The sequence below is a fragment of the Strigops habroptila genome, chromosome 12 (assembly GCF_004027225.2).
Source record: "Strigops habroptila isolate Jane chromosome 12, bStrHab1.2.pri, whole genome shotgun sequence".
Taxonomy (NCBI): Eukaryota; Metazoa; Chordata; class Aves; order Psittaciformes; family Psittacidae; genus Strigops; species Strigops habroptila.
The window spans coordinates 17201902-17346080 of record NC_044288.2 but is presented as its reverse complement, the minus strand read 5'-3'; the positions used below and the strand labels follow the sequence as shown (position 1 = coordinate 17346080).

Here is a 144179-nt window from a genome sequence, read left to right as displayed (position 1 = left end):
GCCTGAGCTTATAAAACATTGTCTTGGAAGTGGAAAAATAAATTTAGTGGGAAACTACCTGCTAAATCAACCTTCATTCCTTCTTGTTGCTCTTCCCTGATCCAAATCTGCTTTCCAGATTTAGCCGCTAGGCAGAAGCTTCTCCTGAATAGCAGCAAATACATTTCAGCTTATGAATTGTTTGCAAATTGGGTGCTTTGATGATCTGTGGTGGGTGATGGGCTGACAGAATCTCAATGCTGCTCCCAGAAAAAGCATCTACAGGCTTTAAACTGGAGAATGCTATTGGACTGTAGCAGGTGGCTGGTGCAGAGGGTAAGTCTGTCTCAAACACATGAAGGGTATTGGCTTTTGATCGTTACCTGTGTTATATTTTGTGCTATACTAGGTCCCAACAAGCCCAGAGGCTGGAATTTGTGAGTATCAGAACTATATAAAGTACCTAAAGATATAATACCTGTGCTTCAGAAGGAACGTAGAGAGGAGGATATATATGTATGGTTAGAGTGAGGAGAGGTGCAGCCCAAGAACCAAGTGGTCTAGGTAGTACCTGAAGCTTCACCAATAAACTGGCAATTAAGTCTTAGACAATAAATGATAAAAGCTGGTGTTTCAGAGGGGCAAAAGCTCTGTGCTATTTGACCCAGCCCTGCAGAAGCTGGATAAGCCCCTGTGCAGCCAGCCAGCAGGTACTTGTCTGGCCAGTGCCTGTCACAGGGACCACCAGGAAGTAAAAAAGCTTCTCTTGGATCTTCTTTTTTCCTTCAACCTGTCATGCCTCATTCTCAAAACATCTCATTACATGGATCCTCCAGTTTGGGCTGCTCTGAGCTGCATTAGCAGCCCCGAAAGGGCCATGGCCAGCACCCCTGAGATGAGCTATAGCGTCAGGAATTAGGAAAGACCTATGCCCTGTGGTCATGCCTTAGTGGTGCAGAGCAAAATCTGGTGACTTGCCACATGAAAAAAAACCCACAGCATTTCTTTGTCTGTTAAATAATATATATTAATTAAGAAGCTTTTGGTAATGAAATCACCATCCCCATCTTCTTCCCATAAAACAGTTCTCTGTGCCTTGCCCCCCACCAGGCAGAGCTCCCCAACTTGGAGCGCGCTTAATTTCCCAGGGAACCTTTTGTACACATCCTAATCACAAGCGTTAGTGAAAGAATGAAAACTGCTGTTAGCCTGTTTCAGGGGCTTTTGGCATCCAGAGCAAACTCCCCAGCATGCTGCAGAATAAACAACAGGGCCCTCAGCAACACTGATGTGATTCTCCGTCTGTTCAGTGGGATTTCACCTCAACAGAACCATTCACATGCTATCTCCTGGCCCTGTTTACATTAAGTGACTGTCCCTCCAGCCCCCTTGTCTCTCCTCAGAGAATCTTATTCACTCCTTAGGCTTTTCACTTGGAACCATTCAACCTTGCGCTTTGATTTTGTAACAGGACAAACTCCAAGTCCTAGCAGGATAAACAAGATTGCATGGCTAATGATTTGTGAGCTTAGCCTGAATGCAATTTACTGCAAAAATTCCAGCCTATGAGACTTTGTGACCTGCTAATAAAGCACTTTTGGCAGAGGCTGTACAAATACAAAGGATTTCATAGCCTTTGATTCTGGGTTCATATCACTCTCCCAACTTGCAGAAATGCTAGTTTAATGTACAGCTTAAAAATCTAGTGACACTGTTGGAATGAGGCAGGGTTTCACCTCAGTTTGATTTCACTTCTGAGGAGTAAGGGATGCTTATTTCTTTAGTTTACAAATTGTTTGCTTGCAGCCAGAGTCCAAAGATGCCTCACAAGTGAAATGGGATCCTGTCCTTATCAAGCATTAAGTAATAATAAGCATCATTACATAGTAATGCTGGACTAATCAATGTTAGGAACTGTGACTCAGCTTCATCTCAGTTTGGTTCCCTGGGCAGGGAACACGGGACACCGGTGCAGTGTGTCACATGCAGGTAATCTGCTGGGGCAACCCATTGGATTAGGCATTTCCTTGAGTTTGGATTTGTAACTGTGGCTCTGTCTCTTCGGATTTGACCTTGGGCATGTCAGTATGCATGGAAAGAGGAGACAATCATTCTTCTTTGTGAAGAGAAGAGCCTTGAGAGTCTCATAATCATTATTTTAAGTGGTGGTCCCTCTCCTGACCTCCTCGTCTGGTGAAGTTCCCACAGGCGCCAGGGGAAAAAAGCGGACCTACAGCCAAACACTGAAAATCATCAGCCTGTCTTTTCTGCTGCTTTATACTGCTGAAAATCTGAGGGCTGACCTGGGATCACGGCTTTGTTTATTTGCTGAGATTCAGAGGCCAGCTTCATTTTATTGATTGCAGCGTCTCTCCTCTCATTCATGGATGCCGTCCACTCCCAGATTTTTAGATGGGATGATGAGGAAATGCCTGGTTATCCATTTCTTTGTCAGAGTCAGAAACCTCTTCCAAACACAGCATTAGCTGACACAGGCAGACTGCTAGCTAGACAAACACTGGTCTGTGTGTCGCGTTCGAGTAAATACCTGCATTTGATTCCAAAGGGCTCCATTGATTAAAACTGGCTCCCCGCGCAGACCCAGGGAACAATCATTACAATAGGACACTGAGCCATTAAACATTACTACACAAAAATGCTGCTGGATCCTTTCATGTTTGTTGCTGTTCTTATTATTGTTGAGATCTGGAAAATTACCCATCAATCACTCCTTAAGCTGCTCATGGAAGTTTTGCTGAACGCAGGGTCTGAGTTTGCTGCTGAATATGTTAATACTTGCTCCTGAAAAAGAAATAAAGCCATGGGAAGCCTATTAGGTTGTCTCAATAGCTGTTATTTCCAGCCTGTTTCAGATGCACTGATACTGGCATATAAGGCACATGATTTTGGATTCTTTATTATAACATTTCCTACAATGCAGTTTTTTTAGCATGTTGGGTAGATTTGCACGATGTCAGTATTGATTAACTTTTCAGTCTTCTATTGCTAGGTCATATAACAAATACCTTTATAAAACCCTGAGAATAGAGTGCAGTTTGGATCAGACCAGGTGTTTATCTAGGCTAGTATTTTTTCAGCCGTGGTTCAGAATGGATGTAATGTACAAAGAAAAGTATATGAACAAGCCAAAGAGCCAGCGATACCTCCTTGGTATATTCTTTTAGCCTCAAGCAATTTGTGGGCTAAGCATAAATCCACTGCAGTTGAGATGGTTTTGGTCTATAAAATTGAAAACCAGAATAAAGTGCAAAGACATCTATCCTTGAAGTAATAGGTTTATTAAAGCTTTTATTTAGCCTGTAGCATGCATAGCGTATAAGACCTGTGGAACTCAGCAGAAAAGTAGTCAGGGACTCTATCTGGCAAACAAAATGACTTTGTTTTGGACAAGGCAGTTAACTTCGGAGTCAGATCTAAGTCACTGGAGTGCTGATCTTTTAGGACTTAATCTTGTGGTGGGTGTTAGGTAAGATAATTATTGGTAATAATGGTTAATACTAGAGGAGACTCCATCTGCTAATTGCAGAATGATAAACTGGGACTGCAGTCCCTGCTGGAGTACAAAACCCAGGGAGGCTATCTTGGAGAGCCAGGGAAAGGAGGGCTTGGCCACACAAGGACAGCAGTCATGCTCAAGAGAGGATGTATGAAACTGGCTTGAAGAAACTAAAAAAGATTGAAGGGAATAGGGAGACAGTGGCAGGAAAGTTGGCATTCATTTTCCTAGGTGGTTTTATGCACATGGCTCTTCCACCTCCAGCATTCATGATGACCTGAATAGTGCTGGAGCGGCTGAACAGTTAAATCCGGAGATGGAAAAAGCCCCGCAGTTGTTGGAGTTTGGATCAAAGGGAGACATTTGCTTTAGAGTCTTGAGATTTGATTTTCTCAGTTCCGAGTTAAATCCCAAAGCAGAAGCTGCTTATTTCCTTGTTTAGTGTGGCCAAAAACTTGTAATAACAGCCACTCCTGCAAGAGTTTGACGTACAATATTGTGGGACTTAGGAGAGCAGTTACTCTTGTGACATTTCCGTCATTCTTTGGAAGGATCTCTTAGATCAACTTTTATGATAATAACAGCATTGAATCTGAACCTGAATTTTAGGCTAGATTCGGTTCCAGATCTTTCAGTCATTCTAAAATTAACTTCCTTTTTCAGCTCACATGAACGTGCAGGGAGGAAAGCAGAGGAATACAACCCCATCACAAAATGTTTGCTAATGAAGGGAATGAAGCACCTGTGATCTCACACGTATTATTTCTATTTTCAAAGATGAATGCAAAGTCCATTGGGTGGAATTTAAACCGCTGTCGCTGAGCTAACTGTAGGAACATGGTGTTACTATGGAAAATTCCTGATTAAAGTCTGCAAAGAATTTCCTATGCAGAGGCTGTTTATTAATAGGTGTCTCAGCCTCCCATCTGACATTGACAATTCTGCCCTTTAAACGCATCATTTTGCAAGCAGCCTCATAAAATGCTGCACTACTATTTTTTTTTGGATGAAGAGAGAGCCTGTCCCAGCCCTCCCTCTCAGGCCTCTGCCAGCTGTAAGCGCTACAGTTTGCTTTGCTAAGCACAGGAACAAAAACTGCAACCATGAAATTATTTTAACAAGACCATAAAAAAAAAGGAAAAAAAAAAAAAAAGAAAAAAGACAGCAACAACAACAATTTGCCCAAGTGATGCTTGGAAAAAAAATAAACTCCTCTCTCTAACTAATTAAACTGTACTATGTGTCCTTGTGCAGTTCCTGGCGTTTTTCTGGTTCACTCAGTTTCAATAGATGCACAAGGACCGGAGCCAGAGCTCCTGAGTGACTAGCTCAGAACAAAAGCAGGTCTCCTGAGTATTCTTGAGCAGCCAGCAAATTGAGGGAAAGTTATTTTGGGTTAATCAATGTACTTCAGTTGCAATCACATTTAGCTTCTAACAGAGGAGCCTGCAAACAAGGAATTACTGTTCTGAGCTCAGCTATGGATGGGACTGGAAAGTGTTACTGGCTAGACTGTGCTCTTCTCAATGCCTTCTTTTTTTTTTCCCTCCCCTCCTTTTTTTCTTTTGCATCCTGAATTTGGTTTGGCAGTTTTACATGTCCTCTCCATTTGCATTTCCCCCCCTGTTTATTTATTTATTTATTATTGGCACCAGGAGCATGGGAAATCATTGGCAGCTGCTTAAAAGTCCCCACAGGGAAGAATTCTTACCATGTTCTAGCCAGGCCTACCTTATGGAGCTAGAGCAATTGTGATCAGTGCTCAGCTTCCCAGCAGCAAATCCCTGATTTATGCAGGTTTATGAGCATTGGCAATTGAAATCACTGAGATGTGGCGAGCAGGGGGATGGGAACCTCCAGCATCCTGGAGGACAGGTAGGGTGCAGTAGAAGTGCTTTTGATCAGGCTCCCAGGTGAGTTTAACAGCCTATATTTAGGTGTGTAAATATAAAATGATTTGACAATCATTTCTCCTCTGGAGGATCTCTAATGTTGGAAAATGTGACTCCCTTCCCCTACATACTTTTGCAAATCTGAATACTGGTTATGAGGTGTGAAGTGCCCACATAGAGCACCTGGGTGAGGGTCCCAGTGCAAGGGGTGCCGCAGGGCACTGCAGCCTCGCCTGTCCTCCACACCAGTTTTGGGGCATCAGTGCTGCCGCTGTGCCTGGAGCAGCCCTACTGAGACTTTCTGGCCCTGTGACCAGAAGCTTTCATAGGTATTTACAGCCCTGAAAGCCATCGTCTTGTTAAATGGACTCCTAAATTACTGCTCCTGCTGCAGTGTTTTATACATTCAGCCACTCCTCACTATTCATGTATGTGCTATTACGCTACAAAAATGCCAAGAGTCCAGGCACTCAGGCTGTGCTGGAAGAACCAGTTCAATAGATCCGTATCTATCAGTTCAAGCAGAGCCATTGCTCTCAGTGCAATCCCTAAATCCAACTCTTGCGTCCTTTCAGACTGCAGACTTTATACACCCAGTGAAGATCCTGCCTGTTCACATGCCAGTGAGCCCCCAATATTGATGTTTCATTCACCTTTTCAGAACTTGGTTGGTAAAAAGGTTGAGAAGCCCAGACCCATTGAATTCATGCAGGGATTTGCGGTTTCTGAAGCAGAGGCAAAAGGTCTGCATGTTACCTCGTCTCTTGCAATTAAAGGTTTACCTGGACAGACAAAAATCCGGGCAGCTTCCCAGACAAGTCTGAAGGTTTCACAGCCCATCTGTCCTCCTGGTAAGACACACAGCAGTATGTATCGCCTTAAAGTATTCACTTCACAAGGCTGCTCTTCAGGTCAACAGAATGCTGTTACTGGGGAGCCTTCTTGAACTAAAACATGTTTTCTTTCTGTTTTGCACAAGCCTGAGCTCTAGTACAGCATTATTGTGCAACACAGTGTTCAGACACCTGGCTGTATCTCCTTCCTAACCTATGCCTCCCCAAACAGTTCAGCGGGCTGTGTAGCAATGGTCTGGCTCTCTCTGAATGGAAGAGGTGATTTCATCTCCAAACACCAATGAACTCTGGACCTAAATCCCGGTTTTGCAGCTTTATGTACCAGGGTGACAGAGATGCAGTGTGCACGGTCCCACTGACCACCGGCATAATCAGGCCAGGACCCCCTATTATAGGCACGTGGTTCTGCAGAAGACCTTTCATCTGACTGCAGTCAGGTTTACATGATGTGCTGTATCACAACCACAGATCTGTGAGCCTGGTAGCGGTCAGCCTAAGGAGACTTAAGCCTCCTAATTTGTGCAATGAAGCTTACAGTCTCATTGAGGTAAGCAAGCACAAGCACATCCAGATCTATAAACGCTGCTTTTGTTGTTGCTCGTCCTCTTAAGGATGGGTAGGAACTTCTGTGGGTGAGACCTTCTGTTTCAGAGACTTACAGTCCATCTGCTCTGGAATTACATGTGAACATTTTCTAGTTCAGCTCCTTCTGTTAATTTTTGTTTTGAGGGGCTGTTTAAAAATGTCTTTATCTGGGTTTGCTTGTGCCATGCTTACAAGATTCTTGGGTGGAATCCATGTCTTGGAATCCCATAACTTTCTCAGGCATGTTTTTCATGGTGCTTACCATGCTCTGTAAGGGTTGTCTCTGCTGCTGTGAAATTTTTGGCTTTGAAATAAGTATTTTTGTCTTTTTTTCCATCCTTTTCCTTTAGCATCTTTCCTTAGAGCAGTTTTTTTCTAGCGTCCTCAATTAAATACATACTCAGATGTCCAGCTTTCTGGAGTTGCATCTGAACCAAGATTGTAGACCTGAGTGCTAAGCGTCAGGCTGACACAAAACACTGCTTTGTCTTTGGCATTCACGTTTTCTGAGACTGTTTTGTTGAGACCACATCAAAATGCGAAACAGAGATCTGGACCTGTAAGTGTGAAAACTTGCTTACTTAATTGCAGGTGGTTTTGAAGGGCTGTTTATAAACACTTGAAAATTGAGTGTTTCAAAAGTTGCTCTGATTTGTTGTGCCAAGTAACAGTTAAACTTTGAAAAGTCTCAGTGATTGAGAGAAACTAAGGGGTTTGGCATGGAGATCAAGCTTTAGTACCTCTAGGCAATTGTATAAGACCAAATCTGTCTGGCCTCAAGTTCACCCCCTTAGTTTGGGGGTTTTACACTACTCACACTGAAATACTTGGTCTGCCAAAGCAGTATCAAGCCTTAAACATTCAAGGCATTTTACGGGGTGTTAACCACACCAGCCCATATCTTTAACACAGCAGGAAATTCATACAACCAACCCCAAATACTGTACGCACAGATCTGAAAGCAGGAAGACTTGAAAGTCTAATTTGATCTGTGAGATGAGAGGAATTGACTGCAGAGGGGAATTGCATGTACCCAAATGCTACCTTCTAAACCAGCGCATGTTGTGCTGGCTGGAGCAATGTGCCAGTGTCAGGTGGGACTCTGCTCCCAGCTCTGCCAGTGACTCACTGGGTGACCGTGGGACAGGTCACTTCACCTCTTTGAGCTACAGCTTTTCTATCCGTAATGTGCTAGTGTGAACCTTAAATAATCAATGCCAACAAAGCTCTCCTACAGCCTCAATGAAAAATGCTTCCTGAATGTGAGCTGTTATTACTGCTGTGTGGAGTGGTTTTGTGCGCAGTCCAGGAGGCAGGAATAGTGAGCAGAGGTGTCTGTCCTGCCTGTGACCTTGCAGTTTCTCACTTTTGGCAGTTTAAGTCAGGTCCCTCTTTTTCTCCTCTCTACATTATCTTCACACAGTTGTCTGTGAGTCTTGCTACAATGGGCATTTATTTTATTCCAATAAGTAGCTCTAATTAAATTAAGCTGCTTCTATGACCAACAGGTCAAATTTCTCAACTAAAATTGACATTTACATTCTTACTGTGTTTTCCTTATTGGATTAAGTGTTGATCAAGGCAAGTCATGTATTGGGGCAGCATCCACTGAGGGGCAAATCAGCATTCTGCAGCCTGTTCACTGCTTGTTTGGTTTGAGAGGCACCACAAACTGTAGGGTGATACAGGGCTGTTTTCTGCAGCCGTTTGTCAACCTGCTGGCCACTGGTCAACAAAAATTTTCTTGTCTGAAAGCTGTTAGCATTCAGGTATATTTATTTATAGGCTTGTATGTTTATGATTTTAGCTCCTCTGTTCTCTCCCAGAATGTCCTGTTTCGTTGGCAGTTTTCACAGAGGCCAAGGGGAGAGCGTGCCTTGAAGATAAATTCTCTTCACAAACTAGAAGGGGCTTGCAAGATCAGAGCTTAAATATATATTATGTTACATCATATTATGTTTATTTTTAGGTGTAATACCTATATATATTCTGAGTGTTGAAAAATCAAGACTTGGTTCTGCAGCCCCCAGCTTCTCCCTGCAAAAGAGTTCTGGTTAAAAAATGCCATGAGCTCCTGCTTCTCTTTCTTTTTTTCTCTAATAGGGATGTTTGGGCTGAGTTTAAAAAAGAAATTATTTAACTTTTGATTTATGAGGCTTAAGGGTCATGTTTTTAAGCTTTTCTTTGCAGTCATGAGACCTAGGAAAAAATGAAAACTAAGACTTTCAGTTAACGAGAAGAGTCCAGGAGTTTGGACTTCATGAAAAATACCAAATTCCACAAGGCTTGCAGGAAAATTGCTGGTGTTGTCAACCCCAGCCATCCCCCGGGGAGGGTTGTTAGGAAACACTGCCTGGGCTTCTTCTCCTAATAAGTGAGGATCTTTTAGGGGAACAAAGTGAGCTGGCTTCATAACTCCCAGAGCAGCAGTACACCCCAAAGCTTTCTGTCTCTGTAAATGAGGCTGTATTACTCACTGCAGCGTCATTATCCCATCTGAGGGAGAACGCAGGTTCTCAATGAGGTTATAGGCTGGCTCCAGTCCAGAAGCAAATCTTTCTTATACCAAGGGAGGAATTTAAAGCTCTCGGCACCACTATGCACATCCACTGCCTGACAAGGTGTTTATCTGTCAGTCTCCCACAACTCTTCTCCATCCTCTGGTGTTGTGGCAGGAAGCAGGACTGGTGCCCCAGCAGCAACTCTGAAGCCTGCTTCCTGGATGGCACCTGAGAGATCACTTTTGCTCCTTCACCCAAACTTTTCTGACCGTTATCAAAGTTCAGTATCAGTTCTCCCAAATAGCACCAGGAAGTAACTCTGAGCAGATGAACACCTGCACACCCAAAGGCACCACCACCCTCATCACAGCTCGAGGGCTGAAGCAGCACCCGTGGCAGGGATGCTGATGTGACAAATGATGTCTGCGCAGGCAGCTCTTCATTTCTATGGTAACGCTGTTCCTCCTCCTGCTTATGTTCATCCGCTTGTGCACACACAAGTCTGGGTTGTTTATCCCCATCCACAGCAACAATTATACCATTCTCAGCCCTTCACCAGTTAGTCCAAGGAATTAAGTGTGTGCCTCTCTTGCCATGCTTTAGAGTCCTGTAACAAAGGGGAAACATGAACACTTGGGACATGGGCTTTCTTTGAATTATGAATCGTGGGAACAAAGGAGCAGGAGGTTTCCTTGCCAGGAGTAGGGCAAGCGGAGCATGGCTTCTCCTTGGGACTATGCAGGAGGAAAAGGTGATGGCTCTGCTACTAATGGACTGGTTTAGCCAGCTTTTGATTGTTTTGGATACACTCAGGGATGCTGCAATGACTCAGACAAAATTGCTGCTTTGTCTGAGAGACACGTTTACTTCTCAGGGTAATGAGTTGATCTCCGCTCTGATTAGATTTCACTGCAGTACTTGTTACCAGTGGGTGTTGGCAGGCATGGGAGTGGTGGAAGGTTTAACTCAAAGGAGAGAACAGAGAGGAACCTGCTCTGCAAAGGGATATTGAAAAAAATAGAAGGGAAAAAAAAGCATTAATTGCAGCATAAGCTAATCATACACAATAGCAACTGCTTCCCACCGTCGCTCGGTTTCTTCAGCTTGCAGCAGACTGATCTCTGGCAGCTCTGGAGATCATCAGGAAGCAAAGGTGATTTACAACCGTACCAACACCTCCTTCCGCCCTTCCACTCCAGCTGCACCGGGAAGACACATGGGTCCTACTGGGTGGTGAAATTCCCAGCACAGAGGGTGCAGAGAGGCTCTCCCCTCTGTGAAGGCGGTGCGTGGGGTGCCTGCCTGCCTCTGAGCATGCAAAGACCTCGGGAAGCTTGGGGCAGGGTCAAGTTGAAGCACATCCAGCTGCAGCTGATAGAGGAGCCCGGTGGAGCTCACCCTGAGCTCCAGCCACTGCAAGCCTGGGTGAATGTCACTGCTGCTCTGTATGCATCTTAAATATTATGATTCATTACAGTACATGGGAGAACTTTGTCTCAGGCAAACATGACATAAGAGTACGGCTGGGTGAATAATACCAGTGACATTTTCTACAGCAATTAATTAAAACTGAAATCCCAGTTTGCTCCGGTCCTCTTCAAAGACCTTCTCCAGGCATTCCCACACAGCTAAGCAGTCCTCGCACCGGTACGGGTGGAAATACTGAGCTCATGTACGCAAGTGCTTGTGGAGAAGCAAACTTTATATGGGCTTGCCATGAGTTTTCATGGTGGGAAAACTCTCCAGCAGTTTTATTTCTCATATTACAGAGCAGGAATGAATTCCAGCCAGATACATGAATATCAAATAATGATTAGAGGGTAAAAAACAAATAGCTTGTCAAATGATCTTGAATAGCAGGCAAAAACGCTGCCTACTCAAGGGCTGTTTCAAACAGAGGGAGAAAAGAGCTTTGTTTGACCAGGTCTCTTGCAGCCCATGTGCAACAGGCCAGCACTTCTTCGTGTGCTCATAGATGGGTTTGCTGGCTCAGGGAGAAATCACCATGGCCCGATCAGACCCTAGCATCAGGGCCCAAATTGTTGGTCAGTGCCAGCTCTCATGTGACACTCAAATTGCCTCCCCCTTGGCCTACATATATTTCCTTTCCTCTCCCCTGAACCCTTCACACCATAGCTGGGTTGTTCATCCTTTCCTGCCCATGTGCTGTGCTGTGCTGCTATTCCCTGCTGTGTGCAGAAGGGCAGAAGATAGGAATGGAGCCAGAGGGTGCTGAGCTCCGTTCCCTGCTGTGGTGGTGCCCATCTCTATGAAGAAGCCCCTGTGGTCCTGCCTCAGGGCTCCGGTTTGGAGCCGTGGTCTGTTCTAGCAGCAGCATAACCACACAGGCATACAATGTTCCTGCCATCTGTCCCAAACCTCCCTGATGAATAATTGATCGCAAATGCTTTGCAAAGCAGTCTTGTGCCTCTGGTAGCTCCTCACCCCGCCACAGATCCCTAAAAAGGGTCTGCTTCCCATCTCTTCCAGAAAACATCTGGTGGCAGCACTCAGTCTTTTCTAGGCCCTAAAGAAACTTTTGGTCAAAGTGGTTGGTGTCTCCTTCTTTGCTCACCAACAGTGGTCAGGTCAGCTCTTTGTTCTGTGCTGCTATAACACTTTCCATGCCAACCTCCGCAGCCTCTGAGAGGTCAGGTCTGAGCACTAGTCACACTGCTGGCCGGTGCCATCATTTCACGTTGGAAATGATTTTTAGTCTCTTGAGCTTTCTAAGGTGCATGTATTTTAGTGGCAAACCCTGCAAGATATGGGAGGCTGTTTCCTGGCGCATCACCTGGGCTGGAGCATCTCTCACCCTGAGTTCCCCCTTCTCCAGGGTATCCTAGAGAAATGACTGCCTTCGTACAGTATCCCAGTCCTACCTGTCATGTCTGCTAGGCTGTAGAGTGCTTAGATCCCTTCTGTGTTTTGCCTTCCCCTTCCATTTTTAAATCATTTCTACCTACACCCTCACTTTCTTTGCCTAGAGCCTCTCTTGTGCTGGTGGGTACCTTCAAGGCTGCCCTCTCCCCTTCCACATTCTTCCTCAAAATCTCCCTCAGCCCAGGAGTGCACTAAAAACCTCAGCAGTGGTTTGGCAGCTGACATACTATCCAAATAACTCTGCTTGTTTCCATGTGGTCTTTGCAGGGAGCAGGGTGAGATGGTTTGCCTCCAGCTCTGCTGTTCCTTCTGGCAAGAACAGAAAATTTGGCAAAAAAAAAATTCTAAAAATCCGCTTTGGTTTCATGTTGGAAAAGGCACAGCAATGTCCAAACCATTTCACTTGACGTTTCAAACAAGGCATTATTTTATTTTTAATCCTTGTTCTGATTCAGGCTGACTCTTCATTTAAAAATGTTCTGGAGTTTGGTTATTACAAAGTCCAGCGGGAAGCGTTTCTGTCCAGTGCCAAGCTGCCTCTTTTTAACTTCTAAAATCTTGCACAAACAAAATTACTCATTTATGTTTACCGAATTGTCAGCAAACTGAAAACTCATTTGCCCTCATGCTCCCTTGCCTGGTGGGTCTGTATCCACTTGTTCCTCTCATTCGTACCAGCCACATTTTTGTTGGGAAGTGGTGATAAACAGCTTAGTGCAACAGAGCCTCTTTCATTGCTAAGGCGTGTTGGGCACTGCTATACTGCAATAATAATATTAAATAGTTCAATCCACTTCCCTCTGAAGTCAGTGCATGTCCAGTGTAGTGTTTCTTTCAAGTCACCCAATAAAAGACATCAGAAATCTACTCTTTATTGTGGCTTTTCTGCACCTGTGCTGCCCAGTGCTTCAGCACAGATCTCGTTAGCTGCTACCAGTGAGAGAACACTGACCAGGGAAAGGGCTGAGTGCCAACCTGTCAGATGGAAATAGTTTCCAATAATTCTCCAGAGGGTATTTTCTGGGAGCATGTGGTTGTTTGCACGGTGGTACACTCATTTCAGCCTGTATCTGGAATAGTACATTACCATACCAAACCTTGCTACTGGCTCCTCTGTGCCAATGGGAATTTCTGCTTTAGCGTTTATTTGAGAGTGCATCCAGTAAGCTCTAGCCTTGAAGCCCAATGAGAAAGAAAACAAGAAGTTCTACTAGGGTGAGGGCAGCAGAGATGATCCCTTTCCATCACAAAACACACCTAAGTTAGGGTGTTCCCCCAAGCTCAGTATTGCTGTGCCTGGGTAAGTTGTATGAGCTTAAGATGAGAGAACTGCTGAGGGCATGTTTCTCATGGTAGGGAAAGCGTTTTCTCCCTCTCTCTGCATGTTCTCCCTCAGCAGTGACAAACCCAACCACCAACCCTTCCCAAGCGAGTTTTGTGTGCGAGTACAGGGGATGTGTTTATTTGCCTGCGGAGTAACAAATCTGTGACTTAATCAGGCTTCTATTTCTTTCATTGCCTGAGGAAAACTGCAAACTTTAAATAGCTTTTCTGGTCTTGTTCTTTACATTCTAGAAGGGATTTTTACAAATCACTGAGCATTTTGCTTTGGTGGGCAGGTTAGTTCATGTAGCAGTATTACTGGCTATTGCTGTTATGGCAAAGGATCAATAGCATTTTCCACTGCGAACGTGTCTCCCCTCTTTCTTCCTCAGCCTTTTTGACTTTGTGGACTTTGGCTGCAAGGCAAGCGCTTCCCTTCACATTAGGAAGCAGCATCTTCTCCCACATAGAAAATTAACTTAGCTTGGGATTTTCAGTGTAGCCTAAGATATGTAGGTGTGCAAACCCCAAAATTAGATTAATCTAAACTCCAAAGCAGCTTTGAAAAATCTCTGTCAAGGTCCCTTTTATCACTAAGGGACTTAAAAGCAAATTAAATTGGTGATGACTTCAGATGCCTGATTTAATGTCTAGAATATTTTAGTTGCTTAGTTTTTAATGTATTTTGGTGGAGTGGACGGATGATGCCTCAGTAACAACTGGGTTAACCACTCAGTCTGCCAAGACAGCTGACAGCAGCATTCAGACCTAGGCGAATGTTTGGACAACAGTGTGAGAATTTGGTGGCACTGGTGTTTGGTGGAGTTGGCACTGAGGCCTGGATCTGAAAAAAAGACAAGCTGGGGTAGAAAAGGCAAAGAGTATCACCTGGTTCTTTTTTGCATTACCATGTCCACAGATGGATGGGAGACGTGTCAGATGCTGCCACTGCCCCTCTTCTGCTGGACACAGACCTGAGCGGGTCAGACGTCTGCCAGACTGGGGCAGAGCAGTGATCTTGTGGGCATCCAAGTCAGATGCAGAAGCGCAAAGCAGCAGGAGATGTTCTATGGAAGGGCTAAGACATAAAAGCGTATTATGTGGGTATGGCCAGAGCCAGGTGAGGGACAGCATTACTCTCCCTGGCAGAAGTGTTTTGGCTCTGTGAGAGCTGGGAACTGGAAGAGCAGGTAGAGCTGTGTAGGAGCTCAGGGCTGCAGCGGTGGTACCTCAGAAGGGCTGAGCCAGCCCCTGCTGCCAGCAGTTCTGGGTTTCACTGCCCAAAACGTCCTACCCAACCCCCTGTTCCTCACCCTGCATCTTCCACCTTCTTTTCCATAAGCGCTGCATGCAAAGGGCAGGGATGTGAGGGCGTAATCACTGGGAGGCTGTGGAGCAACAGGAGGAACAGTCTGAGTGGCTTTGAACTGGTAATACCGGCAGCGTTGTAGCAGAAAGGAGAAGTTTGCTACAGGCAAGTCACAAGGCGATTTGTGTTTGGATTAGTTTATTCAGTGTGGGAATAGAAGAAAGGCTAAAACTGAACATAGAGCAGAAGAAATGACAATCCCTTGACATAATTGTGAGTCAAAGACTGAGTCAAGGAAGAAGCCGAGGCTCGGACTGGTAGAGAAGGGACATTAGTACTTTCTGCAAAAGAAAATGTGAGAATACGAGGTTTGGGGGAAAAGACCAAGCACATATTTGGTTGCACAACATGTAAGGACGGTCGTCCTGTGCTACAACTGTGTGTTACCCAGTGAGGTGAGCCCTGGTCTGTCTCAGCGTAAGAGGTACATGTTGTTGAGATGAGTAAAAACCATTACTGTCCTAACGTGGAGCGCAGGGCTCAGAATTGAGAGAGTCAAAACCAGAATCTCACCACTGAGCATCTCCAAACAGAGTCACCCACAAAGAGCTTTCCAAGAAGCTCAGAAAGTGATTCCCAAAGGCAATATTCCTCAGGGGACTGTCACAACACACACTCACTCACCGAATTCACTTGCACATAGTAGCAGGTAAGGAATGCATAGAGTAATGTTGTTTTCTGAAGATAATTGAGAAAAGGTGAGTTGTTTCAGGGGGGATCCACGTTTTTTCAGCCAAATCAACAAAACCAACAACAGGACCTGAATCAGGACCATCCTGTTTTGAAAGAGGGGCCCTGGGAACAGAAACAGGTACATAACCAAACTGGAAATCATTACAGTACAGGCTTGCATGCGTATAGCTTAAAGAAGGCATTCAGGTCAGTATCCACCCAGGAGGGATCCAAGCACACTCTGTACTGGGAAGGGAAAAGTCTGAGCCAAGTATGTAATCATTCTCCACCTTATCATTGCCCCAACATGACTAATGAGCTAGGGACAGTCTGAGGGAATGAGGAACATGGAAGCAGCAGCAAAAACAAAGTAGGTGTTTGCAACACCTCGTGTTCTGAACAAGTGAACTGAAATTATGCAGCAATCCTTCCTGCAAAGCAGAGAAAATGGGTCTAGATTAAATGTTTTGTTTTTTAGTTTTTGTTTGGGTTTTTTTTTTTTTTACAATGGTGGTTGTGACAGTGGAGAGTTTTTATTTGATATTTCTGCTTTGATCTGATCTTCTTGCCTCAAGGCTTTGTTTCAAATTCTCGTAGCAGACCCTAGAAGTCAAAATGAGATTAGTTTTACAACCAGAGTTGTTGGTTATGTACATCATGTGCTTACTGCATAACACATGGCCCCACTGCTTATTGCTTTGAAGACCAGGTCTGAACTAGGTAGATTTGTGTGAGCAATCTGCAGGGCAGGGACATGCTATGACCGCCAGGCATCAGTGCTCATCATCTTTCTTTTCAAGTGGTAGATTCCACAGGTCAGGGGTGAAGATCCTCCTATCCAGTTATTTATAAAGTGTCTTTTGACAGAGCTGTGAGGGAGAACTTGGCTGTATCGTCAGTGACCAGAGCAAAAAAGCACTTGCTTTCAGGAACACTAAATCAACTGCAAAATAAATAAATAAAATGAAGAGGTTTTTCTCGTTATTGTGCAGCAGGCATCATTTATTGGATGCTGCTGTACTGTGGAGTCCTTATCTTTCCCTCCAGATAGTGTAAATCAGAACAACTGTTGCTGACACCCTAAGAGTGTTCTCATCTGTCAGAGATTTAGCTGCCCTTTTCTTGTATGTTTTCCTAGAGAGTGATTTTTTATTTTTACTTTAACCCTCAGCATACTCATCATTCATGGCTTACACACTCAGGAAATAAAGGGCTAAGGAGGGATGCTCCAAGGTCTTTTGTTGCTGTTGATGAACGTTTCTTTCTGTCCTTAGTGAGAGGATCTCTGTCAAAGGCAGATGCTTTAGCCATGCTAAATACGTGGTGCTTTGTGCAGTGTAAGAGTCAGGGCTCACAGACTGGTTTCTCCCTCTCTTCCCCATCCAGCTGCAGCGACCAGGCTTCACCACCACCATCCCCCTCCCCCCGCACTGTGGCTTTTAGTATCATTTCTTTAACGGGCTTAATGATTTTTCCGCTTCTGAAACATGAATCAAATATACAAATTACTCTTGAAGGCACTCGGAAAAAGCTGTGATTTTATTTAACTCCAGTGACTTCTCTCAGTGGTACCTCAGCCTCTCAGTGGTACCTCTCAGAGGCTGGAGAAGCAGATCCCATGTGGGGGGGTGATCTCTCTCAGCAGGCAGGAGATTTGGTGATTCATCACTGGTTTACCTCGTTTAAATACACTTTCAATTCGTCCTGATGACTTACTGTGGAGATGGGGCCAAAAAATCTACGTTGAATTAGTTAGTGGCTCTCAGACTACAGTAGGACTCTAGGAAATATACTATCTTCTCTGCCCAGTGGATCCCTCCCCAACAGTAAGGGACTTTGTGCAAAGAAGTCCCTTACTTAATAGGGCATGGACTTTATGTGGTAACTCTGCTTTTTTGGTAATATTATTAAATACTTGTGTGGATATATACTTTTATGACCATTCTCACCCTTCTTCCCTTTTGTCTCTCTAGTTAGCGGGTCTCTTGTGCTTATTAAACTTTATGTCTTTCTCTAAAGTCACTCCAGCACTCTTCCCTCCCTTAACCATCATGCTTGTATCATTCGTAACTTATCTGTGAAAACTGTCAACAAGGAAACGGTTGAGTTCTGAGGAAAAAAAATATAGTGCCTTGTCTCCAGTAAGACAATATGTTAACTATTTGGGTAAAACTCCCCAGATTTTTGCAGCAAACACATGGTTTTAGTTTTATTCTTATTTTCAGCAAAGGTCCCAAGTAAACCAAACTGCCGTATCTATTTTTACCCATTTTCAATCTGTCAGTGAAACAGAGATGTCCTCAGGTTCTACTGTCCAGTCAGATGAATAGAAAGAAGCTTTCTGAACGGCTCAAACAAATTAAAATAAATCTAACATGTTGACAAGCAATCTCATTTGTGGTATAGATATTTAAAAGCGTAAACTGGTTGTATGGTTTTGGGTTGGCGATAAAGGACTATGAAAACTTAAATGATACCTAGCTCTATTACAAGTGTTACAATAGCTAAATGTGTTATACACATTCTGGACTGAGATATTCTGCTCCAATCTTAGCGGAAATGAACAGTATCAAAAACCCCAGGTTTTCATTCTTGAATCTTTCAGAGACAGATTCAAACAGCTGTTTTGCACCCAGAAAATATTAGTCTCAGGAAACGGAGGGTCATCAAATCCAATTCCCTTTTATGGTGATTTTGATTCAGCTGTACTTAGCTTTCAAAGTTTCTTACAAATCCAAACAAAGCACTTGTCATTTTAGGAGAACTTCAGAAAGCAGCTCTGAAGCTTCCTAGCAACAACTGCTTAATTATCTCTGCAGGTTGGTGTTCCTGTTTTACGCATAGGTAAAGCAATCTGTCACCAGCCTGAACACTCAGTGCAGTAATTCCTGTGCAGTTTCTGGTGCTCAGCAGGAGTTGACTATTGTAACACATTTTGCACAGAGAGCAGAGTTTGGCTTGAAGATCTACAGAACCTTGGATGAATTTCAGTCTGCAGCCTACAGTAGTAGCTGATTCTGGGACAAGTCACATACACCTCAGGAAAGCTGCCAGAATTAAGTCAAGGCTGCACAAGAGGAAATAAGCTGGTGGGTTTTTACTGGCTTGATAGTTCAAATGTACCACTTTTACTATCCTGAAGAACCATTTATTATGATGCCCAAACCATTACAGCAGAAAGATAGCTTATTATTTCGGGTGCTAGCAGATGACCTGGGGACACCTGAATTGCTTTGCTGCAGATTTATTGCATGAACTGTGTCCCAGTCAGTTGGGTCAAGGTACTAAAAGATGTTTAGATGCTTGAAAACCGTTGATACCAAGACAAATTAGATTCCCAGCTCTTGTTTAGGTGCCCACCTAGTCTGCCTCCACTCCTACTTGTCAAATGTGTCCTACTCCATTTCCCTGCTCATTTTTCAAACGGTGCCAGGGATAAAAGACTGCAAGGCACCTGCTTCAGTGATAAACAGCCATTTAGAAGATGTATGTACTTTCCCTCATAGGTCTAAATTGATATAGCAGGAGATCACAAAACCACAGGTTAAATTGTGCTGTCTTATAGTAGATTGCTATGCAGCTACTTTTCCTTACTAATTTTGTCTTGTACTGTAGAATCTGTTTTCCCTTCTTTTTTAATCTTTCTTCCTTTCTTCTTCCCTTCCCCCCCCCCTTTTTTTTTTTCTTTTTAAATTATGCCTTTAATGCTATGACTAAAAGATTATTTTCAGAATGCAGATTAGTTACATGCGGTAGAGTTGGCCTGGGTATGGTGAGAACTTGAAAAACATCTGAGAGGCATGCTTTTGGAATAGAGAGTATACATACAGAAAGTATCAGGACACCAACCCCGAGGATGGTGCAAATACACTGCAAGAGAAAACCTGCCTCCGCTATATAAAATTGTGTTGACACTGAAGCTTAGCAAAGGTATCTGTAAACCTGTCAGCATGGTCTGGCTCATATGATTAAATACTAGTCAGTGTGTCCTGCTGTCACCTCATTAAACTTCAGTATCCACTGATAATTGTTGATTTCCAGATGTTGTTGCATTAGCTATGTTCTGGAGTTAAAAACATGGATAAAAGTGGAGGAATGATTCAGATGCAAGAAGTCAGCAGAGTCAGCTGTCTGTAACATAACCTGGAAACACAATACAGCTTTAGAAATGGGCTTGTGTAGCCTGAAGGATATAGATAGACTCTTTTATCTCCGTCAGATATAGGCCAGAGCAGCAAAGTTCAGATCTAGTTTTGGATCACTGAACTAGTTCAATAATATCCAGCAGGAACCCGACCCCACCACCACCACCCCGTCTGTTTTAGGGGTTTTGGAGATCTGCTTCTCTTGCTCCCATTAGACCAAGTTACACCCATGTAAAGTGCAGAACTGGGGTTAGATCTACCATCCACAGAACTGGGGGACGCTGGAAAATCACAGAGAACATCATATGCCTTTTTAGTAGGTGGAGTTCAGACTGCAGCAATGGAAGACTCAGTTCTGTTATTGAAAGATTTAATTACTGTATTTATTGTTATTACTAATGGCTTTTAGGGCACCAATATGCTGTGGGGTACTGAACAAACACGGGAAGAAATGGTTTGAAGAAACCAGAGGGGAGAGAAGGGTTAGAATGAGCTGAGAGATCCTCAGAGGTAGAGAGGATACGGAGGTATGCAGGATTGATTAGCTGAAGGGAGCAATGCGTGAGACTGTGGTGGAGGACACTTGAAATTCCAAACTCTAGGACTGCAGATACTGGACATTTCATATTGCTGATGGGGTTTCTTTGCTCTCCTCCTTTTACATGGCATACCTTCCACTTGTTTTTCAGCATTTCAATTGTAAACTTCAAATTCTCCTCCTCATCCTGCCTTTATCTTTTTTACATCCAGGAGATTCTGTGCTTCTCTTAAACTGGAGCTGCCCTGAGGATGATTTTATATTTAGTAGCTCCTTATGAGCTGCTCTAATTTGAAGCAGCCCAGACTGCCCGATACAGTATTTACTGCAGAAGTCTTTCTTGCCTCTGCTGATCACAGTGTAATGATAAGGCTTGAAGGGGCCAGGGCCTTACCCACAGTGTGCTGGGGTAGCAGAGCCTTGCGGGGCACAGTTTGTAGCCCCTTTATGACATCAGAGTAACCCACAGGGTCTGTGGAAAGGGATGAAATTTTGTCCCACAAAATCTGTTGCCAGGAGAGCACAGCTATCAGCTTGTATTATTCAGAACACACCTCCATAAAAGGCCTAACCTTTGACTTTCTCCCCTCATACATTGGGGGTTTTTTTTTCTGCATTTATTAAAAGTTTGCCCCTTCCTAGAGGGGTGTATTTTTTTGGAGGGCTTACAAGAAAGAGGTCTTCTGCAGGAGTGATACAAATGCAAAATCACCTGGCTTCTCCCATCCTTCGGCTGCCAGTTTTTTAACAGGGAGCTGTCAGGAATCCACTTCTCAGTTTTTATACAAAGCTCCCGGCTTTGGTATCCAGGTGCTCTGATGTGACCACTGTTCGCTATGCCAAGTCCTTGTGATAGCTGTGGGGTGAAGCTCTGACCTGCAGCTTTCCTCTTTCCAAAGGGAAAGCCAGAAGTGAAGGTTCACAGGACTGTGAAAGACCCACAGCTCTCCCTCCAAACACCCCAGTGGGCTTCAGCCTGCAGCAGACAGGCTGGTCCCATTTAAAATGGTCCCTCTTTCAAGCCTGTGATGCTTTTAAGTGTGACAGCATGTGGGTGGGAAGCGGTGTATCAGATGGAGCACTGTCTCAGCTCTCAGCATCGTGAGCCTGCGGAATAAAGAAACGGCACAATATTGCCTCTGTGGAGAGCAGCCTTTCCTGGAACAGTTGACTGAAGTGGCAACGTGGTAACACAGACTCTGGTCTCTCTAGATTGTGTTCCTGGAAAAGCCATTCAATTATTGATAAGGGTCACACTGACATCACCAGAAGACAACGAGGCTCTTGCTTGCTTTTAATAATTTCTTACTCAGCAGATCTTTCACTTACAGCTCAGCAGAATCAGCACTGCAGGCTGAAATACAGTGTATGTGCTGGAAAGACAGACAGGCGACTGCCCAGCTTTTTTATTTGCAACCTAGAGAGGAATATAGAGCTGGCACCCCGGGTCGATTCTGCTCTGCAAAATGCTAACTGCCATTATGGAGTTGGCACTAGCAGGATTTCTTTCCTGCTGATAACATTTGGTCCTTGTTCACTGTTCAGAGCTGCTCTTGAGTTCCTCCTCCCCCACTTATCACATATGCTGGAAAGGAGGATTTCCCAATAAAGGTAAAGAGAAGGGATTGATACTAATGCTCTAGATCTAATTCAATTTAACAAGCACTACTCTAGCTAGTAAAGCTGCTGCTGTTTTGTTCAAAGTATAGTGCTGACAGCTTATGCAGGGAGGAGCATTAACCCTATCTGTTCCTGTTTGAGGTTTAGTATTCCAAGACAAGTTTTTTAATTAGAGAGAAAGCTTTAAGCCTAAATGTCCCTTTGAGGCCTGGGACTGTCTTGGGTTTTTCTGTGAACATGCCCTACAGAATCCAGTGGGAAGCAGGGTGAAGTTCTGGAGGACTCTCATGAGATTCTGCCACTCTTACACCCGAACCCATAGCCAGTTTGGCCCAGAAGTTGAACTGTCACCTAAAATAAATGCATGTGAAGAGTCCCTTTTTTAACCTGTTCTACTGTTCATTGACATTACTGAGTCTCCTGGTAGTGGCTGCCATTCACCTAATGGGATCACTAGCTGCTAATGATTGAGACTCATTAGAAAATGGAAGAGAGAGACTCTCATATCAGCAGATCTGAATGTCAGGCAGGGCTTCCCATCAATTTGAAAATGAGAGACCTGTAACTTCCCAGAAATTCCAGTGGTGCTGCAAAATCACACCCATGCACCAGTATCACCCGTAGGGGAGGGTCAGCCTGGCCATGGAGTTTCACTTCAGCACTTCCATTTTGTCTGAGGTCTCTGCAGCAGCCTCAGCAGCTGTCAAACCAACTGCTTTTCCGCTTCCATGCAGTTTTAACAGCAAGAGCTACGTGTGTGCTTAAGGAACCTGTTTACTGCGCAAAGGTGAACAGCCAGGTTCCATTCTCACAATTACTCCTGTGTTAGAGGTAGATGCAAACATTGGGTTGCCAGCACTACTGCGTCACAGATGCAAACAATTTTCATCAGGGTGAAAGCCCGGATGATACCACCATGGCAACCAATTTTAAATAGAAACAATAGGCCAGCTCCTTTGCTGAAATAAAGGCACAGGACCCGAGGATCTGGCTCCATATTCCTACAACAGATAATATGATTTTTGAGCATTCATATTTCCTGTGTTTTTATTGCTTCTTTCCTAAGAGCATCTCAACATGCTGTTTGCAATTTATGGGCAGTAAATACTAATGGAATGAAGCAATCTCTGGGGGGCTAGCAGCAGTCAGAAAACAGCACGGTGGATAGTTCTTGCCAACTTCTTTATCTTTCCAGTTACAGAATCCTTAAGTCCCATGCAGAGAAGTCAGTCCGATTTTTCCCTTGAAAATCTCTAAAAAATAAAACAACAAATCATTAACATCAAAAAGATGAAGTGCTGAATCATGCCTCCCACGCTTTAGAACTTGTGTTCCACTAAGTCTAATTATTTCACACTTGCTACATAAATTCTTGATCAGTCTCTTCCAAGAATATTCACAGTGAGGGTTGAAAAAGAGGAAGTTCTGATGAACAGTCTAACATGGGGACAACAGTTCTGGTCAAGCTCACTGCAACCTGATATTGACGTATCCCATAGGAATGGGATTTTCTTTGGCCCCAAACAACCTCAAGCAAACTTGGAATTGCCATGAGAACAGCACAATCAATGAGCAGCTGACTGAGCATATAGAAACCACAAGAAAATGTTGAATATTTTTAAGCAGTTTAACCAGTATCTTTTGTGTATCTGAAATGAGGTGAAAACATGTTAAATCCTACCAGATCTCTCCCTTCCTTGTTGCAGCCAGCATGCCCTTAACAGAGATACCGGGTGTAGAAATAGGAAACTATTTTTTGCTTTTGCTTGGGTATTGGGGATGGGGAATTACTATTAAAAAAAAAATTAAATTACTAACCTACAGCAAGTTCAGGGAAGGAATGTATCAAGTTCTCCACAGCTCTTAATTCTGAGAAGGAACTTCAATGCTCTGTGATTGTTTTCCCCTGTGCCATTCTTATCTGACAGGTAGTATCAGTTGCCAGAAATGATGTGGGTTTATTCTGTACTTTGTATTCTAATTTAAATGGAGCTGAGTACTTGTCATAGTCCTTTGGGCAGGGCTCCTTACTGCTGCAGAGTTTAATATTGAGATTGGCAACACTAGGTTAGCTGATGTAATCTGTTCCATTAAAGATATTTACGGCATGCCACATTACAATACAAAGACAGAGGTTTAGACACTAGAAAGATGTGACAAGCCAAAAAAGCCAACCCATTCAAAACTGAGGCTGACGCTGCAGGGGTTTATTCCCCTCACTGTACATTCACAAAAATGCCTTTTAATGCCATTAGGAGCCTATGTGATGCAAAATTCAGATCAGGCTTAAAAGCAAACGGCAACTCCACTGATGGCAAACAATGTCACTGTTGCACACACCACATCTGACTGTAGATCTGACTCTTAACATTAGCTGGTGACTCATGATCACCAGCATGTATTGTCCAAAATCACTCCTAGGTTTCTCCATTCTTTGGCCAAACATCACAAGCCTTGGCTTATTGTAACGCAGGGGGAGGGAGCAGCATAGAGGAGTGTTTGTTCCTCTTTCTAGCAGCCTCTTTATACTCATACTGCAGTAGCCCAGGAGCTGATACAGTGATCTGTGAGTTATTACAGGTCAGAAACTATGTGCAGCTTATTTATGCTTTCATAGTCCTGGATACTTCCTTCTTGAATTTCTTGCTTACCTCTAAGTCTCATCAAGCCTCATCAAGCAGCTCTTTCAGATTCGAGGGTAGAAGCTGAGTGACTCCCTACCTGTTTAAGAGTCCATTTCTTTCCTACAGCTCTCCTGGAGGATCTGTGGCGTCTGTTGTGCAGAATCAGCATTTTCATTAGTCTTAATGGAGCCTCTTCTTGTGGAAGACACTAGAGAGGCTTTGCATGTAACTGAGACATTTCTATTATAGAGATATACACACCACACTGCCTGGTGCTTCTGATTTGAAGTGAAAAAAATACTGATAACGTGGTATGAATGCAGTGCTGTGTTTCCGATACAGATGGGCCCAACCCAAGCTCTTGTTTCCCTGAATTTCTTCAGGGAAAGTTCAAGGGAGGTTGGAGCTAAAGTGCTTAGCTGAGGAGTCTAATTTTGTGTTTAGTTTTATTTGTCATGGAAGTGGCAAAATTGGCTCTATGGAACAAATGTTGTTTGCCATACCATTAAATCACTTTCTTGCCTTTTGCAATGGCTTCTCGGTGCTGTTGGTAAAAATAATGTTGCTTTTCCAGTATATCATGTAAAGTGATTTCAGCTGCGTTTTTTTCCATTCCTGACCTCTGCAATGCTTGCATTTTAGACAATTTTATACACTTATTGATTACCTGATGTACTGTTCTAATTTCTAGGAAGTAAGAACATATCCCTTAAATCATCCACTCTTTGAAATGTTTTAATTTCCTCAAGTAAATAGAGTGTATTTTGCCAGGAATCTTAAATGTACGATACATGGATCTGATTCCACTTTTACCCAGGTCTTGTATAACTCCTTTCCCTTCACTGAAATTACTCTTGATTAGCACTGAGAATCAGGTCCAGAATCTGGAGAGGAGAGTGGGTTAATGCCATTTTTTCTGACACTGAGTGCTTTAAAAGCACTCTGAGACTGTAAACCATTACCATTTCTCAGTAAGTGCCCTCAGAGAGGATTGGGAAGGATTGAAGAGTTTTTAACTAGTAAGTCACTTCAGGTCTTCCACACAACAGTAGAGATTGAGCCATTTCTAGCTACTGGCTATTTGGTGATTATGTATTGTCGGTAAACTGGTGGTCTCAGCCACCGCTGGACAAGTGCCCATACCACAACCGCTGCTATTGAATTTACTCCCTTGCTGGAAATCTGGAAAGTGGGCAAATGGAGCATGGGTCTGGTTCTCTTTCCAGGCTTTGCAAGTTTTCCTGTCAACCAGGAAAGAAAGTGTTTTATAGAAATGCTTTACAAAAGTGTATGATTTGCTTCATCTAGAATTGTCACGCTCCAGCGCCTAAATACGAAGGCTGATGTTCTCCAACAACCCCATCAGACTCCCACAACGTGAATGATTGCTACAAGTTATAAGCACTCCCAAAATAGGGCTGGATTTTCAGAGTGATAATTGAAAGCCATAACTTTCCACCAGGGAGGCTCTGTAGGTGGGAGCAACAGCAGAGACAGCAGCAACAACAGAGTTGAGGCTTTTTACCACGGTGTTATCTAATTTTATCATATACCATAATCCTACCAGTGTATAGCTTTTCTTTCATGGATGTCTCCTGTACACAGTCACAGACCCATCTTTTACCAGTGTGAGAAGAGCCCTAGGGGAGCTAAGAAAAAGACTTTGTCCTTATGACTGCCCTAAGCCCTGGTTCAGGAAAATGTTCATATTCAGGACTGTGCTTACGCTTTGTGGATGTTGTTGAATTGTGCTGACTTCAGTGAACTGAGGAGTAGGAAAAAAACGTTCATGCAGCTTTTTGTTTTCCTCCGAAAGAACTGAAAAGGTTACTTAGAGCTACCACTAATACAGAAAAACACTCATTAGCTCAGTTCTGATGTAAATATCAGAATATTTAAATACAAGTTAAATAAGGAGAAGCTAAACAGAACAATGTTCTCAGCCACTGTAAACAGCAATTGTTCTTTTGGAACTACATGACCAGAAAGACTGAATCAAAGAACACTATACTCTTATCTGGTACACCGTCACCTCAATCAAGTAATGTCAGAGTTGCACTGCAGCAATTGCTGTTGAGATCAGAATCTGCACATAGACATTCTGTCTCTCAAGTTCTAAAAGTACTCTTACATTTGAAGTCAAAGAGAAAAGAGAGAACAAATAACACAGTTTATTGCTGCAGATTATTTTTACGCCTGTGTGCTCCATTTAAGAGAATAATCTGTAAATGACTTATTATCAAAAGTTATTTGTTTGCACTAATCAAGCCTTAAACTTGGAGGCATAATATGAAACTAATTAGTTTTAACTAACTAATCAACATGTTTCATTCATAAGTTGGGATTTATCAATATAGCACATGAAAGGAGAGAACATATTATTATTTCAATTTAGATAATATGCAAAAAGCACTGTGTTTGTAATGACCTGCTTTCACTGAATATAATCAAGCTCCAAAGCTCTATTACAGGCTGGAAATAGCAGCAGCTTACTTTAATGAGATTTCTGGCTCTGGGCCCCAGCTGTTCTACGCAAGGCTCTCCCTTTGCTCTATGACCTACCAATATGTGCTGTCACCAGTAATGAGACAGGACCTATTTCCTAACATGGGGAAAAATTGGAAAGCATGAGTTCATTCTACTCTGTTGGTGGAAACACACCCTATTTCCCCTGCAAGGCAGAAGGAGGGGAACACTGAATGTGCAAGTCACCCCCCCAGCCCCTTGCCAGTGGAAATATGACATGAAACCCATAAGGTAGGGAACTCAAAGGTAAGACCAAAACTTCTTAACTTGTCCCCTTAGCACACAGAAAACCAATATTCATTAGGCATATGCAGAATAGGTCCCTCCCCTGTGAAGTATCCCAACAGAGGACTTTATCTGCAAGGCATGGGGAAGGGGGAACAGCAGCAGTCTTGGGCTCTGAATTTTATGGATTTTTTGGAATTATGTTCATCTCAGAGCCGTGTTGGGAATGTGCCAGGAGCCAAAGGGCTGCACTTAATTTGCCTAAAATGGAGCAGATTACCACTGCTGTCCTTGTTAATAATGGAGATGCAGCCTGGAGACTACAGATTCCAGCAAGCAACGCTCCAAAAGGAGCCAAGCAGCCCAGGCATTGTGCTGGAGGCTGAGCATTGCACACTGGTACCCAGCCCCACAGACCGGGACCTGAAATGCTGCAGTAAAGGGGGCTGTGACCCCCGGGTGGTAAAAACCCCAAAATCTCATTTTGGCCACTCTGAATTGGACTCTTAGTATTGTTCTCTTTGCTTTTTTATTATATCCCAACACTTTCCAGAAATTCTGTTCTGGAAAATGTTTGATTAGGTAACATTTAGGGGAGTTTATGCTATTTTTATCCTTAAGCTGTCACTTGGGTTCATTAATACTTTGCACGTGAATCTGTTTTATTTAGGACAAGACGACAGTGTTTTTTCCCCTGAATAGCATTGTTAAGTATTTCAGGAATCTAAAATCCACAAACTATTTCTGTGCCCTGAATACAAACCTCTTTGGAAAAAGCTGATGAACATTTTAGTCAGAAAATTGGAAGGTGTGTGCTTAATGCACTTTGAAATTAAATGATTTGGTGCTTTTCAATTTGTCTTTTTGCCCTTCCCAAATACCCAAAGGCACTAGCCCACTTTGTAAATGAATAGGCTATGAAATCTTACTTTGAGAAATGAAGGTGTCACCAAGTTGCAGGAAAAATTATACTCAGCACCAGTGCACTTTGTAAGCCTTGACTAACTGGCCCTTGCAACAGTCCTGATGCATTCCCCCTTTATGAATAGGAATTAAATAACCAGTTATTTTAACTTAGAAGTAGGAAAAAACCTCCCCAAACCCAAGAGATTGATAAGCTAAATCTCCATAGCATGAACAGACTGGATGACCAATGCCTTCCAGACGCCTCTTGGACAACTGGTGGGTGCCTGAGGACAGGCTGTCCCAGCACACCTAGCGCTGGCTCATCCACTGCAGTCAGGCTCAGCTTCCCAAATGCTTGGCAAAGGGCACCCTGGCTGTGCCCGAGGCCATGCTTGCAGCCTAACTGCCTTCATGGAAGACAAGTCTGTCTGGAAAGAGGTTTTGGACAGCCGTTACCGTACAGACCAGGAGCCACAGAGGTACCTCCTTTCTGCTTTCCCATGGATGCAATGCTGTGATGTAGTGGTGATTGCAATTTAGGAACCTTCTGCTTCAGAAATCCTATCTAAGCACAGAGATAGGCAAGGCTGTCTGTGAAAACCTGCAGTGGGCAAATACCTCTCGTGTGCTTTTTTCCTTCTACAACTTCCTTCTAAAATTATAAAGTTAGCTTTCAAATTTGCATTTTTAAGCTCCATACCTGTGTGGAATTTTTTTGTCCAGCTTGAGGAAGCAGTATCCTTAAATGAAAAAAGAGAAACACATTTCCAAAGGCAACATTGCCAGATTTTGAAGTACAGTGATAAGAATACCATCGCCTTTGCAACACTACCTATTTCCTCCTCTAAATTATTTATGTATTTATTGTATTTTACATGGGCCATGGAAGCTAGAGGCATTTTTGCAGTGTCAGGTCATTCTAAAGTACATTCCATACAAAGAATGGGCTGGAAAATACAGTTGTACATAATATTGTTCATTAATATTACATAATTACTGCACACAAAATAGTTCTCTGGGCAGTGATAAGGATTTTTTTCATAAAGACTGAAGACTCCAAGGCAATGTATTCCATTAAGGGGTTGCTTAACCTAAGAGGGTATATCAGTATATAGTGCCTTCATCCAGCTGCAGAAAAATGACGAAGCCAGCTTAGCCAAATGAAGCCATTAGCATGTATAATGTGTTTTACACAAGAGTTAAATGGTTTACCTGGTTTATAAAATCATACTTTGATATTGCAATGACCAAGATGAGATATGATCTAGCAAACAGCAGTTGCAGCTGCATCAGCACAAAAGTGAACTGTTGGGTTTTCTCTGCGGCCTAGAGAATATTTTCTGCAGACTTTGAAAATTGCTCTGAAATAAAAAAGAAAAAAAAGTAATTCTCTACCTGTAGGCTAATATTAGCTACTGACAGCTTGCCTCCAGTTTTAGCTCAGCCTTCCTGGAGCAATTGTTTAGGATAAAATGTTGATGCAGCTTTTCGAGTCTGGTAGTTGCCTTTATTACCATTGAACATGAGCAAGTCGTGCATCTGATGTGATACATTAGACCTAAAGTAATGTGGAGGAACACCTGAGTGACTAATAATCACATCAATGATCCCTTTGAATTTTAGTATAACCCACTGCACCATTCCTAAAGTCCTTGTGCTGTCAGTATAGTGTTAATTTTGACTTTTAATTTGATTTACCAAATTGTGTTAATATGCTGTCGACTGTTGCATGCACAAGATACAACAATTATCAGTGTAAAACTGGAGATCTGGACATCTTGATAGGGCTTTTGACATTCAAGAAAACATCAGGCCTTGTTACAGTTTTTGATACATAAGATGCAGTTGATAATTCAGTTCCTAGAAAAGAGATTTTCTTTCTGCTCCTTGTTGTTTTTAAGGCAGGTGACTTTGAATGTACGACAGTGAGACTTGAATTCTTATTTTCCCCACCAACAGTGTTAAATAGGTGCCTCAGCCTGATGTTTCTGTAGTTGGCAATGTGTGCAGTGCTAACGTTTGAAGTTTGTGTGTTGAGTCACTGAGGGTTCACCTTTCTTTCCAGATGACACTCTGACAGCTGCAATCAGCAGATGCATGAGAGCTGACAGTCCTTTGATTAAAAAAAAAAAAAAAGAGGGTTGCTGGCAAGGCATTTTCCATAAGGAGTTCCTTCTGAGCTCTGTAAGTCATTTCACTTCTTAGCTCAATAGGACCTTGATTTGATAACACTCAGGGCATATCACAAACCACACATCTGCTCTCCCAGGATGAGGGGTGTGACTGAGCTGGAGAGGCTTCTTGGGATTCTGTTTCCTTCAGGTTTAGCTTAGCTGTGAGCTAACTCTATATTGTTAACAATTCCACATCTTATGTGTCATATGACCTTACCAAGGCTTTTTGGCACCAGACAAAATTGCTTCATTTTGCCCTGAAGATTTTCTTCTTTGCTGTGTTTCATTAGGTGTGTAACACTGAAGGGGTGAATGGGCTCTACACTAGACCCAAGCAAACCACAGATTTCAAGGTTGTTTCTGAGTAAAAGTGAGTGAACAGATTTTTCTACACCAGTTCAGCCATCCTCAGTTTTCCCTGTGACCTGAGTCACAGACAAGCACTTACTGGGTGACATGTTACCGTGAGTCTGTGAGAATAAAAGCAGGCTAAGAAATCTAATCCTCAGAGGAGAGCAATATGTTCCCACTTGTGATTCAGTCTCACAGTGAAGAGGTTGTCAAGGGGTTTGCGATCCTGGAGAATGATTCTGGGGGGAGCCTGCTTAGTGCACAGTGCCATTGGCAGTCATCAGTTAAACCTGCCTAATGATCTCAGATGAAGTGGCCAGGGGAATCCTCTCCTGTAAGGTAACCAGAAGAGTTAAAGTGCTTCCAGAAATTAATCCATTAGATGCTGACAGTGATTAGTGGAAGGCACCATGATGACTAAAAGTACTTCAAGTGTAATTCAGTCTGAAATCCCTTTCAGGTGAAAGGTGTTTGATACATCACAACTGAGCTGCAGGTACCTGTTTGGTGGATGTGGCAGCAAATCTGGGCACTGAATCTCACCACTGTGAGCAAATGCTATTAAGAAAACCTTCCCATTGAAAATATTCTTGGATAGTTATTTTGGGGTAAAGGGAAATTTAGAATGTAATTTCTAAATTAGTTAGATTCACATTACTTTGATGCTCAAGGGTTTGGGTTGAGGGTTTGCTTTTTCCCAATTATTTGGATCTCATGTTTCAAATTTTATCCAAAAGTTGGGTCATGGCATAAGCTACAGCAAAATCAGTGTATCACTCCCTACGTGATAAAGGGTTAATTTGACTGTATAAGGATTTGAGCTTGTGGCTTGAGTGATTTAAAAGATCTTCCTTGTACTGATAACTATCTGTTGAATTAGAGCAGTAAGAAAGGTTTTAGGAATGCTTGTCCTGATTTTAGTGTCTCTGTAATGAAAAGCAACAACAATATCTTCATTGCTCCATGGAAACCAGCTTGGTTTTGCAGTGTTAGACAGCTGGGAAAGGAAGATTCTCTCCTGTAAAAGAAGGTTGTAAACAAAATTCTACAGCTATTAAAAGTAATTAATTTTAAAATGTTGGACAGTTTTTTAAACTAATCATGTAGTTGACTTGATGATTAGTTTCTGCAAAACTTATGTGGCAAATAAAAGAAATTCTGTTGGATTTCCAAATAGAGCTCAAATACATTACAGAATCACAGACTGGTTTGGGTTGGAAGGGACCTTAAAGCTCATCCAGTTCCAACCCCCACCACGGGCAGGGACACCTTCCACTAGAGCAGGTTGCTCCAAGCCCCTGTGTCCAACCTGGCCTTGAACACTGCCAGGGATGGGGCAGCCACAGCTTCTCTGGGCACCCTGTGCCAGCGCCTCAGCACCCTCACAGGGAAGAACTTCTGCCTTAGATCTCATCTCAATCTCCCCTCTGGCAGGTTAAAGCCATTTCCCCTTGTCCTGTCCCTAGAGGCCCTTGCCAAAAGTCCCTCTCAGATTTCTTGTAGGCCCCCCTTAGGCACTGGAAGCTTCTCCAAGGTCTCCCTGGAGCCTCCTCTTCTCCAGGCTGAACAAGTCCACCTCTCTCTCTCCTGTCTTCATAGGAGAGGTGCTCCAGCCCTCTGAGCATCTTTGTGGCCTCCTCTGGACTCACTCCAACAGCTCCATGTCCTTTTAATGTTGGGGACCCCAGAGCTGAACGTAGTACTCCAGGTGGGGTGGCAGGAGAGTGGAGTAGAGGGGGAGAATCTCCTCCCTCAACCTGCTGGCCACCCTCCTAATGCAGACCACCGTATGGTTGGCTTTCTGGGCTGCAAGCTGAGGGTGCACTCAACTCTATGGTCCATGTTGCTGTCAAAGATGTTGAACACTCAGAGTCCCAATACCAACCCCAAGGAACTCCACTCATCACTGGTCTCCACTGACATCAAACTCGTTGATGTCCAACAAACATTAAGCTATTGACTGCAACTCTTTGAAAGCGACCATCCAGCCAATTCCTTATCCACTGAGTGGACCATCTGTCAAATCCAAATCCTCCAGTTTAGAGGCAAGGATGTCATGTGGGACAGTGCCAAATGCTTTTCATTATTTGAGACCCTCTTCACCTCATTCAGCTATCCAAGTGGCAACTTCCTCACAGGTTGCTAAATATGGACTATACTCACTTTCTTCAGAGATTTATTCTCCTTTTGTAACTAATGTAGTGACTGCAATCCCTGCATATTGTTCAGGCATTTTTCCTCAATGAAGTGGAATAAAATGACACAAATCCTGCTGAGCAGCTGATACCATCAAAATGCCAGGTTAAGAAACCTCCATGGTTTCAGCAAACCATGTTTGTCAAGCAAAGTGATTAAAGTCAGATTTTGGAAGTTCTGCTCATATCACTTTAGGTGATCTGCATCTATCCTAATGCACTGCAAGGGTGTGCCTGAAATTAAATTCAGGCCATCTACTCAGTCTTTCCCAAACTATTCATGTAATAGCAATCTACTGCTGGAACCAGGTTCATAGCTTCTTGACAGAAGTGCTTGTTAACCCTGGATCTGATGATGATGATGATAATAACAGTATGACTAGAAAAATACAGAGGAAAATAATACTTAGTATCAGATGGGCTCACACAGGTTGGACAGTAAACAAAGGGAGAAATTATAACCCAGTAATTACATGTTCACAAAGATGTTTTCTCCATATGTAAACAAGTCCATTTTCACACATGGAAACAAGGTATACACGATTGCAGAGAAAACTTATTTAATAAAATCGCTGAGAAATAGTGGGTTTGCTAAAAGTATCTGTATCATCCAAACTTACAATTAGGTGACTGAGTAGTCTTGGAGGAAGTAGAAGTGGACACCCCAGTGAAAATTATTCAGGAAATGTTTCTGCGTATTTCCTTTTCCACTTGATTTTTCTACTGGTGTATCTACACACAGCTATTTCACTGGGTTTTGTTATTTACTTTTGAACTATAATTTTATTTGCAGATTTTAATTTGTAGATGTGCAAAAGGGCACCCATCCCAGAAATGAACTGTTTTACAAAATGGAACTGTAGCAGACAAACATTTTGATGCTTGCCCTTGAACAAGCCACATTCCTGTGCGAGAATAAATTTTACAGTGCACATCAGTTTTGGACCCACAGTTGTGCCCATAGACCACATAACTGAATCTTCAAAAAGCAAATCAGATGTGCAATGTGTGGTGTTACCCATCTGGTAACCGCAGCTGAAGTAAAACTGGAATTCCACTTTGTATGCCTGGCAGCTGGGGACAACCGAGCCCATTGCTTTTATACAGATTTGCTATGTGTGATGAAGTAATAATCACTAAATGTTTAATAACAGCTATATAAAATACATGCCAAATGAATATTTTATGCTGTACAACTTGCTGTGATATGCATTCACTTTCAATCCAGAACTTCCTAAAGCATATTATAAGCCTTAATTTTTCGCTGGGGCAATCCCGTCCCAAGGTACCACACGCTCGAGACAGTTGCATGAACGCATCTCTGTAATCCCCCTCCCCATAAACACCTCTATTTATAGCGTTTAAAATGTTGTAATGGCCTCATCCATCATCCTGAAAGACGAGACTCGCTGGCTGTCACAGCTCAAACCTCCTGTCCCTTCGTTGACAAATACGGCTGAAAATCAGTAAAATGCCCCTTGAGCCCATGCGATAGGAACCAATTTCCCTTGTGCTGGATGGGGAGGACCTGGCCAGCACCCTATCAGCCCTGCAGCAGAAACCGGCCCTGAATAACCCCTATTTACTGTCCATTTATTTGCTTCTGTCTGTTCCTGTCTTTCACTAATTAATTGTTTCCCTTTTCAAAAAAACAAGTTATTTGGGAAAGCCTTTAAAATACCTCAGTGAGTTGGAGTTACAATAGACTTCCAGAATGACAACCTTGGAAAACTCCCAAAGTTATCCACTTATTTTTAATACAACAGTCACTGTTATCACAGTTCCATGTTTCAAGAGCTAAAACCCAAACAGAAGCCAGGTGCTGTGGTATTTTCTCCACAGAAGTTGCCTTCCGAACATTTTGTTACATTATTTTGCTGACTTCCCACTTCGTAAGGGAGACGGCTTCCAACACAGTGGCCCAGGGTAAGGTTCAATAGATGGGCCCCAGCCCTTATGTGCTGAAGAATGTTACAAGCCTATGGTGTTTTGGGTAGGATTTTATTTTGAGATATTAGCCATGATATTATAGCAGGGAATGCCTGCCAAGAGACACCGGCGTGGGGTGACCCCAACCTGCCCGGCCTGTCAGGGCCCGGCAGCGCCGCCAGCCCTGCGCCGAGGACGACGAGCTGCCCTCCACAAAGATGGCGGCCCGCGGAGCGAGGAGGGGGGGAACAGCGCACCTCAGACCAAGATGGCCGCCCCGCCGGTACTCGTCGGACCTGTTGCCCGTACTTATGATGGCTGCCAAGCTGCGGGCGACCTGCCAAACACAAAGGTGGCCGCCCCAGCCGGGGTGTTCCCTGCCCTTACCAAACATGGCGGCGCGCAGCGGCAGCCGGCAGGCGGGGCGGGGCGGGGCCCGGGGGCGGGGCGGGGGCGCGCTCGCCGCCGAACCGGAAGCGCCGCGCTGCCTCCTCCAGCTGGTTGTCATTTCGTGCGGCAGCTCGGTCCTGAGGAGACGGGGCTCGGCAGCGGCCGGGTGGGGAGGAGGAGAAGAAGGAGGAGGAGGGAGGCACCGGCTGCGGCACCGAGGCAGGAAGCGGCGGCCGCTGGGGGGGTGGGGGGAGGGGAAGGAGACAGGAAAAAAGGAGAAAAAAAAGAAAAAGAGGCAAAACAAGGCGGCGGCAGCAGCGGAGGCTCCGCGCGGAGGACCCGTCGCCGCCGGGCTCGCGGCTACCGGAGCGCCTCCCGACTCCCCCGGAGCCGGTGTCGCGGCAGCCGGCCTCTCCCCCTCTCCCCGTTCTCTCGTCGCTCTCGCCCGCGGAGCCTCCCTCCTGCTCCTTCCATCGCCGGCAGCAGCGTCCCCCGCGGCGACCCTCCCGGCGCCCGGCCGGTTTACATGAGGGGGAAGGAAGCCCGCCTGGAGCCGAGAAGACGCGCAGCAGGGGAAGGACTGCTCCGAGGAGCCGCCGCCGCCGGACTCCGCTCCCCGGTTAGTCCGCCGGGCCCCCCCTCTGCTGCGCCCAGCGGCCGAGACCCCGTCCCGTAATCTCCGGGAGATTTGGGAGAACCGGTTAAACACCTTCCATGGGGGAGAGAGGAGCCCGGCCCCCCGCCGCCAGCACCTTCCCCTCCCTGCCGGAGGCTGCTCCTCTCCTGAGGTAAAAAAACCCCCTCCTGCCTTCCCCGACACTAGGACTCTTGCGAGGGAGGGGGGACACTGCGGGGGCACCCCACAGAGAGCCGGGGCCTGGCGAGCCGAGCCCGCCCGCCCCTGCCCCGCTGGATGCCGAGTCCTTGAGGAGGAGGAGGAACAACACACACACACTCGCAAATCCACCGGCCTTTCAGCCCGGGGCTCGCTGTCTGCGGGGAACCCGCGTATCTCGGTGGAAAGAGGCGAGCCCCGCACCAGAACCCACCCTCCCAGCAGCAGTGAGAGCAAGAAAATCTCCTTCCCCTTCCTCCTGCACAACTCGCTGTCCCCTCCCTTCCCTTTCCCGAACTGTGAATGCTGATTTCTGAGATGAAAATCTTCCTCATCGGACAGCCAGGACTCGTATGAAGGACACGCAAATACTGGATCATAAATAAGAAGCGAGTCTGGCGAGCTCAGAAACCCAGCCCAAAAGGAGCAGCATCAAGAATCCACCCCTCTCCTGCACAACTGACTCCCCACCCAACACACATAGAATACTAATTTCCTGAGATAAGATCTTGCCCCTTTAAACAACCACACACACGCGCATACACACACAGTGTATATTATTGCTAAATATAATAGGTTAAACCCAACAGCACGGGGGGAAAAAGCCTCTATTGCAACTTGGTCCCCCTTTTCACCCTTCTGAATGCTGAGATCCTGAGGTAAATTTTTCCCTTACCCACAGCAAAGACTCTTTTTGAACAGGACACAAATATATATTAGATTATAGAGATGTATTAAATTATTCCAGATTTAAATCTATTTTTTGCTGCCAAGGGGTCAGGGGACCAGACGTCATTGTATTTTCTTTTTTTTTCCCTTCCCTCTTAACTCATTTATGGGCGAGTTGAGGCTGCTGAGAAGGAAGAAAACAGGATAGTTACAATCTCTTTATCCTTATTCCCCAGAAGCTTTCTCTCTCATTGCTGTGCATTTCCTTTAGGAAAAAAAGGAAACCTCTTATTTTGTGAACCAAAGATTTATTTTTCCCTTCCTCCTGGCCAAAGGAAGGAAACAGACAAAATTGACACATTTAAATAGTTGGAGAGATCTATCTTTTGCAAAAAAAAAAAAAAAAAAAAGCAAACATCTTTATCCAAATCTGAAATAGCGTGGAGGGAGAAACTGGAATATCTAGCTAAAAACAGGATACTAATCTCGCCTCTGAAGAGGACGAGGTAAACACTAAACATCAACTTGTTCTTACAGGGAGGATTCAAACCCTAAATATAATAAATGGGGGATTACGGGTTTGGAGTGTTAGTGCAAAACAACACTGGAAATAAGTCAGCTTTTCCAGTCAGATTTCATCCACATCTGCAGCCCCCACACCATCATCAAAATGCAACCCCCAGTCCTGCTGCTTTTATAAATAATAACACAGCTGCCAATGGCAGTAGTGCTGGGTCAGCTTGGCTCTTTCCTGCTCCAGCTGCCCATAACATTCAGGATGAGATTCTGGGGTCAGAAAAATCTAAAACTCAGCAACAGGAAAAGCAAGAGTCCCTAGAAAAACAGCAGCTTTCCCCTGGTCAAAGTCAGGAACCAGGCATGCTCTCTGAACCTGAGAAAGCTAAAACTGAAGAAAATCAGGGCGATAATTCTTCAGAGAACGGCAATGGAAAGGAGAAAATAAGAATAGAATCGCCGGTCTTAACAGGATTTGATTATCAAGAGGCTTCAGGGCTAGGTACTTCGACGCAGCCCTTGACATCCACTGCATCTTCTCTGACTGGTTTTAGTAACTGGTCTGCAGCTATAGCTCCTTCTTCTTCTACAATAATCAATGAAGATGCAAGTTTTTTTCACCAGGGAGGGGTCCCTACTGCCTCAGCTAATAATGGTGCTCTGCTGTTTCAGAATTTTCCACATCACGTCAGCCCTGGCTTTGGTGGTAGCTTTTCCCCCCAAATTGGACCCCTCTCTCAACACCACCCTCATCACCCCCATTTTCAGCATCATCACAATCAGCATCAGCAACAGAGGAGGTCTCCTGCAAGTCCGCATCCACCTCCATTCACACATAGAAATGCTGCTTTTAATCAGTTGCCTCATTTGGCTAATAATCTTAACAAGCCACCTTCTCCATGGAGCAGCTACCAAAGTCCATCGCCTACACCATCTTCATGGAGCCCTGGTGGAGGTGGATACGGTGGGTGGGGTGGGTCCCAAGGTCGAGACCATCGCAGGGGACTGAACGGAGGGATAACACCCTTGAACTCCATCTCGCCCTTAAAGAAGAATTTTGCAAGTAATCATATCCAGTTGCAGAAATACGCTCGACCCAGCTCAGCCTTTGCTCCAAAATCGTGGATGGAAGACAGTTTGAATAGAGCTGACAACATTTTTCCTTTTCAGGTGAGCACACTCTGTTATATCCATAAGGAAAATAACACGTAAGTGTATTAAAATGCCCTAGAAAGGGTCGGGGGTTTGAACAGCACTATCTGATTGTATGACTTCTGTGCTTGCAACTAAAAATAATATATGTTTAACTTGAAATGTCATCGTGTGAATTATGCTCTGAACTGTGAGTCATGTGGTTTGGCTTTTTGTTGGTTTTGTTTTGGGTTTTTTTAATAGGGGTGATCATATAAGTATCTTTTGCATACCAGACATCTGCATTAGCAAGTTTCCTTCAGCTTAATACTTACATTCAGAAATAGCTGATGAACAAATTCAGTTGCAAGTAGTGAGTCTGTTTACTGAAAGGAGAAAGGAATAAAGTGCTGCCTGACGAAGTATGAAGATATGAGGCCTTTTTAAGTATTCAAGAATGTACCACATCTGAGAAAAAGTATGAAGTGATTGTATTTTGGTTTACAGTGTCAGATGGACTTGTAGTGCAACATCATTTTCGTAGCATTTTTTGGAAACTCTGCTTGTTTTTACATGATGGTAATCAATGCAGTTTGCTTTCCTCAGTAATTGTAGCAAATTTTACTTATGGGCCATTAAATCATCACCAAAAATAGATCTGGACGACTGGTCTCCTGTATTTTAATGTGGCCTTATCCTGGCAGGAGCAGGTTGTCTAACAGTTCAGCCTTTCCTCCAAGCTGACTTTTTATGACTTTGAAAAGAACTATATAATGTTGAACCTAATTTGCAGTAAAAATTACACTAGACGTACTCTTCCCTTCATCTGACCCCTAGTTAAATCTAGCTTTTATGTTTGTCTTTGCCTTTTGTAAGCTCCTTTAGGGTGAACCAAAAAATCCAAGAGTTCTTTTACATTTAAAGGGTTGTTTTTCAGGATCTTCAAATGAGGGCAAAAGTAAAAATGTCAGAGTGAGTGCAGTATTTCTAGCCATGCTGTAAGAACCAGGGTGACCTACTTTAAAACAATTTGAAAGATCTGAAGATAAAAACCATGCAATATGTTTCATGTTGTAAACAACCCTAAAGAAACAGAAATCTATTTAATAATGACTTTGTGGATTCAGACCTAGGAACAGTTCAGTAGTTCTTCCTCTACTGTTCAGTTTCTGTTTGGTTTGCAGGATCTGCCTGTGCAGCCTTCTGACAACAGAGCAGCTGCTGGCAATAACTTTCCATTAGAGACCTTTATTCTACTGCAGAGCTACTAGCTGGTTCAGTGTCAGGTAGAGCCCCTGTAAATTCAGAATGCATAGTAATAATTGATTTTAATGTCAGGATTTGTAATTAATATCATGAACCTGTGTTCAGCATACCAAATTTATACACTGAAACCATTAGAAAAAGGGACACAGCTGGAGTCGGTCTTTTTTCAGCCTCACTGCAGCGAGACTTGGCTCACAGTTTAATTCATTCTCTACCCTGACACATAGCTGATGTTCAGAGTGACAGAATGAGATCAAGTGTGTCCTTGCTGCTGTGTATACAGCCCAAATATACACACAGCGATAGAAATGTGCTTGGTTTGACATCAAGGAAATTTCAGGAAATTGGCAAAGTCAACCCTGACTTCTGGGTTGTGTTCCAAACATAAAATAGCAGACCCATGTATTTGATCATGGTAAAGAAATAGTTTTTGTGTAGCATGTTGGTATCTATTTACATAAACACTAAGATGAAGCTGTACATGTCAAGACCAAGTCTGACACTCCTTCATGCCAAGAAAAGGAAAGTGTTGGAGCGAACTGCTTTTCCAGTCTGTTACTATCACTTCTGTGAAGGGCAGGGCAGCAAAACAGGACTTCAGCACTGCAGACCTACAAAGATGCTGATTGATTTTGAAGCCATCTTGGACAATTGCTTTTTATAACTTTCTTTTTGTATAAAATCTTTAGCTCCTTTGGTCCCTCAGTCATTTGTCTGTTGAAAGCATACTGAATTTTTGAATCGCTGGAAACAAATGATGTAAAATTGGACCTTTGATCTCTTTATTTTTTCTTGCTTATGCTGATTGTATGCCTGACTCCCAGCAGAAATAAGGACTTTTGCTTATTATATATTTGTGTTCATGCACACATATATATATATATATATATATAGGAAGTATCCTTGGTGATGCAATAATGTACTGGATAAGGCTATTTTGTTACTGGAATCTTCTTAGATTCCTGTTTAGGAAATAATTGAAAGCTGTCTTTGCTGCAGCAACATAATGGAGTAATTTGATACAACTATCCCTTTCATTTAATATTTATGTTTTGCTGCTTAAATCATTAACAAGTGTTGCTGCAATCTAGTGAAAATTAGTTTCTTTAGAAGGCAAGATGTAAACCAGCAATTGCAAATATTTGGGGATCACTTTTTTCTCAAAGGTTGCCTCTATTTCAGCAGTTGGTGAAACACAGAAGTCTATGTTTTGATGGAAATCTTAGGGTAACCAAGTGTAAGTGCTCGTTTCCTCTTTAGAGAGGACAACATTGCATAATGTCCTTATAAGCCACTAATGTGAACTGCTGCTCACTTCAAATATTTCTGCCCGTGGCCCTTAGATGCTTGCGATGAAGTGGGCATTCCAAATGGCACAGCTGAAAGGAAAATACTGCGGTGATCTCTTTGATAATCTTGCAATCTGATGATTGCTTGCTCGGTATTGAGAGCTGCATGCAAAACATTGTGCTTTTTGTTCTAAGTGTTTTTCCTTTGGAATGCTGTCTCCTAGCATTTCAGAAGTAGCATGTCTGTAGGAACCTCTTGTTGCAGAGATGGAACTGGAAGCAAGGTCAGAGAAGACTGTTACCAGATCTGCTAATGAAATTAAGTTTTGATATTGTGCTTTAGCCACTGGGCAGGCTTCCCCCTTCAGATCTTTTGAAAAGAGAAAAGCCATTGTTCTTTGTGCATTCATTTGAAAAGGAAATGGTCTCCAAAAGAAAAAATGGTTCCTGAATTAAAACAAAAAAAAGTGTCTTTTGGATATAGCAGCCTTCCCTGAGAATTAAGAAATGAAAATGCTTTGACTGTAACTATTGCATCTTAAAAAGTTACTGATTTTTAAAAAGAATTACTTCTCTCCCAGCAGCACTGACAAACTAAGTGCTCAGTAATTGCATTTTACTGCAGCATTGCCCTCAAGATTGTTTTGGCTTTCCTTTTGCTATGTACTTGCACTTCCTCATGAGAGTGGAACATCCTGCCTGTTATGCAATGCATAAATCTTGCTTTGATAGGCATTTCCAGGTTTCCAGATCTCATCTTCAAATGCATGATGATGTTTTTCAAGTTGGTCTTTGAAGGCACAGGCAAGTTAAGCAATAGCGTTCAGCTTTCTGTAAAAATGCTTAAAAAGAATTTGTGTTTCTTCCTGGAATCAGCCTTGAAAATAACTGCCCATTTCAAAGAATTCTGTCCATGAGAGCAGTTCATTATATCCACTTGTTCAAAATGTTTTTTCCTTTCTTCTGCAGTGGCTAGTTTCCAGGTATATCACCCCTTCAAATCCATTGAGAGGCTCTGCCAGGGAGACTTTCTCTTCCCTCAGGCAGATATGGAATGTTTGAGAAAACACATACGTGATTACAGAATGTGTTTGAATTCTGAGCCATACATCATGATTTGTTTGCCCATAGAAATGGGTTGATTTAATAAGTGTGTTAAACAAATTCACAGGGTACTGGAATTAAAATATAACCTCTTGAATGCATTTGCCAATCTTTGCTCTTGAAGGAATTTTGCAAATAAATTTCTTTACCGTGCCTCTTTATTTTACTATTTGTTCTTTGTTTCTGAGGAACCTTTTTGGGAATCGTGATGGCTGGTTGTATAAAACTGGGCTAATGGTTTTGCAGAATTTTATTCTAGCAACAGCAATTATTCCAATAAATTTCAAGCTATCATTTTAAAGGAGAATAAACCCTTGAAGCTGGATTTCTAAATGTCTGTTCACCCATTTTTCTGTAACTGCATCAGCTGTGTAGTAATTAGTGTTTTGTGTGCTGTTCCCCACAGCTACTGATCTATGGAATTAGAAGCAGCTAATGTGGTATGACATGCACGAGTTAAGTACTGTGGAAGTTAACACTGTTCTTGTTTTATAAACTTACTACTGACGTTAATACTTCGGCTTTGGCCCTCCTGTGTGTTTTTGACCTCAGGGTTTCTTTTTAAAGACAGCTTTTGTTAGAAGCTATTTGAATTATGTTTGTATTTTCCTAAGATTAAAAGGAGTACTCTTATTAAGCATTTTGCTTTGAAAATTGCATACTTAGCAGCCCAGTTAAAGATTGAGAACACAAGATATTGTGGAAAATAAAGATACATAAAAATAGCATCAGACATGTTACTGGAAATTTTTATAAAGGTCTGTAATTTCTAACACTTAAAAAAAAAAAAGGTTCAAGTTTGACTAAACCAGAAGTGCTCCCTCCCAAAAAAACTCCTATGCTATGCGTCATTTAACTTTTCCAGCTTTTTCTTATTGTTCCCTGGTGAAGCTATAAAAGATGATCAGGGCAGCATACAGCAACATCCTTTCAGGAAAAACCTGTTTATTCAAAGCCTTTAATTCACTGGATGCTGGACTGGAAGCTGGAATACAGCATTTGCAGGGTGTTGGGAAGGAGGAGAAGCTTACCCAGAAGCAGAATCAAGTCCAAATTTGATTCTTTCAATTAAAAGAAAAACGTGGAACTTGTATTTAGTACCTACAACACCACCTCTCCCTACACGCTTTGCTTTGCCTGAGACACAAGGCTTTTGAAATGTGGGAAACGTGCACAAGTTTTCGGAAAGTTTCAGGCTTCCCATGCTATAATGAGAGTAGCAAACATAGTTGTGAGTTTCCTAATTTTCCCAAGTAGTCTGGTTTGACAAGATTTAAATACGTAAAATAAGCCCCAGTTTTACGACTACACCTACTCCATAATAAATATTGCTTAATCACCTGCAATAAATTGCTTAACACGATGGCATGCTTTGAATGATTCCTGATGCCTCAGTCTCCAGAGAAATCAGATTTTATAAGATCAGGCATAGCCTTAGCTACCAGCCAGTGCTCATCCCTTGCCAGGCTTTACTTGTACGGTTTGGAGTTTTAGCACTGGGAGGCCTGTCCTGGGGAGCACTGAATAGAAACTCTCAGGTTCTGGAATCTTAATTATTCAGGTGATGATAATGCTGTGGGTGCAGATTAACTATAATGAATCTGCACTTTAATACTTCAATTAGATGTATATTTTTCTGATGTGCAATAGAATTTAGGTGTGGAATTTTTAAGTGCAACGTATGACTATCCTGTGCATGAAAAATTCATGCTTAATTTCTTTTGTAGATGAAGATGTCCCAGTATATATAGCGTATATGCTTAGTACCAAGTGGCTTGCTTTTTGGAATGAAATGTCTTTGGACTTTGAAAAATAAAATTGGAATAGGAATTAGAATTTAGTGATTTCCTATTACAAGTGGCTTCATTGTTTTACAAGACCTCTGATCTGTCTGGGTGCTAGTGGGGAAACCACTGCAGTCCCAGAGGTAAAGTGGTTTGCCCATGCTCTCCGGATCCAATGACAAAGTTGTGACGGAAGTCCTGAGTTCTTCTCTCCGTGCTTTAACAATGAGATTACATTATTGTGAGCACTGCACATACTTACACATGATTTCTAGGCAGTAGGAGAATCGGAATAATTTAATTTTCCTGTAGACAGGGGTGGCCAGTGTATAGTTCAAAACTGTTGTGCTTGCTGATGTAGAATATTTAGTCTTGACATCTCTCTCTTAACCAGATGTGCTGTCACTTCTTGTATATTATTGCCAAAACAATACTGCTTATTCAAAATTATGGTTGATGAATGTCTTTTGAAATGCTGGCTGACATTTTCAACATAGTCATGTATTAAGACTGCAGGTTGATTTCTTTCTTTTTGGTTTGTTTGTTTGGTTGTTTTTTGTGGCCTTGTGTTCAACCGGATGTCTTTCTACCTCAGTTCTGTTTCCTCAGGATAAATGTTTGTGCCCTTTGAGCCCTCTGATAAAGCAAACTTTGAGATGCCCTAAACAAACTTGTGTAAAGCCAAGTTCTTGTGATCAACTTGGGTAAATAATAGCAGGCTGTAGTTAACTGATTTTGTTCCTGAAGTGTACATACTCTGCTTTACTCCAGCCTGTCATTACCCCTGTATCTTTTCTTTATAAATAAATTAAAAAATTTACAGTAAGCAATCCAGCTCCATGCAAAGCACTGCAACTTTGTGAATTGATCCGTTAAAAACACCACCATAGTAAGTCTCTACGTGAAGTCTTTTGAAAAGAAAACATCACTTTTTTTCCCCAAGTACAGTGTGGTTTATGTGCTTTACAACTCAGAACTAACATCTATCTGAGAATAACTCACCTTTAGTTGCCAGTTAATGATCAGTATCTTGACCGTTACAGCTTTTCTGATTTTATGGAATTAAATGTATAGTTACAAGTTTCTTCAACAATATGGCCACTACCACTAACCTGTCATCAGTCTTTATTTTTATGTTGGTTATGTAATACATATATACATTTCAGATAAGCTGTGTTTCTGATAAAATGTGCAGGTCAATTTGGAAGTTAAGACAGGCACAATTTGTGCTACTGTTTTCAAAGCAGTCTCACTATCAAAGGCCGTTAAGTAATATAAAAACTTGGAAATTCAAACTACCGATGGTGACTTTCTCTAATAGTGTGAACCCTTTCAGCACTGGGGCAAGTAGTCAACTCCATTAATGGAGTTCTTTTAGAAGAAGCACTGGGCAAGCCTCTGAACCAGCTGAGGATGGCGTTTTGGCTGGTCTTTATTTAGGATATACATGACTGACATCTTTTCATAGGATAGATGTATTTTCTTTATTTATATACCAAGTTCTTGAATTATTCTGCATTTCCAGAGAGGTGGACTGCTGCATTGATTTCATATATTAATATACCCAAGTTCAATGTAACAGTAATAGTGGCTCTTAGTGTTGTGCTTAACATGATTTGCCAACTTCTGATTGATAAGCAGAGACATAGAGGAGCAAGCTGTTTCAAACAACCGAGGAAAGAGTGATCTTCCCAAGGGTGCTGAGGCTGGCGCAATTCAGCACCATGACGTGACAAAGATGATTAGATATGCTGTAAGCACAGAGACCTTTTGTTGGAAAGATAGGCAAGAAATGAACAGTAGCATACTGGTGTGTTGAGGATGCTCTAGCCTATGGCAGTCTTCTCCACTGCTATACAAGTTACTGGAACCACTGGAGGGCCTGAGTATGAATGTGGGCCACAGTTTAGCCAGTCCTCCTTTTTGTGTGATTGCTAATAGCTGCAGGTAGGAATATGACCAATTAAACTTTCGAATCAGTGTGCAGGGTTGTGTTTTAAAATGGTTTTAGTATGATTAGAATCTTAGGGACCTTATACTACAAAAACGACAACTAGCCGGCGCACTCAGAAGGGGAAAACCATAAAGTCCTCACTACAAAAATCTTCCATGGAGAATGTGGTGTTCCTATCAGCTAACCAGTCCAATTCAAATTTCTTTCTCAAATGTTTAAACTGTTCTCAAAATTAGAAACTTACTATTGTAGCAGACCTCTTTGTTCATTGCTATAGCTCATCCTATGTGAGCATTTTACAGACAAGAGACTACCTTTGGGCTCATCAGACTACAGCGTGTATACAGCACAATGAACTAGGAATGGCTTGGCCTGGGTTTCTTCCTTCACATCTCTTGCACAACTGAAATGCTAAGTGCCCCAAATTCAACAAAGACTTGGAACTACTGAGGTTCTGCACTTTGTGAAATAACAATTTTGTAGCTGTTCATGGCTTGAACTGGAGGTCAATTCCACACAGAAAAACACAATACACTGTGAAAGTCGAAATGGAAGGAGTAGCTACTGAGGGATGTCAGGTTTTCAGAAAATGCTCACACCTGTGTTTTAGGCTATTTTTGCCATGCTGTGAAGACTGCTGAAAATGTAGAGATTGTCTTTTAGTATCCATTCCCGAGTTACACAGCTGCTGGATTCTAATGGGTCTAGGATGCAGACCCAAGGATTTTTACTCAATCTTGCTAAGATATTTAAGTGTAAATAGAGTTTGAAATAGCTATAAACTAGTAATGTATAAACCAAAACAATAAACTAAATATTACTGGGAAAGGAAGAAACCAGTAGGAAATGTGTGAAAGTAAAGCACAGAATTTAAGTGCTTGTGATAAGTTTCTCTAAGGTGTCTCAATGACTTTGTAATATAAATGACCAAGGAGACAAATGCTGTGGAGAGACAGGGCAGCACTATGCTTTTTATAGCAAATTTGATATTGGGCTGGACTAATAAAGCAAATGGTTCCAAACTCTGGTCTTTCTAATGCTATTTGAAATGCAGCATATCCGGGTAGAAATACTTCACCTCTTCTGTATCAGTAATAAACTGTTCTGAAGAGAGGAAAAAATGTTAGAAAATTTAATTGAAGAATAGCATTTTTTAGAGGTCAGAATGTAACTTACGAACTTGGAAATGCACCAGGACTCAAGAGTTAGTGGGTTCCTGCCCTGAAAATTGCATTAGGGGTTTAAAGTCTGATGAGATGACTGATCATTGTCTGATATAAAGAATACCTCATGCAACACCGCGATCAATACTGCTTTAGCACATCACCACTGGAGGTAAAGGGCATTATAACTTGATACACAACAGTCTTTGTGCAATACAGTTTTTTACTTCACTACTGGTCTTAAAAGTGCTCAAAGCTGGGTGTGTGTGCTTTGGAGAAATTTCAGCTTCACAGCTAGAGTTAGGGACAAAAAACATATATTCACTGCTGTAATAACAATAGCTGTAGGGAAACAGTTTAGAGCAAATGTCTGTCTTGAATTGCTCACATTTTGCTTTCTTATTTGAACGGATACTTTCCATGCTTGACCATAGTTCAGAGGTAAATCTCTCAGAACAGGAATGAAGAAAAATCTTTACAACTATTGTTAGAGTTCTTCTTTCAAGGTTGATTAATATAATTGTATAAAATTCTATCCAAATGTTTCTACAAATGTCTACATGTATAAATATGCAGATAACATGGATAGGTGAATAATTTGGGGAATGATTTTTTTTCCTCTGTTAGTGACCTTTTATAATACTGTAAAGGTTTCAAAGTTTATATATGATTTCAGTTATTCTGAATTTGCTAATTAAAATAATGCAGTGCCAGGATATTTTACATTTACATTATTAAAATATCCAGTGCCAGGATATTTTACATTGTCTTACACTATGTAATGTCAGATTTATAGGACATGGAATTTATTGTTTTAATTGGAAAGGTCTGAACCATGCATGTGTTAAATGATGGCTTTGGTTATATGAAGGAGAAACATTTGGTAAGTATACGTCAAGTGGCTTGAGTGGCTTGAAACAATAAGGTACATGAGACATCTTTCCTCCCATTTTTTGAGTCCTCCTTCAATTCTCATAATGCTTGGAATACCAAACTTGTGAATTCAGGGAATTAAAAATCAGAGCAAAGTATTCACCTAGTAAACCGAGCTATTTGGAGCAGTACTGACTTATAACTATGCAGAATTTGAACTGGCTGTGCAGAATTCGATTATTTCAGTTGTTGAGGTAGTAGTTGAGGTGAAGGAAATTCTTTCTGGAATTTAGATTTTCTTCAATTTGGGCCGAAATACCTAATTTATGATTTCTCCTTGCAATTCTGGCTCCTAGGACATGATCTTTACTTCCTAAGTGTGAAATTATTTTTAACAAAGTTTAACTGTTGAGCACGGAATACAAACTGAATATTGAATTGGGGTTCTTGAATGACTGGTTATGATAGCTATAGATCAGATTCATATTTCAGAATATTCTAATTTTGTAATATTCCTATATCAGACTGACTTCAATGCTGTATGTGTTTTTACTTATGCTGTAGTAATGTAGAACAAACCTGAAGTTTTTGTGTTTCAGGTGGTCTTGTTTAACAACATGTGTTGCCTAAACTGGCTTTGTCTGTATTTGCTTGCAGGATCGCACAAGGACTTTTGACATGCATTCACTGGAGAACTCCCTAATTGACATAATGAGAGCTGAAAACGATTCACTGAAAGGTAAATTTAGAAAGAGACTATTTCCTGCAGTAAATAACTGGGAAGACGTGCTTACTTAGAGTAAGAAACCTCAGTTTGGGGTAGGAAAAGTAAAGTTACATTGTGCACCTAATGCATGTTGGTCAGCTTGGGGAGGCCTCCCTTTTTTTTCAGTTGTCTCTACATGAAGCTATTGCAACACACGAGGACTTGGGTGTGTTTTGTCTTTATACAAAACAATGTGAAACAAGCATAAGCTGATCTTTTGTGTTAGTTGCCAGTGTTGTTTGTAATAGATGCAATGTATGCAGCCTGCAAAAATGATCAACTTCAGGCATCTTGAGCAGCACAGTGAGATGTAACTTCTTGCCTACTTGCAGTGTTTTCCTGCTAAAGTCGTAGTTCTTTCTGCCTTGGGGAAGCGTGAGGTTTATCTATGTCATTTTGAGAAGAACACAGAGAATTTCATCACTTTTTTTTTTTGGTTCTTTACCTCTCTTTTTCTTGTGGCCTTGAATTGCAGAATTCTTTGTAGCATTGGGAAAGGGAGGTTGAACTGACCTGCAGTTAGGATTTATCCGTTTTTTTTTTTTTGGCAAAGGTAATCTTTCTCTGAACATACCTCAATTTACAAAGTATTCAAAGCATTGTCTACATATTTTATCTAAACCTGAATAGAAACTACTTACGTTATAAAATTGAGAAGTCTAGTTTTGTATAATGAGTAATCTATTTCAGTTCAGTGGTTACTTGTGTAAGTAAATACTTAAGCTCATTATCTCAGCATTCAGTTTTGTTACCAGTCATGAGACCACTAAAAAAACAAACCTGCATTTGTGGTTTCTGAAAGTAAATTTATTTTCAAGATATCAAGGCTTGTAGTGTTCATGTAATCTGACTTGTTTTAATAGTGACCAATCTTTGATAAACTGGCAATTGCAATACCCTGCACTTGTTGCATTCACCGTGGTCTGAAATGCAGCTTGCGTTTCACATCCCAAATACACCAAGAAATACACTTTTCCTATTGAAATGACAAGGAGAGCTTGATGTAGATAAAAGCAATGCCAAATGAAATAAGACCAAAAATACATTCCCCCCTTATGTACTGGGGACGAGGCTTTTATTAACAACAAGTAGTAATAGCTTTCTTTTGTTTTATATGCTGTCTGGCAACATCCTATGCCCCCACCATTATATACCAAACCAAGAATTGAGTGCCCTTCCTTGACTGCAGCATCTGGGATTTGCCCTGAGACCTTCTATTCAACGGTCAGGCAGGCCCAACCCAGCTTTTAGCTGATGAAATCTGGCAAGATAACAACCCAAGGTGACATGGCTGTAGAACAAATAAAATTTCCCTTTAAATATTAATTCAACAGAGTCAGGTTCATATGTATTTATACTCAGTAACTAAACAAGGGTAGTTCTGCACAGTAACAAGATTTTTAGTTTAAGTGCTTCGAAAGGATTCTTTGCAATTTAAATATTTAAGTGCTTTACCATGTTTAAAGAATGATGGAATATTCTTTGGAATGATGGGTATTGCTCTGGGAATTATTTCTTAAGTTCTTTATAAATTGTTCTGTTTATGGTTAATAGTTACAAAACTATAAAGAAAAAGCCTTGAAACTGAGATGAAAAATTTACATGATCCTATGTGAAATACTTTGTTGTGAAGTCTCATTTTTCAAGGATTTCCTCAGCAAAAACATTAAGTTTGCTTAAATGAAATGTGCAGTGCACTGAATTTGCTGCTTATCTGGCATAGCATACAGTAACTTAGTTGCTGCAGTATACTTAGGAATGGATCTTAACTCAAGCTAGCATCTGTTGTGTTGTGGTAACGCTGCAGTGATCATCCGTAAGTAGGGCGGGATTTGGAAGGAGAGGAAATAACTTTAGTTAAACCAACTGACAGCTGGAAAAAAACCGTAACTTGGTGGTAAAAAACATATTTCAAGTCAAGTCTGAAGAAAGGTCTGTGGTCACCAGCCTTTTGGTTTTTATTCATCTGTATCAGTTGGTGTATGATTATGTCTTAATGCAGATTCTCTCCTGTTTTCACTTTTCTTGCCTCATCTTTATTTAAACTGATTGAAAGGAATCTTTAAAAACCTTGGATCTAGAAATATGACAAATTACAGTTACCGTTTCAAATCTTGCATGCCATTTCAAACACCTGCAGTTAAATAAGCAGATCCATAAGATGGTTTTTGTTGTGCTTTTTAAATGGGTTAATCAGTGCATACAGTGCTTTTAAACTAAAGTTGGAAGCTCTCAGAAAGGAAAAGCTTCTGGGTTTGACTTTAAAAATAGCCTGGGCAAGACACTAATAAAACATACTGTAGAGAGCAATCTCAGAATGGCATGGAAATAATTTAGATGATCTAATAGGGCTCACTGCTATCTTGTGAGTCTTTGAGAGGCTTTAATACTGACTCAACATGAGTTTAGTATGTAACACTAACACCACCACCCCCTTTCATATTGTAATGGACTTCAAGAGAAAGAGGTGCAATGTTAAAATACACTTTCAAAACAAAAAAGTATGGACATGGTAATAGATACCAGTCACAGTCTGGAACATGCTGTCTCTTGGAAATAATTTGTGTCTTTAAAGGGTATGTTCAGAGCAGCAGGTTTTGGATCCTGTAATAAAATTTTAAGTAGGAAGTCTTCAAAATGTAACAAAATCCATTCACAGTGTATACTTCTTGACTGAGCTGATTAGGCTGGGCTAGCTTTGATTTGTTTAGGACAGTAATAATTATGTTCTTGGGTTGTCTTCCTATATGAAATAGTGTTTCCTGCTTGAGGTTCAAAGGTGATTCTTAAGTATCATCAATTCAGTACACTCAATTTTACCTTTTAATGCTTTTGGTAGGCCTTTTACCTCCTCCTCCCCCCCCTCTTTTTAAGGTATATTTTTATCCCTGCTCAAATCCTCCTCCTTTGCTGAGCAGCTGCCATTTCAATATGTTATTTTTATCCACACGAGTGAGTGTGCTGCACGCTGCACAGCCAATGACAGCCTACAGAAGCCTTTCCCTGGAGACTAATTGCATCTTCTTTACAATGTATTTGGCCTTCGTGAGCTGAGCCTGGGATCCAGAGACTGATTTCTGAATCTGGGTCTTCCAGATGGCAATTTGAGCATAACTGTAATAGTAGTAGATTGACTAAATATTTCCTTGTTAAGTGACACTGAACTGTCTTTAAATACTTTATAACCACAGACTCTTTTATTACTGAAATATCCTGTGGTTCAGTTCAGAATATAAGGTTATTGCCTGGAAATTATGCAAAGTGAAATGGATTAAAGGAGCAGGCCAGTACATCTGCTACTGGCACTGCAAAGCACTCCTGCAAAATTTGGGTGTGAGTAGCTCAGTATTTGCACGAATGCTGTGAGGTGAAATAGGCTCTAAAGAAATGTACTTGCACACAAAAAGGAAGGTTTTGGAAGTAGCATAAGGTCAGAGGATACATACAGACACTGGGAGAGAGAGTTGAAAAGCAGCTCTAAGTTTTATGGCTGGAAAGGTAGAATGATGAGAACTGGCACCATTTAGGATTTCTCTGAGCAAGTGGATATACTTAACTATTTTTAAAGCAGTCATCAGCTCCTTCATATTGATCTGCAAAACTATCTCAGCTGTGAAGAAAGTATGTAAACCTCATAAAGTGTTCTTTGATGAAAGGGACCAAAATAGTTTTGACAGCGTTTTCTGAATATCAGATAAGAAACTGAACAAGTTGTTTCTTTTCTAGCTGTATGGATTATGCAACGTGCTTGTATTAATTGAGTAGAATGGGCCATTCAGTTTCCTATATGAGCCAGAAAACTAATGAGAATCTGGTGAGAATCAGTCCCAATTTTGCCAAGGGCTAAACAGCAAAGGTTACGTTTCCTTTTAGGGAAGTGGTCCTTTTATATGAACATGAGCTATTTGAAAGTGTAAGCTAACAGCGTTTGAGGTTTTTCTTAGATTTTAAATCCATCTTTGTTTTCATAGCAATGAAGAATTGCCAGCAAAGATTGAGGTTGGTGGCTAAGTTCAACTTTTCTTCCCTACTGTTGGTCTGTGTGAAGTTACATGATGTAGTTACCGAGTTCTGTAAGTCAAAGGCCCTTGGCAAGCGTGTACACAGACCCGTACTGGCACTGCCCCATCTTCACGCCTCTGCTGCCTCGTGCATGTGAGTGAGCTTTCACAGGGGAACTGTGCTGATCCCACCTCAGACTCCTGAGAACAGCATCAGTGGTTGATCTCGCTTGGCTGCCTTTTCTCAGAACAAGCTCCCTGAAGGTTTACTCATTTGCAAGTTTTTAATGTATCCAGCTTAGGATAAAATGCTCAGAAACTCTCGCTTCTGCTGCTCCAGGCTGTAGACAATTTTTTGTAGACAATTAAGATTTGCCCCAATTGTCTTTGGAAGCTGTCATGAATTACTGTCTGGAAAGGTTCCTACTCAGGATCTTCTTGAATTTTACCTCCTATGCAGTAACCAGGAAAGGCTGATGGGATTTACAGACTTGAGTGCATATTAATTAAAAGGAAAACCAATTGTTCTACTGTCTCATAATATTGCTGAACTGGGTCTAATAGCAATAAACTACAACTCATGCTGGTGGAGCTGTGATGGGGGAAACGCAGTCTATGTGAGGTTTATTTGAAATCAGCAGCTCCCATTCCTGTTGCAATCCACTATTTCCAGTTGGGTTAGAGTACTATTAACAAGTGAGGGCATACTTTCTTTCTAAATGCAGCCAATATTCAACATTTTGAGGTAATATTCAGTATTTTTTAGTCTTTTGGTATGCTTTCCTCCCCAGTTCCTCTCTTGGCAGCTGAAGTGTTTGTTGATTTATCTCTGATGTTTGTGTTTGCCAGAGCCTTTGTTTGGAAACAGACAGCAACCCAGTAAGAAAATGGAATCGCCTGGGCAGCAGGAAGGAAGAGAAATCTCATATTAATACATACTGCAATCAGATCATTACTTAGAAGTAATCACAACCATACACAATGTACAGTTTTACATCCATTGGCTATGATCTGATAAACTCCCAGCTTTTTCTTTTAAATTGACATTTGTTTTCGTGGCTTGAACTAAGTGCTGCTTTAAGAGACGCCTAAAGCGATGGGGCTTAGAAAGGCAAAACTTGATTTGGAAGGAAAAAAACCCATACCACAAACTTGCAAACACTATGAGGAGAGTGAACACAGCGGATACACAGCGAGGAGCCAAACTAAACCCCAGCACACGGGCTCTGTCCTGCGGAACCCCATTCCGCTGCGGCCCGGGCGCCCTCAGCCGTCCCGCCCGGCGCTACCAAATGCTCCCCGCGGAGGTGAGCGCCTTGTGCATCGCGGGCAGGGATGAAGGGGAATGTTCCTAAGGTGGCAGCGCACTGACACATAGATCAAAGCAGTGCAGCTCAAAAGCCAGCCCCCTCTGCACTGCCGAGCTCTGGCTTAGCGGGGCCCTTGGAACAGAGAGGGAGTGGAATTCCCCCTGCAATTGTTGCCTGCGTGGACTATCCCGAATACTGTCTCTGTGCCCCTTCGGCTGAGCTGCCGCTCCTGCTCCTCTTCTTCGTGCTCCTCCTCCCTGGCGCGCCGGGCCCGGGGCGGTGTGCGCCGGCAGATGACGGTTCCGCACCGCGAGGTATCTTTGCTCTCTTAGCGCGGTTTTGCTGTGCTCGGCCATAGGCGTTGCTCCGCGATTGTAGCCGAACCTCTGCGGTGTTTTCAAGCTGGTGCCAGTTGACCAGAGTTGTGTTGGGGGTGGGGGGGGGGAAGAGGAAAGCACTGCAGAGCATGGCCTGCAACAGCAGGTTCCAATGACTGTTTGGAGCGGGCTCTTCCTTGAGCTCGGATTTAAAGGTCATCGTTTGTTTTGTGCTTCCTGGAGGCACTGCTGAAGTCTGCCTGCTCGTCTCCGTTTGTGTAGTACCGGCATTAAACAACAATAGGGGCTTTTAATATGGCTGTGATCTTAAAGTCACAGACAGGCCCTGTGTTCTTCCCCCCCCCAACCCCTCCATAATTCAGGCTTGTGGTTCCTCACCTACAGACCCCACCGGTCCGTTAGCAGTGGGAGTGCCTTGGGTCTGGGTTGTTTATGTAGCAAGAGAAAGAACACGGATGTATAACAGGATGTTTTTGACAGTTAAAGCCTTGAAACTAGACGGATTGCTAACTTATCAAATGCTTGCCTGGCTTTGTGGCACTGTATGCCATAAGAAAATAGGGTCCATTAAAAAAAGAAGGGTTTTTAATTTATAGCAGTTGGAATTGGCAGCGTTTTGGTGGGTGTAAATGAAATGAGGATTTGCCCGTTCTTTGGAAAAACGCGTGGACTGGAACACAGGTTGCCCTGAGGCACAAGCAACGTGTAATGTAGGTTAAGATTTTTACTTTGGCGCCTTCATTTTCTCTTATGAACTGGGAAAAGCCAAGACCCATTTATACGATCTCAGGAAACATTATGTATTATCTGATAGAGAATTTAAACTGTTTGGATCCATGTACATTGATGCAAATGATTTAAAGAATAAAGCAGGAGTTAAGTTACTGCTATGCATTTTATTATTGGCTGCTAAAGCTCTTATTACAATTGAAACTGCAGAAATCCCAGGACAGGGATGCAACATTAAAATTGAATAATAAACATTTTTACAGTTATCTGGAATAATTTGGGAAATCACAGCACAACTTATGTACCCAAATGTGGCAGTTTAATATTTGTTTTCAGTGATGGAAAACACCTCCTGGAAGAGGTGAATTACTGTTGACATTAAATTAATTCCCTTGGATTTATTGATATTCTTAATTTTAAGTGTGTGAGAAGTAGTTTGTAGGCCATGGTGCTTCTCAGAGTTTGGGGAATTTTTCAGGACGTTGACAGGTGCCTTTGGAACTGCATTCAGAAATTGAGTTTAACTTCTGTTAAATATACACATTATGTAGGAGTAGAAGAAACTAAGGTAAGGAAACGGGTGCTGTTGGCTACCTGTGCTGGTGGTACTTTGACACAAGAATTACTGATAAACTTTCTGATGATACCTGCATTTTTATAGAAATACAGGTCTTGGTAATGCAGATGTCAAACAACTGGATGCTTACACTTCACTGCTGCAGGATTTTGAGGTAGGGTATTAATTTAGCTGAGGAAGAGCAACACCGTGATTTATGTTATCTGTCTAAAACGGAGCCATTGAGCAATGAGCAAGAGCGTATTAATGTAACCACCCTTTGAGGCCAGGAAATTCCTTCCCTTGCCACCACAGAGCAGTACAAATATCCCAGGGTTTTCTGATCCTGGTCCAGCTTTGAAATCAGTGTTAGGATTCCTGTTCACTTCATTGGAGTATGAGACCTACATTTTTTTTGTTCAGTCTTAAAACATTTCTTGCAGGCCCCTTGCCATGTGTCCCATCTCCAGAGCCTGCATGGAAAATTAAATGCCTTTCATACTCCTTAGACAAGATATTTCCTAGGAATGTATGCTGCAGATTGTGTGGCAGAGATTTTTAGAACACAACAAAGCATTGAAATACTGCTAAAAGTTTTAATGTCTAAATCAGTGATTTGATCTTCGAAAGTATTACAGCCGACAGAACTGTGCTGAATTCCATGACGGCCGCCTTGCTGATCCGATTAAAACCTTTCTAAGTTTTCTTGCTTTCCTTTTTTTGTCTTTGTTAAAATAATTCCATCCCTTTTTGTAGAAGTGTGTTTAATCTTCTGCTTTGTTTAATATCTCTGTCCACCAAGTGGGTTTGGTTTTGTTGTTTTTTTTCCTTTTCTGAATTCTTGCTTTGATAATCTCTGGCCATTCTGGATCATGTTCAAAGCACTCTTTAATTTAGAGCTGTATTCCATGAGTAGTGTCTGTTCCTTATTTTAGAAGACAGGGAGCTCGCCAGCCTCCCCTCCCAGACTGCATAAACTACCTGTATTTGGTATTTTTGCTCACTTTGTCCACTTTTTTCCTTGCTGTTGAGTTGTTAACTCTTTAAGCCTTTGATTAGCCCCGGTTTGCATATTCCCATCGTCTTTATCAGGCTAGAGATGGCATGAAAGGAGCAGAAGGAAGAGGCTGAAGTGCTTTTCTTAAACTTGGAGATAAAGAAGAAATGGGAGAATGAGGATGAGTTTGGGGAAAAGATAAGGAGGTGACAGATGAGGTGTAAGCATAAAAGGGAACAAACTCCTAGGAAAGTCATACAGAAAGAGTTTTTAGTAGTGGGCAATCTTTGCATAAGTCCAAGAGTGACTGTGCAACAGCCTGAAATTTGCATCAATTGCTTAAGATATTTTGAGATCGAAATGTCATGGATGTAAGATTTGTGTAAGCAGAATCTACTCATTTTAATTCAGACTTAGGTAGAACGATGAGAACTACTGATGAGGTGAATCTGAAAATACACCTTGCAATAGATTTATCTATACTTGGCTTAATGTATTGTTTGTTGGGATGCAGATTGGTCAGCTGTGGTGATAGTTTTGTGTTTGTTTTTCTTCACCACTATAATGTTGATAGTTGGACTTCCAGGTGAGTGGAACGGCCACATACTGTCTCTAAATATGTAAAGGGTAAGTAAGTGTCTTTAGAGGTAGTGCTTTCAGCTTTAATTAGAAATCCTATTAACAGGAATCCCAGCTCAGCAGTCAGATTGGATAGGTATTAGAAAAAGATAAATTTTGTGGGTGGAATGTGGGGATAAATACATAAACCAATTTGTGATACATTAATAAATTCCCAGGAACTTATAGTAACGTTACATAAAAATCTTCATATTGTCGTTAGCGTGCACAAGTGCTGAGGATGGGGATAGCTTTCTGAAGGCATTCTAGAAAATGTCTTGGTTCTTCACGTGTCATTTGAAATAGTTAGAATAAACAGTGTTTGGTGTCTGGCCTCATATACCATTTTGAATCTAGGCAGAGGAAATGAAGTGCTGACTCTTTTAAAACACAATTTTCTGTTTCTCCCATTTGGATTGGGTGTGGGCAAGTGTATAGTACTGGGTTTTTTACATATATTACTGGGAAAATTAATGTCTTCTCTATGCTCTTTAAAAATGAAAAATTGGGAATTCTGCACTGCAGAGACTTGAGCTTGCTTGATGTTGACTTGCTTGTATTAATATTTCCTTATTGTTTGGGAGTGAAGTCAGAGGATGCTTAAAAAGGAACAAAGCCTTCATGTTGCATTCCAGGCTGTCTTGTGATCATTCCTTCCAGAGACAAAAATAAGTTGCTTTGAACCTATTATTGTACTTAAGGAACTCTGGCTTTAAGTCTTGCAGCATGGGAGTTTATGCCGGTGTAAATCCAGCTCTTCAAGTCACATGCAGGAACTGCATTTTGGGTTATTTCATTAATCATTTCATTATTCATTAAAGCATGGGCAGAATTCATGGTATAGGTATGGTAGTATAGGCAGATACCAGCATCTCCTGAGGTGAAATGCTATGTGTAAAGAGTTCAGGAACACAGTGCTTATGAACCATGACTAGGAATGGCAGGTTTGTGAAGTTCTTGGTCTTTTTTCAGATGTTTTCAGAAATTGTTCAGTAAATTCTATAATATGCTCAATAAATTGTTCTTGTCACTTAAAAATCCCATCTAGGAATTTTTAGCGTATGACATTCCATTCTTCCTGTCAGAAGGTCCATCATTAGTATGTATTTGGAATTTACTGAAGTTACCACATTCGAAGTAGTTTTGTGGCTGAGAACCTGATTTGCTCTTTGCTTGCAAAGCTGTGTAATGCTTTTTCTTCTCCCAGTTGCAAACTCTGCCTTTCATTTTCTATTTTTAAAATTAATATAGTGTAAGTGTTCAAAAGATAAATGCTGCCAATTATCCCATAGCATAAACTGGAAGATGTATTGATGGAAAAGATTGAATGTTTTTATAACTTCTGTCTGTTCTCCGCTAGTCATACATTAACATCAAATAAAGCTCTATGCCACCAACAGTAGGGTGCCTGCTTTTCCTAAATACATGTATAATTCCAGCTAACATCCAGTCTCCAGCAAAGGGTTGTGTTTCGTTATTTGCTCTTCTGCTTTTGGTTTCTTATCTCTGACCCTGTGGGGGTTCCTAGAGGAGGAAAAAGAGTTATATTCAAATACATGTGATATTGAAGGGTTCCACTTCAATGGATTTGCGGTAAGCCAGTGTAACATCATTGGAATTCTGGAAGAAGGATTGATACCTTGTAGATAAAGCTGTGGCTATGTTTAGGTTCTATAGCAGGTTTGTTTAGGAGATTTCTCTGTATTCTTCTGTTTGATAGCAAAGAAAACTTCAAAGTCAGCTTTGAAGCTTCTGTGTTTTTCAGAGGAGTGAGGCTGGGTTTGGTTTGTCACTTTTCACAGGTAGTTCACCTTAACGGCTAGTTAAGTGCCTGTTGAAATGTGTGAAAGAGCATCTCTCAAGGTTCAGTCTGCCTGGCAGTGTGTTAGCGTGGCAGACTACCTGAGAGCATCAGCAGGGAAGGAATAATAAGGGTGGTGTTTTTTAAAGCTCTCACACAAACTGAACTGCAGTCTTTTCATAGTTAGCCTTTTATTTATTTTTTTTTCCCCATTTCCCCTTCAGACTCAGGCTTAAAAAGCTCACTGGAAGCATGTCTGGAACTTTTTGTCTCAGTTGCCCAGTCTGGAAGGTTAAGCTTGAGCTTCTCACAAAGGTGGATTTGAACCGATGCTGGCCTGGGCTGGCTGAGCTGGAAGTACATTTGCCTTTCTGCCCTGGTTGTGCAGTGCTGCCACTACAGCTGGGTTTGTGCAGTGCATGGGAATGGGAGCCATTAGTGCATTTTCTGGGCATAACTGCATAATCTTTTCAGTGAGGCAGTTTTGCTTTGGGCATACTAAAGCCATAAGAACTTGAAGCTCATTGCACAAGCCTTGGAAACAGTAGCTTTCGCTATCACTGTTTCTCAGCTTCTCTTCCCCTTCGCCCTCCCTGGTTGTTTGATGTATAAAGTTGTCAACAATCAAACTATTAGAAGTTGTTATGCTGATAATCTGCTTTGTGCAATGTGTAGGTTCTACCTTTTTACCATGTGAACCCAATTAATTCAACATAATCACAGGTAAAACAGTGTTACCTTCAGAAGAGCCAGAGCTAAAAGGCTTTTATACATAGATTCTCCTCAGGGTTTTAGAAGAAAAGAAGCCAAAGAAACCTCATTGGTTTTTTTTGTATGTTGGCTGTAGTTTGTGACAGTGACCTGGAATTTAAAATGACAGATTCTAGTCAGACCTATACTCAAAGGCTACAGAATACCAGAAACTTCATTTTGTTAGTGTTCTTGACAGAAGGAATGGGTAAATACTTGTCTTCAGGCATCTGGTTTTACTTGAAATAAAGCATAATACTTGCATTTACAATAGTACTCTTGTTTTTCAGCATTTGTTTGGACATTTTGAACACAAACTAGAGCTATATTTCTCATAACATGCCTTTTTTTTTTAACATTATGCTGCTTTAAAAATAGGAGGAAAAAAATGCAGGTTTTGGCATCTCTGCGGCTTAATTTTGCAGAATCAGTACTTCCAAATGTGTTAATCCTTGATTTTACTGCGCAGCCAAATGTAGTCTGCTTTTCTGGTTTCATGCTGACTTTCACATTGCTGAAAGTGTGACAAATACACATTCTCCAGATGTATATATAGAGGTGTTTAATTTTTGTAAGATTATTTTAGATTAAGAAAACACTATTTGAATGTTCTAAATTTTGATCAGTTTATTCTACCTAGCAGAATTTATCCTGGATCAGGTATCACGTGTCTGCCACTCTGCCATGAAGCGACTCTTGTTCCCCTATCACGTGCTGGGGATAATTTGGCAGAAATGAGATTATGTTCTTGAACTGGGCAGAAGTTTTGCACACATGGATGTGTCTTATCTCAACAGTCATGGAACTGTAGCGTGATCCTTTTGTCTTCAATGTTTTAGAACTAAAATCAAGGAAGGCATAAAATATTACTTTTTTTGCCTGTCATGCAACATTTTATGATGCTCTATGCTTTCCTGTGGAAAATGTCATGTAAGACTTAAGCTTTAAGGCTCTATTAAATAGGAAGAAATACCTTTGTGTATAATACATATAGATATGATTTCTATGTTGTAATTTGAGAAAGTGTATATATACTTCTCTGAAAATACCTGCCTTGGTCTCTGAATTGCTCCTTCATGCACAGAGATAATTTAGCCAAAGGTAGGTTTAATTATAGATGTTCTTTATCATTTCCATTTTTCTGCTTTTGGTTTGGGTAAGGATACGATCAGATTCTTCACTAGTGATGACCTTACAGGACTTCTTGTGAAATGTACTGTTACCTGTGGCAGAAACACGTGGTCCGTGCATTCCGTTTGCAAGGCATTGTGAAACACGAAGTGATGATAAAATCTAGCTCTTGAGTTATAATCAACCCTACCTGCCCTCAGGGAATAGTAGGGGGAAAAAGGTAATATTTTAATGGCCTTGTGCACAGCATTGGCAATCTTGCTACAGTTACAAAATATGGTTTAGTGTAGAATAATTTAGAAATAAGGCTTTGCTCTTGGAATGGCAAAACCAGATTGTACTTCAATTATTTTTCTGTAATTTAAAAATAAAACTCATGAAAGCATACATGTTTTCTGTAATAGATTCAGGGATATTTAGCTCACATTTAGAAATAATCCTGTGAAACTTTGGTACTTCTCCTTCTCCAGAAGTGAAGTCCTAAGTGAAACAGAAGACAGACCAGCACCAAATTACCTCCTGTCTTGTGTTTATGAGAAGAAAATGACTAGCAGAGTAAACAGTTTCAGTTTCTATGTTTGTGTATTGATTATATTTGCTTTCCACCATAAGAAACTGGCTACTGTGGAACTCACTGATGAAGCTGGTTTGGTTTGGTCTTTGAGAGGAAATAAATGAGAGTATATCCATGTAAAAGATGGCAGTGTGTTACAGTATTTGCCTCTGTGCCAAGGTAAAGATCAAAATCCCTGTCTTGAGGAGCTCTTGGGAGTAGACATGAATTAGGTACAGAAGTGGACAGTATTACGTCAACCTAGGCTTCGTGTGCTGTAAACCAACCATAGTAAGGCAGTGAGAATGAAGGTACAACTGTAATTTAACTTTGAGCATTCAGTTGCTCTGTCCATTCCAGGGTTCGGTGATCTTTCTATTAATATTAACTACGTATGCTTGTATAATTCTCCTGGTTGTAATGTGGCCTTAGAAAGCTGGGATGACGTTCACAGGAGATAGAGATCTTCTTGCTTGCTGGTCCCTTCAGACAGGCTGCTCTTGAGCTGACCTTTTTATGTAAATCTTCCACAGTTAATGGCACAAAATACACCTGAAACTGCTGCCACCATCCTGCAGATTGGAAGGCAGCAAGAGCAATTAAAGAGCACTTCCAAGCTTGTTGTAAGTTTGGGGTTTCAGTGATTCAGGACTCCTGCATACATTTTTCCTGCTTCTCCAGCAGAATATCGTTGTCATTGGGAACTGTGCGCTTTATAGAATGGCACATGTGATTTACACAATGTGCTGACAGTCTTTTTGATGCTTCCTATAGAGAGAAGAAAGCTTGACACGTTTAATTGGGGGTATGTTAAAAACAAAAGATGTGATTTTTTAAACAGAGAGAGGGAGATGGCCATGAGCCCATTACGTGTCTCAAATGAAGAGAAGGCACAAGAATTTGAGTGCGTTGCTTATTCACCGAGTTCCTGAAAATGAAAGACAGCAAAAGCAGCAGATTTTTGCAGAAGATCATTGGCTTTCTGCATGGATTTATTTTTTACCATAGAAACGAGTGGTGCAGAGAGGGCTGAGGTGACAAAATAATTGAAGCAGCTGCTAATAGCATTTTAAATTTCAGACTGGTTTTATCGGAAAATATCTCTCCATAGGTTATTAATGAGCAATTGAACTGGCTGCATAAAGTCTTTGCGTTTTTTAGGTTTTGTAACATAACAGTTACCTGAAGGCTATATTTAGGTGCAGCTTATCTAGGGTGCTCCTCTAGCAAAGATGTCTCTTAATATGAAAGTATGAAAGCCAGAGACAGGATTGGTAAATCACAGTTAGCTCTCTTCGTGGCCTGCCAAAAGAACATTGTTTAGTTTCCATGTTGTGTATTACATTGTGTGAAATTAATGGTGTGTGATGAGCTCTGAATTCAATGAGCAGAGAAAGTTTGTATCTGTGCTGTACTGGGGTAGTTTATAAACTGTGGCTTCTGAGAAATGTTTGGAAATGTCAGATGTTGGTATTTTGTGGGTTAGATGAAGCAAATGCAGAAAAACAAGCAAATTAAGAAGGAAAAAAAGAAAATCTTAGTATTTAGTTCGCAAAACCTCTTCAGTAGTATTTGGCGCTGGAAATACCTCCTAGCTGGTGGCTGAGCTTTTTTTGTCATTTTCCGCACTGGTAAAGGAGAAAAATCCTATTGCCTTGAGTGACACAGGTGGCAAAGCAGCGAGGAGCCTGCTGACCTAAATTGTGGTCACAGATCCGCAGTGGGAACCGTATCTGTGCTGCATGCTTTGTTGCCAAGAATGGGTGTACCAAGTGAAGGCGTTTGTGTGGTTTTGTTAGTAATTTAGAAACCACAAGCAGGATTTTTATGGTTTTATAGGCAGAGCTGTTTTTGAAAGTGCTTAATGTTTTCTAAAACATGCCTGCAGAGGCTTCTGAGCTTTGTCAGAAATGCAGTCACATTTGCTGATTGCTTTCCGTGAGAAACAAGTTCCTTAAAACTTTTTGCTTTGAGGACTATATGTGCATCTTAAATTTCTAAATCAAAATTACCCTGGAAGAACTATTGTAAAGGCCTTTAGCCTTTAATATTCTTCCATAAAGCCAGTGCATGTGTGAACTCTCAAGAATATGCTCCAGTCTGAAGACTAGGGCGTTGTTATTTTGTATGCTTGGTGTTAATTGTGAGTATCTCTATCAGCAAAAGATCAGACAATAAAAGGGATGTACAGATGTTAAATAATCATTAAGCAAATTGGATTGATATCGTTTTTATTTCGAAAGAGGAAATTACTCCTTTTTTGTTGTGGTTTACTAATATTGAAATGCTTAAACCAGTTGTCAGTCTCAGTTTTGAATGAGGAAGCAAAATAGAATGCATGATGTGCTCAGAGTTTCTCATAGCACTTGCCAGGAGAACCCAAGTTTTGAAAACAGTTGGCCTGCTTTCAGACACAGATTTTAATGAGATTAAAAAAGAAAGAATGTGCAAGGTTGATTAGAAAGCTTGGACATATTCTGACAATGGGTTCTGGAAGCCAGCAAAGAAAAATGTGTTTTTCAGTGGTAGAACTGATTTGTTTTGGAAAATGAAAAGTCAGAAGCAGTGGGTAACTGTTGAATAGTTACAGCAAAGTGTACTTACTTAGTATGAGAGAATCTGTACTGTTGTACACAGACTGTGGGAGGGCTGAATGGCAATTTTGGTGGCCCAGACGTTTTCTCCTTGTCTTTTAAGTTTTTTGGCTAATTATTTGCCAGTAATAATTTAACCAGGGATTTTATGGGTTGTACAAAGCTTTTATAACAACCTAATTTCAAAGCAGAAATTAAGACATTAGTCCTTCACTTTCCTTGGGTTAGAGCTTTTCCTATGGTTCAGATGAAGATCAGTGTTAGAGTATGCTTGAACTTGGCAAGGTAGAGCTTGGTGCCTTGCAGAATGAGCCAGGAGACCTGGCGCATGAGAAAAGATCCATTTACTTATGATCATACACCCAGCAGAGGGTTAAGGAATAGATTGAAAAATAAATGTGCAAATTAAGAACTAAAATTGTTTTAAAAAAGTCTGAGTATACATCTATACTTTGTCATCCACGTGTTTTATCAGTAGCAGAGATGGTGCAAGGATGGCATGGTATTGTGGGTGGTGGGGAAGGTCAGCTTGTGAACACCATTTTAAATGACCTGAAGTATGAAAAGGCTTGAGAATAACTGAGTTAGTATAAAGGCAATAAAACAAGGTCTTTTGGTCCTTATAACAATGATTGAAAGGCTGTTTTCTTTCTCATTTAACATGCAGCAAGGACATATGGGAGAAGGCGAGGTAACAATATTCCTATTTAATTTTCTAATGTTGACAATGTCTCATGGGAGAAATAACATTAAGTTGTTACTAGAGGGCAAACTCTGAAATTTTAAGGTCATAAAGGATCAGTTTCACATTCATTGACATAGTTTGCATGCTATAAATAAACATTTGAACTGAATTAGGTGGTACTCCACAGTGGCACTATTGAGGCTGCAATGATCACAATCCTTAGTGGACATCATCTATATGATTTGTTACATTGGAGGGCTGCGTTGTGTTTGTGTGTATGTTATGAATGTCAATGCTGGAGTTTATTTTGGTTCTTTTGGATGCTGTTGGTTTTCTTGATGAAGCGTAGACTGTAGTGACTATATGTCCTGGCCTGCCAGGTTAAAGAACCAGATCCTGCAAGCATGCATGTTGAATCATCTAACAGCAGTGGTAATGCTGATGAACCTGAACAGGTTGTTCAGGTATGGAGAATTGCTCCCTTCCAACACCACCTGCAGGATTGGGGTCTTAAAGAGGTGAAACAAAAGACGTGCATCAGTTCAGTAGGGGAAAATGAAATGACATTTAAGTCTATATTACAATGTTTTTATCATGGTAGGAACCAGGTTTTTCTCGCTACAGAAATAGGTCTGATTATAGCTGATTTTTATTTGAACTAAAGTTATACAAAGATTGTTGACATTTCAAACCAAGTAAACTGACCAAGCCTTCCTTTTTTATTTGCATAAATTCTATGGACTATGGATTTTATTGGTTTGGGGTTTTTTTTATTTCAACTTGTTAGCTCTTTGATTTTGGGGTTTGGTTTTTGGTTTGGTTGGTTTGGATGGGTTTTTTTTTGCATGGAAAATGTCTGGATATTGGAACCGATCAAATTTTCTGTTTTCTAGATTTTATTTTATTTTTTAATCAATTTATTTCAAAGGAAGGAAGCAAGAGCAGGAGAAATTAACCTTACCAATACATTACTGTGGTAGGTTGTAATGAATGCTGAGAAAGCAAGCATAGTATGTCACATCATAGGCAAAAGGAAATGCATCCTAAAACTTGTAGCACACCTCACTTACTTGCTTACTTTCCCTATATATATTTATTGATTCCAAAAATGCTCCTTAAATGAGTAGAAGTCTATTCAGCTTGTTGTCTAGATACTGAATACTGTAACTAAAGGGTAAATTCATGGAAGAGATCAGCTTGTGTGCTCTGTTTATGATATTATTCAGTTGCATTTATAAATAAAAAAATCTTATTCAAAATATTAGTAAGGAAATGTATGGTGAAGGATTATCGTAGGAGACTATTGGGCTGTGAGGGGAAATACGCTTACAACGTTTTGGCTTAGAGTGAGTCTATTAACGAAACTCTTGTAACATCTAAGTAAACTTGCTTCTAGGAATGACACAGTATTGCCTAGTTTTCAGTCTTCATTTGCAGTAAATTGCAGTGGATCTTCCTGGTTTTACCAGGTTATTTTTGTTATTAACAAGTGGGTGGTTTATGATATGTTTTGATATCAGGTAATTTAAATGTGTGATACATTCGGCTGGTAGAATTCTTTTTTTCCCATCTGCACTGTGAAATTGTATCTACCCATTGTGAGAAGCTGTTCACTGGAAAATTACATACATGGCTTAAGTTTTAGTGATGTCTGCTGTTGGGAAAGTCCCAGGGAAAAAAATGGCTTATATTCTCTTCTGTTCTTACACCTTATTAAAAGAAATCTAATTGGAAACGTGAAATGTTACAGAAAATGGTCAACTTGAGCAACCATTAGAAATACTGTTTTGTTTCATATCTTCATTAGTTGTAGTGCAGTTATGAAGCAGGTAGCAACCTTTTCTCTGAAATAATGCATTTGAGTTACCGAGGGATACTGAAAACTAGAAGGGTCATATGAAATTGGGAACATAACTGCTTATTGAAAGGGAAGATTGCAAACAGTTCTACTGCTAATGCAGCAATTTTTAAATATTTAAACAGTGTGTGCTTTGTTCTGTTGGTATGCTTTTTTCCTTTGTTTTTTTTTTAACCCCCTCTTCAGGTCAGTCTTCACTGTTTCCAATGGAAGACGGGTTCTTGGATGATGGACGTGGGGATCAGACTCTTCACAGTGGTTTAGGATCACCTCACTGCTTCTCCCATCAGAATGGAGAAAGAGTGGAACGGTATTCCCGTAAAGTCTTTGTTGGGGGACTGCCACCAGATATTGATGAAGGTATGCCCAGAAAATCTTATCCAGAAAAGCTGCTTCTGGCCTCTTGACAAAACCATGGTGTGAAACCTTTTGTTTGTTAACTCCTGAATGATTGTTTTCCAAACTCTGCGGAAAGGTTTTGATACGTAAATGGGTCTTCTCATATTACCACCTTCAGTCCGTGGCAAGTGTGAGGTAATTCAAGCTAATTTAGGCTATTATTCTGCTGTTGAGGAACAAAATCATGTTACCACACATTTAACTGACGTCTACAGTATATGGTGCAAATATAAGCAATATCACCTGTTGAAACTTACAACTACACTGCAATCATTGTATAGGCACTTGAAGCCAGTAGTAGGAAAAGTATGGCTAGTTGTTCTGTAAAGTTTCTGTAGCATAGTAAATACAGTGGATTGTCAGTTGCTGTTTCATTAGCAATGTCATCAAAGAGTGTAAGCAAACCAAAAAAAGACATACTTAGCAACACCTTTTCAGATTTCTAACTGAATTTGACGATGGGGAAAGTCTTCTAAATCGTGTATTAGGAACTCCCAACAGCATCCTAGTATAGACAGCCCTGTAACACCATGAACAGAATACAGCTGAGCACTGTGCCAGTTTAGGTGCTGCTTCACAATGTGAAGTTTGTTCTTTTGTTTCAATTTTTTAATGAAAAATGCTTGCCCAGAGAACTTCAGTGATGGTTCAGGTGTGTTTGTGGAGAAGGAAAAGGGAATACTCACTCGATTTCAAGAACAGAATTGCAACTAGAAGACCTGAATGGGACTAGCATATGCAAATTTATACCAGTAGTTGAAGGTGTCAGGGGCAGAATTGAAATGGATGCAAGAATTGCTTCTTGATGCAGTTATATGTTCTTGCCATCTCTCCTACAAAATTACATAACTGTCCTGCAAGTTTACTCTATGTTAGTTTGAGGTCAAGGTCACATTGTGTTTGAACATGTGGTACTAGCATGTGATGTGAACAGGCATGGCTGGGTCTTGTGATAGTGCATTCTTTTTTTTTCCAGTGTTTCTGCAATTATAAGGCATATTGGCAAAGCTGATTGCTTACTAGCAAATCGGCAAATTGTCTCTAGATTTCTTGGGGGAGAATAGTTGAAGCTGGGTTTGGCATAGCTGTATAGATACGGTGACTCCATTTCTGTGAATTAGCGGGCTATGAGTTGTTATTTATAATTACTGGTAGAAAGAAAACCTTAATCTTTGACCTGTCATGTTTGCTAATTTGTATTCTGACTTGTCATAAAAATGCTCCATCAGGTAGTAAGCGTTGCTATGAGCGGCTGAACATCTGCTGGTCACAGAATGTTTGTTTATAGGATGAAGCTACCTGAAATCAGTGTTCTTCAAATGTCTTCCATACAATTTATTTTAATGCCAATTTGTGCCTTTTTCTTTCTCTCCTCACAGATGAGATCACTGCTAGTTTTCGTCGCTTTGGACCTTTGATTGTAGACTGGCCACACAAGGCAGAGAGCAAATCCTATTTTCCTCCTAAAGGTAAATATCTGGTAACCAGTAATCCACGAGCATTTTGGAATCGTTTTTCTTGGTAAGACTTCATTTTAGACAAGCTTTTTGTGACAATGACCCAATGTTTAGGAGAAAAAAAGTTGAATCCTTGGGATTGTTATGAACTGGTGGAATTCAGAATGGTGCTTTGCAGTTATTCAGCACCACAAGAATAATTCCTTAACTTATTCCTTATTCCTTATAAGGTTTATACCTTATTCTGTTGTCCTTTTTCTCCCTATATTGTTCTTCATTTTTGTAATAATAGTCAAGACTAGTCTTCTTTCAAGGGACTAAATGCCCTCCACACAAGTTGGGAAGAGTTTGTGCCTTATATTAGCAACCAGCCTGGCAGGTTTGTGTCTACAGCTGTGGCTTTTGCTCAGTCCATACTGCTGGCTTATCCTTTTCGAAGGAAATGGGGAGAGGGTGTGCTGATCAGCAAGCTTTTCTTCATGTCTCTGCAGAGGACTTGCAGGAGGCTGGGTTGGAAATGTGGGAGGGCACCTGAAAGTTTGTCCCTTACTGTATGGTAGCATGATGACATGGTGTCAAGCATAATTCTGGGTTAAATTATTATCCTGTAGGCAAATAGACAAAACAAGTTATGTGCTTGTTTTCTTTTTTGTAGGATATGCATTTTTGCTCTTCCAAGATGAAAGCTCTGTACAGGCACTGATTGATGCATGTATTGAAGAAGATGGAAAGCTCTATCTTTGTGTTTCCAGCCCCACTATCAAAGACAAACCGGTAGGTAGAATTGTCAGGGCCTGCACAATAATCAGAAATTGTTCTCTTCAAATGCCTTTTTTCCTTTTTTTCTGTCTTCAGAGTGCTAATGTTTGAATTCCTTTAAGGTGTCAAATTAAGTTCTCAAAGAGAAGACCAACTTATTTTTAAACTAGACATGATGAAATTTTTTAGTCTAATTACAGTTCATACTCTTGTTAGAAAAAGGGCTGCTAAATTTCAGCATTGCTGATGTAATAAATATATTTCCAGACAATTATTTTATGCTTATTATTGATTAAAATATAGAATTCATATTGCCTGAGTATTGTATGTAACATGTTTTGACAGAGACAAATCCATCACATGACACTGAACTGTAAATCATAAGTATGAATGGTTTTGAGGCTGATGCAAGTCTGTTAACAGTTGCAGAGACCTGCTCTATTCCTGTAGTTTAAATTTGGCCAGCTGTAGGCAAATATAAAGCAGCTAGTTTTGCTTAGGAAATAAACACACCACTTTGTGCGCTGGAGCCTGTTGCATTGAGATAACGCTAGTCTAGTGCTTACACTTGGCTAGAACAACGCGAGTAGCGTAGATACGAATGTACCAGTGTGGTTCATACAGCACAGTTCAGTCATGATTAAGAAAATGTGTAAGTAGAAGGCAAGTTGGTTTTTTTTTTCCCCGAAATTTGGGTAACAAGGAAGTGGTGAAATTCAGTACGATCAAGTGGTCTGTCTTACCAGAGCTTATTACCATTTCATTTTGAGAAATGATTGCTGAACAAGTACAAAACAAGTTTAGAAAGCACAGCCGTTTAAGAGGTTTTCTTCTTTGTAGGATACTGTTTGAATTTATATTACTGAGATACTTTGAATTGTGAATGGTTAAAAAAAAAAGGCTTTTTGTCCATAGGTTCAGATCCGGCCTTGGAACCTTAGTGATAGTGATTTTGTTATGGATGGTTCACAGCCTCTTGACCCACGAAAAACCATTTTTGTTGGTGGTGTTCCTCGGCCTTTACGAGCAGGTACACTGCGTGTTCCGCAGCACTGGGCATGTTGAATATGCAGTCTGATTTGGGGAGCAATGGGGGAAACAAGTTATTTCAGCAAGGGAAGTATTAAGTGTTTCTTGACACTTATAGCGGGGGACATGAATACAACTGGACTGTCATTTGATGCTTTTAGAAAAAATTACCAAGCCTACACCACTGTTTGATTTTCCTTTCTGGTTTAGTGGAACTTGCAATGATAATGGATCGGCTGTATGGAGGGGTGTGCTATGCTGGAATTGACACAGACCCTGAGCTGAAGTACCCAAAAGGAGCTGGGCGGGTTGCGTTTTCTAATCAACAGAGTTACATAGCTGCTATCAGTGCTCGCTTTGTTCAGCTGCAGCATGGAGAGATAGATAAACGGGTAAGGTCTTCAAGCATGTCCTATTTTTGTTCAGTGCTTTCTCTAGAAATGCTTTTCCATGTAAATGTGTGTCATTGTGAAGACTGTAAATGTTATACCAGATTAATTGCATATTTAGGGCTAGATTGTGCCACTTAGATACAACACAGAATAAAAATGAAGGAGTGGTGCTTCTGGAATGTGGGAGGCAACAGTGAAGCAGACTTGCTCAAATTGCTTTGCATAATGGGAAGCATGTCAGCTGCCTTGCCCTTTTATAAGAATATTGCGCTCGTCATATACTCCCACTGCAAGTATTTGCACTTGTAGTGTTTGTATAATGTGAGGAGGGAGCAAGGTATCTGCCAAGGCTGGAGCGGTTCTTACTCCTGTTCTGCATCTTTTGAGAGAGCGGGCAGAATCTGGCCCCAGTGTTACACATTGCGTGCTGGGTGTTCTTAAAGAGCATCATAGCAATGCACTGTAAACTCGTTAGTGCACATTACAGCCTCGCAGTCATCCTCTGTGGCTTACGTAAAGGCTGTGTCTGGTTATTTTATTCCTTTATTATCATAAATTAAAGGAATATGCCAAATGGATCTGCAGCTTGCTTGCCTCTGCACTCTTCATCTATATAAAATGTGACTTTGCCAATTACAGTGATCTTCAGGCCACAATTTGGAGAAACTCGGATCCTTAAATCTACCGTTCTAATTCATTCTTTGTCTCTGGATTTTTCTTCCATGACTGTCATTATTGATCTTAATTTTGTAATTACTACAGAGGAAAAAACCCAAACCTGGCTGCTGATCATTTCACTTCTGCTTTGGCTATAAAGCTTGGGTAGAAGAATTGTAACAACAATTTGACTGTGGGCCTGCGAATTGGAATGTCTTTGTTCTAATCTTGGCTCTGAAATAAGTTCTGTACGGCTTTGAACAAATTATTTGGGCCGCCCTTGTGCAACTTCTGCTTGCATAAGCAGACACTTGGGTGAATAGGTCCATTGAAGCTGGTGGGACTACAAATTTGAGTAAGTACTTGTGAACCCTAGCGAAGATTTTGCAATCTATTTCCCCTTCCTTCTCTCCCCCCAACTCATTTCCTCATTTTGTGTGAAGTTCAGAAGCAATGTGGGGAGGTAATTGCTTAGAAGATTCATGGGAGGAGGGGTTGGGCGCATGAGGGACATAAAAGTACAACAGTGGCAATACTACTTTTTACTAATAAGGTACTATTAATAATTTTTCTAATAAAGTTTTTCTGTAAAAATAAACCCAAAAGTAGTAACAAGAAGGGGTTTCCTGTACAATTAGGCAGGAGGGTGCTGCTGAAGGGTGTGCCCTGCAAAGAGATAATGCAAATGAAATGCTCAGCGCCCTGCAGCACCCACCACTGCAGAGCTGATGAGTGCTGCCACCCTAAGCGTGCCTGATGAAGTTGCTGTAATTTAAGCTTTTTCTCTGTAGCTGCAAATCTTGCTGTACCTAGCACAAGTAACAGTTGCAGGCCGTATTTGGCACGTGCACTTCAGCACACACTGAATAAATGCACTGAGGACTCTGACTAATATCTCGCACAAAACCCAGTGCTGCAGTAACAGGCTAAAGCAAGCAGAGGTATAATTACCTGTGCTGTAGTTCATCCTGTGAATGTGGCTGAGTAAACATAATAGAGCAGCAGAATTGCCACATTAAGGAGCCCTGAATAGCATCTTTATAGGTTCTCCTCTTAGCACTTTTAGAAGACAACACTTATCAATAAATACCCAGCCTTAAACTACATAGAAAACTAGGTGATGAAAGGAGAATGTGGTGTTAGGAATATATGTCTGCCTCTGCTCTTTCACAAATTCATTCCTCCTAGTTGGCATGGAGGAGGGTGTTTGAGAAACACAACTCTAGCAGTGGAAGAGGAGAAAAACTGATTTAAAAAAGGCTGCTGTACTGTCTCCAAGTAGTTTATATGTATTGTGAGTATAAATGACATCAAACTACTCCAGTGCTCTGGCTGAAGTGTGATAAAATTGGGTAAGTTTAAAATCACAGGAACCTGTGAGCGTCCTTAGTTGAATGAGGTAGCCTCATTCAACTCATGAGCTGGCATACCTCTGAGGCTATGAGATACAGAAAGGAGCATCCTGAAGCCAGATGCAGAGATAACAGGTTGAACAGTGGAGACACAACTTGCAGTCTGTGTATTTGGAAATGTTTGTGAAAACATCTAATTAAATGAGCTTCAGAGAAGGCTCATAAACATTTCTAGAAGAGGAACTCGTACCTATATTTTTTAGCATGAAGCTTTGTATTGCACTTCTGATATGTCACACAGACCTTTCGCAGTTCTGCTTTTCGCAGTGGAGCTGGGGAATGGAGGTGATGACTGGTTTTGAGGTGAATCTGAGCCTTTAGGGGGTAGCAGTGCTGCAGCTGTGATTTAAACACGTAGGCATGTCTAAACGAGCTGCGCTGTAGCCAGCTTGGATACTGCAAGCAGTAAGCTTTGCTTTAAAGCTGTCGCAGAGAAAGCACTCTAGAGTGCTGTGAGCAGGGGTTGTAGCCCACAGTGTAGCAGGCTTGGTTTTGGTATGCAAATGGCTAGATTAAAAGCTAGTATCCTGCAGATGTTGCAGTGTAGATGTATGGTTGGAGCACCAGCTGGTAAGTTCCTGTGAGTCATGATCAGTTAAGAGCTTGAAAAAATTTTTCTTCTCCTTTCTTCTCTGCTGTACTGAATTACTGCTCATCATCTGGCCATTAATGCCAGCAGCGTAGGTGGGCATCGATCCCATGTTCAGCTGCTCATTTGATCCCAACAAGATTGGGTGGGTTTCCTTTTGCTGAGAAGGCTAAGCCACATAAAAAGAAAGCATAAATGTGCTGTTTATTAAGATAATAAATGACATTTTTTTGTAAAGCTGGAAATTCAGAGATTGAAATTTGCAGACCACATGCATATTTAATCTCCAGTTGGTGTTGAGTAAACAGTTTACATTCCTACCTGAAAGGGCAGAAGCTTGGCTGTGCATCACCATACTTGCAAATAAATGCCCAGGGTTTTGATGTGACTCTGTTTATCAGTTCTGTAACAATAGGTTGATTGATCCTTTCTATATATCAGTGACAGCATGATGGTCAGCACTGGTTTCTGTTTTATTTTTTGTTTTAAGGATCAAGGAGGACAGTGGGAGCGGATTATTCTCAAGTGCCTGTAGTTCTGGTTGTTTAATGGTGATGATGGTGTTTAATGAGAGGGAAAATTCTCAAATGTGATGTGTCCTCCTACAGAACTGTGATCACAGTCCTGCTGGAACACAGACAGTAAATAGTGTGGAATTGTCATTATCTGCATTGTTATTAAGAATTGTAAACTTTCTTCTCATTTTCTGAATACAGGTGGAAGTTAAGCCATATGTCTTGGATGATCAGCTTTGTGATGAATGTCAGGGGGCCCGTTGCGGTGGAAAATTTGCTCCATTTTTCTGTGCTAATGTTACCTGTCTGCAGTATTACTGTGAATATTGCTGGGCTGCTATCCATTCACGCGCTGGCAGGGAATTCCACAAGCCCCTGGTAAAGGAGGGAGGAGATCGCCCAAGACATATTTCATTCCGCTGGAACTAAATGATCACTGCAGTGCTCATATGCAGGCCTCAAATTAAGTGCACTCTTCTGTTATCCTGATTGTCCCTACCCCTCCCTACCCTTTCTCTTATTCAAGATAGCATGCCCTTTTGTAGTAGTCTGTAATTTAACAATAGTATAATGAAAGAATGACCTATAATATGGGTATTTTGTAGAATCTTGTCATTGAAAACTGTATTGGGAACTCCTTTTCGTATCGATAACATGTTGCAAGTGAGTTGCATTCTCTTGTCTTTACTACCAAGAGAACACTTAATTTCATGCAACATTTTCTTAGAGGAGAGAAAAATATTAAGAAAAGAGAATTGAAACGATAGAGTATTTTGGTTTTTTAATTAAATTATTGTTAATAAAGAACATAAGAATACTTTTATTAAAATAACCGTGTAACAGTAACACTATCAGTCTGTTCTGACACTTTTCCCCCAAGGAAGCCTGTTTTTGCCTCTCTTTTTGTTTCGACTTCATATTTTTCCAGCAACAGATGAAGTTTGCATTTACCTACCAACAGAAAAGAGCATGTTTAAAGCAACACAAATGCATGAGCAAAGTTGAAGCAGCATTATAACAATGATTTTTTTTTTCTTTATTTAATCTGTTAAGGGTTTTGAGGCTAAAATTTTAGTTCAGTGTGTATCTGACTGTGCCTCTGACTACCACCCACATCCAAATTACTAATGAGATAGGCAGAGCTTACTATATTTTCATCGAAATGATTACATTTTAAGAATTCCTGAATGTAAAAGTCGAGTAAAGTTACTACTGAGGGGGGAGTGCACTTTTTTTTTCTTTAAGAGAACTCAATTGTCTGGTTACAGCCCTAGAAATCCTACCAAAGCTAGAGTAATGACAACTAGTTAACTGGCATTTCCTCTCCTGAAGGATAAATATATAGATTTTATTTTTGATGGCTATATATAACTCTATATCCTAATATACTAACATTCATCAGGGGCCAGCCTTTGCTCTCCATTTTGACGTGAAAAAGTAGAAAACCTAAAGATACCTCAAGGATATCGCTGATTTTTACTGAAGTTTTGATATTCCATTGTGTCACACAAATTAAAATTGGCTGCTTATTTGTTTCCCATCTTGGATGTAAAGTTAGCTTCAAATACCCTCTAGCTTAGTTGTAACAGAAGGCATGAACCTAAGTAGTTTCCAAGTCTTGTTTTGCACTATTTTCTGAATTTGTGCATGAAATGGTGCAAGCGTGCATATGCCTTTCTTACTCTTCCTGTAGAAAGAATCCTAACTGAGATTCCACCTCTTCAGAACTTAACATGGAGAAATAAAGAAACACAGGTATTTGAAGTGCCAACATTGCTAAGTTAATGCCTGCTTTATTATAAATAAGTTCTACCTTGAGAAGCATTAACACAGTACATGTTAATTGAATGGTCACGAGTGGGTGCAGGGGTTTAGTTTGAAATAGTTGAATGAAGGAGTAGTTCTGAAAATTTATTTTTTATTACTTTTGAACTAATGCCCTGGCCAACTTCTCAAATGATTATTTAGCAGTGTGCAAACAAACACATTCAGTGGCAATCTTCTGAAGTGCCCAAAGTGGCACGGTACCATCTTAGAATCTCTCAAACCAAAGACTTGCCTCAGCACTGCTCGGAAAACATCTGCTCAGTTAAAAGCCTTCGTCGGCCCCCCTCATCCCCTTCCCCCAGCCCAGATTATCTTTATGAGAAGCAGTTTTTATTTTCAATACAGGCTTTAATGAACTGTACCTTACCAAGTTCCAAAGGTCAAAATGGAGACATTTGCTGTCTACTAGTCAAGTATAGAAAGGGAGCTGCTTTTAATGAAATCCCTGAAAATATTGACAACAGTAATGCAAATGCAGAGTGCTCTTGTGTAGATTGTCAGGGACTTTTTTTTCTCTGAAGTACATAATTATAGTTGGAATGTTCCTTTAATTTTTTTAATGCTTGTAGGTGGCTTGGGGTGTGCTATTGTGCCGATCCTACCCAGTAAACAGGTGAGATGGGTTACCATTACAAGAAATAACACTGTTTGAGAACTAGCTTTGAATAATAATTTTCCCTTTGTACATGACCTGCTGAATTTCGGTACAGTGTTTTTGTAGCTAACTTATTTTGTCATGCACATAATGTATATTTGTTATGCACTACTTTTGTATATCTTGTTTTTCCAACAGTGAGCATTTTTAGGCACACTTTTCACTGACGGGATATCTCTTTATGCAATACCTCAATTTTTCATATTGCAAAGAGTAGCTTTTTGTACTTTTATTACTGAGAGATCTTCATATACTTCATTTTTTAATATAAATAATTTTAATAAATTTTATTTTCTTATATTCTGCTTTTTATACATTTCAGTGCTCTGCATACATTTTGAATTATGGATGTTGTGCACTGGCAATGCTATTTTAGAATCTGCAGAGAAAAGAAAGCATGTTGCTTAAACATCTTAGCCCAGCACCAGGTATTTGGTGTACATATAATTTAAGAAAAATAGTATATGTAAAGTTGAGAATTAAAGAAGAAAAAAGCATGAAAGTGACAAATGACACTGTCTTTAGACCCATGAAATTTAAATGCATAAATATAGTGTAGAAATTTAAAAGTAAAGAAACATCAGAATTGTCTACCGCTTCTTACTGAGTTTTTAAAAATTACACACAAATGCAGACGTTTTTGGTGAATGTTTAGCCATTTTTATTATTAATAACAAATTGATGTTAGGTGTTTGATGCAGAAATGTGTCTGCTCTTTTAAATTATATTTAAAGAAAAAAAAAGAGAGCCTGCTAGGTGGCAGGCATGTAATGTTAGTATGCATGACTAATGTAAGAAATTGTTATTCTACTAATATTCACTTGTGATTGTGTGACAAGCGTGTTTACAGATTATTTGGTTACACTTCGATTTACAGGGCATAAACAATTATATACATTACTCTGTACTTAACTAGTGATTACATGTCCTTCTGATTACATGGGATTTGTAGTTGGGGTTACCATGTAGCTCCAAACATAATTAACATGTAATTAGGTTACCAGTCTTACGGTATCACTTCAATTTGCAAAGGGGTTAATAACGCATGTAGTTTTATCACACTAGCATGGCACCGGCCATGTACTTACAATGTAGTTACAGAGTAATTACATGGTTATTTTTGCAATGTAAAATAAAGTGTTTCTGATTATTTTATATGTAAAGGAACCCCACTGCCCCGTGCTTTTTGGTATAGTATATACTTCTCCATACACAGACCTCTGCAGAATGCAAATTTAAAACTTGCAGTGAATGAATTTAGCGTTTTTCTAAGGATGCTGTTGGAAAGACTTGATAATTCACCCCTTGTGTTTTTGAAGAGTTAAAACCTTCTGTTAAAAGGTGATTTAAAACTTGAATGTGATGAATTGTGGCAAGTTAACTTCAAGTTATGTGCAATACCTATTTCAGACTTCTGGAAGATCTTTGCAGTGTAATTCTTTGTTTTTAATTGCAGACATTTAAAAATGTCATTTTCTACTGTTCTAGTAAATCCTCTTTCTTGCTGGTGTTTCTAAAGAAAAGAATCAGAAATCAATCTTTCTACTAATGTAAATTTGAGATTATTTTTAAAAAAAAATGGAATAAAAGGTTTTGGTCATTTGCTTTATTTTATTATCTTATTTTAAAGCTACTGTGATAGCATTGTAAGAATTGGGACAATATTGTATTCAACTGTTTTATTTTTTATATTTTTAAATTTTAAAGTATAATTAGTTTTTATAATTTTCATCAGATTTTTTTGTTATATTTTTTGGAAGTGAAACTTTTAGCAAGTGGGTGTCTAGTTTTTACTAATCCCTAATATGTTTTTCCCCCAATGTATTGCTCATATTATCAGAAGGAAAAGTTATTTAAGTATGTCAGTTAATTGTACTACTTGGCTGAATTTCCATATAGTTTTTACTGTGTATGGGGAGGTTGTAGTATTTATTATAGCATTTTAAATAAGGGTAATTCATTTTTTATTAAAGTCATTTTCACATTTAAGTTCATATTTTTGTATGTTCTACTCTAAGTTATATAACACAAGTTACTTTTTTTAAAGAGTTCATTTGTTGAAGTGCTAGTGAAAATTAATGTTATTAAATAGTTTGCAAATGACTATTTATACCAGTATGCATATAATTTTTAAATATTTGTAATGTGAGATGTTGAATGAATAAAACTTTTAACTCAATGTTTCTTCTTAACCTTTTTATTTTAAGCTTGTTGTAGAAACGTGTTCCTTTGTGGCTGAAGCTCATGGGGCTCGGGGAAGCGATTGTGATGAAGTGTACGGCACATGTCTGGCTGTATGATGTGTGAAGTGCTTTAGGCTAAGTTCTGCCGTCCTGCTCTGGTCCAGATGTGGAGCACGGTTTTGGAGGGATTGTGTGAGGAAGGGTATAAGCACTTCAGAGATGCTGAGTACCCTGAACTCTGCATCCAGTTGCCACAACATCAATGTGCAATGCTACAGAAATGGACAGGGCAATGTTTAGAGGGCTGTAGAACTGCTCTCTCTTCAGTCAGGCAGTAAGAACCACCTTTTTTACTGCTTGTGTCTAGGTGTTGTCCTTAGAGAATGTTGAATGCTACCTACTTAATTTTGTGAATTTGGTGCTTGTTAGAAATCCTGTGTAGCTTTGGAAAAGCCTTTCAGCAGTTTCAGCACTGCCGTTTCTATTTTTCGCACAGTCTTAAGCACATCGACCTAGCCAAAGAGTTGTAGTTGGATCACTTGTTCCTACTCAGTGCTCTCTGCAGCTGATTCACAGGGACAAAGATGAAAATGAATACAGAGCTGTGAAATCAAGTGAACCGGGCAGGTGACATGTTCAATGAGAAGAATACCACTGAGTACGCACATGTAAGTCATGCATCATCTAAGTCAGAAACCACTGTGCAGCTGGGACGAGAAGATAACTAGACTAGGGCCAGAGTAGAGCCAAGCAAGGCGTGGACAGACAAGGATTCTGTTTCGATTGTCTCATGGCTGTGATCTGATACTAACAGAAGGAAGAAGTCTGGCATTTTAAAGAGCTTGCTGGTGTCAGCCTTTAATTTAAAATATCTAAATTTAAAATGTCTAAAAAGTCATGTGAAGTGTTAGAACTTTACGTATCTGCCATTCAAGGACTATTCAACAGGACCCATGCATAAAGGATTCAAGAGTTTTGAATCCTCACTAGGTAGGAATTCCCTAAACTTTTCTTCATTTTCTTACCTTCATACAAACAGCTAAGCTTCAGTGAAGTATAATTTGGATTGGTTTGGAAGGTGGTTTGGAACTGTGAAATATGCACGTGTACCTAGTGAGAGAAAACTGCTGCCCAAAATACAGCATTGCTGTAGGAATCAGCCTGTGCTCACTGTGCTAACCAGCACTTTGCTGTTGGCATCCGAACGCTACCATCTTGTGCCATCATCTAAAGAATGTTGTTGAAAATGTTAAGTGGATGTAGAGTATCGTTCTTTTCTGTGGGTGCTTCAGGAAATGCAGATCGAACGGAATTGAGCTATAATGGGATAAGTTTGCATAATGCTAATCACTTCAATTGCCTTTGGCTTCAGATGATGCAAACTTAGAAGCTGGTGCAAACTTAGAAGCTAATGCCTTTAGAAACTAGTTTTTAACAAGAATGAAAAGTTTCACCGGTGACTCCATGCAGATAGTTCCAATCCCTTAAAACGGCCATTTAAAAATAAGCAGAAAATTCTGGTGCGCCTTGGATCAAAAATACAGAGGTGGGTTGTATGACCAGTGATTAATGAATTGCTCAGTGTTGGGTTTTGTGCCAGCCAAACAGCACCAGACTGTATTGACCAGTTTTAGCGTGTGACTTGGCTGGCAAGGGAAGCATTATCTCTCCGTCCTCTGCATTGGTATTGTTTGGAAACAGTCATAGTTCAGCCTCTCCCAATGTGCTAACAAGGTTTTGACGTTGTTTTCAAGTGCAAATGGTCTTTCAGAAAGCATGTGCTTATCACTTGTTTATCTGATAATGTTTTTTAACAAGTATGGTAGTCTTGAAATTTGGTCCTGGTATATGGAGGCTTTAAGTATTTTCATGCCATGGTGGTGGAATCAGTGATGTCCTTCACAAATAAGGCACTCCCTGACTGATTTCAATTCAAAATGCTACAAACTTGGAGGTGTTCATCAGGATACAGCATCTGATTTACAGCTGGGGATCTGGATATTCAGTCTCAAATTTTCCGAAGATTGCAGAATACTTTGTGAATGTTTAATAAGTGACATTTTCTTACATAGAGTCTAAAAAATTCAGCTCAATAAGATGAAATGCCAAAAGTCTGGACCGTCCAAAACTAAAAATGATCGCTCTTGGTAGTGATGGCCTTGGCTGCTTCTGAATTGCTGAGAAGTAACTTTCTAGGAAAGATGATATAACAAATCCCTTTTGGGTTTCAGTTTGTCCTGAAACTATAAATAAATGCTATAGGCAGACTCCAGAAGATGGAGGTATGCCTGCTGGGTGGAATTCTGGAATTTCCACACTGTGTGAATCTCAACTATTTTCTTTCAGCACAAACTGCTCGTCAAGCACAGTCAGCCACCAGCTTTCTTTTGGGTGCTACTTTCACTAAATGAACTGCTACATTCCATGTCAGTGAAGAAACTCACTTTGGGTGGAGATGGATATAACCCATCCAGTACAGATTTAAAGGGTAAGGTATAGTTGAAAGAGAGTCTCTTAGATGTCAAGTTTTTGTTGGACAGCTTCTACTGTCTGTCCTGATGCTCCAGCTGCTGTTTATTCAGTGCTCTGAAAGCCTGCTCAGCCACGGTCCAAAATGCACATTGCGTGCCTACAGGAAATCTAGGACAAATAATAGCCTCGGAAAGGATAGATGAGGAAAAAACACTGACATCTCTTCCTCTGTGTGAAATAAGCTGATTCAGTCTGTCAGTATGAAAAACAGCCTCTGGGATAAGAATATACTTGCAGCTGTCTTTGCAGTCATAGAAATTGAAGGGGGTTGAATCAGAGCTCTAAAGATATTACTGAGCTCCCCATTTAAGATGGGGAGAAAGTCTTTCTGAAGCTGGATGCTCTGATTAATGCTATCAGATATCACCTGTTTTCATTGCACAGGAACTGTAATTTGCTGACTTTCTGTAGGGCTTTTCAGAGAGACAGTTTGATACTAAATTTATTTGAATGTATCACTTAAGGGAAGCTCCCTCAGTCACCTTGTTTATGGAGCTTTGGAGACCATAATGCAGTGCTATACTGTTAAGGTTCCTTCACAAAATTTGCTAGTCAGAAGTTCTCACTCCTCCTGGTATATGTAAAATATGAAAATATATAAGGTCTCTGTTGGATTTTGTTTTTCTTGCTGAAATTTTAATTTTGGTGAGTCATGAAAGCTGAGATTAAACCCACAATGCAGGTAAAGTGTAACTGTGAGAAGACTTTTTTTGGTCTTGCATTAATCTTAATGTTTAAAATGGACTTGTTTTTGTCACTCTCAGCTATGTGGCACTTTTTCATTCCAAAACTGTATAGCAGCTTATGTTGCTTGGCTTTTCGTGTGAGTAAAGAACATTGCTTTTACTTAAATACTTAAACGGCAGACTGATGGTGTAGGTGCAGTTGACACATGCTGTGGTGCAACTCCTAACAGAGTTTTGTAATCTGTGGAGGGGCAGCAATTCACACATAGAGCAGTGCATTAAAATAAAGTCTCCTCCAACCTTCTCCAACCCAATGGCTGAGAAAATGTTTGCTCAATTTAAATCGCCATCTCACACTGCTGCTGACTCATGAACCAGGATCAGTTTGCTTAGTGATCATTTATGCCTTGCTATGCATGTGAAAGCATTAAGTTGTCAATTCAGCCAAGTGTCATTTTTCAAGACAGTGCTTGTCGCTTTAAGCACATGCCCAGCACTGGTTTGTGTATGGAGTACATTCATGCCAAGTGCTTCTGAATTTTCTTTCAGTGAGTAAAATGTGATTTCTTAGGGTTCTGAGGAACATTCTCATTGTAAGCAGCAGGCAGTAGCCCCCAGCTTTGCTCCAGCGGGCCAGCTGTTCACAGGCAGATGTTGCTCTGTACACACTGACGGAATCAGCTCTTCAGTCAGTGGCAAGAAAATTTGCTCAAGTGTTGCTTTTACAGGGGGATGTCTTTGGAGGAGTGTGATGGAAGAACAAAGCAGTGACTGCTTCCATTTTCCCTCCAGAGCTAGCAGTCCTTGGAGATAGTAACCCTGCTCTGTTTCTTTTCTGGCAGCATCCTCACATCTCTGGGGACAGGGAGGGGGTAAATGTTCAGTATCTGGAGCAGTTCTGCAAAGACCCTGGTACCAGTGGGCTTACTGCTGAGGAATGAGGATGTTCAGTGGTATTTATACTGCAGTGAAATGGACTGTCTCGTATATGCAGACAGAGGTATTGGTGACTATGTTAGCCTGCAGGCACACTTTGGCCTGAGGTTGTGTTAGATTTCAGAGGAAAGGCTAAGAAAATGCGAGCTTTCCGTGATGGGACAGATGGTCTTGGAAGACCTACATTACTGCTGATTCTGAGGGTGATTTGGTGATTTAGTGATTTTTGCTTTTTATGTTCTGTACTGAACCAGAATTCTTCCAGGATATGAGAGACAATATCTGGAGGTCTGTCGTAGGTAGGACTGAACTTCCTCATCTGTGAGGTCTAACTGCACATTCCCCAGAACAGCTTTATATTTAAGATCATAGGCTCTGCAACCTAAAATTTGGTAAAGTTTTACTATTTCTGATTTGGAAACAAAGGATGTCATTGCTAAATACCAGTAACTGCACATTTGTGTGAAAAAATGAAATCAGAGGAACTGAAGCCCTTGCCTGCCTTTTGCTATATCCACTCGACTACAAGTCTTTCCAGGAAGTAAGATTGTTTAATTCCCATGTTATCTTCAGTGCTTATTTTGCCTCTTTGAGTTCCCCCCATAGTTTTATTTGAGATTGTCAATCTCTATTTTAATACTGTAACGTGAAGTTCTTCTAAGACAAGGGTTTCACTCTCCTTGGTTTGGGTTTTGATTATGAAGTCTGTGGATCTTCTCAGTGATTTGAAAATCTCTCATGGGGAGGCTCAGGCTTTTATGTCACAAACTTAGTTTTTAGTCTGCTAAGTATTTTTATGCGCTGCATGGAGAAATGGGAAAATATGCCTCTCCTTACGACTGGTGTGGATAAAGCAATTCCCACATGTATGGTTTGCAAAGCAATCTGAGATATGCAGGTTCATTAATATGAAATGCAGGTGTGTTAAAATGGCAGCTGGCCATTCTATCTCTCTGCTGCACTGTGTTATTGCTTACATAATTAACTGTGAGAGCCATTGTAAATGATGAAATTTTACAAGTAAGCAAAAGCTGAAAGCACAATGCATTGCTTCCATTTACCAGAAGCGGTGAGTTTTGTTTTTTATAATGATTCCTAGTTACACTAATAAATGGTCCCCAGTGTCTTCTGTAAAGTAACCACATTCTAATAAAATACCTCACTCCAGCGACTCTTATGAAACATTTGGTGAAAACGAAGGAGATACAGTAATTGTTTGTGCTACTGCTGAGGGTCTAATTAACAAGGTTTGACTGTAGCTGTTGTCAGAATTAGCATACTTTCCACGTAAAAATCCCTGTTAACAGTGTTAAGATTCATATTTCAGATGTATTCACAATCTGCAGTTGATCAAGATAATGTAACACTTAATAAGCAATCTGCCTTGCCTGAATTATGTTGAACCATGCAAGTACTTTGTTTTTAACTCCATTGCAAAGAATTCTCATAGAAGAGCCAATCTCCAACAGCAGAAGTTTTGTTTTTGCAGGGAATCAGGGAATCACTAAATGTGCATCCAGCAGTGCCCTGTTGGCTCCTTCCTTCTCTTTGGCATAAGCTGTAGGCTTGCTACCACCAAAACCTCTACCTCATTTTAAAATGATAGTCAAGGTAACTAGATGATGGTGCATGCTTGGCTAAAGTAAAACTGAAACAATAGAATTGAGGAAACAATGCAAGTTCTGAGCTGGAGAAGCTGACATTTGAATACAAAACAAACAGCGTGATGAGGTGCAGGCTGAAAGCTAGAATCTGGTCTATTTTTAACTAGACAGTTGAAGATGTGAAAAGCTGAGATGTTTGTTCCAAGTGATAAATACAGAGATAATGGCTGGCTGGTAGTGAGTTCACACATGTGGAAAGGAGGATGAACAGAGTGCAGCTAAAATAGCTGAGTTTTCCAGTTCTGCAGATCACTCATAGATTTTGGGTGGCATTGATTTTTGTCAGTAGATTCTAAAAGGGATCCGAGCTGAATTTGCATTTGAAATCAAAGTCCTGGCAATGTGCTGTTGGGAAAAGTGGAAAAAAACCGTGCCACACAAAGCATGTGTATTTGTATTAGCAGGGTGGAAGCCTATTCCATAAATACAGATGCTGAGAAAACCACTGATTTGGCAGCCCTGCTGCCCTGCTGAGGGCATAGGAAGGAAGCAGCCTGCCAGTTGGCAAAGGGAACACCGGGTCAGGAAGATGCAGCAGCAAGTGTTCACACACAATGGGAAGACAGGCATGGAATGAAAATGGTGCTGTTAAGGTTTGTGCGCATGTGTTCAGTGATATTTTTTTGTCATGTGGACTGAGACCTCTGTATTTCAGCAAAAGGAATGCTTTCATTACCAGAGCTTTGTGATTAATGGACATGACAAAGTTTGCACACCAGGATCAGTTTTTAATGAAGCTATTCGGTTGCCTCTCTCTGGACTTAATACCCCCGCACTGAACTCGCTGGCTGCTGCCTCACTGGGCCCATTTGTTAGCTCAGGTCTTTGCGGAGGAGGAGGCAGCCTCTGGTGTTTGGGCGTTTTGTTTGGTTTATTTTTGAGATCACATTTTATCTTAAGGCTGCTGACTTGGTGGTTGTACTGTATCTGTGACCTCCTTTTTAGTCCATACACTTTGGAGCCTGCAGTAGATGCCCTTTTATTGGGAAATAACAATTTGCACTGGCAAACCATCAGGCTGTGCCTCTGGAAGCTGTTTTCCTCTTTCTCAGCTGCATACACAAAATGCCTTTTTTTTCCTCCCTGACAGCGTATAAAATAGCTCCAAATCCTGGGACACTTCCCAGTGTCTTTTGCCTGCCCCGAGCTCCGGGTCTGGCAGCCAGGGAGCAGGGACACGGGCTGGTTCGGTAGGTAAGGCTGCCACCTCGCGGGGTCCGCCTGTGCAGCACCCGGCCCTGCCAGGGGACCCCAGCGAGGGGACCAGGGGACAGCAGCCCCGAGACCTCGCTCAGCCTCCTCACAGGCTGGGAAAAGCCTCCGGTTTGCTTCGTGCTCTTCTCACCAGGGCGACAAATTGTCAGCGCCATTCAGATGGCTGGTGCTGCTGAAATAATTAGACAAAGGTCTTTTCATAACATTTATTCTCTCTAACTCTCAATGCTTTCCCTCCTCTGAGCAGCTACGCATGCTGAAACTCTGGGAAATAATATGGAGCAGTATATCAGTGCCAAAGCAAAAAAAATCAATGGGACTTGTGCTCTTAAGCAGTTTGAGACGTCCCACTTGTCACTGGCCATATCTCATGATCCTGCTGCTGCTATGGGGCACGTGTCTGCAGAAAACCTCCATGGGAAGGACTCCTGACTGCAGTGGGCATCCCCTCGCTATCACATAACGCACTGTATGCCTGCTGTTGCTTGAAGGACAGAATGACAACAGGTATTTGATGTTTCGTAAACGTTGCTCAGCAAGTTGCTGGAGCCACCCTCCCAGCATTAGCAGGTAAGCTGTTCGGAGTACATGGTGTGGAAACGTGGTGTATCAATGTGGGAACTCAGTGTTTCAATGCAGAAGCACCCACACCAAAGAGATGCCGCTTCTTCCCCTTCTGTAAATCACAGAAATGACAAACAATCCATCACTGCCTTCAGCCTGGAGTCCCCTATATCACTTTATCAACAACTTGCATGAAATAGATCAATATATGACTTCAGGCAGCATACTTTGTGCTAAGCCCTAACTAATGCTGACCAAAATCAACCTTGTGGGGCAGGTTACTAGTGAGGGAGACGCTGGGATGGTGCAAGGCCAGCTCCCGTTCTGCACTAAGCTCATTGCTCCTGCTCAGAAAACAGTTATTTCTCCCTTTCCCACTGTCCAGCTGGGACATGGAAACAGGACGGTGGTGATCAGACGGAGCGGGGCAGGAGGGGTGCTCTGCAGGTCCCCCCACGCCATGCCTGCACACAGGAAGGGGCCGCAGGTGCAGTGCTCCTCACTGCACAGCAGCCGCAACGCCCGCCCCAGAGCCCCCGTCTCCCCTCAGCTCCCTGCCTCAGCAGGGCCTCGCCGCCATCCTGCCCCACCACACATGGCGCCCAGCCGCAGCCAGGGGAGGCCACGAGTGCCGCTCGTCTATGTCAACACCTTCGGCTCCCACCGCTGCGGCTCTGTCATCCGCTATGGCAGCAGCTGCCGAGAGGCTGAGGCGGGCCGGGATGGGCCCCTGTTTTCCCAGCTGAGCCCCACAGGGAAGGCTGGGAGGCTGAGGGGTGCCCTGGCACCAAGGAACAAGACCAGCCCTGTGCCCGCTGAGGGAGGCAGGAGGCAGGTGGTGAGGAGCTGTGGTGGGGTGAAGCCTGTCAGCCGCCATCACGGTATGTGTTGCTGAGCCTGGGGACATCTGTGCCCCTGGGCACGGGAGAGCAGAGCCCCTGCTATGGCTCCTTTTTAGGCAGGAAGCCATTTCTATGTGGTGCATGGTTGATACTGTCCCACTGGGCTCTTCCCTCAGTCAGACTGTACACGCTGAGGGGCAAAGGTGCTGCAATGTTTTTCTCCTTAAGCCTTGTTACACCCAGTTAGTCGGTATTGAGGCAGGAGGTGGAACATGGTGTTAACCTTAGATGAGTGAAAAATGTAGTATTTTTGCCCCAAACTCTTATGTTGTCCAGCTACAGCATCTCCACCCCGTGAGGTGAGGTGAGGTGGCTGCCTGCAGCGCAGCCCTCCCAGTCCTTTGGGAGCAATAGGGCCAGAAATAAGGTACATATAACAGGGCTGCCCTATTTCACACTGAACTTCGGGATCTTTCCTGCCTCTCCTCAGGAGACTCCCACCTAACCAAAGAGCCTCTGTGCCACTGGCTCCCTCGCTGCTGCGACAGCTTACAGATGTTTCTTAATGTTCTTTGTGGTTGGAACCAAAGAAAGTTGGGATGGGCATGGGTGTGGGTGCCTTTTCTTATATAATAAAAGAAAAAAAAATTAGGCAGTTTTCCACTGTTTGTGATCTGTTATGAAACAGCTCTGCTGCATGGGATGGAATGGAGTGAAAATGGAGAACATGACCTGGCTTCTGCAGAAGGAGCCAGGGTGTGAGCTGGAAGTGATGGGTGACACGGTTAGGGTGGTCCTGAGTTTTGCTAATGTTGCTCTTGGGAGGTTTTCTTTTTCTTCTATTTTTTCCTCCTCCTAAAAGCCATTTTTCCAAAGACGGCAAAGTGAAATGTTGCATTAGCCTGTAATTAAAAGCACCAGTTCTGTGGGTTATTATCTAAGCGATGCCAACCCCTAGCTCAGACGCAACCTGTGACTATGGGTAGCTCAGAGCTCTGTGACTGCCTTGGGTACCTGGTGGTGGGGCTGTGCTGTGCTGGAGGAAGCTGGTTTGCCTGAAGCCCTGCTGTGGCAAGGGATGAGCCCATGGCTGTGACCATGTTCAGCATCCCCACATGGGTCACCCTTTTCCTCAGCTTATGCCATGCCTGTCCAGCAGCTCCTTGAAAAGCTGGAACTCACCTGAGTCCTTCCTCCTTGTGGCTATGTGTGTCTTGAGCACACAAGATCAACCTCTCCTTCTTGCTCCTGTTCTTTAGCACTTTGTCTTATTTCTTGCCTTACCTCCTCTTAGAGCTCAGGCAGAATTTTAGTAGCTGCCATAGGAAGGGGTAAAAGAGGGAATTAAAAGCGAGTTTGTATTGCCCAGAATCCTGTTGTTTTAATTTCTGGTTGCTGTACAGTTCTGAAATTTGTTTTGTGGAGTTTCAGAGACACCCACTTGCCCCGCGGTACAATGAAGAAAATAAGCAAGGTGTTAGTCAGCACAATGTCAGGACTGATATCCTGTAACTTGCTGGGACCAGAAATAAGTATCCCTCTGGAAGATCTACAGCTTTCTCAGGAATATATTGTAAACACTCAGAATATGCTTTCTAAACTCTTCCTAGGTGACCTTCAAGAGGCCAACGCTGACACCTTCGACTTTCCCTTCCCTTCAAGAAATGTTGATAAAGTAATTAAACGAAAGAAGCAAAAGGTATAAAACGTGGGAGCTGAATTAGCTGCCTTTGCATTTGAGAAAATTGCTTCCTGCTTGTTCTGTCTATGTGAGAGCATGGAGGAGATTAAAAGATTGAATTGGTAGTCTGTTACTGAAAACCTTACTTACAGAAAAGAAAAATGGTGTTATTTTCCCTCTCTGGAGGCTTTAAAATTCTGGCTCTCATTCAATAAAGCACTTAAGTGTGTGCTTACCTTGAAAAATGAGAGTGTGCTGTTGACTTAATGCCTGTACTGAAATGCTTTGCTGGATTTAGGCCAGGGTGCTGCACACCTTGCTGGGTCAAACCCAGCTGGGGAAAAGCTCTGCGGCTCCTCTTCCTCTTACATTTTAAGCAAAGAAACCCCACAGGTTGCAAATAAGCAAAGGCAAGAATCAGAGTTAATAACACCATACTAGTAGCCCTTCAAAATTACTTTCTGCTTACAAATATATTTCTGTTCTTGTTCAGTAGTTCAACAAATGCTTGACATTTTAAAAGACACCTTTATTAAAACAGTGAGTCATTAGGAGATTTTGTAATGTGTGAAGTACAAGTAATCAGCTAGACAATAATATAGTAATGTCACAGATACTTGATTTAAAAACAGCAAAGTACTACTGACTGCGGGGGAACAGCTAATAACATACTATAATATCACTTTTCTAGTACATTAAATAGTCTTCAGAAAGAATGAGGAATATGTATTATGTTTGAGCAATAAATGTCCATGGGAAAGGAATTATCTTTAAATTTAAACTAGTTTCACGGATGGGGTCCAGCAAAAGTCATAACGTTAGCATGTTAACAGCCATTTACATTTGTTAGGCTGCCTCTCTGTCTGAATGCCTTCGTCAATAGTTCCAATTTAATATTTTCAGTGCACAAGTCTGAAATGTGCCCACTATAGACAGAGCTTTATGCCTCTAAAATAAAGGCCATCAACATCTATGAAACAGATGAATATGGATTTGCTATGAAATAGACAAGGCCATTGCTAGTCTGGAATCTGAGCAGGGGGTCTGAATTATGGTGGTGGTGAAGGATTACATGGGAAAGGTTTTGCTCCTGGAAAAATAAGCAATCTTCATATTCCTCCCCTCACTCCCCCTTCATTTTGGATGACTTTGAAGAGAGTTTAATGGCTCTACACAGGTTTTCATAAGCTGTTCTTATCTAGAAGGACACTTCACAAGTCTTGGATAAACAAGATTTCTAGGCAAGAAAGGAGGAGATCTCAAGGAAAATCAAGGAGTAATTTATGTCTTTTGACTTTTAAATAGAGGTGATTCTTTCATTATATCCCACATATATATATTCCTCCTCCACAGCTCCCCCTTCTCAATCCTCAGCAAAAAACCAGTTGGACTTCATAGTCATGCTGGAGAATTCAAAGTTCTGCCCTATAGATGTTTTAATGCAAACTTTTTGTATGCTTCACTGAGAAAGTTCAGTTTTATCTTTCAGTCTAAAGTCTGGCCTAAGGTCTGGAAAGTCATTTCAAAGATGCTTGCAGAAAATGAAGAGTTCAGAAGTCGACTCTCAACTTGCAAACAGTTTAATGGAGAAGGTAGGCAGTGAACTGATAATGGTTTACCTTATGAGGGAAAACAAACTACCATTGCAAGTGCTTTGACTTAAGAGCCCTAGGTTTAAGGCCCATTCAGCTGTTTGTTTTGGGTAGTAGGTTTTACAGCTCACAAATTATGGGATTCATTGCATACTTCAGACACTTCTAGCCATATCTGAAAAACCCTTGTGTTTCATTGAGGGTCTTGTATGTGTTAATTTGGAGGAAGGATGGCAGAAGTGTTTGCTGCAGCGTAACGTTAAAGACATGAACATAAAATATCTGCTAGTTTTTCTGAACACGTGAAATATGTAATTAAACTACTATTCACAGATGTGTCTAAGGCAGTACTTTTGTGAATAATAATTTGATTTTTTTTTTCCACATAGGAAAATAGTGGTTGGTTTCATACAGACAATAAATAAATTAGATGCTCCCCAAAGGTAGCTGTAGCACAATTTAACATAACCATCAAACATGTTCTCACACTGTGCCCTGAATACAGCTATTTCATTACTGGAAAATGACTCAGGAATTAAAACTAGTGCTCTGCATTGAGCCAACTTCAATTAGAGACATTGTAGTTGCTGCACAACTGAAGATAATACAGTGTATGCTTACAATTGTAATTGGAATTTCTGGCTTCACAGTCTGATGAGTTTTTAGGAAAAGAATATACTAATCCATGAAGAGTTACCAGGCAAGTTAAAAATGGCATATTCACCCACAACCCTTCAGTTTAGTTTACATTGTGTTGATGGAAGTTTTCCACATATTGGGGTATGTACAGAGATGTATTGTCTTTGTTGCCAGTATCTTATTTTTGTTGACTGTTGTGTGTGTCACATTGATTAGATTTCCACATGTGTGACAAAAAAATACTCCCTCAAAATTTTTTCTTCAGGAGAACAAAAGAAGTGCAATTCTGGTTCAAAACAGAAATCTGTCTGCCCCCGTGAATGCCCCCTGCGACCTGCAGTGGATGTTATTGGAACAGTAGAAGAAACTCCACAATATGCTGCAACAACATATTCTGCAATTATTCTGCATGTATTCCACAAATATTCTGCATTATGTGGAAAAGCACTTCTTCTGTTTGCCTTAAAACCAACTCCTCATTAATTCTGGTATTATGAGATGCAGGGTATTAATTATGTGCTATTCATATTCTTTATGCCAATCAAGATTCCATTGGCCTCTGTCATATTTCTATGCTGACAATTTCCACTCTACTAAATCTCTCCTCATATGGAAACTGTTTCTTGGCTCTGATAATCCTTATTCTCTTAGTTTTGCCATCAATTAAAATGCTATCTGCTTCTCTGTTGGTGCATGCTTCATCCATATTACTGCTCGTTTCTTTGCAGTAATCACAGAATGGTTTGAACTGGAATGAACCTTAAAAGACTATCTAGTTCCAACCCCTCTGCCACAGGCAGTGGCACCTTCCACTAGACTAGGTTGCTCCAAGCCCCATCTAACCTGGCCTTGAACATTTCCAGGGATGGGACATCTGCAGTTTCTCTGGGCAACCTGTTGCTGTGCCTCGCCACTTTCACAATAATGAGAGTGAGTGCTTATTTGCCTATATAAGTACCTGTGATATACAAGAATTCCACAGGGTTGGGCATGGGCACCTTCCTCCTGACTCACCGTTTCCTGCTAGCCAGGAGGGGTTTGGTGCTGGGGCTGTGTCTTTCCAATCAGTCGTGCTTTAAGGATTTTTCTGCTGTAAACCTGCTGCAGAAGCCACTGTAACACTCTCTTTCTCTATCAAATCTAAAGGTTTTGATCTAGCAGCTTCCACATACTTAAATCATTGCAGAAGTTTTTGTGCACAGCTGTTAATGTGTATGTGGGATGTATATGTATATGTAGGACATATATATCAATGTATATGTAGGACAAATGAAGGAAAAAAGAAGTGTTCCAGGATTTTTGTTTGTTTGCTTTCAAGAAAAAGAGACAAGGAAAAGGGAGTAGAACTCTTTAATAGGTGATTGTCTCCAAAATTGCAAGTTATCGTTAAAAAAAACCCCAAAATTCTGCTGATACAAAATCTCCTTGGTAGATTTACCATCTCAGCATAATGGCTGCTAATCTGCTTTTCTGTTTGTTATAGATATGCAACATGCTGCTTTGTTGAGCTTGTATTTATGGACAGGGCCCATTCTCTTTTCAGATACCAATTTCTCTTTGTCATCTGGAGGGAGAGCATTATCTTTATATAGAATTTCCAGTGACTTAAAAAAATCCCAACCCAACCAACCCCTCCTTCCCAACATTTGCCCTATGCTTAACTGCCGTTGTACCTCATTTTTCAGAAGCTTTAATTGAGAATCTACTATTAAGCTCTATTTAGGTGAAAACCATCAATTCTAATACCTTCTTTCTAATTAGCAGATGTTACAAAACATTAAATCAAGGAGATAAGTCTCCTATTGATCTGAACTTTTCATTAAATAAGAAGCAAATAGAATAATTCTAGCAGACATTTAGATATAGATCAACAAATTCAAGTAAACAGGGTTCATTTTTATCTTTTTTTTTTTCAACTATATTAATAAAGCTAGAAAATTCGTGCTGCATTTTATTTCTTCTATAAATAATTTTCTTGAGAGAACAAAGATCTACTTGAGTTCCAATGCTACCTATTTACTCCTTGGAATCTTGCAATTAAGATTAGGTTTGGTGTGACTGAAAATGATGATGTGCCTCCACATAATATTCTCCCACAGGCAATGATATGAGCCAAAGTTCACAGAATGAGCCATCCTCCCTGGACAGGGTAAGTATGTAGTCCATTAGCTGCCAAGCAAGCTTAAACAAAATAATCAGATTCAAAAGACACACCAATATTGCTTAGCATTATCAACAAGCACTGGTTGTATGCTTCAGTATTCCTGACATTGGACTCGAGTGGTTTTGAAGATTTCAGTCATATTTGGGAAGTGGAAAAGCTCTGTCCTCAGCAGAAAGGGCCACGGGAATTGCCGAGGCTGGGAGGTGGATTTTGCCTTTTTATTGAGCTAAGTCCTTCTGTGAGGGTCTAATGTAAAACGTGAAGAATCTGAATAGGGTATTTATTTGGCATGCTTTATAGCTGACTTTTTAACATTAAAGGGAATGTACCACTCCCCTTCTGTCACCTTTTTTCTCTAGGAGGAGTGCATCTTTGGATGGGTATAGCAAGAAAATAAAGGAAGATTCAACCCAAAAGGAAATACAAAAGTAGTGAAAGTTTTTACTTTGATCTAGTTCTTACTGAAGTCGGTGGCAAGACTACGAGAGATTTCAGTGCACACAGGTTCCCTGTTGTTTGTTTGGTATATGTGCTTCTACTGTTTAAGAGATTTGTTTTTACAGTGTCTTAAACAGCTCTGTTGCAAGATATTTATTTCAAGTCATTAAGTCTAGTGTTTCACTTAGCTATTAGTTTTCAAAGCTTTGTAATGAGCATAATATTGTGACAGTTTGCTTGCAAAAGAATAGAGATACAATTTAGTGTTGACTGTATTTATATCTATTTTTTGCAGCTTGTCAGAATCATAAGCAAACACAAATTCAGTAAGGCATAACTCCACACAAGATATAAAGAAACACATTTTTTCCTTACCAATTTGAATAAATTTGACTTTATTATATTAAAATAATACACAATTACCCTTCTGTTCATTCATCCATTTATACATGAATCTCAGCAAGTACTTTGAATATGAAACCAGGTGAATGTTTTCTGTCTTGCTGTTCATCGTGAAGCACATAATGATATCATCATAATCAGAAGGTATTGTTTATCTAGCTGACTTCAATAACAGAATATAATTTTCTCCTGTTATGGAGTTTCATACTTGAACTCTTGATTGACGGTTAAAGCCTTTTAAACTAGCAAATTGTGTAAATGGAACACAAGCACTGCATAAAAATAGTATGTATATGGATTTCATCTCTGTAGCTAAAACATTCACCTGTCACAATTAGACATCCTTGGTTTCAATAAAAGGATTGTTTTCTCATTGCATAATGTCTTAGTGTTTGCAGATACAATGACTGGAATGTCAGAGTGTTGAGCTTTAATAACATGCTAGTGATTGTGTCATTAAGCAGCAAAGCATTTGGAAGGGTTTAATCTCTGTTTTCTCAATAGTAAAACTGCAAGTACATAACTGGAATGTGCCTTTTTGATGACAGCTCTGGCATCGAGGTTCTTTTCTGGTTTGTGGTTGAGTAATATTCTGATTTTACTTAAAATAGTTGACATTTCAGCTTGGAAAAGGAAGTGAGAAAGCAAAATATTCAATCAAGATGTGATCATTTTTCTGGCAGAGCAAAAATGTCATAGTTCTTTGGTATTCTCAAAATACATGTTTGCAGTCACAAGTTTGGTTGTTTTTTTTTTTTCCTTGGGTACTAAATGAGAGGATGTCCCTCTTCCCACAGTTCTATCAATGAAATGTTTGCACGGGGAATATTTGGTTTATAATCCTGGATTGTAAATTGTAGAGTTGTTGCTGTAACGTCTCTTTTCTTGTAAACTACAGCTGCAGTTGGTACCTTTACTGGCATAGGTAAGGGGCCCTGGAAACCAAGCTTTGCTTCTAGATGCATAATTGCTACTTTTACAGGATAGATGAGATGCACTAACCTAAATTTCTGAATGAAATTCAGCCAACTTGCCAAGATCCTTTGGATAAATATAGACCTTTGTGGGACTATGCTAAATCATTTTAAAAGGAAGCATTATAAAAGATAAATATGGCCTTAGACCATTCCTGTCCACATACCTCTTACAATCTGAAAAGTCTGTATAGGTTGATTGTCAGTAGCTGCCAGGGCTACCTGGTAGTGTTTTACCTGCTTGCTGCATGTGTGTAAATGACCAGAAGGTGCAAGGGAAAGCTCTGGCCCTAGAAAACAGATTGGATGTATTGTTGGTACACATGTGGGAATGAAAGAGTGCAAGCTTCCCCTTTGCGTGTTCAGGGGGACCACTGAGGTGCATTAGTCTTGCCCCAGCATTGCTCAGCCTCAGTGGCTTTGCTAGATTTTGCAGGGATTCAGAGTAGCCTAAACTTATGTGCTGTGCTGCTCCGTTTTCATCCAGGTGAGATTTCAGGGGAGGGCCCAGGCAGCATTGACCTTGCCATATGGTTTTATGCTTGTTAACACCCTGCTAATCAAGAGAAAGAATTAACTAGTGCCTTCCTTATTAATCCCAGCAAATCATCCTTGCCTACTTGCCTTAGTCGTTGTCTAGCATGCCCCTGTTCTGCATTTACCTCACTTCCAGCTCACTCCAGAATGCAGTTTGTGTCCAGAGCAGAGGCTGGTGAGCAGCAATGGTTTCTCAGCCTACAACATGTGTGAAACCACAAGAGCCAGCAGCCCTTTGCCCAGAACCCCTGTGGTGCTGGTGATAGAATTGTTTGGTTGGGATCTACTAACAGAAAAGAACTTTCAGTTTGCAGTACTTTGAAAAGGCTCTTATATTTCAAATCACCTTGGGCCAGAACAGCCAATGCATTGGGGAAAAAAGATACATGCTGATTCAGGTTCAAAGTCTAACTCTTTGGATGATGAAGTCTAGCTTTCTACTGTAGTGACCAGGTTTCAAAGGTACTGTTGTGAACCAGGGTAGTCAGAGAAGTTCAACTGCTGAAAATAGAGCCCGAAGAAGAGCCTTGGCCAAGATATCCAAACCAGAGCAGCTGACACATAGACCATCACCAATCACTCAGACCCTCATGGTAATGCATTCTTGTCTTAAGTTATATGGCCATGTAAGTGTAAACTGCAGAAGAGAAAGTAGTCATAGTGTTGCATTAAAATATGTTTATGTGATCCCATAACTAACACGTTCAACAAGAAAAAAAGGGGTTGGTTTATACAGGAAAACTTGATTTAATCCTGCTTTGTTAAAAGGAGTCAGAAATAAGTAAGAGAACCTCAGGGCACTAGATCATATACTCGAGATTTGGCAAACAACTGATCCTCCTCTGAAGTCCTTAATCATCACTCCAGAACCAAAAGCAAGTGCCATACTGTCCTGCTGTGCTTCCTGGGAAGCAGTGTTGTTCTTTCACATTCTTCAAAATGCATATCAGTTACCTGAAGTTTTTAATAACAAATCTCACTTGGAGTGTGAACCAAAGCAGATGTGCAAATATAGAGGTCACACTTCTTTGTCTTTGCTTTGCCTTGTTCTCAGTACATTATTTGCCTTTCTATACAGAACAAAAACTCTATCTTATTCCAAAAGTTTGAAAATTTTTCATCTCAACCCTGTGAACAGTTGCCAAGAGATCTGAGGAGGCACCTTGTGGTATAGAGGTGGGAGGGAGCAGCCAGGGCACACAGAGTAGCTGCTGAATTCTTGGTATTCATAAATAATAGTGTCAGCTTCTTGTCTCAAGATCTTCGAGTTGGTCTGAATAAGTGTTTTTTTGTACTGTGTTTCATAAATACAAATGAATCTATATGAGGCCAAGCAATGGAGAGTAAGGCCTTTGGGTTTTATATTGCTGTTGCATGCTAGCGATTTATTGGTGAAACAAAGTTTAGTTGGAAATAGCACATCTGCTGGCCCTGAAATGTTTTGGTTAGAGTTATCCCATTTGGTGTGTTCTTGCCAAATTGAGCTCCCCTTGTTCCTGGAGCACTTCTTGGCTGGTCAGCCAAGGCAATGCAGCCATCTCTGTCCTCGAGTAGCCTGTCCAATGGCACTGAGGACTATCCAGGGCTTGGGGGCTTGAAACTCCAGCCAGTGGTCTTGGGCTACCACTTCCAACCTGCTGTAAAGCTAAAAGCGAGAAAATCCTGGGAGCTTGAACTCCGTTTTGATTGCCATGTGTGGAAGTGCTAAGAGTCTTGGCTGAGGCTGGACTGCTGGAGCTCCTGCACTCTCTAACATGAAGCTGTGACTTTGGGCTGGCATCCCAGAGTAACCCACAGCATCAAGGCTGCACTGGAGCCCCAGGGTCTTGTGAGCTCTCACAGCTACTGTGTGGAGCTGGTGTTCGCAGATGCCATTGCTATTGCCAGAGATTATGTCACTGATCAGCCACAGGCTTGGGAACTTGGGAACTGTGTTTTGGAAGTGTTTTGATGTTTCTGAAGTGACCTTTCTGGGAATTTCCAGTTTGTAGGCATTTTCAAAAGACTTTGTTTCCTGCTTGGTTTGGACCAAAGCCACCAATTCAGATAAAACCTCATTTCCTGCAAACTGGAGGCTTAGCTTGCCAGGCAGCTCTTCTGCTCATGCCCGATCTGCTCTGGTGGTGTGATGAATCACTCCTCTGCCCTAACAGCAGAGGTTCTACAGTCCTGTGAGGTTATCATAACTTGACCATTACAATGTAATCAATCAATCAATTACAGGGTTAGTAATATTTCATTGCTGATTCCTCCCAAGAAAAGATTTTAGCTCTTATCAAACCTTTAGAACAGGATGTGGAGTTTCTAACATGGTCAGATGTCAGGAAAGTATAAGGTGACCTTTGTCTTCACTGAACATTTACATTGAGTAAATGTCTTTGTCTTTAGGGCCCTCTCTGGTAGTCAATGTTCATGTTTTAACTTCAAAGCTTCTAATACAATTTTGCATGGACTTTGACTAAAGAATAGCCTTCAGCAGGCAGTTCAATTCTGTTGGCTTTTTTGGGGTGCAGTGACTGTAAGCAAATTTTCGGCATATGTGACATTTTGTGTGCAGTAGGTCCTTAAATGTAAACCAAGACAGGATGCAACTTTGATTTATAGCTCTCGTAAATAATTCTCAGTGACATGGGCAGGTTTGTGTATTATGTATATTTTCATTGCATAAGCACTTATATAACGACGATGATAGGAATTTGCATAAAACCCAAAGCAGACATACTTTGATGGGTTACATTACAGGCTTCCCAGCAAATTGAAGTAGCAGGGGAAAAGAGCAAAATTTATTGAAGCCTATTAAGGCCACAGTGAATTTTTAATAAATATTCACAGGAAGTTGCTCACTTGTTAGTGACAGCATCAAGGCCATCTGAAAAAATCACGTTTGAACATTTCTGCCTGCCTTGTAGCTAGCGAAAATCAATGCGAGTAGCTGCAGTTTCATTTTATTAGAAGCAACAGATATGAAGGCCCCTAAGGAAGAAATGGAGTATGCCTTGATCCTGAGAGAGGTAGAATACCTCCTGCAAGATGCTGAGTACTTTCACCTCCCATCGACTGTGGCACCTCTTAGAATGGGCTGTCTTGTGTTTTCTGTGCTGTAGGTATGGAGCAGATTAATGTGAGGATTTCTTCTTCTTTCTCTAAATTGTGAACCCACACGTGTGTCTCAGTGGACTAAACTGCGGATGTTGCTGGGCTGCTTGTGAACATGTCTGATTTGTGTAGTGTCCCAGAGGTCATGGCAAGGATATATTTATGCTGTGAACGTGTGAAATTTATTGCACGCCTGGCATTCCTGCACAGACGAGGAATGGAGGCAGATTAAAAGAGCTGTGCAGAAGGTTCACTAGGGCACTGACAAATGCTCTTTTTCTTCCAGAATCTTTGTAATCTCTTGTATGGCTTTTTTTTTTCCTGTTCTCCTACATGCTTATTTTCTTGTTCTTAATGTGCGTGTGACAGGAAGTCTGTGGCGCCAATGTAGTTCTGTATAATGGATGAGCTCCTCTGCAGCAATGGTTACAAGTAGTTAACTCCAACTTAAAATGTACATGATCATGTTTTACACCCTTTGGTATTTTAAATTCCTTCAACTACATGGAGGGTAAAAATTCTTGACTGTGGTGTTAATTTGTCTGTGGGGTAATCTCCTAAGGAAAAGAACATAAATGCCCACCTCAATTGACTCTGTTGTCCTAGACTGAGCAAAACAACAGGGGATGAGCAGTGAGGAGCAGTTTGGAGCATGGCCAGGGAACAGAGACTTGTCCTTTTATAATCTCTACAGGTCTGCAGTTCCCTCAGGCAGTTTTAGTGGCAACAGTCCCATACTTTGGGTTTAGGTTGAAGTTGTGGTGAAATTCCTTCCTATGTTGATGTGCTCTGTCTAAATGTTAGTTTCCATCCTCATCATGGTGTTTTCTCCAGGAAAACACAGATCTGAATTCTGCCTATATGTATTTGTCAAGTCACAAGGCTCAGGTTAGAGCTGGGTTTGGCTTAAACCATCTCCTGAGGTTCTATACCAGTTTTCATTGTTGTATTAGACTAATTTTGAAATGAATTAATGTGAGTGTTTGAGAAACAGAAGTGATGCTGTGGTAGAAGAGTTGAAGGTGGATGAGGTTACTCCTAGCATTGCCCTACCTTGACTACTGTGACTGGTCTGACTTCCTGAGACTTTGTCCTCACTTTGTGCCTTTGGGCTTTGTAGTTTTTCTTAGTAATTCCTACTGCCTGCTCACATGTTTCCAAATACTTTAATTGAAAGCCTGGTCCTAGCTTCTAAATATGTGAAAACAGATAAAAATAATATTACTTATAATAATGAGCAAGAAAACTATAGGGAAAAGTGCACGGTGTGCAGGAAATTTATTTTATGGAGAGAGACAGTGAGCATAAGAATTTCACAGATCAAGGAGCAAGTAAGTAAAATAATATTCATTACCATTAAAGAGATGTTGATTTATATCTTCAGGCTTGAAGTGCGTAGAGGTTGAACTACTCTGTAACTGACGTTTTGTTTACAAGTTGCAGAATTTACACTACAGAGAAATGTTATACCCAAGCCCTATTGCAAATATTATGCCTCTTAACGAGAGCTAGTAATTTTCAGTGTAAACAGATAGCGAAAACAGTGATTCTGCTCTGATTTGTTTAACTGGAAATAGAAAACAATTGTGGTGGGTTGACCCTGGCTGGACACCAGTTGCCTATCAAAGCTGCTCCATCACTCCCCTCCTCAGCTGGTCAGGGAAGTGAAAATACAACAAAAGGCTTGTGGGTCGAAATAAGGACAGGGAGAGATCGCTCACCAATTAGTCATGGGCAAAACAGATTTGACTTGGGGAAAGTAAATTTAATTTATTACCAATCAAATCAGAGTAGGATAATAAGAAATAAAACCTAAATCTTAAAAGACCTTCCCCCCATCCCTCCCTCCTTCCCAAGCTTAACATTATTCCCAATTTTCTCCACCTCCTCTCTCCCAGCAGCGCAGGGGACAGGGAATGGGTGTTGTGGTCAGTTCATCACATGTTGTCTTTGCTGTTCTGGAAAGGACTCCACATACTCTTCCCCTGTTCCAGCGTGTGGTCTCCCCCATGAGAGACAGTTCTTCGTCAACTTCTCCAGTGTGGGTCCTTACCACAGGCTGAAGTTCTTCATGAACTGCTGCAGTGTGGGTCCCTTCCAAGGGCTGCAGGTGCATATCTGCTCCACCGTGGACCTCCATGGGCTGCAGTGGCACAGCCTGCCTCACCATAGCCTTAGTCTTCACCACAGACTGCGGGGGAAATCTCTGTTCTGGCACCTGAAGCAACTCTTTCCCCTCCTTCTTTACTGACCTTGGTGTCTCCAGAGCTGCTGCTCTCACATATTCTCACTCGTCTGGCTGCTGTTGCACAGTCATTTTTCCCCTTTCTTAAATACGTTATCACAGAGGCATTACCACCATGATGGGCTAGACCTTGGTCAGCAGTGGGTCTGTCTTGGCATTAGCTCTGTTAGACACAGGGGAAGCTTCTAGCAGCTTCTTTGGTAGCCCCCCAGCTTCCAAACCTTGCCATATAAACTCAATATATTAACATACTGTGGGAGACTTATTAAAAACATAGAAAGAGGCATATATTCTTGTTGACAGAAGAAATGTATTGTTTATTCCTCGGAGTCCCATGTTGCTCATATTGCTGCTTTGTCTTACTGTCACTGAGCTGCGCTGTGTGGGTGGAAATGTCAGAGTCTATATTCGCTCCATAAGAAAACCTGTGTGTTATTCTTTCATTCCTCATACTCAGTTGGGTTTGCTTTAATGTTGTCCCTAGAGGATGTTCACTTTTAGGATCTTACTGGCAATTTTAGGCATCTGTTTTTTCTAAAAAGCATCCTGCCACATAAATTTACTCCTGGTAGTTTGTTGGTTTGTGAAAGTGGCATTTTGCAAAATGGTATTTCCAAACTGAAATGGGGCATACTGACCCCAAGTAGTTACAGAGCTAGTTCAGTCTTATGGCAGAAATGGAGGTTAGTGGATGTAATGCCAAGGAGGGCTTTGAGAGATTCAATATCTCTCTGCACATCTCCCTCCACCACCCTGCCAAAATCCTCAGATGGTAGCACTGAAAGACGTTGCCTAAAATGTGCTTCTACCCTGAAAAGTCATAAGGTAAAAGTAGCATCTGCTCATTTAACACAGGTTCTTGGTGCTGGTGAAAAAGTGGCTTTAACTACCAGTGCTCAAGTGCTGGCAATGTTGAGCTGTGTTCTCTGAGTTATATCGAATATCTCCAGCAGAGTTTAGTTCTGTTTAGTTATCAGTAGATTTGCAGCTACATGAAATGTATTTTACAGTGGTAATAATGCACAAAAAGGAATGGGATTCACCTCACTGCCTCTTTGCTGTGTTATTCTGAAGAGTATTCAAGTATAACCAACTGAAGTCAATATATTAAACTCTGTGAGCATATCAGTGTGTTCAAGAGAGCAGACATGCTGAGCAAGCAGATAACCTTATTTGCAACCTTATTTTTCACTGTGTCACCACACTTCCCATGGGTTTGCACAAGTGATTCTGGAGATTGAACATCCGTGTGTTTGCCAAGTTGCTTAACACATCTCTCAAGTCAGAGGATGCCTAGGCCTCGCTGAGGTAGTATTTTGGCTAGCAGGATATTCACTGCCAATGTAGATATGCATGAAAATTATCTGGTTACGCCAGATCACAGAATGCATTTGCAAGCTATAAAAGGCATCATTTTGCTTTTCAACAAGGCACTCTCTTGTCCCTTGGTAATTACTAGACAAAGGTGGAAAACCCCAATGCCATTTCTATGGAGTTACAATGCCGTATTTCCTTTGTATTTTTAAATAATATTTCCTAGACCCTCAGTTGAAAATAGCCATTTTGCTGACAGAGGAGCTAGAGTAGTTCAGATTATGCATTCAGTGGGAGATAACTATCGAGTCCGTGAAATCTCTTTGGATCGTCAAATCATTTCAGGTGATATAATCTGTAATACACCGAAAGTTGGGGAAAGAGTTGCTGCAATTGCACTTTCTTGCTTGGAGCATCTGTCACATGGGCAGATGCTGATGGAGTTGGGATTGTTCAGCCTGGAGGAGGCTCAGAGGGCTCAGAGCCAGGCTCTGCTCAGTGGTGCCCAGTGAAAGGGCAAGGGATAACGGGCCCAAACTGAGACACAGGAAATGTGTCATTCACTGGCTCTGGCAGGAGCCTGGTGCAGTGCCCCTCCAGGCTTTGGCTCAGGATCTACCAAGGCCTGTCTGGGACAAGACAGGCCTTTTGTCATCATTTGTGAAGTCTGTGCTTGGGGATTTTCTTACAGCCACTACATTTTGAAAGTCCTAATTGTCATCCTGAGCCAAACTATCACAGTGACATTCATCTCTGTGCAGAGCATGAGAAAAGGACTTTGTTGGGCTTTTAACTTGCTATATATTTGCACAGATGCATATATATATTTGTGTTGATGGTTGATTTCTGGTATTTACTACAATATTAAAACAGTCTTGAGCTGAACATGCCCCTGATGGATGGGATCTGAAGGGATCTTTCCTACTGAGCTTAAGAAACCTTTCCTCAGTTTCCTGAATATGAACTCCTAAAATCTTATGATGTGATTAATTTTTTTTCAGATGGTTCTGAGGGCATCAAAAAGTTACCTGCCAACAATTTTCAACACTCTGAGCAAAAGTTATTCCAAGTTAATTTTTATATATAGCAGAACCTTATTCGTAAAACCAGAAAAACTCTCTTGGCTGAAATTCACTGTTGAAGTTTGGCCTTATGCAGGGGTGTGATACAGAAAATTCCAACCCACGCATTAAAACCAGGATCTTTAATGGACCATGCAAGGTGATGTTAGTACCAGGTAGTTTCAGCTGCCTCACCTCTACTCCTTGCCCCATGGCACTTCTTGTTCTAAATACTGACCCACTGCACCATGACCAAGCTCATACCAACGCATTCAGCACTGCTTTAAGTGAATTTTCACAAGAGCGCTCTGAAAGGCTTTAGTATGGAAACAGTTCATGTCTTTTAGGAGTATATTTAGGTCTTGCAGAGGAGCTGCAAGCTGTGGGGGCAGATTCCATACTTACAAACAAAGCAGGCTGAATTCACCCCAAACACCCCGTCCCCTGCAGCGCCCGCAGCGCCTCCGCCCGCCCCACGCGCGGCCTGCAGGGGGCGCCGCCGCCCGCCGGGGTGCGCGGCCGTGCGCGGCGGGGACGCCAGGGGGTGCCCGAGGCCGCGCGGCGGGCGGGCGGCGGCGGCGGGAGGCGGGGGGGGAGCTGCCGCCCGCGCCCGCCCTCAGTCGCGCTTGCGGAGCCGCAGCCGAGCGCAGGGCGCAGCGCTGTCCCTTCAGCACCGCGCCCGGCCCGCAGGCACACGGTAACGGCAACCTCGGAACCTCCCTCCTCGCGCAGAGCCGCCGCCGGTGACCGCGTAGTTTGCAGTAAGTAGGGGTTCGGGAGAGGCGCGGTGGGGTGCCCGCATCCCGTCCCCTCCCCCAACATCCACCCTGCGGAGCCGGGGGCAGGGGACTCAACCCGCGGGTGTGGGGCTGGCAACGCAGGGGCTGTGCGCCCTCAGGGGGCTGCAAATAGAATGGGGGGGCGGGTGTCAAAAGCAGCCGTGGGGCCAGCGGGTGACATGCCTCATCCCCATGGATGTTTGGGGGATGCCGCTGGCAGTGTCGGTGTGTTGGGAGCAGCTCGGGCAGACGATGGGGGGTTTAAGGGTGTTGGTGTTGGTGGGGTGTCTGCATAAGGCACGTCAAAATGCATGTGTGGAGTCGTGGTGTGTTTGTGGTCTGCCCAGACACCCAGGCGGAAAAGCCCCGGTAACCGCTACACCAAGTCGAACTGAGCAGGGTGAGGCACGAATACTCCCCTTCCTGCTCCCCCTGTGACATTGATCATTTTGCTGGTTTTAGGTCTGGAAAGCAAGGTCCAAGCATGGTGAAGCTGGGGAGTAATTTGAACGACAAGAACAGCAAACAACCATCCAACGAAGATGGTTTTCAGACAGTTCCTTTGATCACACCTTTGGAAGTAAATCACCTGCAGTTCCCGGCTCCGGAAAAGGTAAAACAAAATCAGCCGGTGCTCCTGCATGATTATGCACACATACATTCCCCTTGGCTTTCACTGCCTGGGTGACTTACTGCTCTCTGATGGTACGAACAGTGGCATCGTGTTTATTCGATAAATAAAAAGGGGTTATCTTTCATAGTATGTTTATCTGTTTTAACATGGCAAATAAACACGCAGCTGTCCCCTGACTCCTTCCTTCCTCACCCCCACCCCTCCCCAAATATTCACCCCCACCCATTCATTAAATACAACTGGAGAAAGCTTAGTGTGTTTCTCTTGTAAGCACTGGAGAAACCGAGGGGCAGTTTACAATGCATTATCAGTGAGATTAATTGCCTGCATTGCAAGTAATGTGATAACCCTTCTGAAATAAGCAGCTATTTTAATTATCTCAGTTAAGGTTTGTTTTCTCCATGGCTCTGCAAAGCTTGTTTGGGCACTGAGGACGCTGATTTCTCTGGAGAGGGCGGCTGTGTTCCCCCAGGCCCGGGGCAGGAGTGGAGCAATCCAGGGATTCATTTCCCGGATTGGCTCCATTGGGGGGGCAGCTCTCTCCCCTGCCAACTCAACACTCTCAGAACTGAAGGTAGCACTAAAATGCCCAGACTTGTGCATCGGCGATTGGCTGCGGTTTGGTGCCTGGGACCTTTTAGATGCAGGATGTGCCTGGAAATCTTTTGTCTGTACCGATGCAGTGATGATGCATATCAATATAACCTGGTGACAACATGATGAGACTGTAAAAATCTGTATGCCCCAACAGTCCTTACAAAAACAAAGCCTGTCTGCAGTGTAGTTCCCAGATATCACAGAGATGGAGCCAACTCACCCAGAAGTACAGACAGAATGATTAGATCTTACAGGATAATGGAATAATAGTAAAATTAACACTGATGATTATTGAACATATATCCTGTTTTTACTGTAGTACAAAATGAACTTTCTTTAAATGCATTAGGAGAACATGATGGATGTGATAAAACTGTCTAGATAGGCAAACTATGTTTATTTTAAGATAGAGCTGAGTCAACTGCCTTGACATCCTGGGAACCGAGCTATGCCAGACAAAGGAGCTAGCTTCACTCTCCATGTGGCTCATGGAGCAACTTTGCTGCATTCAGGAGAGTTATACTTCCATGAATTGTTGTGAGGAGAGGCTAAACCAGCTCTTATCTATGACTCTGATAAATAAGATTAAGCAAAATAATTCAAGCAAAGCAGTATGATTTATCATAAATGTCTGAAAACCTCAGAGGAAAAATGTGTAAAAGTAGCTCATTTGATGCTAGTACAATGGCTCATTAAGATCACACAGTCTCACAGGATGTGAAATTTAAGTGACTCATGGATCAGGTGAGACACGGATAACCAAGCAAAAATCCTTTCAAGCTAATAAAGTGGTAATGAGTGTTCTCAGGACCACCACGTTGCAATTGCCTGTTGGTGAACAAATACTGGAGTGTATTGGTCTGGTGTGATTTCTTGCTGATTTTTCTGTTTAAACATGCCTACATCAATAATTCACATGTTGTTAGGTTACATTACCTTCATTAGCATACATTACTGTCAATGCATCTACTGACACCCATATTTTTCTTTGCTGGAAGAATGGGATGTATCTCCAGGAGTGCTAAGCATGATTCAGAACTCATTAGAGTCAATGGTATTGATTTCTGCAGGCTGTGGTTCAGCTCCTGTGTGCAGTAGGCCTGGAGTTAACAGCGACTGGCAGTCTGTTCACAAGAAGGAGAGATTATTTATGATAAAAGCAAAATAATTCACAACCTTTTTCCTTTGCTCATTGTAGAACAGATTATGTTGGGGTGAGTTCACTCCGAGGCAGAGGGTCCCTTTAAAGAACTGCTAATAAGGAGTTGAGCCTCAGGTGAAAAGCTTGGGCAAAGGTTAAGTGATGGGGGAAATTTCAGCTTTGTACCTAGTAAAGCAAAGCTGTTACTGAATGCAGCCAGACTGAGCCTGAGGAAGAGCAGACGTGGGTTTCAAGTCTTTCAGAGTGTATTCGTGTTTGGACTTGCCTTGCAGTTAGGAGGTAGGCTTAAAAAACCCCCAAACAACCAAAATCGATTTGACTTTTTTTCTGTCCGTTCCTAAAACCTGTCAGCAGTTGATTTTTAGCTTGGGAGAGTGCAAACAAAAGCCAAGGCGCTTTCTGTGCCTCTTGTATGGGGTGCTGCATAAATGACCAGAGCCAAACCAGCTTTGGTGTAGGGTCTGCGTGCAACAGCTCCGAAGGGGTTTGCTCACTTGTTTTTAAATAAAGGCAAGCCCATCTCTCCTCGTTGTTAACCACAAGGCGGCAATGCTCCCAGCCCTGCTCCTGGCCTTCCCGCCAGCTCCTGCAGATCACAGCGCCTTTGCCATCACAACAAAGAGCTGCTGCTGTGCCCGGGCATTGTCCTGTAAGTGAAATCTGGGGGAAAAAACAACCAACTGGCTAAATACTCCCCTTTCTGGGCTTCTCTTTGCCATTAGAGGGTATCGTCAATTAAGAAACTGCGAGCTCTTGACCTGCATCTCACCTTGAGTCCAGGGCATCCAGGGTGCAAGGAGGTTTGACTGCAGCCTGAGGCTCTGTACTTGCCCTAGCTTCAGTCTGTCTGAAGGAGGAGTAGTACCAGCTTTAGCTCATGATTCGGGAGTGTGTGAGACCTGTGCTGGGCAATCCGGCTGCTGTTACTGCCAGTGTGCAATAATGCCTTCACCCCATGTGTGTATATTGCATGGTAAAGCTTTGCAAGCTCTGTTAATTTATAGGCTTTTTTCCAGTTGAGTCTTAGACACCTGCATGCACATTGAAGGAAAACAAGCCTGTTTGTTTGTCAGTAAACTTACCTTTGCAGATCCTTAAAGGCATGCCACAAAGCCTATGGAATCTACAGACTGAAAATTATGTTTTAAAGGCTTTAAATACTTGACTTTTTCTTCATTTTAAGGATGTTTTTGTAACAGGATCACTTGAGAGCCACTGAAAGTGACTCTTGGTATCAACCTCTGTAGGTGTTTCACCATAGATTCATCTCTTTCAAAGTGTTTTCAGTGTCTGGCTCCCCTTTCAGAGAAGGAATATAAAATGAGGCTTTTGCTCATGTGATGTAATCCCTGGAGCACATCTCTTTTCAGATAGTTCCTTAATTATAAGAAATGATGTGGGGGTTAGTAGGAGGAAACACTTTCTTAAAGGTATGCCTAAACTTACTGGCTGTCCTTTTGGGCATGCTTTCCTAACAGGCTTGTTTTGCAAAGAGCTGTGTGCTTAGCAGCTCCCTCTGACTTCCACCTTGATGCTGTTGGAAAAATGCAGGAAGGAATTCGGGAGGCTTGAATTTGGCAACCTTTATTTAAGATTATTGACCACTGGACTATTTCTTTTTTCACCAAACAAGGATGGCTCCTCCTAAGGCTCATGCTGTTCCTCCTGCAGCATCAGCATTCTCATCATTCTGTCAGCAGTTGTATGGCTGCAAGAGGAGAAATGTACCCGGGACAGTAATTTCTCCCCTAGGGTGCTAAGCCTGCTGTGTATTTGTATTTATTGACTACCTTCAAGCATTTCCCTCACCCCCTGTTCTCTTGCTGGGGCGGCATTTGCAAAAGGCAGCCAGATGCTCTTAAACCATTTTTGTGTGGCCTTTTTGCTGAAATCCATCCATGTAAGAGGAATAATAGCCATCACCAATGACAAGCCTTTGACCTGGCTTTTTATGTCTCTGAATTTCATTTCTTCTTATTCAAAAAGCCAAAAAAAAAAAAAAAAAAAAAAAAAATCTGTTTTCTTTTAGGACCAAAGGGGAAAAGGCTGGCTGTTCACTTGTTTTCCTAGGCACAGACGAAGAGCTTTGGCTGTAATTGTTACATGTCTCTGCAATGATAATGCTAGAAGATACGCAGCTTTCCAGGGACCATACTGCTTCACTGAAATTTTAAATGAGACCAACGACTGGGAACCCTTTGGTCTCATAGGCTCACTTCAGTATGCTCCAGCAGGAAATGCCTCTGTTCTGGCAGTAAAAATCCTAATTTTACATAACACAAAAGTGCATGAAAGCCATTGTCAGGGCTGAAAAAAAAAACATCCGGCATCTCTTTTGTGGTGAAGGCTGCAGAAGGCTTATCATGTGGTCCATTGTTCTTTATTTTGAATGCATCTGGAGGCTTGAGAAATAATTTCTCTGGTGACAAATTCCTGCCATCCAGCCCAAGAAAGAAAAACAGATGTAACTGCTCTCTTCAAATGCTTTTCCCATCCCATGCTCCTGCCTTTTTCCCTCCCTGGCCTCACTCCTCCCTGGCCTCACCCCTCTCTGAGTAGCCGCGACCATGCGCGTACACAGAGTAATCAAGAGTTCCTGAAAATCAGGAGGGTCCCTTGTGTTCACAGCCTGTCCCTATTGGTTTCACAGAAAATAATGTTTTGTCCTGGCCAGCTGAGCAGGCATAATTAATAGTACACTGGATGAGTGCTTTTGTACCTAGGGGACTACTTGCAGCTCCATCCTGAAATACCCATGTCAGTCTGCCCTCCGCGAAGCCTAGCACAGTGTCTGCAGCCAGTATGAAGGCACATGTTGTCAAGGCAGCATGAAGCTGGTTTCGGGGTGCTGTTACACGTGGTGGTGCCAGAGGCAGCTCAGCCTTCCCTGCTGTTGTCTGGGGGGCTCCTGATGCAGCCGGGGCAGGCGGTTGTGCTCCTGCTCATGCTGCTGGTGAGTGTGGTGGGATGGAGCAAATGGCAAAAGAAGAGATGGGGCAGGGCTAGTAATTGTGGTGGTTGAAGGGAGGAAGAGTAAAAAAGGGAGGAGGATGCAAAGGGAAAGAAAGCATGAATAAAAGAAGGGAACAAGAAGAGAGCATTGCAAATATGAAGGGGCAGGCAGGTTGTCTTGCCTTGCCCCATCCTTTCCTTTCTCCCCTTGGGATACTCTGCCTAATCCCTGTAAGTACTAAAGTCTGAGCCTTCCTCTCCTGTGACATTGTCCCCCTCCTGCACTGTGCAAATCCATTTGTCCTCTAAATGCGTATTTGAACGTAAACATCGCCTCTGCTCATTAAGCTGTAATAAATACTTGAAGCAGCACGCCCTCTGGCAGTGCGGGGTTTCTGGGGTAGCCTTTCTGATTTTGTTTGCGTGGTTTGGACAGCCCAGCTTGAGGTTCTTGGCAGTTCATGCTCCTCTTTGGATATAGCTGCTGTGGGGCTATCCTTCCCCTAGCACACTGAACACCTCCACTCACAGGCGATCTGCCCACAGCAAGGACTGCGCTGCAACCCAAGCATGTGCTCGCAGCCTTCGCAGGCACCTGGGGTGGCATTCAGCTGCCTTCCTCGCATACAGATAACGTGTGGCTGCTGCAGATCTTCACCAGAGAAAACCTTGGGATTTGTGTAGCCTCTGGAGACATTTCTCTCCTTTACTTCACTGCTATCAGTGTCTGAATTAGGTGGTTTTGAAGTTAGCTTGTGCCTGGTTTTGTGAGCTCCATTGCCTCTCTTAAACCCAGTTATGTCTGTACTGCAATTCCTAGAGCTGTGTTCTGCAGAAACAGCAGAAATGGACACAGGAAAAGTCTATTAGGGTATAGATGTGTGGCTAAGTCTGTTGTAATCTATTTTTTTTCTAACGTAAAAGCCCATTCCTGCAAGTAGAAATAGTTTCAGCAAGACCATGAAGTAAACCAAACATACCAGTTACTTGCTGGTCTGGAAAGTAAGACTGGCCAGGATTCTTGCCTGGTGAAATCAATGTAGTTTAGATCAATGGAGCTCTGCTAATTTACCCTGGCCAATTTACCATCAGTAGAGCTGTGTGATTGATTCTTTTGTCTGCTTTGCTATACCCTCTGCTTGCTGAACCTACTGAAATCCATTTCTGTCACCCCTTCGAAGCCTCCTGTGGCTTCCTGATGGTTATGGTACCTAAGGATTTTAGGGAGACTTAGCTGGATAATTTCCAAGCTCCCTTTGTGCTTGCGAGCTATGCCTTTCCCTCCTCAGCTGCTTTCAACTCCCAGTGCAGCCTTTGCATTCTGTGCTGCCTTTCATTGGTGATGCCAGGGCTGATTACATTTGCTGTCTTTGTCCTCTTGTGATATTCCTTATGCCTGGAATATCCTCCTGGCACTCACTCAGGAGACCACTTTTTTTGTACCACCCTCTGTGAAACTCATTTCCAGCACAACGCCCATTAGATGAACTGAAACAGGGGGAAGAAAAAGCAGAGCGTTTCTACCGACTGCGGTTTTCTCCATTGACTATGGATTTGATCCCAGGGCATCCTTTTCTTAAATTTTCCTTTTTGTTTTCTTTTTGCTGCTTGATATTTCAGATATTTTATGTGTTCAAATAGTGACTAGGATGCCATGGGGACCACCATTACACACATCCCAAATGCTTATTTTAATACTAATCTCTGGGAAGTCTGCCTGTTCAGATGTGTTCATCCTGTAGATTCGGAAGCATAGCTGCCTCTCCCCTGGGATGGGACATAGTCATAATTATTTGGGAAAGTTTTAAAATACCTAATTGTCTAAACATCTGGGCATTTGCAGCATGGTGATGGCCAGGTAGTCTGAGATTACTGGTCCACCCGGTCCAGTGTGTCCTGTTTCTAGCAGTAGCTAGTGGAAGAGCTAGAAGGAGGTGCAGGAGATGCTGCAGTAGGCATGGAGATACTCATGTCTATCAATGTTTCATCCTAAGCCCACAAAGAAAGAGATTGGTTTTAGCCCTGAAACATGATTTTTCCATCTCTCTTCCTATACTCTTTTACTGCTGTGTATCTTCAGCTATAGTTGGCAATGTGCACATCTCATTTGCTCTTTGAAGCTGGCAGTGTGTGAGGATTAGAGCTTGTAGGTCACTGGAGAATTTTGTGTGTGAGCAGGTGGTGAATTTTAGCCATCCCTTGGCTTGTAGCACACAAGCATGGAAACCAACTCAGTCACAGCAGATTTAGTGCCAAGACTGAGGGTCACCATTTTGCTATCATCAGTAACCTGGACAGCATGCTATAGCTGGGATGTGCTCTAAGGTCTTTCTCAGCTCTTGATGCTCAGTTGGGTGATGAAGGCGAAGGAAACTGTGATGTCAATGCCAGTAATAAGTTTCTATTTTTTGTTCTCTCTCTGCAAGGAATGAAGAAAGGCATGGAAAGGAATGAAGCCCAGAGTCTCATTTTCATTTAAAAGTGAGCATGACTAATTTACATGGAAACTGATGGGGTGTTACAACCATTTTGTGGGACTACAAAGTCCAGCTTTGAACTTGGAAGAAACCTTTCTCCTTAGTAGGAGAAACACATTTTGTTTATCTCTTCTGTCAATCTGACAGCCACTCTGAGTGAGAGACTCTTCATTATTAATAATCCTGGGAAGCAGTATTTTAAATTTTTATGGTTTGCACTTTGCAGCACCTGAACCACAATATATTACATGCACCATGGCAGTGAAGTGGGAATTACAGCAGGGCTGCATGTCCTTTACTAAATGAATAATTTATAGTTTTCACAATGCCAGTTATGTTAAATATTATTACTTATATCTTCAGGGAAAACCATAGAGCTCAAACGCAAATATAAAGTGGCAATAAATGATGTTACATTTAGCCAGTTGGAGACAAGACTCAGAATTCATATCAGTTCATTTTCTGAAACACTTACTTCATCCCATTGCAGGAAAATCCTTTTTAAGGTTCCATGCTTAATGTGATATTTTTCCATTTGTCACATTTCACGTCTGCTCTGATCCTTCCTTCTCAAAGCAAATGCATTTAATATAATCCACTTGCTTAGAAGCTTGCTTTCTTTTTTCTTTCAGCATCCAAAATCTCTAGTTTTCCCAGCACTCCCCTACTGTTTACTTTCTCAAGGTTGTTGATGATGGATTTCCCGCTGGTGTACACAGACTCTTATCTGTTGTTTCTCACCTTAGCACACCTATAATTTTCCAAAGCATCACTACAGAAACTGTGCCTGGTCCTGCATTCATTAAGGCCGAGGAAAGCTTTCCTATTGATTCCTGCGGTGTCACTAGCAATAAGCCTACAATAATAAGTGCATTTAGGTTGAGGACTCAATAAATGTATTAGCAAACAGCATCATGAGAAAAATCTTGCTTGTGTGGAGCAGCATGATAAATATGGCCTGTTGTCCCATTGTGTTTGGGATTTTAGAACTTTTACAGGCCATTCTCTATAGGCTGCTACTGATCTTTTGCAGGGAAGTATTTGAGGGATTGGAATGAGGAACTAGAAGATGCAAGAAAGAGAACAAAAAGTAAAAACCTTTCAAGACATGGAGGGTGTTATTACAACTGCTAACCTAGGATCATTGAGGACATCAACTCTACAGAGACCTGCCATTTTTCATAGAGCATCTAACTTCCTACCCACCCCAGCCATATCTTGCTGGCCCCTAATCCCAAGAATGTTATATTTGTATGGAGAATGTGCTGGAGCTACTATTACCACTCAGTTAATGAAAACCTGAGAAAACATAGTGCACTTTGAGTAGCAGCGAGCAGTGGTCTGTCTGCTTGACACAACCACCAGTTGCTGGTGTGACTCAGCACATTACTAAACTTTTTTCTCTCCTTTTTTATGGTATATTCCCATAGTACTCCACCAGTATTATGGGAACGCTGGGGTCATGCTGGTCTGTAAAGTGCTTTGAGCTATCTTGCAGAAGAATGCCACAGGAGCCCTAAGCATCAGTGTTACAACTGGCTGTGGGAAGGTGATTGAAGTGAGCTTAAGCTCTGACCTGGCCAAAGCACTTAAATGCACACTTAACTTCAAATACCTACTAATCCTGTTGATGTCAATAGGACTACTCGCATGCTTAAGTGCTTTGCTGAATTGGAAGTTAATGAGTTCAAATGCTAGATAAACTTGGTTATGGAGGAAGCTTCAAGGGCTGCAGTGTGGATTCCTCTAATTACATGTGTCTTTTCACTGGTGCATGGAAGCCCTTGTATCTATCTCTTCCTGTATTCTTACAATCAGTCTGCAAACTTTATCTAAGAAGCAACCTTCAAAGAACAGTTTCATTTCAGATATGGAATGAAGAAAGGTTATTTATTTGTCCCCCCTTTATTGCATCTGCCATGAACAGCACAGTCTTTCTGCAAGTTAAAGGTGGAGGGTTTCTGCGAAATACTGTGAAAACTTTAAGAAGAGGTCACAGCAGCAACATAATTTGAGTGGAGATCCCCCAAGCTAGTGCTCATTTAACTCCATCCACAGTATAGACTTTAAAGGACTACAGATAGGCTGGCCTAAGCTGGTGGGGAGATTGCTGTCTTTGGTGGACCATCGCAACACACAAAGTGGGGCACAGGCGTAAGCTGGTGCTGGATCAGGGCCTAGAGAATGAAACACGAAGACTGACTAGTGTCCAAAAAAGTTCAAAGGGTATTTCTCCAGCAATTGCAAAGGCTCAGACAATCCGAAAAGCTGATGAGGCTGTTCCTGCTTTTTAATATTCATTTGCAGGTGTGCAGGTTGCTTCATGAGATGAATAATAATAATAACAACAATAATTCCTTGCCCTTGTAAGCTCATGGTTAGGGATGCCAACCTAAACAGCCAGACCCTTCTCACCATGAGGAGTATGACTTAGGGAGCATGCAGGAGCAGGTGGCAGCTCAAGGAGGCAAGCGCAGAGAATGGGCAGAATGTTGTTTCTACAGTGGAGGTAGAGAGGGGGCTAATTGTTTTTCTTTTAGGGGTATGAAAGAGACTATATGTCCCATTTAAGCACTGGTTCAACTGTCTGCATTTATTGTCTGTACTCAGGAGGCCAGAGCACAGACAAGAATTGCTGCCAGCTCTGGAACTTACCCTCTTAAAGCAGTTCATTTCCACCTTAACAGCATTGCAGAGAAGGGAATGAGGAGGCGGGCATTTCTTTCACTTCAGCTTGCTTGGAATTGCACTCTGCACAGGACCCCAATTTTACACTCCCTTTTGCTGTTTCAATCAAGAATAACTCTACTGAAGTCAGCAAAGCTGCAAAACGAACAAGAAGAGGGAATGGAGATCATTCTGTTGGCTGTGGTTTGTAATAAACACCAGTAGCTCTCCCAGGAAACCTGTCATGGTGTGAGATGAATGTGCCTTGTTTGCATTGAAACAGTGGGATCCTGGGCTCTGATCGAATTCCTCTGGGGCAGCCGGTGATAAATGAACGCTGATCATTGCACTGACTGTGGAGTCAGTGGGGTTTTTATTACTGTACATCCAACAGCAATTTGGTTAGAATTTCTGGAAGACTTTACTGCCAGGAATTTTTTCTTAGTGACAAAATGGAAAGAAAAGGTGAAAAAGGAGTGATGGCAGGGAACGGAGAGGGGGGGAAGCAAATCTGCATTCCCAAATCAGAAAACTGGAAAATGAAAACAGAACAAACAACCAAAATAGCAAACACCCAATAATGATATATATATACATATATATGTATAAGATTAATTATTCCTTTTCTAAATTTGCACTTAGATTAATACTTTGTATTTTGAAAAGTTCATTTGATCAGCTCTCATTTAAACTTGTTTAGAGACACATCTGACACATGCATGGGAGGCTGTCAATGTAGCAAATGCTCTGCTAAAAACCCTGTGTGTGGGGGGTGTGTGTATTATCATCTGACAGTGCTCACTCCTGTCTCTGGGTTCTGCCAGGGTAGCCCTGCCTGGGGAGGTCTCACTAGTGCAGGAGGCTCAAGGAGTGTGATGAACACAACTCAATTTCCAGAAGCCTTTGCGTGGGCATCCTGATGGCAGCTTGTTGGATGGAGAGGGGGTGAATGGCTGCAAAAGTGGGATCTATGTTCAGGCTTATTTATTTAGACTGTAGAGGACTGAACAAGAGGTAGCTCTTTTCTTCTGCATGTGCACATTGTGCCCTCAGCAAAATAGCATTTTTTATCGTTACTGCCACAATATTGAATGCTACCCACGCACTACGGTTTTCTGTTTGTCCATTGTCACTTTATTTCTGTGCTCTCCTTCAAAGAGGAGACCTTACTGACTGCCCTGGCTTTCTTCTGCCGAGTAATTCCACCAGCTGTCTGACAAAGATACTTCTGGAGAGCAGATATTTAGCCTTTGCAATGCGAAAAGGCATTTAGCAAAGGTACTTCTTACCTGCTTTACTAAAGCCTTTTGATACCTCTGCAAATTTCTTTGCAAAACACTGACCAGCAGGATGACTATCGCTCTGTGCACACACACATCTCACTGCTGGCACTGCCAGCAAATTGTGTTTCAAGTAGCTTCTGATCTGGCTGGGGACTGAGCTTACTTTTTTATTCACAGACGTGACAGACATTGCTACTGGACTTGAATTTGATGCCTTCTGGTTTATTTTCAGTCTCATGCTGTATCCCTGTAGACAGCATAATTCAAACTTTCCTGCTTATAGGATATTGGTTGAATGTAATTGCAGTTAAAAAATACCTGTAAGAAAACTGGTGTTAATGACAAAGAATGGAAGAAAATTAAATTGTATCTAGAAACAAGAAAGGCTTTTTTTTTTTTTTTTTTTTTTTTTTAATTATATTCTGGCTTCATGGTCCTTCACCAAGAGCTCCATTAGAGTCTGTAGAAAAGCCCTTATGTGCATTGAAAAATTTTGTCTGCAGCTAACATTTATATCTAGAAGGAAGCATGAATTTGGGAGAATTGGATACTGCGACTGGTAGGTTTGAAAGCAGAATGAGTGCATTTTCTGAACACTGGTTGGCAGGTGTTGATGGCTGACACTCTGTAAATTACCGTACAGGGATTACAAAAGGCCAGCGAGAAGACTGGAGGCCAGCTGCATGGAGACCTGAGTGCACTTCCCTCCTTTTGAGTGAGAAAATGAGGTTATTGCTTGTTCATAACTCAGAGCTGGGCCGGTTTGTCGTGGCTGAAGAGGGAGCTTTGCTTTATTGATCATGTCAGAGCACAGTGGGGTTTGATTCAATACCAGGTTCAGAGTAGGATTAGGCTTCATCCCAACCCTCCGAATCAAGCTTGTCCCCATGTGTCGTTTGCCATCATCTATGTCGTGTCATCAGAAATCCTGAGTTCCAAAATGCTAATATAAATAAATATATTTGGGTGGCTTTTTGTCCCCTCTTCTTCCCAAGTCTTAATGTTGCAAATGCTACTGTAATAAATATTACTGAGAGGGATTTGCTGATGGATGTAAATATTCATCAGTCTTTAATGATTTGCATTTGAATCCAGAAAATTGGCTTATGAATCCTCACTGGTTTTCTCTCACTTGGATTTTCACATAGCATTAAATGCAGGAGGATTATATACCTGGGGTTTTCTCTGGTCCAAACCAGACTTTGCTATCTTCATTTGGAAATAAGTCCTTCATTAGCTGGTAACTCAAGCTTGTGCATCACTTAATCTTTTTCAATCCTTCATGAATTTTGTTTCTAACAAAGAGCTTTAGGTTCACTCTTGTCACTCTCATATGAACCAGTCACCACTCTTGGAGTATTTAATTTTCGCCTTGGCAAGGCTGACGGCTGTCAAAATGGGAGGCCAGCAAGATGAAGTGTTGGCCCCGGGGTCGAGAGCTTCAATGTTCTATCCTTTTGTGTTTAACCTATCAGAACCTTGCAAACCACACAAAACCAGTATATGCTTTGTGGACCTTATTCCTGGTTGGGAATCCTGTGCAGAAGCACAGTGATAGTGTGTGCTCACAACCACGGCCCCCCTCTCTAGGAATGAGCTCTAGCTCTTGGCCAGTGCTGAAGCCAGGGCCATTTTGCCTACTCATGCATTTTCCAGCTAGAGTACAATAGTGTGGCTACACTGGCGTGCTCTTACAATGCTATTTAGCTACATAGGCTCATGGGTGGGTAGTCTTAAGATTCTCATGTATAATGGGATGGATACGCTCACTCCTCTGAAGGGTTGTTAGTTTCAGAGCACAGCCTCGATGCTTGCCCCCCTGGTGGCAGTTGGCATTATGTGTTACCTTTTCTGTTAGCTGTACATTTTACCCACAATATTTTAGGGTCATTTTAGATTACAGATAAATTCAATGTAGATTGACAATGCAGTTTTGGTAATTTGACCATACCCTTTTAAAAGCCATTTTAAAAGTGTAAAATACCTTGTTTTTGTAAGATTAGTAGGACCTGGATTAGTCAGCAAATGAAACTGAGGAAAACCCAAGTGGTTTTCTTCTGGGGAAACCCAAGTTGCTAGTAGAAGATTAATATTGATAATCTGCAGCCTGAATAAATGAGACACCAAATGGCCAAAATTTAAATTGATAAAAGTGGAACTTTTTAGGATGCGGCTTTAATAAGTAAGGGCTTTTCTTTAGGATGGGCTGTTACTCTGTGTGTTCTGCCTGTTGAACATGATATAAACATTACATGCCTAGTCCTAAACAAAATAGGCGTCAAACATTTTGCTGTCAGCTATTTTAAGACCCAGTGTGCTAAGCTCACTGTCCTAGGTCTTTGTATCTGCCTGACTTTTATATGTCTCTCTTTTGTTCCTGAGGGTATGATGAGTTTCTGATAATTTGTAGTTCTAAGGTACTGTGAAGGTCCAGGGAATGGTTTATATAGAAAAGCTTAGATAACAAAAAGATGTGTGGAGAAACCTTAAAAGTGTCGATATTTTCCAGGTAATCGTGAAAACAAGAACAGAATATCAGCCTGACCAGAAGAACAAAGGAAAACTCAGAGTGCCCAAAATTGCTGAATTCACAGTCAGTTTCACTGATGGTGTAACAGAAAGGCTAAAGGTAAGAAATGGTTATTCTGCTGCCTTCCGAAGCAAATGCCATTCATTTTGCAATAACTGAATCAAAGTGACAGTAAAGACATAACAAATTTAACACTCCACTCATCACTAGAGTCAAAGAGAGGTTTATCTGCATGAGTAAAAAGCTTTTTTTTTTAGGACAGGCATGAAAATACCTTCTAATCTAAAGTAGGAAATGGTTTCCTTTTCCCAGGAAAAATTATGAAAATGCTTTCTAGCCCAGATTGAAAGTAAAACAAGGTTGAATCCTTTTGCTTCTCAAACATTTGTGTTTTAAAAAGAATAAAAAAATCACAGAGAAGATTGACTGAAAGTTTGTTTCACCTTTAAAAGATTCTTCTGTCTTCTAGTCAAACAACCCTTTTCATATTTAAGATATTTTATTGGTATATAATTATATTATTATAGATTAAAAGCTGTTTCAAACTGAATTAAAAAAAAGAGATATTAGACAAGCACCCAGGCGTATCCTGTCCTGTGGGCAGGTTTGGTTCACAGGAATTGGAATTTTCTGATGAAAAATGTTTCCTTGAGAAATTTTCGTCAGGCTCTACTCAAACATAAAAAGGAACTCAGGAATTATTGAGTGCCCCCAGTTCCTGTTGACTGCAGCATCTTAGAATGGCTCAGTTCCTCCTAAAATTAGACTCCAAGCATGTAGCTGCTAGTATTTTCTCCCTTTTCATTGAGAAAATAGGCTGCTTTTCCTAAAACACAGAGCATGGGTGTGATAAAAATGTGAGATCTGATTTCACATTTCCAAAGTCAGAGGAAATATCAATGATTTGAGTAGGGAGGGAGTGGGCAGAGCCCAGATTCTGTTCCTTGAAAAGCTAGAATTGGGTTTATAAATTTTTGTGAAAGGGTATCATCCAAAACAGTTAAGGAATTGACTCAAGGAACTAATAATCTTCCATTTGGCTCAGTTGTTCTTAGTTTTGCAAGGAATAAAAAAGTTTATTATCATTATTTTCTAGTCATTTAGAAGAAAAATATCACTTTTAAAATTGGAATTTGATCCAGGAAAAATTGTTGCCATTTATCCATGATAAACTTCAAGATTAGGCCTGTTTAAATTACTGGAAGGAGAAATGTTTAGCTACTCTCTCCTGCAGCACTACAGAATGGCACTGTTACTGTTCTTTCCAGAAAATACCTAACATGTATTTCACAAGGACAATTCTATTTCATCCAGGATATTTAAAGCCATCATTTATTCTTAAGAGGTCTGTGAATAAATGTTTATAGCTTCTTGGTGTTTTTTTTTCAGTGGACATCACATGTTTTGATTTCAATTACTTACCAGGGGCTTACACGCTGTTGATTTTGACTGAATTCTTCACTGATGTTATTGCATGCATAGTACCTATTTACCACCATTGGTACCACTAGTAAAGTAAACAGTGAATTAGCCACAGTTAAATCCCCAGTCTTGGAAACCACAGCAGATGTTTTCCAGTGTGAGCAATGTACAAATCAGAAACAGACACAGTGTGCCTGAGAAACAACAGTAAATGTGGAGTCTTCTGGAAGTGATGTGTTGGCTTGTGACATGCAATAAATGGCATTGTTGATATTGTAAGTAATGGCCCTTCACTGGGTATTTAGAACTTAATTCTGCAGCCCTGAACAGTGTGAATGTTAGTGTAAGACCAAGTTTTAATCCCATCAAAAGAACTGGCCTTGTTATTTAAAAAAAGCAATCAAGAACATCTCACACTTACACACTGGGTATGCTGGAGACCCATAAGCTACAGTTATAGCTCATCCACTGCTAAGGGTAAATCTCGTATCTTATTTTTCCCACTCTTCAAATGCCCAACTTGCTGTTGCATTCAAACCTTTCCTTTCAATGTATTTTTTAACTTTCCCCTTCCTATTTTCGGCACAGTTCTGCCATTGCTCCCACCCATGTGTGCCCAAGGACCTCACAGCAGCAGGGGGCCTGGAGCTCCAGCTGTGTGCACAGTGCTGACAGAGGTTTGAGCTGCCTTCCCCTTTGCTGCGTGGTGGGGAGGGCTGTGGGATGCCTCTTCCTATGCAGCCTGGCAGCATGACAGTTTCATTTTTAAGCTATTTCCTTTCCCTAAAGTCCATATGATTTCCATTCTCTGCTCTTCAATGTCAACTTATTAATCACTCAGCCTCTTGTCTAATACTGGGTAAGACTATAAGCCTCTCCCTGCCTGCTTTTCATAAGGCTTCCATGTATCGTATTAAGTTTGTAGTATTATTATTTCCTGACAAAAATGAGCTGAGATAATAGGTAATATTTCATTACCTTTTGTAATTTTTTTTTATTGCATCACATTTTTGTACCAGTGCATATTTTTAGTGAAGTTATTAAAAACACTGCCCTCTGGTTATAAGCAGGCCTATTATCTGGTACTGATGAAATCATTGTACATTTGTTTTTTGTAAGAGGAAAACATAGTAAATACTTAACTTTTATTATCTCTGTTTGGCTACAATTTTAAAAGCTTTAAAAATATATATATAAGTGAGATCATCAGATTTTATTTTGTTGGCTGGTTGCTTTATATAGCCTTCCAGTATATGGTGCATTGGAAGTATCATCCACAACTTCTTGCTAACACGCTGATTAAAATTAAAGTATTCATCTATATTTGAGCCAGGCTCTTGGTAGTTCTACACTGGCAGAAGCAAGTAAATCATCTCATTGATTTCTGCAAGAGAAATGATGAAAGGAAAGGTCAATAGTCCATCCAAGCGTAGATGGTCCATTGGTTTAGTGCTTCCAAATATGAAAGCCATACGGGAAGTGCATGTACAACTAGTGTGACTCAACAGTAATGCTTGAATTCAAGGGTTTTCACAGAGACCCATTTTGCTGCTACAGCTCTACTAATCTGTGTATGAGAAGCAATTCTCCTCTGCACTAATAACCTCTCTGCAAGGTTTAAAACTTTTGTTTCAGTCTACGATGTGCTTATCTTTCCACTCTACTTCTGGTCACTTGGTATGAGAATGTTCTCAGGGGAAAAGGAAACTTTTCCCAAGTTCTTGGGGTTTTTTCCTGAGTCATGTAGCTGCATTACACAGAAGAGCAGAATCCGTGGGGAAATTCTAGGACCATATGAAGACGGCGGTAGTCAAATCCACAGATGCCCTTTGCTCTGCCTTTTGGGTATCTTTTATTGAAGAGGCTAATGAATTATTAGACAACTTTCTCGCATGAGCAAGCCAGAGCCAGAATTTAAGCTTATGCATGCATATTTTTCATCCATCCAGAATAGCACAGATCTGAGCTTTTTAATTATCATATAGAAGAGACTGTCCCTAGGCAACGGGTCTTATTTCACACTACCTCTTCCAGGAATTTTAGATAGCTTCTGCAACTTGTCACATCTCCTAATAGATGAGATTATGATTTCTTATAGCTCAGCACACAGTGTCCTGGAAATCTGACCAATTAGGCTTATTCTTCAGCTGGATGAGTCACCCCATACATACTTTATAACAAATGTTTAAATGGTTGTGTGTAGATGGGTTACAAGAAAGTGGTGTTAAAATAGTACTATGGTAGAGCAATCCATACATAAAAGAAATTTCTTCTATCATTTTACTCCTCCACAGGGAAGCAATGACAACATTTTTTCGAAGCTGACTGGCAGTGATTTATAGACCTTGCCTCCTCCAGACTGTTTATGCCTTTGGAGTGTGTCCCTCTAAGAAGTTTTTGAACTGCAGAGGTCTTATTTTGCAGCAATGATGTATACCAAGGTTTCTCAGTCTGGAGGGGAGTGGTGTCTGCTGTTTGCTTTCCATTTTGCATGCTTTGAAGGTAGCTCATGTTACCATGCTTTGCCATCCAGTGGTGACAGCAGGGTGCATTAGAAAAGGTATGCAAATGTAATGACTCTATTTGTCATGTTCCTTTGTAGGACAACAGATCTAACCCTTTGCATTTGAGGTACACCTTACTGCTTCTTTCTCCTATATTATCCTATGTTACAGCTTTTAAGAACAATCTCTCTTATGCAAGCATCATAATTCCCTTGAGTTTCTGCCCTTATTTCTTTCTATCAGTACTGAATTGAGATCAAATGCTCTTTTGCTTTTCAAGGAGACTATCCATTGAATGAAGTCCTGTTACTTCTGGAGGACAGGATTTCCAGTGACTCCTTTTGTCTTCCAACCAGTCCAGATAACACAGAAATCAACAAGAAGCATTTATAAAGTGGAGTGAGTTTCTACCCATTTTCTTGACTGTCACTTAGCTGAGCTTGTGTTCAAGACACCAGCATCCTGCTTAAGAAGAAACAAGCTGGAGAACAGTGCTGATGGATTTTGTGCTTCATCCAATCAGACCCAGTGAGTTCAGGCAGACTTGTGCTAGCCCTGAGTTTGCCCAGAGTTTTCTAGCTCCAAATAGCACCAGAAAAGGTACTGGAGTGACCTTTCAGCGCAGTCTTACAGCACGGAGCATTGGGTTGACACACATTACTGAGTTGTGCAAATTGCTCTCTTTATTACACAATTAAGTTCATGTGCAACCAGTTTGAGCTCTGTTATCACTAAATGCCGTAGAGCTACTTGTTACTGCCTTTTCAGGGAGACAGTGATTTAGTGACTATGAGCTAGGTGATAGTTACCCACCATAGTTATCTGACTTCTCAAGTCTTCCACAGTTCTTTCCTTTTCATGGATCATTTTACTAAGAAAGTTGAAGTTCAGTCTTTCAGAGCTGGAATAATTAAACTATGTTCTTGTCTTTAACAGAACAAGTTGGGAGTGGGTGTGTGGGGGAGAAACTGAGATATTTCAGATGTTGCTTTATGAGCAATTTATCTACCTGGGAAAATCATCTGCAAGTATTGAGCATTACTTCACTGAAGAAGACTGGGAGCTTCACTCTTTTGCTACAAGTTGGCAAGATTCATTTTCAGAGTCATTGGCTGTGTATTCCATTCCTCTTGAGTATGCAATGACAATGTATTTCTTATCATTAGATCAACCCTCTCATCCCTCCACCCTGAAACTGCTCTGATACATGCAGATCCAGTAACCAGTGAATGTAATTATTCACCACATTTTTCATCAGGTTCTTAAAATATAGTGGAACCCATTCAAATGTTTCTGTTATTGAAATGCTCATATTGAAACAATTATTTTCCTCTGACCTAATGTGAAGGATTTAGAATAAAATCAGTTTGTCTTCAGCCACACCCTACAAAACAGACATTAATGCAACAATTGTTCATTATCTCAAACAAGCCAATATCTGAAATGCTTGGCTCCCAATTAAGAAAGATTTTTTTCTGGACTAGGGCCAGGGCTTGATTTCCTGTTCGTGACAGCTTTGCTGAAATAGAAGATGCTTCCCCTGCTTACACCACTAGAATCTGACCCATCAAACCCCCAGGGTACTCTTGTAGTGGAAGGATCTTCACGTGACAGGCATTGCCATTCAGAGGAAAGGGAAGTCCTGGGCTGTATGCTCATGGAGGTAGGTGGTTAGCAGGCCTTGATCGTTTTCTTTCTGTAGGTAAGATCTGCTGTTTTGGAGGCTTATTCACTCCCTTTGGGAGTTTTCAGCTACCATCAGTGAATCTCCTTTCCCAGTGGGCTCAGATGCAGAGGTCATGTTCTTCTTGCAGAGGTGTCAGGCAGCTCTCACTACACCAAAGTTTTCTGTAGACGGGGATGCAGTGACTTGTCTCTGGAGCCCAAGCTTTGCCTTGTCTTTGGAAACTGAATATTTTCCACTGCAGTGCAGAGGGTCACAGTTTCTCCTTTCTCAAAAACCTGCTGCCCAGCCCTGCCTGGCTTTCAGTCTACTGAGATGTGATGCAGACTAGCACCTGCATGGATTCAGACTCTTACTTTTGGTATGCATGAAAGGAATCGAGAAATGTTGCTGATATTTCTGCCTGAGCTCAGAAATCATTCTTCTCCTCCTCTGGCTGTAATGAGGAGAGAAGAGGATAGGTTATATCTGTCCTAGCTGGTCTCACAGCTTGCATGAAGGTGATTGATGGAGCCATTTGTGATCATCAGCGACAATTCGGAGCTGTGAGGATGAATCAAATGTGGCTTTGTGGTTCAGCTGCCAGAAAACGGATATTTCTGATCACATCCCCAGGTATGGTACTATAAACCTTGCAAAGTTTCCCCTGTTTGTGGTTTTTGTAAGAGTTCCCAACTAATATCTGGCTTTCTGGTAAAGCCATGAAGAGTTTCCATGTCTAAAACACACACAGGAAAAGTATATTTTGATTTAACTAGAATGCGCTGTATGACTGGCTTAGGGCCCACCTACCAAAGCAAAAAAAACCCAAACAAATGACATGCCTTTTATATGAAATGGATTATTCCTTAAAGTGTATTCTTGTTTTATATTCTTTTTTACAGAAACACATGCACATACTCTTTTGCAAAGTCAGAAACCCCACCTGAAATATATTTTGTTTTTGCCATCTGTGAGCACTGATAGAGCAATCAGCTGAAGAGATTTGTTCAGAATTATTTTTTTCCTTTAACTGATATTTGGAGAGAAGAAGAAAGTTAATTGCTATGCAGAAAATGTCTGAAAATGGAAGTCGCAGAGAATATTCACGTCTAAGGGTTTGTGGGGTAGACCTGCTGAATCTAAATTCTCCAAACCATGGTATATTGGAGGAAGAAAGGAGTTAAAGAGCAGAAACCTCAACAGACCTTTTGCTTTGGAACAAAATGCTTGACAAAGATTTTTATAAGTGACTGCATGGAGATACCCATTCTGCTAATTACAAAATGTAATTGCAGTTTCCATTTAGTCTGAATGATTTCTTACACTGCATCTTTGTCTCCAGCAATACAATGCATGTTTCGTTCTGGTATCTCTGTCACCCCACAGTAAACCCTATTTGTTGGGTAATTTTCTTGTCAGCAGGTGAGGTGGAATGAAATACGCTTAATGCTAGTTTGGCTCTTGTAGCAAAAGGGACCAAATGGGATGGAGGAGGAAAGGGTTTTTAGCTGACTGAAGCTAAGGCAAAGTTTATTGACTGTCATGAAGTGCATTCTGAGTCTCGTAGCCAAACCACAGAATGCTAAAAAAAAAATAATAATCAGGGAAGTGAAATGCTTCACTCATACATTTATTTTTTTTCCATGTAATGTTTCATACTGTCTATTTATAAAGCAGCACAGGCCGCTCATTGAATGTTAAACAGACCTGAGCTCCCTCTTGTTAGTACTTGCAGATGTATTAAGCCTGTTGGGTCAGATCCATAGCTAATGGAACCGGCCTCATGCCTTTGAAGGCATTGTAATCAGCTAGATTATTCATTTTTGTTGTTTGTTTTTAAAAGAGTAGCATTTGTAAGTCATTTGCAGCAATAAAGCTTCGCATTTCTAATTTAAAATGGAAAGGCTTTTAATTCTTAAGTTACCCAGGGGACACTTTGCTCACCAAGTCCTCACTTTGTCCTTGTATGAAGCACCCAAATGACAAGAACAAGTTTTTTGAGAGAAATGGGTATACTGGACCATGAATACTGCCATCTTATTAGCTCTATTTCCTGACCCGTGATGGTAGACATAGGTGCTGAAATGCATGTGAATATGTTGACCTTCCTGAAGGAACAAACTTCCAATTAAATTTATTTTGTTGGGGTTTTTTTTAACCAGAAGAATGCACTGATCAAAGGTGTTTTAATTTGTGCAAGCTTGACCTTCAGTTTCATTTTACCTAAGAAGTCCGTGGGACTGGGGAGTGGTAGGGAAGAGTTATCTTGTGCCCTGGCATACAAAGAGCTTAAATTGTTCTGGGCGTTCTTTAATCCAGTCTTCTGTTGTTGATGGCTGATGAGGAAAATGATAGTGTCACATGTAAAATGAAAATATAATAAAGCGATGGCAGAGGCAAACACACAAGAAAACATACCTGGAGGAATGCCATTTTGTGCCTTAGCCCAGTACATCAGTGCTCAAGTCTGAAAGATTTGCTTTGAAAATTGCCCTGCCTGTGGAAGAAGGTAATTTCATAAAGCAAACAGACGTCACCTTTTCCCTAGCCCCAGCCTGATCCTTGGCAGTGAGATGGTGTTGGTTCTGGAGTGGTTTTGCACACAATGGGCCCAGAGAAAGCCATGGTTTTGAGGACTGAGATGCTTCCAGGTTTGGGGAGATCTTGCTGGAGTGTCTGTGAGTACCACTGAGGAGCAAGCTGTGGAGCTGGACCTGAGTGTGTCAGGTGTCATAGCAAACCAGAGCAAGGAACACAACCTACATTTCACAGGTCTGTTGCCATGTGCTAATTCCTGGACCATCCTTACTCAGGGCTCCTAATGCTTTCCCTGCACCAAATCCAATGTGAGAGTTCAAGAAGAAGGGAAGATTTTGCATGTCTGTGACTCCTCAGAGGTTGAGTCTTGGCAGGCAAAGGGTAGGCAATGAGACATTTTATCGATGACTTGATTTATCTTGTGTTCCTGTTAATGCATTTAAAAAGAGCCCTTGATGAGCTGAGGCATCCATTGTCATGTCCCACATGAAGTGGCTGGAGGAAATGTCACTGCCAAGGCTTTGCATGATGCAATGGGAGATGGCAGCATGTTGCTGATGAAGGCTTAGCTGTGGAGATGATGTGTCTGACTGTTGCGATCCCACTAATTGAAAAACCATCTCAAATTAGTCATCTGGAATGAAGCCTCTTTCCAGCATTGCTTACGGAAGGGTATGTCAGGTGTTATTAGAACCATGGGTTTGGGAAGAAAAACACCTTTATAAGCAGTGTTTCTGAGTCACCCCACTTGTTCAATTTTGGGATTTTTCTTCTTTTCTTTTGAAGGTAGCAGAGTCACAGAAATAAGGAGGAAAGGCTTATGATAGTTGAGAAAGGAAGAAAATACCCTTGTAGGGTATTCTTTGTAGGAGGAAGGCGAAAAGACCTTTATGGTCTGCCAAAAAGGCCATGTATTTGTTTGGTGTTCCTAGAAACAATGTTATAGCATCTCAACATACCAGCCTATTGTGATGAACGATTTTTGGTTTATGACATTAAATGGCAGAAAAGCAAAAGCAAACTAAACAGAGCTTTTTATTTACTTAAGTGGAAATTCACTAATATTCAGTGGTGGAAGCATCCTTATGGAAAATGACATTTTAGAACTTCCACAAGGAATAGGGGCTTGGAAACCGAGCCATGAATTTTCCATTCAAGGGGTTTGACTTGGCACAGAAAGATGTCATGCAGACCGCAGCTGGCACCAGACACAGTTAAAAAGATCTGAGGCTATTAGTGCCTAAACAGCCACTAGAAATTATATTACATGATGGAGACTGGCTAATATAATTGAGCCAGCTAGTTATTGTGCACATAATTTAATTATTCGACAAATTGCTTAGAAACACGGTGTTCTTGTTCCACACTCGTGCTGCGCTCACAGTATTACAAGGTGCAGAGCAGAGGCATTGCTGGTGTGTACGTGGTCATCTTGGAAGGTAGACATTTCTTTTTAAGATCTGCAAAGTTGGAGAGGTTCACTGGTGTAGCGGTGGTGGGGTGGTGTGTGCAGAAATGGGTAGAGCCAGCAGGGACATGGCTGGGATAGCAAACTGGCCCAGAGACAGATAGTGCTGTTGCAAGTGGATACCTCTGAGGCTTTAGGGTAGTTGGAGAAATAACCCTTTCTTTACTCTGTGAGTCTTTTGGACTATGATTGCTGGGCTGGGTGGGCTGAAAGGAACCCATGAAATAGTGGAGCAGATGTGAGATGTTTTGGGACCTCAAGATCATGCCATCCTCATGGATGGTGTTCAGTGTTCTTAGGAGAAGTGGGGCCAAATTGGATTATGGTTATGAATTCTAAGGAAAAGGACCAAAAAAACTCTAACCCTTAAGCTTCATGTAAGAAGCCATGCAGCACTAAGGAGTATTTTCCCATAGCTCTGAATATTTAGATACATAACTAAGGACATTTCCCTCTCCTAAGAGATGCTACTTAAGAATCTGGACACCACCTGGAAGAAAGCTGTGCTGTAATAATGAAGGACAAATCCTACAACAGTACCAAGCAAATATGAAGACCCAATTGTGTCTCTTTTTTGCCCATTAGTCTTTAAAAATTTCAGAGACTAAACTGTTGCCATAAGATCAGCAAAATCAGCAGCTTATTACAAAAAGATTGTTAAAAATCAGGAGTGAAATGACATTTTTGAAGAAGTGCAGCCAAGTAATTTTTACTTGCAGAACAGATCAGGCTGTATAACAGGGTGCTGGGCAATGCACCACAACGCTTCTTTGGCTGAGTCTAAGCAGTGGAGCAGCTCTTCTTGGGGTGTGTTTCAGACTCCTTATCCCCCTGATTGATCCGAGTATCCTGTCATCCCGTGGCTCCCTCCCTGCCTACATGCCTGAGTTTTCTTACAATAGCAAAATGGATTCAAACGATGGGGTGGTTCACACTTGGATTTCATCCTGGCATACAGATGCAAGGCAGCCAGGATAGACGGCTAGATCCGGGCACTGGGAAGTGCTCCCGAGTCTTTCACTTTAGCTGTAGCTTTCATGTAGAGATCTGATGTTGTCCATCTTATGTCTAATTATGAGTTGGAAGAAGTTACAGGATGAAGGGGATAAACTACCCACTTGAATTTTTCACTGTCAAGCAGAAATCCTTGTAATGAGATCATTAGTGTATGAACATACACTGAGATGCACTCACAGCTGAAACCTTTCTACTGGGAACCAGGACCTCTGGGACTGGTCCTGTGGCAAATGAATTGATGATTTTGTGATTTTTTTTCTTGCATGCAGGTTGACTAAGTTGTCAATGGGATTGATAGGTTTCCAGGTGTAATGGCGTGGCCATAAACTGTGGAAAGAGCCTTGTTGCCTATCCAAGCATAGCTTTTATGCTCTTTTGTGCAAATAACCTTGACAGAATTTCTGCCAATTTTGTTTACAACAAATTTTGCCTCATTCAGAGAGTCTTTCTTCTTCTACGAAGAGAAAATTAAACCCAAGAGAATTTCTTCAACTGAACTGACTATTAAAGGTCACAAAATTTCCCAATACCCGGCGACATTGAAGGTATCTTGTAAACCAGACATGGTGTTGGCAGTGGCATCCTTTCCTGATAAACTTGAACGTGAAATGGGTGAAGCTGCAGTGCCAGGACAGAGGCATCTGGCTTCTGAAGTCCCTTATTCACATCACATCTGCTAAGACTAGGAAGACTGTGCAGAATTTTGTAAGGACTTTTCTGTGGTAAATGATCTTTACCTGGCAATTAAAGTGATCTCCACAGTAACATACAACCTTGTGTTCTGAGAGCATTAACTCTTGGTGCTGCTTGTCTGTCTGGTTTTCCTATAGGCAGCAATGCTTTTACTGGTTGTGGTGTCTTCTTGGCTGTACTCCGATTTTGAGCATATATAAGCATACATATTGCATGCTCTGAGCAGTGGGAAAGGTGTCCAGAGTCAAACATCTATTTGCCAGGTTTAGAAGAAAAATCATGCTTGATAGCTAAGAAGTGCCACCCATGCTGATGAAACCCCTGCATGCCAGCCTCTTACAAGAGCTGCATGAGCACGGAAGAGATATTCTGTGCTGTTTTCATCAGACAGATTGATAGAGATCACATCATCTGTTTGCATCCTGAGAATTTCTCCACTTAGGTGGCCAATGGAGGGTGGTTTCAAATGCCTGGGTACCTGGGGTTTGTGCCTGATCCACAAATAGCATGTGGTATGTGCTGTATTCCTCCAAAGCTGGACTGCGTGCAGCTGTTTTCCCCCCAAAGGGCAGCACAGTGATTTTCCAGATGAATTTTAGACAGCAGATGATAAGGCTGCTGCCTGAGTATGAGCAGTGATGGGTTTGAGCTTTAGTAGTGGAGCACAAGGATTGCAGTGCTGTACCAGAGTAGCTGACCATGTCATTTGGAAACCCATTTTAGTGACCCAGAGGGAGACATGTCAAGGCAGTGTGTGAAAACCCAAAATGGACAATTTCTCACCCCTCTGAAGAAACCTGAGCCTACAGAACGTGCCTACTGATTCTAGTGTCCTGTAGGAAACTAAAGGAGGTTTAGATACCTGGCTGCCTTCGTGGATCTGGGTCTAAATGTCTGGTTCATGCCAACAAATATGAGAACTTGGCGGAGGTAGAAGGGGCTGTCCCCTTTGTTTTAAGCCCTACTTCAAGCCATGTGGAGGCTCTCTATATGAATGTCTCATCTTTTTGGAATCTTACTGAGCTCCTTTTGCCAACCCTATTCTACAGAGTAAATTTGTTAGATTAATTGTCATTGATTTAATAGATTAATTGTAGTTTGGGTTAGAAAAAACGCCACTTCTCTAAAGGTGTTGCTTCACAGTTTTGTAGAATGTCTTCTATGTTTCACTGTTACATTTGAATGCCCATGTTATTTTCTCTCCCTATCCATTTTTGGTTTTACCATTTTTATACTGAGTCCTTGCAATCTGTGACACCATCAGCAGAGCCTGGGAACGAAGCATAAAGGTGGAACGACAAGCCCTGACACCAGGGCCCTGATTATAGGTTATGTTCCTCCAGCTGCTAATGCGAGTAATATGTGGCTTTCAGTGGGAACAAACCCACACCCCCCACATCTCAGCAGCACAGGTTGGATGCTGAATACTAATAGAGAGCCGTCTGCATCCAGTCCCCACTGGGAAAAAAAATATTTGTCAACTTGGTTCAAACAGTGCATAAATTTGAGGGAAATGCCATCTGCTGACAGACCCTTCCCCCACTACACTGCGTGTAAATCCTTCCTTATAAATATCTGCTCTGTGAGGAGTGTTCCCATCAACCTCTGTTCAAGATCCACCTTTCGCCACTTCCTTCTTCCCCCTAGGTATTTCCAGAGAGTTCAGGTTTCCCAGGGCTCTACGGCACCAAAATACCTCACTGGTTTGTGTGACAGTCAGTACCAGCCCAGTGCTGGTGTGTAGCTGCCTGCAGGCTCTGTGGTATGTTATCAGTATTGCTGTCAAAGCCCCTAAGGCCTGATTTTTGGAGGGACAAAATCAAATCCCTACTCTTCTTCCATGGGGAATGACGGGTGCACACCCTCTCTGAATAATGGCACAAATTTTTGCCAAGGAAAACACTAAGGAATAAAAATGTAGAAACCTTGCAGTGGAAAAGGCTATTAAAAGAATGCCCTGCTGTTTGGATGTGGCATTGTTCTCTGGTTTGCTTTTAAATAAGGCTTTTCATTGTAGCTAGAGAGGGGAAAAAGGGTTTTTTTGATGGGAAAAGAAAGTCATGGGCAGCTGTTGAAATCAAAGAGAGTGGGAAGGATACTTAGATGGACAGCATGAAAGCCGGGTTAGCTGGAATACCATTGCAATTAGATGTCATCTCACTGGAGTAAAACCTATTGACAACTTATGTGCTGTTGCCTGATGAAGATACATCCTTTTTTTTATTTGTGCTGTGAAAATGCAACATGTACTTCATCTATGGGGAAGGTGGGGAGGAACCAAGACAAGTGCGCTGTTGTTGATGGGAGGTTGACATCATCGTTCACGGATGTAAGGGCCTCTTTCCATGTTTTGTGGAGGATGGGGAGTTTTTTGGTGTGGTAATACTGTTCTCTCTTCTCCATTCCAGCAGACACTCCCCTCTTAAGGGAACCTTTAGGAATCATATGAGACTTTGGGGAAAGGGCAGGCAAATATCCCCCCTTCTTCTACCCACTCGAGCAGTCACACGTGACAGATTCATGCCTGCAGCACTTCTAGGTTTTATCTGCTTGCTAAATTTTATTTCCCCTCTGTGAGTGTTTATATTGCTTAGAGACTGCCAAGGTTCATGTTAATCGTAAAAAAAAGTGGAGGTTTATTAGGTATTGCAGCTCTGTGATTTTTTTGGCGTTTGAATGTTAATGAAGCTCTGTATGCTCTGGATCTTAGCTCTGGCATGGCAAAATATCCAGGGATGGATTTTTCTTCCCTTTTCTCTGGGTTTTAACATCTTACGTGACATTTCATCCCAGAGCAATTTTACACTATGTGTCATCATGTGTAATCTTATGTCACGCTGTAATTTTGCAAGTGCATGAAAGAAGGAGCGAGGTGAGAATGGGCTCAATTACACCCCAGAGGGAGGGGAGAGCTCAGTGGAGTGACCTGCTCCTGGGAGGTAATGAATTGGGTGTCAGCACTTTGCCAGGCAGAGGAGAACTTATTATTTGTAGGGGTTCAGTGGGCAGACAAGAGGAAAGGAACCCGTCAAGTCACATTACTAATGGTCATTTCCATAAGCTGTGCATGTACGTGGGATTTAACAAAGGAAGGGACATTCATTCTTGCTCCAAGCAGCTCGATTCTTTCTTTTTCTGAAGGCTAAAGGAGGAACTTGGTTGATTTAACTGGCTCAGGGTGAGAAGCCTTCAAAGCAACTTTGGTGTTAACTCTTGGGGAAGGCAGACACAGTGGTTCTAGGGGAGGGAGACAGCTGACAGTTCAGAGATATTCCTCTTTCACTGGTGCAGAGGGGGAGAATGGAACCGGGTAGATATTAGAGCCAGAGGAGTCATAGCACAGGGTGTATGTGTCCTGCTGGTGTGCAGCTTGTGCTAGCCCTGATGATGAAGGTTGTATTTACTAGAGAAAGCTAGAGGATGAGTAGCTGCTTATTTCTCAGGAAGAAGAGGTACTTCCTCACCCAGTTACGCTCTGTGTGCTCCCAGGTGGCATTCAGTATAATTTCATTACCCTTTGTCTCTTCCTTTGCCCTGAGCACAAGTTTGTTCCTTCAGCTTAATCCAAGCAATATTTCTTTTTTCCAGTGTACATTGCATTTAGGGCAGAGCAAGCAAACTGGAGAGCTGAGCAGTTCTTGTTTTCTGAATTTCTAGCCAGGGCTGCCCTATAAGCATTGGCTTTGGTAGAGCAAGATGTACATCTTGCTTCGGTGCCTTCAGGCTAACCTCAAAGGGGACTTGTGTCATTGTCATCTTTGTATTACTACATAAATTGTTATTGGCCTAACATGCTCCCGTTTTAAATGAGGAAGAGTTGATGGAAGAGTTGATGAACACATATTCTACAGGGAAAAATGCTCTTCCACACTGGCATGCCAGACCTGGGTTGTGATGGGTCTTTTCAGAGAGGGGTCTTTTTTTCCCAGGTCTCCTGTTAAGTGTTGGTACTTAACCCAGGAACTCTCTCCTTTTGACTATACTTTTTCAAAGGCACTTTTTTTTCATTTCTTCTGGTGTAATATAACTTCTTCTGGGGGCAGAAATCATGGTAAATTCCATTTCCATCTCCATGAATCCAACTGAGACTTCTTCTTCTTCAGTACTGTGGAAAGGGATATGGCTTCCCTGGGTTGGGAACCCATGGGCTACCGTAGAGCTGGTCTGAAATATTTCTGCTCAAACTTGCAGGCCAGTGTGCTTTGATGGAGAGGAGGTGGAGCCCATATTTTCTTGGTCAGACTAGTCGCAATTCATACAACTGTACTCCTTTTCTACCAGCTACCTTTTGAGCACACCAGGACTCTCTTACACATGTTCTCTTATGAGATCCAGCAGTAAGTGCTTCTTCCTCTGCAGCTGCCTTTTGCTTAATTGACCCATTTTGCAGCAGATTAGGCCCCATGGAGGAGGTTAATATGAGCAGTTATTCTAAAAAGCAGGTTGAGGCTTCAGTGAACTGTTCATCATTGGAAAAGCCTGTTAGCCCCAATCTTCTTACCTTTTTACACTTTATTCTAACATATTCTGACTTAACAATGAACTTCTTATGAATATCTCCTGCTAGATACAGTCTCCACACCTCTCTCTTCCCTGAGTTTTGAAGTGGATGTATTCAGTCAGATTTAACACCATGCATGCAAATTTACCTTCACTCTTTCTGTTTGTTGTAAAACAGCCACCAAAATTGTAGCTCTGGATCTTCCAGCATTGCAGGTGGCATTACCAGGGCTGCTTTAGCTTCTCTGACTAACAGTCCCAATGTGCTGTGTGCAATGTAGGAATGCATCTCATCAGGCAGTGCATCTTTCTGCAGGATTGGTGAGGGTGAGAAGTCTTTTCCTGCACTGCAAGCAATTCAGTGGCCCTCTGAGACTATGCAGGGATTGCTTATCATACAGGTTCTCAAAATTACAGCTGCTATGATGAGAAAAGGAGAGAATTAGAGCAAAATTCGGTATGAACCAATGAACATTAAGCAATTTGTATATCTTTATTGATATAACACTAGTAATATTACATAATACTGTCGTTAATATTATATTTATGAATTCTGAGATGTGCGCACTTGCTCTTTATAAGCTGATGTTCCCGACAAGCCTGTGCACTACCCTGTAGGAGTTATCTCTGCATTTCCCCACTTCCTACCATCACCAGTCTCCTGTACATTAATTAAGGGGCAACTTCTGCCTGTACCTACTCTTCAATTTCCTTACCTATATGAGAAAATAAAGAGGATTGTGACAGAAGTGTGACAAAATGGTGGAGAAGCCCTGTATGACTAGATGGAGCTGGAAAATTGGTACCTCTTCCTTGCTAGGGCAGTAAATAATAATGATTGCATTTAGTACAGCTGGGTGCAGCCCTGATGCTCGGCTGGGGGCATGTTTTAGAGGGTGGGTACATGCATGGTATGGCAGTAGCATGCCTGCAGGCAGGGGTATTAGCCAGGGTCAGACACACAGCCTCTGCCACATCCTACCATTGTGGTTGTCTCAGTAGATGGCTTTTGCTGTGACCAGGGAAAATTTGCAGCCCTGGGCTCAGCTTCTGGTGGCACGATTAGAAAGTGGGATTCTGAAGGAAACAGACTGAGGTTGTGGATAGGAAAAAGCCTCATTGATCGCTGTCCCTGCTGTAAAACCATGTCCGACCTCAGACGTTTGCTGTAGGAACTTCCTCAGTGTTAGCTCTCACAGGCTCATCAAGTGCAGGAACATTGCAGTCCCTTCCCCATGGAGGTAAACATCCTGCAAAAGGTGTTGCTGCTGGTGCTCAGTGCCAGTGAGCCATAGCAAGCTGGGAAGCCACCGCAGCTTTAAATGCTTCCCCTACTGCTGCTCCCACCCCCATCATCTCTGTAAGTGATTTCATTTGATTAGGAGCTCTAGTTTGCATGGTAACACTGGAGCCCCAGGGATTATGATATTTTTTTCATGCCAATCCAGATCAGTGTGAGACAGCAGCCTCAACAGGATGGGTTGCTGTAGTTTAGGCAGTAGAAGTCCAGAGCCATTTATGCTGCATTTGTGGAATTAACAGCTGGGACCAAGAAAGCTTTTGGGAAGGAGAAAAGGAGAGTGCATTTGGGACCCTTGCTCAGTCCTTAGGGAGGGCACAGCTCAGCTAAAATCAAGGATCAGGGCCTCAGTACAGACATTAGAATGGGGCCAGGAAACTTGCTGTTGAAGGAACTATTTAAGAGGGACCTGGAAGGGCTGGAGAGAAGGGAGCTAAAGCAGAGAAACAGAATGGTGCAGCAAAATAACCTGCTTGGGAATGAGGAGAGGAGGAATATCTGAGCCCCAAAGAAGGTATTGAGTCTGGTACCCCCAACACCAGCATCTGCTCTTGGACATGCTGCAGGATTTACATGCTGGGCTTTGTTTGGTTGAGGTATTGTCCTTTTACAGCTCTGATAGAGGATTCCCTTTTCCCCACCTTCCCTTCTGCAAGGTACTTGAGGCACAACTCATCCTTGTGGCATTGCCCAGAAGGCACAAAGACATGTATGCTACAAAGGCTTCATTCTTCCTACCTGCTCACCTACTGCTGCTATCAGAAAAGCAGGATCTCACCATGGTTAGCTTATCTGCAGATTAGACCTCAAATGTGGGCTCCAGCTGCTGGTGGATCCTGCTGGGCCAGCAGATGATGCTGCTGATTGAACAGCTGAGAGCATGGGAATACAAAGCCACCAAGAACACCAAATGCCTCAGCAAAACCCATACATTTGCAAGGGGTTAAACACAGGAATGTGCACTTCTGAAGGTCTGTGGGGGGATGGAAATGATGTGAGAATTCAGGGCTATTGGATCTAGCATTCATTCAATTACCATGCTTAGTTAAGTACTGCACAGTGGAGTGAAGACTGCAGTCTGTTAGAATGGCTGTTACTGTAAGTCATTTAATTATGAGGTTGCTCATATGCCATTTTAACATATGTAGAGTAACATTATCCCTCTTTTGTAGGTCACTATTCTCATAAGTCTGGCTCTTGCATTCCTTGCCTGCATAGTGTTTCTTGTGGTATACAAAGCCTTTACTTATGACCACAGTTGCCCAGATGGATTTGTTTATAAGGTAAGAAACTTCAGATGGATGAATTGCCTGAGATAACGATAGACTTTAATTGCCTACATGGTTACAGTTCTAGTCTGTTTTTTTGACCAGGCCAAACAGAACATTTGGCAAGAACGTGTTGAAATGGGAAAAGTGTTATGGGAAATGTGGACTCGCATCTGCCTCCATCAGCTACTGTTACACTGTAATTGTTGGGATTAGCATTTGGTGAACACTACAGACAGATGTTCAGGAGCAATCCCTCATATTTGTGAATAGATTTATTGCAGCTGGAATCCTGCATTTCCTTCCCACACATTCAAGTGACTGAGGTTTACTGGGATACGTTTTAATACAAAGCAAATTCCCAGAGTGCTGGCACATGTGCCCTTTGTGAAAAAAAAAAAAAATAAAAATCCAAATTTGCCCATGTACTTTCTTTTTAGGTGCTTTAGAGCCTCTATCAAGAACAAAACCGTTAACTTCATTGCTAAAACCCCACTGCCCAGTGATTTTAGAATGAATATTCACAGAGAACTATTTGCCTGGTCTGTTGAGATTTAAAAAAACCCACAAACATTTGTAAAAGAGTTCACTGACTCCTTACTGGGAATAAAAACTTCTACTGTGAAAAAACCTGAACTCATAAACTCACAGGAGTCTTGACTGCACTGGGGATACTCTGTGGGCTGGAAAATAGAATGAGGATGTTGATTTATTAGTCATTGTGAATTATTCCCTCATTTAATATGAAAATGAAGTTAGAATCATGAATTTCAGAATCAGATCCAAACCTGAACTTCCGAAAAAATTAAAGGTTTTGGACTCACATTTCAATTGGTCACATTGAACTGGGAGTTGGTGGAACTCATAATGAAATAATAATTGCACCTGGAGCCCTTTGTGTCCTTGGTGCTACTTCAGTGAATACCAACCAGTCTGACGTTTGTTACCATTTGATTGCTCTTTTACAGCTGTTGCAAAACAAATTGTTTTATCTATGCAGTTGTTAGCAAATGAGTGTCCATACTAGCGCAGCAGAGATGCATGGGCAGTGTCTGCCCAGACAACAAGCTCTGACAAGGGCTGGCCAGCTGGGCTATGCTTCCTACCATCCCTGACCAAGGTGGTCATCCTACAGGCTAGAGATAACACACTGCAACAGAGCAGCAGCACGTAAGCAGCTTACTCTGCTTCTGCCTGTCCTCTACCTGTCTGAGGATTAATTCTGGATGTAGCTCTACAGAGTTTTCAGTCCAGCATGTGTCAGAAGCTGCTCATCCAGCCTTGCTAGGACTCCAGCAAGGGGTCTTGGTCTCTGTGCATGCCAGGAACGAACCAAACCAGTTATACCTTCATTTTACAGTCCCCATTTCCCATCCACGGGTGAAATCAACTGCCATCAAGGTTGCCAATAGCAACAGGTTTTGAAGGCTGCCGCCTGACTCTAAGCATTCCCGCGGCACTGAAGGGCAGTCAGGGCTGTGCAGCAGACGCTCTCGCTGCAGCAAGTCTGAGTCAAATGTCACCCATGAGAACAGCTAACCCTATGATTTTTAAAGTGAGAGCCTCAGGCTGATGGGATCACTCTTAAAGTTTCTTGCTTTCTCCCCCTTTCCAGCACAAGCGGTGCATCCCGGCCTCGCTGGATGCGTACTATTCCGCACAGGATTCCAACTCCCGGGGCAGGTTCTACACTGTCATCAGCCACTACAGCATGGCCAAGCAGACCAGCTCCCGGGCTGTATCACCCTGGCTGTCTTCAGGATCGGTAAACCACGAAGCCAAGGCTGCCAAGACAGAAGGTCATTAAAATTAACAAGTGGTGATGGGCCAAGTGGGAGGGTGGGGGGACAACACCATGTCTATACTGCATTGCTCTAAGCTGAGGGTGCTGTGCTAACAGCATGACAGGAATAAGTAAAACCCAAGTGCAGGAGTCATCTTAATGGATATTTCTTTTCGTGCATTGTTCTCGTTGATTTGTTACTGAGTCGAGCTCTTGTACAAAGGCATGTTTGATGTTTGACTGTACCTTACGATGTAAAAATATTTTTAAATCATTGCTTAACTATTTGTTAGAAAAAGAAATTAAAAAACAAAAAAAGCAAATTAGATAAACAGCCAGAGAGGATAAAAGCAGCAAAGAGAATCCCGCAAAGCTGGAAAGCTGTGACAGAGGCTTAACATGCAGGGAAGGAAAAGCTGAAAGCCTTTTGAGAGAGGGGATAGAAAGAACCTGGTGCAAAGACATTGTGATGTTGCTTAGCTTGCCACGGGGGCGGGGGGAAATATTGCTGTCAAATTGAATCTAGCATCAGTGTTCATTTGCTGATAGAGAAATAGAAGCATCCCCTCCTTCCTCAAACATGCACACATGGAAACACACGTACACACACCTCTGCACAGTGGCCTAAGTAAATCCAGAAAGATCTAGGCATTCATAATGAGCCACCACTGTGCTGGTAATTTTGACTGGGTTCTGAGGCTGAAATTGTGGTCGCTATTTGGATACAGAACAGGATGGAAGCAGACAGAGGCTGCTATAGTGATATCATGAATATACTTCTGAATGCAGGACTAGGAGTCAGGAGATCAGGGCTTTATTTCTGCTTCTGGCACAGATTTCCTGCATGACCTTTGACAATTCTCATGAGGCTTCATCCTTTGGGACCTCTCTCCTGAGCGTCACCAGCAGACAAAGAAATGCCATTGTGAATTGAGGAGCCTCTCAAGAGTGGTGATAGTACGGAATAGTATTGAGCCTCTAACTTTTCAGCCCCTAATTTTCCCTCACACATGAAATGGGATACTCTTGCTTCCCTCCTTCAGCTTCAGGTACTTCAGTATTTAATGTCATTCTAAGTAAGTACAGAGGGATGGCTGTAGCATGCTCTCAGAGTCCAAGAGTCCCATCAAACCTCTGCTTGCCAACACAGACCAGACCCCAAGCTTAATCCAGTCCTGGCTAATGTAAAACATCCTCTCCCCACAAATGGCATGTGCAGTTAGTGCAGACTGGTGGGATTTAAAAAAGGATTCTCCTTTTTCAGAGCTGCAAGTCATTGCTGCAAAGCAGCTCTGCTCCTTGGGAGCACAGGCAGGGTGAGAGTGAGCAGCAGGAGCAGAGTGCACAGGGAGGGCAAGGTTCACATTTGACGAAGGCTGCTTTTTCAGATTTGTGGTAGACTGGGATGGAAATTAGGAACTGGCCCCTTCTTCCCCTGCATTGGGCAGTTTTGCCCTCCATTTTGCATACATAGACACTAGAGGGTGTTAAATGAGGGCAGAACTCCTCAGTCCTAACAGGCATCATGATAAATAACTGTATAGTGTAGCTAAAAATGTAGTGCCAAATGCCATTGTCTGATTTCCTATCCTTCCTTCTCCTTCCACCTGTAAATCCATTTCTCACTTACAATGTACAAACCACCCCCTCCACCAACAATCAAAACTCCAGCAAACCACTGAACAGTTTATAATTTTGTGGTGTATTTTTTGTCAGTAGGTAGCAGAGACTGAAGTATTTTTTGGTGTAATTCTTGAACTTTTCTGACGGGATTAAAATAAAGCTAGATGTGACTGAGCGTCCTTGTGGCTCTGGCAGGTTTTTTCGGGGTGACTCGTGCCATGGGCTGGGAGGCAGCGGGTGGGATGTATGTGCGCCTGGTGCTGCCAAGAGACTGCATCTCTGCATGGGACCTGGGGTGACTCTGGCTTCCAAGAGGCATTTTCAGAACTTGCTACTTTCCCCTTTGATGGCCTGGGGCTTATTCTGTATGTTTCTGCCCATTTTTTGATTGCAGATAGAAAAATAGTGGTGAAACCCAAGCTTTTCTTCTGTTGGTGAATCTTGACTTTACAGAGGGACCTCCCTTCCCATTTTAAGGCCCATGAGTGATTGATAGAACCTTTGGCTGACAGCAGTGTCTCCTTTGCCATCTGCTCCGGACGCAAGTGTTCACGTACACTGGAGCAGGCTCTGTAAGAAGAGCTGTTGCAAAAATGAGCCCTGCAGGGAAATACAGCTGATAAACCAAGAACCACGGCTGAACTTGGAAAAAGTTGAGCTCTGTACCCAAACTCTGCAGCTTGGTTTCTAACAAAACCACAACTATATTCATCTCACATTGTTCAGAAAGCAGATTGTATTTCCTCAAATCCTTCAGCTCTTTGAAATGGAATGATACCCCAGCATTAAATTGGCTCATTCCCAAAGGCTAAAGAACATTTCATAAAAACCTTTGGATGGCTTTCCTTCAAAAAAAAGTGTATTCAGAATTGTGAAATTGAGCTACCGTAGGAGAGAAACTACTCTGGTGTTAGAGGTCAGTGCCGAGCACTTGTGAAATGTTTTAAAAAGATTCAGTGTGCTTTGCAGAATTGAGTCACAGGATAATTTGACCGTGGTATTTCTATTTCCCAGTAATTCTCTAACCGTATGTTTACTTTAATCTAAAAAACCCAGGAATCAAATAATTTGAATTAAAAGGTTCTAGCTATTATTAGATAAGTGAGTCAGTAGGGATAACCATTCCTATTTAATAAAGATCAAAATCTGTGTGGAGCAGAATAGAAAAAAAGAGACCCAAGGAAGACTCATGGGAGAGTGAAAGAAACCAAGCAATTCAACTCCAGCTGCAAGTTCCATTACTGTTAATACATTGCTATGGTTTTTGTTCAAGCTGCAGTAGAGCTTCCATGCACATATTTTAATCACAGTAACAGAGAGAGAGACTAAATTGAAATTGTGGTGCATATTCTTATTTCACTCTTTTAAAGCCTCCTTCAAGGTTGAGCATACATTTTCAATGCTGATCTAAGAAGCGTATTGGTGATAGTACAGTCTCGTCCTGGCTGCCACTTCTCTGTGAAGTCTAAAGCTCCTGTCTGGTTCTACAGAATAGTGTTTTTGTGAGCTACTGTCTGGGTGAGGGCCCAGTCTCAGCTCTGTATGGTACCAATGAACAGGAGCCTTCCCTGTGCTTCCCCCAACATTAATGTGCTGGCCAAGTCAAGTCAGCTCCATCCTCTTCATCTGTGACTGACTCAGCTAAAGCATGACTTTAGTGCAGCCTTCTCCATTATACTAGATCACTGCAGTAGGCTCGGATTTTGAATTCCCCACCAAAATATGTTTGTGGACCACTGGGGCTGGAAGATCTGATTTCTCTTCTGAGATCATCATGCCCAAGATGGGTGCCTGGACTGTTTGTTTGTCCTAACTGGAGTGGTAGGAAGGGATGAACAAGAATTACAAGCACATGAATGAGCTCATCTTGTGGGGACAAGGGCATCCCGACCAGGCAGCAATCCTGTGGAATGACTGGCATGTGAAAAAATAAGAGCTTTACTAAGGTGTGGCGATGCTGCGATGGGAACTCAGCTACCCCCAGCCAAGGCTTGGGAAGGCAAGGAAGAAGTTGTAGTTGTTGGAGCCTGAGAAAGATCAAGAACAAGAGAAAAAGAGAGTGTTAGCAGCTAAGACATGGAAGCAAGCACTGCTTTTGTGTCATAACCCTGTGACCTTAAAGCGCTATATCCTGCTTGATTAATACAGACCATCTTGTTTGGGAAAAGCTGCCCATTGTTGCTGCAAACATCTGCAGACTGCAGTGTGCCTTGAGGGGAGCTGCTCCAGCACTGATTCAAATCCTCTTGGACTGCCTGCAAAATCCATGTGAGAAAAGGAGGTGCCGATGGCAGGACCCCGTGGCTGGCAGGGCACACTGCTGGTGAAAGCAGACGTGTCTGTCCAGGGTCTTGGATGTGACTTCGTGCTTGGATCCATGCTAGAAAGACAGCTCAAGGCGCTGCCAGTGCCTCTGTTACAAGACTGGAAAAGGAGCAGTCCCTGTCTGTTTGCATGTGACTTTTTTCCCTCCTTTATCCTCCTCCATGCTTGCCAGCTGTTTCTGGTTTGTAATAATACCTCAAGTGATAAGTGTAAGGGTCATGCACTGAACTGTCTACAATCACATTTGATACGATTAGTCAGGGTTTTTTTAAGCACCCTAATTATTACAGTCAAACTGGATTAAGCTCTCCCTCTAATAGATTTTCAGTTCCTGCAAAATAGGCCAGAGAAAATGACCTGCGACTGGGGATGGGGGAAGGGAAGGCTCTTTCCTTTTGTCTTTTTGGCCTTTGCTTTTTCAAATGCCAGCAGTGGCAAGAGCATTACAGGGATCCCACTGAGAGCACTGAATGAGGGCCCAGTGGTCAAGGGTCTCTGGTACTCAGCTCCCCTTCTCACGGGACTGGTGCCCTTTGAACGGCAAAAAAGGTAAAATCCTTTTGATTGGGAATACCACTTTACTTGGGAGGGTGGATGACAAGTCATTTGATGGGTTGTGGGTTGCTCCATCATGGAAAATAATCCATGGAAAGTTAAAGCACAGGAAGGTGATAAATGCTGTGGCATTATGTCTATACCACTCGTCACGGGCAAAGGCTGTTCAGGATTAGTGCTGAAGAGGCTTTTGTCCTGCAGTAGGCAGACTGTGAATGATAAAAGCAGAGCAAGAGGAAATGGAAAAGCCTCTTAACAGCAGGTTACACAGTTCATCCTGCCATGGCCGGTGTCCTGCCCTGCTCTGACCTGACGGGGTTGCCTGAGCCTGCAGCCATGGCAGGACTCATCTGGGAATGTGCATCGCTTGCCTCCGCCAAGGGCTCCTGCCTGCATGGAGGGGCTGCTGCAGCTGCCGGCAGACCCCATGAGTGCAGGGGAGGGAGGTCGGGTACAAGACGCCCCGTGGCTCCCCGTGCTGGTAATACAAAGCGTTAGTACCTGTGGTGTGAGCAGTAATGAAAACGCTGCAAACTGAGGCAGCCATTAATAAAATATTAACACCACTTGGGCAGCAGCATTTTAGCCGAATTGCGTGCTGAGGCTTCCCCATGGCAATCGGTGATTGATGGTGACGTTATTACTTACTGCTCCCCTGCCCTCCTCCATCGCACGGATTATTGAAGGCCAGCATTCGCCAGCTGCAAATAGGCAAGGGAAATTGAGCCCTTCACAATCCCAGGGGTTAAGAAGAGCTCGACTCATGCTTATGTGGGGATGCAAAGTCACAGCAAGCCCCACTTTCCTCTAGAGTCCATAGGTCTGTGCCAGCAGGTTGCTTTAAGCAGCCACACAGTGCAAATCTGAGGGAAGTACTGTCTGCTGCAGCAAAAGCAGCGATGCCCAGCACCAACACAGCTTGTGCCAGCAGCTTTCCACGCACTGATTGAAGGCAGTGGTGGCACCAGGTGTCTGCAGGCTCCACCACTACCATCTCCTTTGGGACAATGCAAAACTTCAAGTTCCCAAACCATTGCAGTCACTAGATATCTTCTCCACAAGCTGCTTTGCAGGCCTGTGGGTGAACCCCGCTCGTCTGGACAACAGCCAGTGCAGGCAATTAGCTCGCCCTGTCACTCAGATGGAAGCAGCACTGCAGCATTGCACGGGTTTCTGCTAAACAGTCGCTCATTCTCAACCCGTCCAGTTGTGGCTACATTTCGATGGTGGGTAAATTGATTTCTGTGTATGTTTTGTATTCCAGGTTATTACAATTACTCTTCAGGATCCTTTGGGATGAAAGCAATTACAGAGATGAAAGCTCATTAACAATAAATATAAAGGGTCAAAACTCCCCATAAAAATGCATTAGAAACAGATTCTAGTTTGGAAATGTAAATATAGCATTTGGCAGCAGTTCGGACTGGCTAGTCTGGTGTGCAAGACAGCTTAATCCACTGGGAAGATGTGGCTATTTTCCTAGCAGCCGGTAGAATTACTATGTGAATTAT

The 144179-nt window shown here is 41.9% G+C and overlaps 3 protein-coding genes across 9 annotated transcripts; all 3 read left to right on the top strand.

Annotated features, from left to right (window-relative positions):
• The first annotated feature begins 35333 nt into the window (after positions 1–35333).
• On the top strand, positions 35334–78339 carry CPEB4 (cytoplasmic polyadenylation element binding protein 4). 7 transcript variants are annotated; one of them, XM_030504391.2, is made up of 9 exons: positions 35334–38388; positions 48440–48521; positions 64594–64617; positions 66656–66829; positions 68248–68337; positions 68981–69099; positions 70000–70114; positions 70324–70505; positions 73880–78339. In XM_030504391.2, the coding sequence occupies exons 1-9, from the start codon at positions 37267–37269 to the stop codon at positions 74105–74107; spliced, it is 2136 nt and encodes a 711-aa protein (XP_030360251.1). In that variant the 5' UTR covers positions 35334–37266; the 3' UTR covers positions 74108–78339. The 7 variants fall into 7 exon arrangements, 6 of the variants coding, with proteins under 6 accessions (XP_030360251.1, XP_030360252.1, XP_030360253.1 ...); XM_030504394.2 differs by lacking the exon at positions 35334–38388 and adding an exon at positions 38395–46251 and having other exon boundaries at positions 73880–77739; XR_003994144.2 differs by lacking the exon at positions 70000–70114.
• Positions 78340–86351: 8012 nt separating this feature from the next.
• Positions 86352–103322, top strand: C12H5orf47 (chromosome 12 C5orf47 homolog). Its single transcript, XM_030504390.1, has 5 exons — positions 86352–86821; positions 88393–88481; positions 89953–90055; positions 92794–92843; positions 102866–103322. Exons 1-5 carry the CDS (start codon positions 86401–86403, stop codon positions 103028–103030), a joined length of 828 nt encoding a protein of 275 aa, XP_030360250.1. The 5' UTR covers positions 86352–86400; the 3' UTR covers positions 103031–103322.
• A 63-nt stretch (positions 103323–103385) lies between these two features.
• Positions 103386–139963, top strand: NSG2 (neuronal vesicle trafficking associated 2). The gene is made up of 5 exons (XM_030504389.1): positions 103386–103686; positions 104167–104317; positions 117986–118105; positions 136287–136397; positions 137998–139963. The coding sequence occupies exons 2-5, from the start codon at positions 104189–104191 to the stop codon at positions 138187–138189; spliced, it is 552 nt and encodes a 183-aa protein (XP_030360249.1). The 5' UTR covers positions 103386–103686; positions 104167–104188; the 3' UTR covers positions 138190–139963.
• The last annotated feature ends 4216 nt before the right edge of the window (positions 139964–144179 follow it).

Excerpts from the sequence above, each read along its gene's own strand:
- CPEB4 (XM_030504391.2), top strand. The coding sequence starts at position 37,267 with ATGGGGGATTACGGGTTTGGAGTGTTAGTGCAAAACAACACTGGAAAT. Across the intron at positions 66,830-68,247 it reads GCCACCAGATATTGATGAAG|ATGAGATCACTGCTAGTTTT; the intron begins GTATGCCCAGAA and ends CTCTCCTCACAG. Across the intron at positions 68,338-68,980 it reads ATCCTATTTTCCTCCTAAAG|GATATGCATTTTTGCTCTTC; the intron begins GTAAATATCTGG and ends TCTTTTTTGTAG.
- C12H5orf47 (XM_030504390.1), top strand. The coding sequence starts at position 86,401 with ATGCCTGCACACAGGAAGGGGCCGCAGGTGCAGTGCTCCTCACTGCAC. Across the intron at positions 86,822-88,392 it reads GCCTGTCAGCCGCCATCACG|GTGACCTTCAAGAGGCCAAC; the intron begins GTATGTGTTGCT and ends AACTCTTCCTAG. Across the intron at positions 90,056-92,793 it reads CAAACAGTTTAATGGAGAAG|GCAATGATATGAGCCAAAGT; the intron begins GTAGGCAGTGAA and ends ATTCTCCCACAG.
- NSG2 (XM_030504389.1), top strand. The coding sequence starts at position 104,189 with ATGGTGAAGCTGGGGAGTAATTTGAACGACAAGAACAGCAAACAACCA. Across the intron at positions 118,106-136,286 it reads GTGTAACAGAAAGGCTAAAG|GTCACTATTCTCATAAGTCT; the intron begins GTAAGAAATGGT and ends CCTCTTTTGTAG. Across the intron at positions 136,398-137,997 it reads CAGATGGATTTGTTTATAAG|CACAAGCGGTGCATCCCGGC; the intron begins GTAAGAAACTTC and ends CCCCCTTTCCAG.